The sequence below is a fragment of the Polypterus senegalus genome, chromosome 9 (assembly GCF_016835505.1).
Source record: "Polypterus senegalus isolate Bchr_013 chromosome 9, ASM1683550v1, whole genome shotgun sequence".
NCBI lineage: Eukaryota > Metazoa > Chordata > Cladistia > Polypteriformes > Polypteridae > Polypterus > Polypterus senegalus.
Genome location: NC_053162.1, coordinates 139,232,188 through 139,351,958, shown reverse-complemented (window position 1 = coordinate 139,351,958; position 119,771 = coordinate 139,232,188). Strand labels below are relative to the sequence as shown.

The window sequence follows — 119,771 nt, the reverse complement described above, 5'->3', positions numbered from 1 at the left end:
ATTTCAACCTGGCTGAAAAATGTTAAAATTGGTTGTGCAGTTGTATAAAGATTGAAGTCCAAAACAGAATTGACTGGGTGAAGTTAAGATGGTGGTTTTAAAGTAAGGCAGAGGAAGTGAGGTAATCGTGACCGGGACCGGATGTAGCGCCTTCGGGACTGGAATTTACATCATCGGGGTAATGATTGGAAGTGGCATCTTCGAGACCATAAGTGATGTCATCGGGATCATGGCCGGAAAGTGGTGTCGTTGGGAATAGAAGCGACAGCATCAGGATCATGACCGGAAGTCCTGAAGAAATCATTGAAGTCGGGCAGAATTTCTTGTAATTGGTCTTCAGTGGAAAGAAAGAAAGGATTAGTGTGCCTCGCCACCCCCTGGTTTGGCGTGGAATTACCCTCATTCGAGCCCTTTAGCTGCAACCCATGCGCAAGTGTGTGACAATGGATAAATTTAAATTAAGAAAACAATAGTAAAAACACACACTGCAGTCTAAAATGGCTGAAGCTGACAGCCACTGTAAAAGTGTTTTTTTTTTTTTTTTTAATTTCAGGTGTTAAAAATGTGTTAGCATTTCCATCCATCCATCGTCCACTACTTATCCGAGGTCGGGTTGCGGGGGCAGCAGCCTAAGCAGGGAAGCCCAGACCTCCCTCTCCCTGGCCACCTCCTCCAGCTCCTATGGGGGGACCCCCGAGGTATTCCCAGGCCAGCCGGGAGATATAATCCCTCTAGCGTGTCCTGGGTCTGCCCCATGGCCTTCTCCCAGTGGGACATGCCCAGAACACCTCCCCAGGGAGGCATCCTGACCAGATGCCCAAACCACCTCAAATGAGTCCTCTCAATGCGGAGGAGCAGCGACTCTACTCTGAGTCTCTCCCAGATAACTGAACTCCTCACCCTATCCCTAAGGGAAAGTCCAGCCACCCTGCGGAGAAAACTCATTTCGGCTGCTTGTAGCCGTAATCATGCTCTTTCGGTCACTACCCAAAGTTCATGGCCATAGGTGAGGGTAGGAACATAGATCGACTGGTGAATCGACAGCCTCGCCTTTTGGCTCAGCTCTCTTTTCACCAGGACGGACCATTGCAGACCCTGCATTACTGCAGATGCCGCACCTTATCCATCTTTTTAACCTCCCGTTCCATTCTTCCCTCACTCGTGAAAAAGACCCTGGGATACTTGAACTCCTCCACTTGAGGCAGTAATATGTTCCCAAACTGGAGACAGCATTCCACCCTTTTCCGGCAGAGAACCATGGCCTCGAATTTAGAGGTGCTGACTCTCATCTTCCCCGTTTCACACTCGGTTGCAAACCGCACCTGTGAGAGCTGGTGGTCACTGTCTGACGAAGCCAACAGAACCACGTCATCCACAAACAGCAGAGATGAGATTCTGAGGTCACCGAACCAGAGCCCCTCCGCTCCTTGGCTGCACCTAGAAATTCTGTCCATAAAACTTATGAACAGAATCAGTGACAAAGGGCAGCCCCGGCAGAGTCCAACCTCAACAGGAAATGAGTTTGACTTATACTGGCAATGCGGACAAAACTCCTGCTCCTCCTGTACAGGGACTGGATGGCACGTAACAAAGAGACTTGTTCCCCGTACTCTATGAGCACACCCCACAAGAAGTTTCGAGGAACACGGTCAAATGCCTTCTCCAAATCCACAAAACACATATGTACTGGTTGGGCAAACTCCCATGCCCCCTCCAGGATCCTGGCCAGGGTGTAGAGCTGGTCCAGTGTTCCACGGCCAGGACAGAATCTGCATTGTTCCTCTTGAATTTGAGATTCGACCATAAACCGAACTCTCTTCTCCAGCACCCCTGAATAGACCTTACCAGGGAGGCTGAGGAGTGTGATCCCCATATAGTTGGAGCACATCCTCCAGTCAGCCTTCTTAAAAAGGGGGACCACCACCCCGGTTTGCCAATTCAGAGGCACTGTCCCCGATTTCCATGCAATGTTGCAGAGATGTGTCAACAAGGACAGCCCCATAATATCCAAAGCCTTGAGGAACCCAGGGTGGACCTTGTCCACCCCAGGGGCCCCGCCACCTCTGAGCTTTTTAACTACCTCGGTGACCTCGGCCCCTGATATGGACAGGCCCCCCCCAGAGTCCTCTAGTTCTGCTTCCTCTAAGGAAGACATGCTGTGTTGGCATTTCCTCCTTTTGAAAACAGTAAGAATGCTCTAATAGTGATAGTTCTACCTGGAAGTAGTTGAAAATATTCAGAAGCATTGAAACAAGTGAGAGATGAAAAAAAAAAAAAGCAGTAGCCACTAAAACAAAATGTCTACGCGGATCTTGAGATTCATCTCCTTCTCCATATGAATCCTTATGTGTGCACAAAAAGATTAGCCCAAATAATGTCCTTATCTCTCTTCCCAACAGTGTGTACATGTATGTGTATGCTGCCTTCTCTTCCTGACCCCTGTAGAAACCTTGCCACAGGAGCCTTTTAGTCTTTACAGTCTTTGTACACAGGAACATCTGCTGAGTTATCTACCCTTGCCCATTTCCCATCAGGTCACAGTTTATAATCTCTCATTCCCTTTTGCCCTCATGTAGTCTTTCTATGGTCCTGGGTGCAATTTAGAGGACGATGCTGTTTTTGCAAGTTGTACATGTCCTGGAGGAATAGGAAGCAAGAAAAAAAGTTACCAAAATATGGAAAATACAATGGAAGGTAGGCAAAAACTATAGTCTTTGAACAGACAGAGGTCAGAATACAAAGGAAAACAAAATAAATTGGTTGCTAAAGTCAAAATATGAAAACTAAAGTCAGAAAACACATAACCAAAAAATAAACATATATAAATAAATAAATACCCTCACTCTAATTTAAATAGCCATTTTAAACAGATGAGACATAATGACATAGTGTGTTATATGACTTCTTTCCACTGAAATACTAACCATCTTAGCAAGAAGCAAAATGACGGCAATCACACCAAAAACAAAAGAAAACAATAAAATGCCAGAATAATAATTATAAACAACCAGAAGAACAGATCTAATAAGTTACATGACTTGAACTTGTTATAAGGACATCAAAACACTGATTCAGTACAGGTTTCACCTATCTCATTCTTATGGCCTTTCTGGGACCTGCCCTTATTTTCTGCCAACCTTTCCTGCCTGCACACAACTTATCCAGAGGACCACCCAACATCCCCTTTTCATTTTTAATACCTTCATATTTACATTTGGTCTTCTGAACTACCAGCACAATGCCATATATCATGTACTTTGTATCCATTACAGAAATCAGAGTGTGTTCTGTTAGACAGGACTGACCCACTACATTTGCAATTGCATTTGTTGCCATCAGCTCATAGGTTTACGGTTCCAAGCATAAAAAGCAACTGGTTCAAATATTGTTTCATTTCAACTTCTGTTAAGCTTTTAAATCAGATCAATTTTAATAAACATCCACAGGCTTAAATCATAGGAAGAAAAATGCAATTTCCTCAGTGGGCTGGTGCCCTGCCCAGGGTTTGTTTCCTGCCTTGCACCCTGTGTTGACTAGAATTGGCTCCAGCAGACCCCCCCGTGATCCTGTAGTTAGGATATAACTGGTTGGATAATGGATGGATGGATGGAAAAGTATCATTTGCATCATCCATTAGTTAAGTCTAAATGTTGGTTTAATTTTCCTATCATGTTCACTGCTGTATTATATTTATTTGCACTGTGTTTGTGTGTGATGGATGTATTATTTTGGATGTCATTTAAATGTTAAATCGTCTCTCTATAAAACTTGCTGACATACCAAGTTTCCTTCTTGGGAAATTATAACTTAATTACGTTTAAATGATTTAACTCAGCATATAACAGTTGGAGCAACACTATGAAAGAGAATACAAGTTAATCAAAAACAGTAAATAGTATCACACTACTTAATTCCTTATCAACCATGTAGATATTAAGTAAATACAGTATCTGCTGCTTATGTTTGATGTAATCAATACACATATAATATTTCGTTTCTGTATCATATGTATAAAGGAAGTGGACACCAGACCATACCCCTTTTAAGTCCTGGTTTCTAGTGATAATGAAAAAGTGGAATTATCTTATACGTTCACTGGGTCAGTATTGTCACATGTACAGAGTACAGTGAAATTCTTACTTGACTGTAATTACCACTAATAAATGGATTTATTGGAAAAAAATTGCAATAATCTAACCCTCTCTATATGTGTGAAAGAACTGTGCCACTGAGCAAGTTACTTATCCTGTCTGCGCCTCTAAATAAATTAATTAAAAATACACGTAATGAATACTTTAGTTCCCGTAAATCACTGTTGTACGTTGTAAACTTCAGTGTTTGTCTGAAACATAAAAAACAGCAACGATAAAATGCTTTCCCTTTATTATAAGAAAAAAAGGATGTTTTTTTTCTTCATAAAATCTTTAATCTATTACACCGAAATCCGTTCTGATTTTAATTTAAGCACAACTTTATTATATTTGACTCGATTCCCTCTTTTTTTCCCAAAGAAAAGTCTTTTTTTATAAATGTCTCTTTTTTTGTAATATGTTGGATATGTCCGTAGTAAACTCGTTAGGTAAAAAATCTAAACTTAAAATGTTGATTTACTTAATTGATAATTCAAATAGTCACATGAAAGTTATCGAACTCATTTGCTTAGTTCTATTGTGTTTATCGTTATCTTCTTCGCGCTGTTGCCAACGGGTGTCGTACAAAATAAGATGAAATAGTAAGAATACTTATTTAATCTCATAAACAATTAACTCAGGTGTTCTGACGCACAAAACTTTTTGGTAACGGTGAAATTCTACGTGCGGTATCATTCTAGCGGCGGCGCTGCTGGAGATGGCTTGCCCACGCTATGCATTATGGGACAAAAATAAAGTGCAAAAAATATCCGCAGAGGGAACAAAGAGAGAAAGAAGGAGGGAACATAAAGGGCTAACTGTAAACTTTGAAACAATTTATACGACTGACGGAAAAAATACACCGTGAACAAACACATTTGGAAATAAACAAAGAGATAACAGATAGGCAAGTGGCAAAGTAGGATAATGCGTTGCATAAACATTTCGATTTAGAAATGGATGTTTAATCAAAGGAGGGAAGCAGCCCGTGTCCGCGCAGAACCCGACTCCTGGTGTGTTTATCTCGGCCACGTACCTTGCTGCTATCCCCAGGCTTCCCGGAGAACACTAGGCCGGACCCCCTCCCCTTCCTTCTCTGCGGCGTGGAAAGGTAAGCAACTTGGCGAGCCAATTTGTATGAGTGAGTAAAGCAGAGTTTATTTGCATTTTTTCATATGATTGCCGTCATCTGCTTGTCCTTAACCTTCCGTGCAAGTAACTAGAATGCGATCTACTTGAGGGGATATGTGATTAGTGATGCGAAACTAATAAAAATTCGCGTTTTCAAGTTGTTTGATTTTCAAGCAAGGTGTATTATATGCTTATTTTTCAGAAAAAAATACGTAGACTTCAGCACGGAATAGAAAAAAAATAGGCGACTTGCTTTACTAGTACCGTACATGGAAATCTGACAGCGTGTGGCAGTGCTACGATGTAACTGAAGTGAACCATGCTGCTAGTCAGAGCACATTGTTCTTCGCGGACGACTTTTCTATTTAAAACAAGCTTATTTTATTTATCACTAATGACGCAGCTCGTGAACGGTAATGCTGCTTCAAGTTGGCTCCGATTTACAGGCGCCAACACTGGGAGTTTAAAAGGTAAACTGCAATGTAAGCGTGATGAAAAGCTACTGCTAGATTAGGTTTTCATATCCCCGCCCCTTTCAAATCAAATATGAAAGTAAACAAACGCGATCGGAGAGAATTGGCCACACAGTTGATGGCCCGTTCTGATCTTTTGAAATCGGTGTGCTAACTGTTTAGGGCTTTTTTTTGTTTACTTTTTTCACCATTCCTATCATCCAGATGTATTTTTCGGTTAATATGAAAGCTCTTTGGAGTTATTAGTGAAGAAATCTGCAGGACCACGGAACATGTGGTTTGAGAGATTCCACGATACTGATGAAGCACGCAAAAAAGTGCAACAAAAATGACAACACCTGTACTGCGTAATAATTGCAATAATTTAGCAAATTTTAGTTATGGAAAAAAGTAGTATCTTTGTAAACACTCGTTAATTGATGCGTTTCAGACCGATCAGTGCCCAAAAGCTAACAACTTGTTGGGAAGTAAAGAATATTTGCAGACATGTGGAATTAGATAATAAAGCAAGTCTGCATGGAAGATAAATAATAGTTATGATTACAACATAATTAACTAAGTGTATTTGGAGAGTGTTGGATTTTATTTTTAATCTTTTTGTTTGCATTGGAGCTCTCATATAATATTTGTAGTATTCAAGATGAGTTGTTACTAGTAGTCTGGAAATTGTTGCATTATTATGATGTGGCAGCCCTGATTTTTCCTATTACTACTATGGTAATATTATAACTTTAATTAAATGAAAATTCATACTTTTATTTTTCAGTAAACAGATGAAAGTTGTTGCTTATGTTCTTATTTTAGTCATGGAGTGGAAGATAGAAATTGTTTTATTGTAAAATGTATAGAAATTTAGCCAGTAACACTGGCTAGTATAAAATGTGTACCTACCAGTTTTACTTAGTTCATCTTAACCCTTTCACTTTCAAGATACAGCACTGTGTAATGTTAATTTCATTGAAACCTGGATGCATTTAATCAGACCTTTTCGCACATGCATGCCATCTAAGTATTTAGTGCCAATCTGCCACGTTGTACAGTTGTGCTTGAAAGTTTGTGAACCCTTTAGAATTTTCTATTTTTCTAAAATATGATTTAAAACATCATCAGATTTTTCACTCAAGTCCTAAAAGTAGATAAAGAGAAACCAGTTAAACAAATGAGAAAATAAATATTATACTTGGTAATTTATTTATTGAGGAAAATGATCGAATATTACATATTTGTAAGTGGCAAAAGCATGTGAACCTCTAGGATTAGCAGTTAGTTTGAAGGTGAAATTAGAATCAGGTGTTTTCAATCAATGGGATGACAATCAGGTGTGAGTGGGCACCCTGTGTTATTTAAAGAACAGGCATCTATCAAAGTCTGCTCTTCACAACACATGTTTGTGGAAGTGTATCATGGCACAAACAAAGGAGATTTCTGAGGACCTCAGAAAAAGAGTTGTTGATGCTCATGAGCCTGGAAAATGTTACAAAGCCATCTCTAAAGAGTTTGGACTCCACCAATCCACAGTCAGACAGATTGTATACAAATGGAGGAAATTCAAGACCATTGTTACCCTCCCCAGGAGTGGTCGAACAACAAAGATCACTCCAAGAGCAAGGCGTCTAATAGTCGGCGAGGTCATAAAGGACTCCAGGGTAACTTTTAAGCAACTGAAGGCCTTTCTCACATTGGCTAATGTTCATGTTCATGAGTCCACCATCAGGAGAAGACTGAACAACAATGGTGTGCATGGCAGGGTTGCAAGGAGAAAGCCACTGCTCTCCAAAAACATTGCTGCTCATCTGCAGTTTGCTAAAGATCACGTGGACAAACCAGAAGGCTATTGGAAGAATGTTTTGTGGACGGATGAGACCAAAATAGAACTTTTTGGTTTAAATGAAAAGCGTTATGTTTGGAGAAAGGAAAACACTGCATTCCAGCATAAGAACCTTATCCCATCTGTGAAACATGGTGGTGGTGGTGGTGGTAGTATAATGGTTTGGGCCTGTTTTGCTGCATCTGGGCCAGGACGGCTTGCCTTCATTGATGGAACAATGAATTCTGAATTATAGAATTCTAAAGGAAAATGTCAGGACATCTGTCCATGAACTGAATCCCAACAGAAGGTGGGTCATGCAGCAAGACAACGACCCTAAGCACACAAGTCGTTCTACCAAAGAACGGTTAAGGAATAATAAAGGTAATGTTTTGGAATGACCAAGTCAAAGTCCTGACCTTAATCCAATCGAAATGTTGTGGAAGGACCTGAAGCGAGCAGTTAATGTGAGGAAACCCACCAACATCCCAGAGTTGAAGCTGTTCTGTATGGAGGAATGGGCTAAAATTCCTCCAAGCCAGTGTGCAGGAATGATCAAAAGTTACCGGAAATGTTTAGTTGCAGTTATTGCTGCAAAAGGGGGGGTCACACCAGATACTGAAAGCAAAGGTTCAGATACTTTTTTCACTCACAAATATGTAATATTCAATCATTTTTCTTAATAAATAAATGATCAAGTATAATATTTTTGTCTCATTTGTTTAACTGGTTTCTCTTTATCTACTTTTAGGACTTAAGTGAAAATGTTTTAGATCATGTTTATGCAGAAACATGGAAAATTCTAAAGAGTTCACAAACTTTCAAGCACCACTGTAAGTGTCAATGAATACATCCAGAATAAGGTATCTTGGGAAACTCACAGTGACAGTTTTTCTGTTTTACACAATTTCCAGGTAATTTATCAGTTCTAGTTATGAGTGAACAAACCTCACTGGTCTAAATGTGCAAGATATCATGAAGGACATGTTAGATGCTTTGATATTTTTCCAAATGTAGCAATCTGTAGAGACTGTTTTTGAGACTGTTTATGCAGTTAGGTCTGTAAGTCGTTTGATCATTTCTGTCTCAAAGTTAGCTACTAGTAAAATATCTGGAAATTAGAATGATTCTGAGATAATGGAGTTGCTTTTTAAGTTCAGTTACCACTGGGCATGTCCATGTGCCATGTGCTTAATTGCCAAAATTACCTACATTACAAATGAGTTGTGACCACAGTTGGGACTGAAATAGATGTGTCTTTAGATCCTTGTGGCATTATATTGGCTTCTGCTGGTTTTTGTCTGAGGTATCTTTTAATGTGTTTTTATGTTTTTTGTGCCAATCTAGAAATTAGTACAATCACAGGATACAAGTATCAGGATTTTTTTCTTTGAGAAAAAACTAATCTCATAATAATGATCATGAATTGTATCACATTTTTCCAGATTTTGTCCCGTTTTAAATCATACTGTTATGCATGAAGGCATTTCACTAGCAGAATTATTGTGTTATCTTGAAACATGTGAACAGGCACATCCAAGTCAGCTTTTTGGATGGTTGACACTAAGGTCTCCAGACTATGGGGTTTATATAGGCAATGTCAAAAGTTTACAGCAGAATTACTTGGTACGCATGCCTGTGTGTCTGTCACATGATGTTCTTATGTTAGTTTGTTGATAAGTGTAGCAGTGGTCTTCATTTATCTGTTTTTAATATCCCCATATGTAACATGGAATCCTCCTTTGTTTGTAATATGTTGGGTCGAAAAGAGGATATGTGCCTAGTAGGGATGTAAAGGTATTGTATATACCGTCATACCGCAATAGCAAATTTTTTCAATACTATCGTGGTCGCATGACTCAATAAAACGATAGGTCTTCTGAGAAAAGTTTGCTCAGGCGAATGGAGCGAACGGGAGGTAGCGGGAACTACAATTCCTATCAGCCCAGGCATGGCCATCATCCTTTGCGGTCTGTTGTCGCTACAGATCCAGTAATGCGGAAATGGCGGGTGCTGCTAGTAGCGGCGAAGGAAAAGAGATGGAAATGGTCGAACCTAAAGCGGGTTTTAAATCGGATGTGTGGAAGCATTTCGGTTTCTCTCTGAAAAGAAACAAGAAAGGAGAAAAGGTGAAAGATAAAGAAAATACGGTATGCAGGCACTGCCAGACTGTGGTAAAATACAAGTCGGGGAATACGACTAACATGAGGAGCCATTTGTTAAATCATCACCCCGAAAAGTTACGTGAAGATACGAGGAGCAAAATCCAGTCGGGCCAAAAGACTATAAAAAAAGCGTTTACAGCCTCACTCCCCCACAACAGTGCAAGAGCACAAGAAATCACAAGAGGCATTGGTGAATATATAGCCAAAGGCCTACGGCCCTTTTCGGTGGTGGATAATGAAGGTTTTAAGAGGTTAGTAAACATGCTGGAGCCAAAGTATAAAATCCCGTCGCGGGATAGTTAAACTATTTTACCAGCTCTTTACAAAGAGACAAGGGCGAAAGTTGCACAGAGTGCAAGCAAGCAGAGTGCATCTCAATCACCACAGATGGGTGGACTTCACGAGCTACTCAGAGCTATGTTACCATCACAGCACGTGCTATGACAAGTGAATGGGAGATAAAAACTTTTGTCCTACAGACACGGGTACTCTTTGAGTCACACACTGGACACAACATAGGCGAGGTGTTAAAATCTGCTGTTTCAGAGTGGGAGCTTGACATGATTTACAACAACAATCACCAGGGCATCGCTGTGGTTACTGACAACGCAAGAAACATGGGTGTAGCGGTGAATGAGGCTGGTCTGTCCCCACATGTAAAGTGTTTTGCTCACACCTTAAATCTTGCGTCCCAGGCAGGTTTGAAGGTAAACCGTGTCAGTCGTCTACTTGGCAGAGTGAGGCGTGTAGCAGCGTTTTTTCACCGCAGTTCAACTGCAACAGCTGTGCTGACCTCCAAGCAGCAAATGTTTAACCTGCCAGTACATAAACTGATAATGGATGTAGTAACTAGGTGGAACAGCTCACTTGACATGATTGAGTGCTACCTGGAGCAACAACAGGCAATTGCTGCAGCCCTACTGAGTTCTGAAGTCAGGCGCAATGCACCTGAAATAGACACTCTAGACGCAGCTGACATCGCAGATGCTGAGGAGATCGTTAAACTTCTCACACCCTTGAAATACACACCCTTCATTAGTTTTGTTTTTCCTGTAAATGATTCAATAAATACCGTACCGTGCCATTCATACCGAGGTATTACCGTACCGTGAAGTTTTGATACCGTTACATCCTTAGTGCCTAGATATGTGACATTATATATATATTACTTTGGATTAGTAGCATGCAAATCTAAAGTTCTATGGCAACCTCAGGTTAAATTATCAATTATTTTACCAAAGAGAATGGAAAGGCAGAATCGTTAAAAATGGTTCTCTCTCCATAGTGTGTACTGTCATAGTAAAGTTGCAGTGTACAAGTGTCAGTATATATCCTCATTTGTGCTAAAGAACCAACCAAAAGACTAACAAGTAACAGTGAAATTTAAGTTCAATGAGCAATATTTTTCAGAGAAATTGATGTACAATTGTGTCTTTAGACTTGGACTTCTTAAACCGTAATGTAGTGTTGTAGTGTAGTCCATTAAGTGAAAGTCACACTCCATATTAAGGACAAAATATATCAATCTCAATTCCTTTTTAAAGATGACTTTTTGATTTATAGGTATGTAAACATGCTTTTATTAAATTTCCCTCTTATAGTAAGTCTAGGAATATATGTCTAATGTGATTTAAAGCATGATTGTATGTATATTTATGTTTATATAATTAAACACTTGCATAATATTGAAAATTGTATAAGGAATACCAGAGCACAGTATTCATAAGTCAGTTTGGCTTTCCAGTTTGGTTATAGTGTTTTTCTTTATTTGACTTTAGCAAAGCTTGAGTTTGAGCCATATAGTCCATTGGAATGTAGAACCATTGCATATTTTTTTTTCCTGTTCACTCCAGCTAATCAAGATGTACAGCATCAGTGATTACAAACAGGTATTACTTTGAAGATTTAAGGTAGTGTGAAGACATTTTGTTTGTTTCCCTTCAGTGTCATACATTCATTTTCACTTATGCAACCAGTGATTCTTCTCTCTGAAGCAACAGAGAGAATGAAAATGCTTGATAACAGCTGGGTTTGACACAATTTAGTAACAAGTTTGAGTTTGCTCACTTTTTAAAATGATTTCTAGTAGCTCCCAGACTATTTTGTTCATTTCCTTGAATTTTGCCATTGGGAAAATGATGTTTGTTCTTTTAGATTTATTAATAGTGCTTCATTTAACAGGACAGGTTTCCAGGGCAAATCAATTTATGCCACAATTGTGAAAAATAAAGCTTGACTTTAAAAATACTGAACCTACTCCTTTTAATGCTATTTAGTGTCACAGTGAACAGAGCTTATCCTGGGAACATTTAGTGTAAGACGGAAACCTTCCCTGGATGTGGCCCAGAAAATCACATAGCACACACTCGTACTGAATGAAGCCCTGCCAGTACAATTTTAACAGTTAACCTAATGTGCACATCTTTGGAATATATACTATTAACAATGTAACATTATTTGACTAAAGAATGCAGTGTTCCTTCCATTTCATGTCCACAACTTACATATGTTATTTCTCATTTATAGATAACTTATCAGTGTTTGTTTTGCAAATTTTCATATAGCCATCAAGTTAATTCTTGCAAGATTAAAACTGATCTGGTAGTATTATCTCAGTAACCTATTCATCAAGGTGCATCCTTTGTTTTAACCAGAGCCATAAAGTTGGAGCTTGTTAAATTCCAAGAACTCTTAGTGTGAATAAAACTTTAAATGTAATGTCAGTGTGGTAACTTTGTGTTTAAAAAAAAAAAAAACTTGCTTTAAGTATACAGTATATAGTTCTATGACTAAGGAATGCACAGAAGTATTTTTGATATTTAAGCTTACTAAAGAAACACAAGTTATAATATTGCAGTTTATTTAGTAGTAGTTTACAATAATTTTTTGCTCCATATGTTTACATACTGTCATGGAAAAATTAAATGGATTTCAACGATGTAGAACAGAAATTATATACTGTTTCTTTTAAAGATTTACATTATGCAAATTATGAAAATGTGACATTCAGTGTTTTTCATCAGCTTTGTCCATTTGATTTAAGTTTGCATTATAGACAGTTGTGGCAGAAGTAACACCTTTCACTTCTCATTTCAGTAGTTCCAGAGTGCCTTATTTTATATATTGTATTTCAAGAGGCAGCCAGAAGGAAGCCAGTTAGATTTCTGTTTACACATCAAATTAAAACATTCAAGAAAAATATAGTTTTACAAATATGATGGACACTTCCAGCATTGATATACTGTATTTTTTATAGGAAAAACTCACACATTCAAGTTATAAGTCATGATAATGTTTATATTAACACAATGAAAAATTCTTTGGGTCCTCTGTAGAACAATGTAATAACAAAAATAAGATAGGAAATACAATACATTCAGTAATTCAACAAAAAAGAAGAAAAATGGTCACTTAGACTATATGTATGGAATCTGATATAGTGTTGTATTGTAGTTTTTATTTCCTTGGACTGCTGTTTACCATTAACATAAAACTGTTAAAACCTACTTTGAAACCTGCAGCCAGGGAAGTTCCCTGGTTAACCAGTCAAGAAATCTACAGGGATTCACTCACAGCAGCAATTTGAAAAGCCAAAAAGAAAAATAGTAAAGGTTGTTCCCTCACTAAAAATACAAGGTTGGAGACCCATTGTTTTAACGAAGGCTACATAACCATAACATTATATCTTTAGCTGATATATTTTTATTTAGTGTACATGTTCTTACCTTTTGCAGATACGCATTTGATGCAGCAGTGCTTGAGCACTTGAGAGCTGAATTTGTGTTGTTTGCTTATGTCACATCTTATAGTTTTACAGTATTTGCTTCACAAAGAAGCACTCCAGACATAAACTAAACTGAAAGGCTGCAAGTGATAAACAAAAATGATGTGAAGACATGTGTTACTTCATTTTTAGTGTTCCTTAAAGTTGTAATAAATAGTTTCTTGAAGATGTGCACTGAGCACCACATGCTTTACTTCACCAGCAAATAATTCTTCTACAAATATCATCTTTGAAACTGATAGTAAGATGGCTTAACAATTTTCACCTTGGCTATAAAGAGAACAACTCCCAAATTTTAAAATTGGTTTTGTTTTAGATATTTTTCAAACTAGTACTAACTGAATTAAACAATTTAACAAAGTTGTGTGTAAATAATTGCATAAGACTTTCATTCATCATCTCCCAAGTGTCATGTTTTACTTGCATGAACACGTAGCATATTGTAAAGTAGTGCACTGTTATGTTTTGCATGCTTTACCAAGCTACTTTCTGGAAGTTCTTGAAAATTAATCTAGGTCTTAACCTGGGAAAAACTGCCAGGTTGGCATTCTTGACCATGCTTGTTCATACTTGCATGGAGAATTTACTGGTAAATTCCTAGCATAGCCTGCATGGGTGGGTGGGGTCAAAGCTACAAATGATCTTTTAGATAACTTTCTGTTTTCCTACATTGCAGGTTCTGGTACTTGACAATCTGGGAAAATTGAAATTAGCGTGTAGATGATAAACAGGATCATTAGTGATCTGATCAAAATTTTTAGGACAAGGTCGGGATATACTGTAGATGCTCCTTGGAAATGTCATCAACCCATTGAGCTCTGTTTAGTACGTTCATCATAAACATGTTTCCAAATCCACAGTTCAAACCAAAAGGCATAGTAGATCTGTTGCACATTTGTAAACGTAGAGTTGTATTTTACATGAAGGCAATTTCTAGAGGTAGAAGTAGTATGGTCGACAGCTTGGTTTCTTCATGGCTTTTCTCCAATTGACCAAAATAACCTCGCTAGCAGGGCAGGGTGATATCTATTATAAGTTATGCGGGACTTTTGAGGCATATAATTATTATGGACTACACACTCAAGGTAATAAGTTGTATGTATAATCTTGTTGAGACCAGCTGGACCTGGCTTAACTTTGTTTGCTGTTAGAGAATCACATTTTTCCAATCGTTGTATGGAGTCTAGGTCATAATAAATTATACAAGTTCCATTCCTAGTCAGAGCTTGAAATTCAGTACAGAATTGCATGTATGCCACACAAAGTTAGTAATTTCAGCAAGTTTTTAATGTGCAAATTTCCCACACATTTATATGATAAACACTCTTATTTGTTGCCAAAACATTCAACATCTTTTTTTAAAATCACTGTTTTATAACTATGCCAAATTTGTTACTTTGGCATTGACTTTGATCAATGAAAAGTTGCATACACTTGACTTTGTTGAGAAAGTTTTTAAAGCTACACAATTATCGGTTCTTTAAAATGTTTATAATGAGCTGACTGTCTATAAACCTGAATCCGAAAAGTAAAAATCAGTGATACATTATTATATAGCTGATTTAAATGTGCCACACAATATTGTTAGTTTTTCCTCTTTTTTTCTCCTTTTCTTTACACTGCACCTCCTCCTGTTAGTCTCCCCTTACTGCACCCTTTACCTCCTGACTTTTACAAGAAAAGGTAAATAATCATCAATAGTATTAGAAAATTGCAATAAAAGACCATACATGGACATTCAGTAAATTTGTTTCTTCCCCTTTTAACACAGAGATAACTCTAATCTGTAATTTTCAACATTAATACAACCAAAACAATTATTCTATCCCTTTGTAAGTTGTTCTGTGAACCTTGATCTAACATTGGCCACACCGGAGCCTGTTGCACTCTGTCTCTCTTTGTACTTGAAGAAGCTAGGACAGGTGTAGCAGAAGAAATAGCAGTTGACTGTAAGGGATGGGTTGGCACATATGAATCCTCTGGTTGTGTGGGTGAAGGTGGATTGAAATGGGCTGACATAGCTAGGGCAAGGTGAACTGCATTACAAATCTTGTCATCTGACAAAAGATATGTTTTTGAGCGATTACCTGAAAAGGCTGACTGAACTTAGAATGATGCTTTTGAACTATGCCTGGCTTTCTAATGCATACAAAACTCCCACATATGAATGAAGGTAATCTTGCACTGTGATGCATATCTGTTATTTTTTATTTTTTTCTTCTTTCTGGTGTACATGCTAGTATGCTGCTTTAAAGGCACAGTTGGTAGCACGTCTCTAACATTTAATTTAGTAATCATTGAGCGACCATGTAAGACTTCAGCAGGTGACTTTTGTGTTATTGCATGTGCAGTAGCATGATATGTCTGCAAAAAAATCTGTCACAAATGACTTCCAAAGCTTTCCTTCAGTATTTGCAATTTGCAAAATCTTTTATCTCACCATTTGCTTGTGGATAGTCAACCGAACTGTGAAAGTGTTTGATGTCCCTGTCACTAAGAAACGCTTCGAATTCAGATGAAATAACCTGAGATCCATTGTCACTAACAATTTCCAGTGGATTCCCCTCCCTACTGAAAACTGTGTGCAGAATTTATAATGGTTGCTGAAGTAACAGGAGATTTGACTACTGAAGTAGTCAATAAGTGTAATTGCATAACAGTAGTAATATGGTGCAGTTTGGAATAGCCCCACAATGTCAGTGGTAAATTTGTCCCAAGCTGTATTTAGGATAGTCAGTGGTTGTAACAGAGCCATATTTGTGTTAGCAGTTTTATCATGCTTTATGCAAGTTGTACATGATTTGATGACATCTTCCACCTAGGAATCCATGCCAGGCCAACAATAAACCTCTGTGTCTCTGTTGTTTTTGTTTGTACAATCCCTTGATGTATAAAATGTGGCAGATGAATCATATTTGACTGTAACTCTGATGGAACAATGACCCGATGAGTGCCATGAATAATCAGGGGTGTGGAAATCAAATTTTTTTCTACTTGTCCACGGACAAATAAACTTAGAAAATCTACTTGTCTGCCAGTTAAATTCACTTGCCCATAAACAAATAACAAAAGTGAAAAATAGTTTATTTTTTCTGATCTCTTTTATTGATACCAAAACTGCCTTCCATTTTAAAACTGAAAGAAGTTCTTTCAGGGAGTAGTATTTTGCCACCTTGCTCTAGAACATTATATAAAAGATTCCCTTATCATTTTAAGTCACTAATAAAGAATGCCTTCATTATAGCTACACTAGTTCTGTTTCACATATTACAGTTACATAACAGAACACTGTCCTTGAGACATCATTCAACAAAACAGACAATATTAACTTCACAAACTCAACACAGGCGTCCCTGCCTCGATGGTCACTCCCCAAATTTACACCATTCTTTTCCTTCACAGAACACAGAAATTGAAAGTCAGTAAATGGCCTGTTGTGCTTAGCAACAGCGTAAGCAGTATTGAACAGCCTAGCATAACGCTCAACCTCCGAGCGTTCAACTTTAGAAAACACATTTTCTATTGAACCAACTTTTTTTTTTTTTTAATTTAGACTCATGCTTTGACATACAGGCAATGTGTTTCACAGACAGCTGATGCGATAGTAGTGTGTCTTTTCTGTCAACTTTCTTGCCAGTAAATAATGTGGATGTTTTGTCGGCAATAAGTGGATACTGATGGCAAATATGGCAGAAAACGGAGTCAGTGTCGTCTGCATTTACCCACGGAAACTCTTTGAGCCATTGCGATTTAAAAGACCGTTTTCGGTTTTTATCATACTCGCAGTCCCTTTCAGCTTTTGTTTTTCTTTTCTTGCTCTCATTGTCAGGTTTTTCAGGGCCTGTTGTGCCCGTTTTAATCAAGAAATTATCCATTTCTTATCCGCGATGCTACTTGCTTCAGTTTAAGCAACACACATATAGCGAGAAAACTTGCTTACCGCAGTGCATTATGGGTTATGCAGGGAATTCCTAATGACGTATTCGAAATTCCGCATTATGGTACATTTCCAAAGAAGTAAATATTACCAATGATGTCGGGGGAAAAAATAACCGTGTCCAAGTGAAGATTTTTATAGATCTGTACTAATAAAAGGCAAAGCCCTCACTCACTGACTCACTCATCACTAATTCTCCAACTTACCGTGTAGGTAGAAGGCTGAAATTTGGCAGGCTTATTCCTTACAGCTTAGTTACAAAAGTTAAGCAGGTTTCATTTCGAAATTCTACGCGTAACAGTCATAACGGTCGACAACGTCCGCCATGTTGAACTTTCTTATTTATGGCCCCATCTTCACGAAATTTGGTAGGCGGCTTCCCTGCGCTAATCAAAACCAATGTACGTACATATTTCGGTGGTATGATGCCACTGTCGGCCGCCATATTGAACTTTTCAACGGTGTTTGTTACTTATGGGCCCATCTTCAAGAAATTTGGTACGCAGGTTCCCGACGCTAACTGAATCCTACTTACGTACATATATACGTCCATAGCCCACGTTGTTGGCTGCCTGCCTATATAAGGCTGTCCGTCGCTCCAGTCTCTACATTCCCTTCCTTGCTTCTCCACGGGATTCACGTCTCCGTGCTGATAACTGCAGCCTTTTTATTTAATCCACGGCTTCTCCGCTGTTTTATTGTTCATTTATTATGATTACAGTTATTGTGTAGGTATTTTAGACTTACTTTACATTGTTCAGGTACCCATTTCCTTTATCATTCCAACCGTACCCCCATTAACATGTCTATCGAGGTGATCACCATCGATCAAAGAACTGTCACTTACCGAGTGGTTTCCATGCCCGGAGATGGCACCTACCTTTTCCATTCTCTTAGTTACATATTGCACGGCCATATCAGGCTCACTCTTGATATCCAGAGGAACATTGTGTCTTATGTATTGAATGACTGGGACAGGTTCAAGGTGTGGACTGATGACGGTAAAGGTGATAATTATACTACACAGGAGCACTATCAGAGTGAAATGCTTAAGCCCTTCACCTATGCATCTGCATGTGAGTTGATGGCTGCCGCTGAATTGTTCGGTTGTCGCTTTCAAGTGTACCGAAATGGCCAAGTATTTTACACCTTTCAACAACTGCCAATGCCTCTTAAACATCTTAGATTCACAGGTGACTATTTCAGTAGTGGACACTTTGATGTTTATGAATGTTTAAACTCTCAAAAGCTGGATATGAAGTTATCGATGAAACCGGATGTATACTTACAACGCTTGACAGATGCCGAATGTCTCTTCAACACAAGTCCTACAAATACTGTCATAATTGAAACAAACCATGAAACTCAAACCGATTATGACAGCAGCATACTTATGACAGCAGACTTTTGCCACTGTCCTGCTCCACTGACAGACTGAGGAGATCGTTCCTCCACCCCACTATGCGACTCTTCAATTCCACCCGGGGGAGTAAATGCTAACATTACTCAGTTATTGTCTGCTTTTTTATTTTTAATTTTTTTTTCATTTTTATTACTATTTAATTTAATATTGTTTCTTTGTATCAGTATACTGCTGCTGGATTATGTGAATTTCCCCTTGGGATTCATAAAGTATCTATCCATCCATCCATCCAAACGGTGAGATTTGAATCAAGATTACTGTTCACATGGCCAACTGTACGTTGCATGCTCAAGAGTAAACTCAGCGCACAGCTTGGTCATATTACAACCGGAGGGCCGAACTCACAATGTGGTATACAAAGAGATTCTTAACAAATAATTATTGGTATATTTTCCCTCAGTTTAAAAAGATTTAATTTTCTTCTTAATAAAAATTTTAAGGCAGTACTTCACCGCTGCGAAGCGCGGGTATTTTGCTATATTTTATAACATTTGGAAACCGTTACAATGTTTTCTAATTTATTTTTAATAAACTGACATTGCAAAACCAATTTGTTTTATATGAAAAATTCTCTAATCAAAAATGATCTATAGACTGCTCATCAAAATTGATGTTGTCACGCAATAAATTTCTTAACTCACTATATCTCAACCTACGAGAAATCGCAAATTTCAGGAAAGATTAACTGCCTAACCAGCTTTATGTGGTGAAAACATTTGCATAGTAAGTAAAATGACCGCATTTTTATGTAGAAACAATGAATTTCATTATCGTTATTAAAGATATCGATTATAATGAAAAATCATCAGATTATATTGCATTGTCGGCATGAAAAAAAATGACTGCATCTCCAAGCATGTAAGTAGTAGGGTAAAATACTTATGTAAGACCGTAAGAGTGCTTCCCCTTTGAAAAATCAGCCAACATTTTGTAAACAATATTGAAGACCAATTTGAAACATGAAGAACATGCCTAAGTAGACTGTTTCCGCACAAAGTACGTACCCAAATGTTTAAAATTTGAAAGTACTGGTAAAAATGTGCCCTGTACAGCACATATAATTTTTTTTTCTCCAGAAAATTGCACTTGTCCGCGGACAACTGAAACCGGAAAAACATGCTTGTCCGACGGTCAAGTTACCCGTGTCGGACGAGTCTTGGCGTTGGATTTCCGCACCCCTGAATAAGTCCATATTGTACAACCAACTCTGCCTGAATTCTAAAATATGGAATAACAGCAGGTTCAAGTCTTTTTGAAGTATAAGGCTATTCTTTGGTAATATAAGTCTTGACCTTTTGTAAAATAGGGCATGCAGCACAAGCACTTTGAAACTGATCTGCAGCAAAGTCAGCAGATACTAGCGTAGCAAATTTCTTGTCAGGGTTTTGTTCTAATACTGTCTCAGACAGTGGCAAGCACGATAAGTAGTCAGCAGTGATATTTTCATGCCAAGGATTATACTGAATACTGCAGTTTAATGACATAAGTCACGCTGACCACCTTGCGATTCTGAGGCCCGCTGGCCCTTGCTAGTGAGTGTTGTTGTTACTTGACAGTGATCAGTGCGTAAGGTAAAATGACATCCCCACAAGTAGGTACGTCATTTTTTTGTGGCCCACATGCAAAAATGAGCATCTTTTTCAAATGGGAAGTACTGTCTTTCACAGTCTGACAATTTATGGAATGCAAAGGTAACAATGTTCTGAACTCCATCATGATCTTGCATAAGAACAGCACCAATACCGTAATCCGAGGCATCTGTAGTTTTAGCTGTAGGCAATGAAGGCTCAATAATTGCAAGCACTGAGCTGGTAGCAATATGATTCTTAACATGATTATACCAATCTTGTGCAGCATTTGTCCAAGAAAATTCTTCAGAATTCCTAAAAAATACACAAAGAGGTTCTGCCATAGTGGCATAATTTGGAATAAATTGCATAAAGAGTGTACGTCATGAGGTGGTGGAGCTTCAGTTACTGCATTTATGTATTCTACATTGGGCTGAAGGCCAGCAGAAGAATTTATATGGCCTAAAAATGTTAGTTAAATTTTTCTGAATTGACATTTATCCATATTAAACTGTAGCCCACTGTGGAGAAGAAAAAGGAGTACTGCTTTTAACTTGCATTCATGAACAGATGGTGATTCCCCATAGACGATGCTAGTATTGGGGACATCATTTGCTGAAATTAACCCTGGAGCCCTGGATGCCAGTCTATAGTGTACTCATTTAAAATGAAAAATTCCATCATGTGTTATACATACCATAATATCTCTCCTGTCCTCATGCAAAGGTATTTGATGGTAAGCATTTTGAAAGTTAAGGGTAGAGACATTTTAGCTCTTCGAAGCTGTGTAAATACTTCTTCAACGTGTGGTAAAGGATGGCTGTCTGTTACCACAGCTTTGTTTGGCTCATGTAGGGTCTACCTATAATCATATTTCACGTGACTTTTTCTGGATTACTACTAATGGTGACACACAAGGTGAAGAATCATTTTTTTCTATAATGTCTTCATGGTCAAGCCTCTTTAAATCTTTAGAGACAGCCACATGGACAGAAAGTGGCAGACAAAGTTTCTGCAGAACAGGTGCTACCACATGTCATAGTTTAACCTTATATATGAATCTATTAGTGGCAGATAGTATAGGAGCATTCTTAACCTTCATTACTGTCATCTTGTATAAAGCATCATTTGGCATTTTCTTGGCTGCAATTGTCCATGTCCATAGAAAGGCCCAAGCCAAACTGAGCTGCTCCCAAGGGCACAATGTAAAATGTAGTTTCTGTGTGATTTGTATCCCTTATAAAAAAGTAATACATCCCAGTATGGGAATCAGTTACTGGTTGTAAGTCATTAGTTGCACATTTGAATAGGCAAGTGGTACCGGTACATTACTAAAATGCCAAGGAAGAATTCTTGTGGCAGAATGGAAACTGATGAGCCAGTATCCACAAGTTAATCTTCTTGAACTGGTTGGCTGCCGGCAGCTTACAAGGACACTGATGCACCTGAGACCTTTTCACCATTGTGCAGCTGTAGTGTCATCAATACCACAACAGTAAAGTCAGACACAGTAACTTATTGTATAGCACAAATGGATGTGGCACCATGACATACTTGAGCAAAATGTCCAAATTTACTACACTGTCATAGCAAGGTACATTTGAGATCCACAGTGATAACATGTTTTTTGTTGCACCTCAGTTAAAGGCTGGTCTGTTGTTGTTTGTTTTGCAGGTGCCCATACATTAAATGCAGGGTCCAGCATTTTTATGTATAGTATTAACAGACAATTCCGTATTTGCAGCCATGGCTTTAGCTCTAGCCACAGCACATTCAATTTGCCCAGTGAGAGCAATCGCTTTTTGTCTCTAGTAGTAACTGCTGTTAAATGTAAGACATATTTGTTTTCTCTATGATTTAGTCTCTGAGCCTGTTATCTGTTAATGTGTCAAAACCACAATTAACAATGAGCTTGCGCAATGTGGCAACATATTGCAAAATGGATTCACCAGGCTTCTGTGTTCTTTCATGAAATTTACTTCTTTCAGCCACAGCATTCACTTTTGGAATAAAAGTCTTTTAGTGCAGCAAGACCCACAGCGAATGCAGCATCAGTAACAGCAAGAGTGTAGAAAATACAGTCCCTAGGTCCTGAATTAACAGGGTGCGTTTACGTTTAGGACATAGTTCTCAAACATCATAATTCAAGAGTTAAAGTGTTATTGCAGGCTCACCTAGAGCTTCGAAAAATGTGTGAGCTGGTAAGAGTCCAAAAGTCGCCATCCTCATTGCCAATATGTTGCATAGCTGAATTAAATGTACTATGTAATATTATTAGTTTTTCCTACTTTTTTCTCCTTTTCTTTACCCTCCACTTCCTCCTCTTCACCTTTCCTCACACCACCCTCTACCTTCTGACAAATTACATCAGTGTCTCACATACACACAGATGACAAATAAACAATGTAAAAATTAACTGTAGAAGGCTGCAACATCTCAAACTATAAAAATTATGGTTTTCCTACAATTCACTTTTACATATTCTTATGGTCCTTTGACAATGTATATTTAGAAAAGTAAATATGTTCATTGGCATAATAATTGTCAATTGTCAGTGGAGATACTCCATTGTAATATACAGTACATTCACAGACTGAATTGGGACCCCTACCCAGCCCTCCAAAGTAGTTTACATTTACATGAAGGTAGTACTAGGGTGTTGTACTGTGTTAGCTATAATGAATGTAGTGAGAAGTCAAGCTAAATGACACCTTTTATTGACTAACTAAAAAGATTACAATATGCAAGTTTTCAAGGCGATTACATCTTGCCTGAAGGAGGGGCCTGATTTACCTCAGAACTTGCATATTGTAATCTTTTTAATTAACCAATAAAAGGTGTTATTTTGTTTGACTTTTCACGGTTTACATGAAGAGAAATAACTGAACACTAAATAAAAGATACTACTTTTGTGAATAAAATTTAATGCATTTTCATTTGTTTAATACCATCATATGTATTTTTACAGCACAGCTATATCCATTAGAAAATTATTTCTAAACCACCTCATCTTGTAGCCAGTTGGTCGCTGATTGCTTTCATAGGGTGTGCCAGTTCCCCAAGTGGTACTCTGATATTCACCTTCATTTCACACCAGGGCATCCCCTCCCCCTGCTATTACATTTGCTGACCATTTCATCATAGGGGACAACACACACCCCCACTCTTACTTTTGTGCTCATCTTAGCAAGGGAGAGCCATACGCTTTTGGATCATGAGTAAACTTTAAAAGGATAAACTGAGTCGCAAGACCTGCCGTAAAACACAGCCATAAAACACTGGTGTCAAACTTAGATCCTGTATATCCACAGTGGCAGCAGATTTTCATTACAGGTACTTCCTTAATTAGTAACCATTTATTGTTGCTAATGGAACTTTTTGAGACTTGCTTTTTAATATCCAGAAACCTCCCTTGTTGCCAACAGCCAAACAATAATGAGATACAAAGCAAACATGATCCAGTGTGTACAATATATGTTTCAATAAAATATTTTAAATAGAAAAATTTGAAGGCCTGAAAAATATATATAATGAGAAAATCAACAGTTTTGAAAATGTCTGGTGAGGGAAATTGAGAGCACTAGCAAGCTACTATTTTCAGTAACATCTCACTAACACCGTAAGTTAATTGGGTATCTGTTGGTTAAGGAAAAATTACTTTGTATTGTAATTTGTTTTCTGTTATTTGTAAAGCACTTGAACCTTCACATCTGTATAAAATTTTACCATGTAAATAAGTTGTTTTTGTTACAGCCCAAAGTGTTACATAGTAAAACTGTATTTATTCACATGAAAAATTTTTGTTATACTTTCAGTTTTATAATTTATGACTTGCAACCCGGTTTTATTCTTTCATGTTACATTGTTCTACAAATTAGAACCTTTTTAATGCCAGGATATTTTTATATATGGAACAGAATCCTATATGGGAATTGTTCAGAAAACACTCCTAGAATTTTGCCACTGATGTACATTTTCTGCTGAGAGATTTAAATTACACTAAACACCCTTCATTTTCATTTCATTTCACTATTAAAGAGACATTTTTGAAGTTAATTGATAAGAAATCTCCATCCTTTCATTTCCTGAGCCCACTTATTCCAATACCATTTAGGGGCAGGAGCATATTTTCGCTTTACTGGGCACAAGGCAGGAATAAATCCTTCAGTATATTTTAATGTGGTTAACTAAAATCGAATAATAGTGAATTTAAGGTGCTGTATGTATTATATGTTTGTGTGTGTGGTGAATGATCTTTCAGTTATTTTAATTTATGTGAAGGCCTAATCAAATCCCATATACATATAAAAAGCTGAAATATAAATTTGCTAAGCTAACTGCCTTTGAAGTGTTGATTTATCGTACGTTTATTTAATAATAGTATCTTCTTGCATCAATAGCTATATGCCAGTATATGAATTGCTTGTGGTGAATTTAAATATAACTTGGCAATATTTAAAAATATCAATGACTAAATCTAATTTTGTCATAAATTGGGTAGTTTACAGTATGAATTTTTAATCCAATTATTATTTCTTTGTGTCTTCACAGGTTTTTAATTTTATTGACTCTGCAGTAATTTAGTAGATTCAAGAAATGAATTATGTACAGACTTTGTTTGCTATACTGTGTACATAATGTACATTTGAAAGAAAATTTTACATTTTATTGAAAATTTCTTCAGTCTTCACAGGAAGGTGAGATTCAGATTAAGACCATTACGGTATGGTTGATCAAATTTGCAAAAGTGTGTTATTTTGTATATTTAAATTGATTTTCAGTGGTATTTATACAGTACATTCAATATTAAATACTGTATATTTTAGTTATCTTAACATTGAAACTGTGCCAGTAGGTTTTAATGTATGTAAGAGTACAGAGGTTACAGTTTAATTTTAAACATATATCCTGATAAATCAAAAATCTGAATATATTCAGTACTTCACATTTTACCATATTAATTTCATCTCACTGAGTTTCACTTTAAAATTATTGCAACTGCTGGTTATATGTGTGATTATCACATTTTATTTCAAATAGAAGGTTAAGTTACTTGCATGTTACCTTGTTGAATCTGCTATCATTGTCAATAGCAACTAATAATAGATGACATTTAGGCTTTTAGGGTCTTATATATGTACATTTCAGTTTGAGTTAAGTTTAGTTATTGTTAAGCAATTCAGATTTACAAGGTAAGTGTCAACAATGTAAAGTTTAAGGCATTTGTGTGTGTGTGTGTGTGTGTGTGTGTGTGTGTGTGTGTGTGTGTGTGTGTGTATGTATAGTGAGTTCGTGGTTTCAGCATCCTGAATTCAAATGCTGCACTTGGACATCGTCCTTGTGGCATTTGCAAATTCTGACTGTGTCTACTTGGGTTTTCCTCAGGGTACTGCAGTTTTCCTTTAACATTCACAAAGATGTATGAGTTAGGAATATTGGTTAATTCCAAAGTAGCCTATGCATTGGTGCGAGTATGCAATTGGCCTTGCGATGGACTAGCACCCTGTCCAGAGCCACTTTATGCATTACATCCATTCCTGTTGGAATTGACACTAGGCAATTGCAATCCTGAATTGGATTAAGCACATTTAAGAATTATATGTTAACTATATATTCACATGCACAAAGTTTCATTTGGATATGTGCAATGTTTTTTTTTCATTATTACTAAGTATGTAACAAAGAAAAAAATGTATGACTGTAATGTTTCACTGTAATATGTTTTAATAAAAAAGTACCTGTCAACATGCTTGACTACTTGATGTACTATACTTTTGGATAACACAATATTGGTGTTCATGAGACATGAGAATAGTACAATGGTTTACATACTTCTTAAAATTACAAGAGTAAAAGTATATTTTAATATATAATTTATAGGCTATATGCCTACAGTTTTTGGAATGCTTCCTCTAATTATGTTAGAAGATGAGGGAGTGAAGTGATTAAGATATGTTACAGATTGGCTGCTGTACCATTTGACTTGTCAGGTTTTTGTTAGGTAATTAGTTTGATATGGTAATTTGTGAGCCAAATTTATAACTAGTTATATATTTGGTTTTGAAAACGTAATTGTTCATTTGATTATCAAGATATTAAAAAATGTTTTGCTTCTAATGAGACCAATTTGATGGAGCTGATTCATTTGAATTTGGCACAGTGGGTACTAGGATTGACACAATCCCAGAATTTTTTCACAACACTTCATACTTATTTGATACCATAGCAAAGACAAATCTCATTCATTTTATTAAACGTACCTCAATTATTCAAGTGAACAATATAGTTCCTTTTTCTATAATAGATTATCATATATGTAAATAATAATAGTAGCCACTTTAAAAGATTGTTATATTCATCAAGCAGTTATAGACATATCATTTTAGTAAATTAGTATTGGTATTCATAAATATTAAAATACAATACAGGGCTTTAATTTAATTTGTGTCAGATATGGAGAACCACCAGTGTAATAACCGGGGTAAGTTAGAAACTTTGTGGGATTTTCAGTATAGGATTTATAAAGAATTATATAATCATTTATTACCTGATTTGTCTTAAGATTTGCATGTAAATTTATTCTCTGATGTTTTCTGTCCAGTATCTAAAAAATATTGCTTAACCTCCTTAGCGTTAAGGCCCAAGCATTACTCAGGCTGCGAAAACCATGCTAAAAGCATTAGTCTACAGATGCATCTTACGTAAACATTAGAACTGAGAATCACTCGGGCTGTGAAATTGCTTTCAGTGCTGCCATTTTTGGTGAAATTATATCTTGAGTGTAGGCTTTCACTAATTATGAAATGTCTGCACTTTACAAAAATGAAGACTTTGATGAGAACACCCATCCAGCACCCAAAACAAAGAAAATTTGAGAGATATATCAAGCGATTGTAGTAAAATTTCAGAGCGTTTACATTCCAGACAGTGATGTCGGTATCAATGAAAGTCTTATGGCTTATATGGGCAGACTGTCATGGATACAGTACATCATGTCAAAAAGAGCAAGATTTGGCATACAGTTTTACAAGCCTTATGAACCTAAAGCTGGATATATTTGGAATTCATTTCTGTACATAGGGAAAAGGACAATGTTTGATTCGAAATACAATCAGTATGGCATTGCTGCATCATCGGTGCCAGCTTTGATAGATGCTCTGCTGGATCAATCTTACTTTGTAAATGGACAATTTTTTTTTTTTTTTTGCCATAGCTATTTGCAATCTTACTGCAAAGAAAGACTGACACATATGGAACAGTGCATCCTAACCATTGTGGCATGCCTGAAGACTTTGGCAGAGCTAAATTACAGCGAGGTGTGTTAGTAGCTTGGCAAAAGTGTAAAGTACTTGTTCTGAAATGGAAAGACAAGAAAGATGTTTGCCGCTTTAGCACAGTACATAATGCAGCAATAGTCACTGTACAGGAAAAAGGCAACAAGCAGATTATGAAGCCTTCTGCTGTGGTCGACTACAGTAGCATGATTGGCGGCGTAAATTGTGTAGATCAAGAATTGACTTTCTATTCCATTATGCGTAAGCAACAAAAGAAATGCTGCAAAAAGATATTTCGTCATCTGGTGGAACAGTGCATTTGGAATGCATTTGTGTTATACAAACTAAAAACTGTCAAAACTGTATCTCATGCAATCTTTACATGCCAACTTGTAGAACAAATCATTGCTGCACATTCATTGTCCACACTACTACTAAAGAGAAGTACAGTACACCCCCAAGATTTGTGGGGGTTACGTTCCTAGAGCACCCATGAATTGTGAAAAACCGCAAATTTTGGATGTGGTTAAAAAAATGGCTATTTTCATAGTTTAAACCCTAAATATGCCCCCAAAACACTTTAATATAATTTCAAACTCAGCTTAATACATTACCTTAAAATAAAGAATGTAAAGGTAAACCTGTATACTGTACTGTCTCCCGCAGTGCTAGAATGTAAAATACAGATGTTACCGCTATATGTACTGTAATTCATGCAAGCGCGTTTTCATTGCCAGAAGCCTTAGACGGTGCAGCTCGTTTCGGCGGCATCTTGGGGCTTTAACCCTTAAACTGCCATATACTTGGGGGTTGATGCATCCCTGGATGCCAAGTACTGTTTTTGCTGCACTTTAAGTAAACATCACAATTAACAAAGAAAAAGTGAAATTTTAATAGAACACCTTTTTTCATGCAAAGAGCATCACAATTACTGCAACACTGATCATTTTTCACACTGCTAATGAACTGTAAAAACTATTTAAAAAAGCTACTGGAACAATATGCAACTGATGCCATGGATGTAAATCACTGAGCCAACTGCGCTTGAACTGGCTACATGCAAGCACACAGAGGTAAGCACTAACGCTGGTATGCTAGTCTTAGTGCGGCTGCAGTACTGCAGGGTATCACACTTGGGTCACAAAAACACAGGAGATTGTAGAGACAGGAACTTTATTTAAACACTTCAAACAAACATGTCTCTTTCAGAAGTTAAACGAGCTCAGTGTGCAATTAGTTATCGATTAAACAATAGACAAACATCATATGGGAGCACAACCCCCAATAGGAGCAGAGAATGTCTGGGGGAGGAGAGAGAAACAAAGCAATCAGTCAAAAAGGACAGGTGCTGTTCTGGATTTCAATTAAACGGAAAACACAAGAACACTCTGCTGGAGATGTATCACAGTCAATCGGCCGCAAGGAGAAATGAATAACACTGTAGTGGTCCGGTGCCGCTAAGATTCACACTGTCGAGAAGATGGTGAATTATTTATTTTTATGGTGGAGATTCCAGGGACGCACCCAGCCTTGCAAACCAACCAAGCAAACCGGTAACCAAACAGCAAATAAAGAATGCAATGAAAACAAATGAAATAAGAAAATAACCATACCACCCCTGTTCCCCTTACGGTGATTACACATTAAATACAACAAAGCGCACACAGTAAGTAAATCATGAAAAAGTTAATGAAAAACGGCAACGGATGAAATGTAATGATGAAAATGGATAGTCCAGAGATCCGCACGTTGAATAGGAATGTAAAGATAGTTCCTGAAATGGTGAAGATGGGTGGACAGGTTCAGGAGTGCCCCTTTCTTTGCAGGATGGCCATGAATCCACTTATAGTCCTCATGTACACAGTCAGACGGCAGACAATACAGACACACGAAATGATCCAGGACAAAATTAATAAGTACAGGTAACCCAACAGAAGGCAGACAGACAGGAACTTGAAACACAAATTACAAAAACTTTTTTTTTTGCTTTTGGTCACTGGCCTCCTTTTTAAAAGCTGCACTGACACCCTTTGACCTCAAAAGCCCCAGTACCCTCAGCAGAAGACCAATCAGATCCACTGTAGGGACTGCTGGGAGTTGCAGTTTCAAATTCTATTGGCTACTTTCAACATCCCAAGCTGCGGTTCTCTCTAGAGTACAGTATTGCCACGAAAAAAGCCATAAAAATTGCGGAGGATATTTGCTGTTTCCGCTAACAATTATTAGTTAGGTTCTAAGGAAAAATCCACGAATGACAGAGGCTGTGAACTTTGAACCGTGACTTTGCGGGGGTCTACTGTAGTCAACCCAGCACATTGTGGATCAATCCAGAGCATCTTATTTCTATCTAACTCACACCTGTGCAGTGTGCTGTTCAAAAATCTGGAAAGAAAATCAGAAAAGAAACAAGCTATTATTGTTCCGACTGGGATTCTGTATTGTGTCTTTCACTGTGCTTTACGGTTTATCACACATTATATGCCGTTTTGGCATCACTAGGAGTATTATTATTACTGTTATTATTGTTTATTTCATTTTTTTCCATCATTACTGTTATTTGTATTAATATTATACTTGTATCTATACTAATAAAAGGCAAAGCCCTCACTCACTCACTCACTCACTGACTGACTGACTCACTCACTCACTCACTGACTCATCACTAATTCTCCAACTTCCCGTGTGGGTGGAAGGCTGAAATTTGGCAGGTTCATTCCTTACAGCTTCCTTACAAAAGTTGGGCAGGTTTTATATCGAAATTCTACGCGTAATGGTCATAACTGGAAGCAGTTTTCTCCATTTACTGTAATGGAGATGAGCTTCAACGCCGTGGGGGCGGAGTTTCGTGTGACATCATCACGCCTCCCACGTAATTACGCAGTACATAGAAAACCAGGAAGACCTCAAAAAAGCGCTCAAGAAAACATGCATTATATAATTGAGAAGGCAGCGAAACAATAAGAAGCGAGCGAGTGACATATACAACCATATTCATGAGTTCTGCTACTTCGGAAACAAAGCACGATGTAAACCTACACTTTAAATTAAGTTCATAGACAGGCTGCCGCTGGCGTTTGTAATTTAGTGCCTGCCCATATAAGACCGTCCGTCAGCGGCAATCCAATAGCAAACTGCTACGGGTAAATATTCACGGGTGAAGGACTGTGCTTATGGAGAGGAAGATGAGATGGTCAGGGTGGTGTTTGACACAAACTCAGCGAAACTGCGAGAGAAAGTTTTAAGTGCCAGGACTAAGGTAACATTAAATACAGCCATGGACATAGCAGGAGATGGCACCAGCACAGCTGGGAACCTTCGATGCATGTACACCGAGTGGCTCACGTGAACTGACGCAGTGCACAGATAAAAGGCAACAGTTCCAAAGAGCGCTGAACAAAAACCGAATTACACAATTGAAAAGGCAGCAAAAAATATGAAGCGTCTGATACATACAAGCATATTCATAAATCCAACTACTGCGGAAACAAAGCACATGTTGGAAAAAGTCAATGTCCCGCTAAAGGAAGACTGTAAAAAAAACCCGTGCATGCAGTGTGTCAGGTCTCAGATAAAGAAGAAGACGAGCTGTTTATTGATGCAGTAAGAAACGAATCGATGAATGAAACCTGTCATCTTTACAACGATTGACAAACACGGAATGTAACTTGAACACAACACATCCTACAAATACTGAACCTGATTGAAAGAAATAATGATAATCAAATCCTTGATGACCGTAACACTCACAAAACAAATACTGTATATTGACAGTCATGTTACGTTATTTTTAAAATGTTCCCTTTTCTTTTTCTAGCTTTTTTAACACACTACTTCTCCGCTGCGATACGAGGGTATGTATGTATGTATGTATGTATGTATGTATGTATGTATGTATGTATGTATGTATGTATGTATGTATGTATATGTATGTGTGTATATATATATTATATATATATGTATATATATATGTGTGTATATATATATATATGTGTATATATATGTGTATATATATATATATGTATATATATATATATATGTGTATATATATATATATATATATATATATATATATATATATATATATATATATATATATATATATATATATATATATATATATATATATATATATATATATATATATATATATATATATATATATATATATATATATATATATATATATATATATGTGTATATATATATATATATATGTGTATATATATATATATATATATATATATATATATATATATATATATATATATATATATATATATATATATATATATATATATATATATATATATATATATATATATACGATCTACATACTCGAATAGTGGATACTTTATTAAGCCATCAATGATTGTTTTGGTAAAGCCATACTCAGTGTATTCATTAGATGAACGGTAAAAAAGTAAGGGCGAGGGGAGGATGACTAATTGAGGCATGCAGGCTGTAGTGCTTGGCGTCAACTCTATCTGAATTGATCTGCGATCACATTTGAAAAAATATATCTTTTCAAGTTCTATTTAGTCCATATGTGTCAAACTCAAGGGCAGGGCCACATCCGCCCAGCGTGTAATTATGTCCGGCCAGCGAGATCATTTTATATACTGTATTATTGTTATTAAAGCCCGGGTATATGAAGTGCTGGTAACACAATAAACTACAGATCCCATAATGCAGCGCTTCAGCTGCCTTGCCAAACACTTGCCGCGTTAATCAAGTCTACCTTATGATGCTGCAAGTTATTGCGAAGCTAGCTCACACGATGCTGAAGAGAAAAGTTGATTCTGAAAATCGAGCCTTTAAAAACCGATGGGAGGCTGAGTATATGTTTACTGAACCTGTGTGTCTCATTTGTGGAGCTAATGTGGCTGTAATTACAGAATTTAATCTAAGACGGCACTATAAAACAAAACATCAGGGTAACCTGAAAGACCTGAATGTAATGCAGAAGATACAGAAAGCAGAAGAATTAAATAAGAATCTGACACTTCAGCGGACGTTTTTACCCGTGCACAATCACAAAGTGACTTCAATTGAGGCTGCTTTTATGGGAGACACAACCACTTGCCCCACTTTCCCTGTTACCAAGTAATGTTAAACCAAGTCGTCACTACGGTGTTCCCAAGTACGCACTTTGCTGATAAACTGAGCGCACTGAGTTTGCACGGCGCTTTGGTGACTTTGAAGAACAAAAAAAGTCCGTCTACATGCGGCTCGAACCTTGTGCATGTTTGGTAGCACATATCTGTGTGAGAAGCTCTTCTCAGTGATAAAGACTAACTAAACAGCACACAGGAGTCGCCTCACTGATGAGCACCTGCAATCCATCCTGAGAATCTCCACAACACAGAACCTCACACCAAACAGAAACGAACCTGTTGCCAAAAAAAGATGCCAGGCGTCAAGCTCTATAATGACATATGAGCAAAGACAACTGAATGATTTGATTTGTTATTGCTGAAAGGAACACATTTTATTTATATTTCCAGGTTTTGTTATGCAGCATGTTCATATTTGAATGTGTATAATTTTGACAGGATATATTTTTATGGAGAGCAAAATCTTTTGGGATATTTAAAATCTAAATTTATTTTTTATAAAATATAAAATTACATAAGAGTAAAGAAATTTGAATGTTTGTTCTTTTAATGTTTACTTTATTTTTAACTTGTATAATTTAGACAGGATATATTTTTATGGAGAGCAAAATATAAGTTGTTTAAGGTTTGAGTTGATTTATTCAGGAATAATATTCCTGTCTGTTTTTACCATTCCTACCAAAGATATTTCTGTCAACTAAAGAAAAATTCCTTCTATTTAAAATTTAAATAGAACTTGAACAAATACGATAGTTCATAATATCCACGCAGACTTGCACGTAAGAGCGGGAGTCATCCGTTTTAACAAACAGCGTATTGCACTGATACGAAATAGCTGTGTGTGTATATATGTAGATATGTATGTATATGTATATATATGTTTATATATGTGTGTGTGTGTGTGTGTATGTATGTATGTGTGTATGTATATGTATGTATGTGTGTGTATATATATATATATATATATATATATATATATATATGTATGTATGTATGTATGTGTATATATATATATGTATATATATATATATATGTATGTATATATATATATATGTGTATATGTATAGATATGTATATAATATATAATGTTTGTGTGTGTGTGTAAATATATAATATATATGACAGCAACACTCATCACTCACAACAGTGACAAAACAATTACATTGACAATCATGTTACGTTATTTTCAAAATGTTTCCTTTTCTTTTTCATTGCTTCTTTAACACACTTCTTCTCCGCTGCGAAGCGCGGGTATTTTGCTAGTTAATAATATACAGTGGAACCTCGGTTAGCGAGCATAATTCGTTCCGGAAATGTGCTCGCAGTCCAAAATACATCAAAGTGAATTTCCCCATAAGAAATAATGGAAACTCAGATGATTCGTTCCACAACCCAAAACTATTCATATAAAAATGATTAATCTATACTAATAAAAGGCAAAGCCCTCACTGACTGACTGACTCAACTTCCCGTGTAGGTAGAAGGCTGAAATTTGGCAGGCTCATTCCTTACAGCTTCCTTACAAAAGTTGGGCAAGTTTCATTTCGTAATTCTACACATAATGGTCATAAGTAGAAGCTATTTTTCCCCATTTACTGTAATGGAGTTGAGCTCGAAAGCCGTGGGGGGCGGAGTTTCGTGTGACATCATCACGCCTCTCACGTAATCGCGCATTACGTAGAAAACCAGGAAGAGCTACAAAAAGCGATGAAGAAAACATGCATTATATAATTAAGAAGGCAGCGAAACAATTAGAAGCGAGCGAGTGACATATAAAACCATATTCAGCGGCTCACGTGAACTGGACGGCGCGCAGACAAAACCAACAGTTCCAAAGAGTGCTGAACAAAACCGAATTACACTGCTACGCTCAAATAGACAAACCACACGCCGTGGCGCAATAGTAGAGCCTTAGCCTCTAGCGCCAACGTCCGAGGTTCGATTCCCGAGAAGGGATGCACTAAGTATGTATGCACGCTTCTCGATTCATTTTACTTTCGCATTCCCTTGGTTTGAGACGTATGAAAAAATATGCGGTTAACACAGAAAGACAGATCTCCAATTGAAGCTTCATGAATAATGGATACTTTATTCGCGATCAATGATTGTTTTGGTAAAGCCATACTCAGTGTATTCATTAGATAAACAGTAAAAAAGTAAGAGTGAGGGGAGGGTAACTTACTGAGGCACACAGGCAAAACCACAATAGCACGCGGGCTCGTCATATATATATATATGACAGCAACACTCACTCACTCACTCACTCATCACTAATTCTCCAAATTCCCATGTAGGTAGAAGGCTGAAATTTGGCAGGCTCATTCCTTACAGGTTACTTACAAAAGTTAAGCAGGTTTCATTTCGAAATTCTACGCATAATGGTCAACAACGTCCGCCATGTTGAACTTTCTTATTTATGGCCCCATCTTCTCGAAATTTGGTAGGCGGCTTCCCTGCACTGACCGAAACCAATGTACATACTTATTTTGGTGGTATGATGCCACTGTCAGCCGCCATATTGAACTTTTCAACAGTCTTTGTTACTGATGGGCCCATCTTCAAGAAATTTCGTACACAGGTTCCCAACGCTAACTGAATCCTACTTACGTACATATATACGTCCATAGTCTGCACCTCGGTCACCGTGTTAGGTGGCGTTGGGTCCCTCATCCCAACGCCTCCCACGTTGTTGGCTGCCTGCCTATATAAGACCGTCCGTCGCTATGGTCTCTACATTCCCTTCCCTACTTTGCCACGGGATTCACGTCTCCCTACTGATAACTACAGCCTTTTTGTTTAATCCATGGCTTCTACGCTGTTTTATTGTTCATTTATTACAATTATAGTTATTGTATAGGTATTTTAGACTTACTTTACATTGCTCAGGTACCCATTTCCTTTATCGTTCCAATCATACCCCCATTAACATGTCTATTGAGGTGATCACCATTGATCAAAGAACTGTCACTTACCAAGTGGTTTCCATGTCCGGAGATGGCACCTGCCTTTTCCATTCTCTTTGTTATATATTGCACGGCCATATCAGGCTCACTCTTGATATCTGGAGGAACATTGTGTCTTATGTATTGAATGACTGGGACAGGTTCAAGGTGTGGACTGATGACGGTACAGGAGATAATTATACTACACAGGAGCACTGCAAGAGTGAAATGCTTAAGCCCTTCGCCTATGGTTCTGCATGTGAGTTGGTGGCTGCTGCTGAATTGTTCGGTTGTCGTTTTCAAGTGTACCGAAATGGCCAAATATTTTACACCTTTCGACAACTACCAATGCCTCTTAAACATCTAAGATTCACAGGCGACGATTTCAGTAGTGGACACTTTGATGTTTATGAATGTTTAAACTCTCAAAAGCTGGATGTGAAGTTATCGATGAAACTGGTTGTATGCTTACAACGCTTGACAGATGCTGAATGTCACTTCAACACAAGTCCTACAAATACTGTCGTAATTGAAACAAACCATGAAACTCAAACCGATTATTACATCAGCAATCCAAGTTGTGAGATTTGAGACAAGATTACTTTTCACATGGCCAACTGTACGTTGCATGCTCAAAAGTAAGCTCAGCGCTCAGCTTGGTCTTATTACAACCGGAGGGCCGAACTGACAATGTGGTATACAAAGAGATCCTTAACAAATAATTATTGGTATATTTTCCCTCAGTTTAAAAAGGTTTAAATTTCTTCTTAATAAAAATGTTAAGGCAGTACTTCGCCGCTGCGAACGGGTATTTTGCTAGTACAAAATATAAAGTAAAAAACATAAAACAAATTAACTTTCACTTTACCTTTAAAAAGAATCATGGCTGGTGTGAGTGAGTTTCTAAACTCTTATAGGATTCCACCCAATGGGACGACACGCGGAAGAGTGTCCCAAAGCAATCGCAGTCTCCCAGCGCTGTAGCAGTTCACCCTATAAGCGTATCCAAAAAGATCGCGGACATGCTATAAGCGCCTGCCGTCGCTGGGTGATACAATGAATATTATAAAGATCCCGCTACAATAAATAACTGCGCTGTTGCTGTTTCAGGCTGAATAAAGCTGGTGTTGTTAAAGTACTGAGACTCAGCTTCATGTTTTGGGGTGCAAGACGGGGACTCGCACTTCACAGCACACACAGACACACACACACAGTCACAATGCTGTAGTAAACAGTATACGCTCGTACGGATGTTGACTATATGAGTGAGGCACGCAGACTCAGACGGAGAGAGAGAAGAACCATCAGCTCAGATCACATGACGCTCAGCAGACAAAGTGTATCCATACTACTCGTATTGCAAGACATCGCTCGTTTGTCAAGTCAAAATTTATTAAAAAAATTTAGCTTGTCTTGCAAAACACTCGTAAACCAAGTTACTCACAAACCAAGGTTCCACTGTATAATGTTTCATGCCAAAAAAGCAACTCTATTTACATGTTTTTTTAGAATAAAATGCAGCACTAAGGAGGTTAAAATTAATACTACTTAATCTATACTGTTAATGAATTCTTCAATAATTTAGGATATTTTGTTTTAAACCAATTCTTTAAAGCCCCTTCAGTAACAACATGCATTTAAAATCTGGTTTGTCAGCCAATCACTTTGTCTTTAACATATCCTGTTGTAATATTTATATTTGGATCACTAGTTGGTTAAAAACTTAATAATCAGACTGTAAGCAGTTCGGTCAAATTGATTCAAATTTCAAATGTCCCAAACTCCTGGAGCTTTACTTGTCCAAATATGTCCCTTGTGTGTTATATTTATCCCAGCTTCCTGTGTGAAATCAAACCTGTCAGTTTTACATTAATGTATTTCAGAATTCCCCTAAAGAGACTTTGTTGTGCTTTTTTAAAATGTCTTTTAAGAGTGATTAGACTTTGGTATTGCTTATGACAGAATCAGACAATTAAGTTGGCTAACCTAGCCTGTAGTCAATTAGTTGTAGCTACCGTATTAATAAAAAAGATTGCTTTGTGCTTTATGGCTTTCAAAACAGTAAATACATTTTATTTTGGCATTAATAGAGCAGCTCATTTCATCACTGGCATAAACAAGCCAAGCAGCCACTTTCTTTGCTACAACTGTCACTATACTCTTAACTGTAATGCATTTTTGGTTCTTCTACAAAGTTGAATTATTTACACCAGTTACAAAATGGATGGATGCTTGCAGTATAAACATCAGTTGAAATAATCAATATAATCAGAGAATTAATATGAAACCTCCATTCACTTATTGTCTGTGTAGGACACTGTACTGAAAAGTAGTTAGTCTCTACATTTCATCTCTACTTAGAAATTTGTAAACACTGCAAGTCAGCTCACACCTAATCAGTCAATCATTGTACTCTCGGAGGACGCATAGATCATTTTGTGAGCTGACTTAATAATGAAATAAAATGAAAGCCAATATGTGAATGTGGGTGTGTGTTTTTTTAATAATAAGCATAATTGCTGCAATCAGGCACTGAAATTCTCATGCCTTGAACACATAGCCCTTTCAGACATGACTTCAACTGTTTTTTCTTTTTGACATCTCTTAATGTGATTTGCTATATCACCACTGTTAATTACCAACTTTCAATTCGTCCTACCAATGCTGTAAAAAAACCTAGTACTGTTGCAGTTTCGGAATCTGGGTATCAACTAGGTACATAAGTGTTCTTGTGACATCTATAATGGATACAGGCCTGTTGGAAAGTGAGCAAGGGCAGTCAAACTTGTACACTTTTTTATCTTTTGATTGCTCATATTTGCTTCTGTTACTCACCAATGTGATATTAGTAGGTAACATTTAATTAGTGCAAATAGAAAAATCTGTTATTACTAATTGTTACTACCCAGTTATTTATTGCTTATTTAATACTTTTTAGGCTGTGTTATATTTAATGCAGGCTGACGTGTATTTTTTTGCATCCTTTTAACAGGTGATACAATATTCTAAGTACCTGGTGACAGTTGGAACAATGGGAGTTAAAACATTTACTCACAGTTCTCCTACTCACAGTCAGGAGATGTTAAGCAAGTTAAATATGTTGCGGAATGAGGGACATTTTTGTGATGTCACAATTCGCGTCCAAGACAAATTGTTTATGGCACACAAAGTCGTTCTGGCATCTTGCAGTGAATTTTTTAGAACAAAGCTTGTTGGAAAGCCAGAAGAAGAAGATAAGTGTGTCTTGGACTTGCACCATGTAACAGTAAGTGGCTTCACACCACTGTTAGAATATGCATATACATCAACTCTTTCAATTAATACAGAAAATATTATAGATGTTTTGGCAGCTGCTAGTTATATGCAGATGTTCACTGTTGCTAGCACCTGCTCAGAATTTATGAAATCAAGCATCTTATGGAACAATGCCAACAATGTACAGCAAGATAAACCTCAGGAGCCTACAGTTGAGAACTCTAATAACTTGAATTTGATTCCCCAAGATGGCAGCGTTTCTCCAGTCTCTTCTGAGTGCAGTGTAATGGAGAGAACAATACCAGTTTGTAGAGAGTCACGTCGAAAACGGAAGAGTTATATTATGATGTCACCCGAGAGCCCTGTTAAAAGCAGCACACAGACAACTCCTCCTCAAATCCCCAACCCTTCTACTTCTTTTTCAGAAGCACAGTCTCAGCCTGTGGACTCTTCATTATCTTTTCCTTGGACATTTCCATTTGGGATAGACAGACGTTATCAATCGGAAAAACCTAAGCAGGCGGATAGCCCAAGGAACTTAGAGCAACCGGGTCCATCAGATGTAACTCGAAGACTGACTGATTATCTAAGTTGTGACAGTGCAAAGACTGCATCTCCTCTGGCAACTGAGGAGGATGTTCGCGTCAAAGTAGAGCGATTGAGTGATGAAGAAGTTCATGAAGAAGTGTCTCAGCCGGTCAGTGCTTCTCAGAGTTCTTTGAGTGATCAACAGACTGTACCAGGAAGTGAACAAGTTCAAGAAGACCTTTTAATTAGCCCACAGTCTTCCTCAATAGGTAAGCATTTTTTCTTGTTAATTAGTGTTATTTTTTTGTTTTGACTTAAATTAAAAACAATATATTAAAAGGTGTCCAATTAAAGTTATAACCTGACCTAGTATTTTTTTATGATGATGCAGAAATATCAAACACAGCACCTTTTGCACCCCAAACTTTCATTTTATGACCTTCATAATTCAAGTTAAGGTTCTAAGTGGTTAGAACTTGTAATACCATTAGTAGGCAAAAAGCTGAGACCAACGGCGCACTAGTGCCTGATAGGGTATAGTTGTGTACACACACATTGGGCTGATTTAGAGTTGTCGATTGGTGTAACACACAGTACATACTGTGGAGCAAGCAAGTTTCACTTTTTGTAGTAGGAAGAAGCTTTCATAACAAAAAACGTTTAGCAAGAAGAGCAAGGACGTTTGTACTGTGTTAGCCATTATGACTATAGCGAGAAGTCAAGGTAAGACCTGAAGAAGGGGCCTGAGTTGCCTCAAAAGCTTGCATATTGTAATCTTTTTGTTAGCCAATAAAAGGTGTTATTTTGCGTGACGTCTCATTACAAAAAAAGCAAGATATTAATAATAATAAAGTGCTAACCAATGTAATAGTATTAACTATTCTTATAAGTATATTATTTATTGAATATTAAAATTAAACATTGTTTTGTATATCCAACCATAACTCTTTATAAAAATCTTCGCACATTACAGATCAGATATTTGTTTCTTATCCAGTTGATAAAAGTCTGTAGCAAACTAATACAAAGACATCAACTTAATCCTTAAATAGTCACTGTTATTTAGTGTGTAAAAGAGAGGTTTAAAAGTGCTGCTACTGAGCTGAATGCAGCAATCTCTTAACTTGATGCGGACTCCAGAATACTTAACACTAACATATATTATATAAGTCATTTTCTGCAATGTTGTAAAAAGTGACTGGGCCCCATTAGAGCCCTGTCTACTGAAATTGTGAGGCAGAAGACCTAAACAATGCACTATCTTGCTGTTCATTATATGCAAAGTAATGGCTAGAATTTCTGCTAAACGTAAATCATTAAGTTATAATAAAACACAAATACAAAGAAAATAATGCTCACACTTTAAAGTAACTAATGTTATTCATATATGGAGTAATGTTCAAGAGTGTGTATAATTTACTAAGTTATGTGAATAATTGCTAATAGATTCGCACATAACTGTGGACAGGTTGGGTGCATTTTTTTCCTTATTCAAATTTTGTAGTAAAAGCATGTTCATTATCCTCACTGTATTCCAGATTAAAGTGAAAGTCCACAGAGAAAATGCTATAGACCAGCAGACGTGTGCCCAGTATAACACATAGTATTGTAATGGTTTATGCGGTTAAGATTTTAATCCTTGAACTGATAGCATTCGAGGGAATGACGACCTTAGTGGTAAATAATGTGTGAGTCCATTGTCTTCTTATTGATTAGAAAAAAACGAAAACCATCTCAACAGCTGGACCGCACATTCTTTTTTGTATTTTATTGATATGATCGTTCATTTAAAAAAAAATGCTACATTGGGTTGCCTGAAATTTACAGAAAACACTCTGAAATGCATCTCTCTCTATTTCTCTCTCTATCACTTTCAGTTTCATGATAGGTTAACTTAATACTAATGTACATACCCACTTATTAGTTTAATAGGTGTTTATATTAGAGGAAAGAGGGGAATTACATTGTTTTTTGTACAAATCTCAACCTAAGTGAAGCATACTATATCTATAATCTACTGTATATATGTCCATGTTAGTGTCAAATTAGTACCCAATATCATACTTTAATGAACATCAGGACAATCTATTGATTGAAAGAAAGCTATGTATTTAAATACAATTTTCTTATCTTGAAACTGGAAGGTGGTGACATTTTGCATGTTGACACAAAATGACATACAAAGAACTCCAGTGTACTCTGTACACTATTACTGCTTGGGAGTGTGTCGCTTGCAGGCATAAATTGGAACAGCTGCTATATCACATAATCCTTTAAATAGCTCCCTCATAGGTGACTCTTAAATGTAACAATTGCTTCAAACTGGACACACTCGATAAGTCTTAAGGTTTTGATTCACCTTTGTTCTGGTGCCCCATTGGCCATAATTTGAAAGACAGTGAGAGACGCATCTTTTAACTCTTAAATATGGCTTCACTTAACAATATACATTTCTGGGCCAAATAATTGTGTGTTCTGGAAACTTATCCTATTCTTGCCTTCTTATATGCAGTGATCAGTCACAATCATGGAAATATGTGGCATGAGATTTTTACATTAAAATAATAATTTACATTATTAGAGTTGTAGTTTTATTAATTATTCCAAAAAGTTGTATGTTTTTTGATTTTTGGCATTACTATGCTTTATTTAGCTTCTCCATAGAAGTTTAAAGTTTTTGACCCTTCTGACATCCTCTGTTTTTATATTTTCATAACACTGTGCTGGTACCCTGGGAGACTAACTAAGCCCCACACAACTGCACGACCAGAGCACCGCTATCATGATAGCAGTAATACTTAAAATACTTAACAAAAATGTTTTGGGGTTCCGTGACCAACACTTGTCCTGTTTAACCCACTCACCACATGTCTCATATCAGCACTCAATGAAAAGCTGTACAGAAATGAAAAAGTATATTTATAGACAAGACAACAAACATTTTGACATAACCGCCCAAATAACAAATACATCATATTACATAAAGTCAAAAATTAGCAAATTAGAGTGAGAGATGCATCCTCTATAAGTGACCCGTTTCACAAAAATGCAACAGAGTGGAATGTACTGTAAGTCTAGATGTAAGAAGACATTGACATGCCAGAAGCAAAATGGAATATATGGTCAGCTGATGCCAACAAAAAAATAGCAAAAGGTTTAAACCCCCGTTATTGGGCAAACCCACAGCAACCCAGTATACGTTAAGGAGTGGGAAATTAACAAAAAGCCAATAGTACATGTGGCACCCGCTGTCTATTCCCCACCTGCAGGCCAAGTTAAGGGCCAAAGTAGGGCTTCATGTTGGTCACATGCGCTGTATCCACTTTTACCCCTGAGTTTCGGAGTTAGCTTTGCAGCAAATTTAGTTGATGCCTTAGAGCAGCATTTCTCAACCTTTAAGTGTTTGTAGCTCAAGTTTTCCTAGCAGTTTTAATCGCACCCCCCTAATGTTTTTTTGAAAGGAGCCCACTAATACCAATTTGCTCTTTTTTAATTAATGATATATCATAGATGCAAATTTTATTATACCTACTTTTATTGACATTCTATCTCTATATTTATTTTTCTAGTATCGAAATGTAGTTTAAGTTAATTTGTTTTGGTTTCAATTTTTCATATTTTCAATTCTTGTTTTCTTTTTTCACATCTTTGCGCCCCCCTTTTTGTTACTTCAGTGCCCCTAGGGGCCCTGCCCCACAGATTGAGAACCATTGCCTTAGAGAAAGGGGTAAGCCCACAACCAAACTCGGTCCCCAACTGCATAAAAAACTACTCTTCTATGTGTATTATAGTACCTAGTTTGTTTGGCATGGGACATCCCCATTCCAATTTTTTTTTTTTTTTTTTAAAGTTCTAAAGTCTTAATTGGTCATATAGTGTGGTATCATAACATGTAGCAGTGATAGGTTGTTCTAATGGCCCCAGAATTTGTCCTCCAAGAGGTCACTGCTCAGGAGTGTCATTGGTACCCTCATGCAAGGCTGAGTTAAGGGACAAGCATAGCTCTGGAAGATTTGATCCCAGTCTTGATGGCGGTTCCTAAAATAGGAAGCAAGCATAGTTTTCAGGGTGCAGTTCACTTATTCTGAGAGGTTATCCTGTGGACGATATGCTGTGGTTTTCTTGTGTTGAACACTCCAAGCAGCCATAAAGCTATCCATCTCCAAGCTTGTGAACTGGGGTCTTCTATTGATGATAATAAATCTGGGAACCGTCCCAAAACGAGTAAAAATTTAATTTCTGAGGACAGAACAAATGTGAGATGTTTTGGAGCCAGTCAAAGCAAACAGGTTTACCCATTTTGTTAAATTGTCCACTGCCACCATTAAATAGGTTTTCCTTGTTTTACTGACAGGAAGAGGTCCTATTAGATTGACCCCCTTCAAGTCTGTCCAGGTTCCTTAACTGTAGTGTGCTGAAGTGGTCCTGCTGGAAAACCAGGCAGATTCTTGTACTTTTGACAGATAGTCAACAACTTCACTTGTTGAGTATTTCCATGTCAAATTGTCAAACATATAATACTCATCATCATAGATTTTGATGAAACTTGGCATGCTGATTTGGTCATACGAGTAACCTATGGAACTGAAATTGCACATGTCTTGGATCAATGTTACGGGAAGTTTAAGCTAAAAGAAGGCTGTTTTTAATAAATTGGTTGGGTTGTTCTCTGTGTGTGTGTGTGTGTGTGTGTGTGTGTGTGTGTGTGTGTGTGTGTGTGTGTGTGCCGTCCTGGAATCTGGAGTGACCGACACATGATGCTAGGTTGGAGCGACTCACCGAAGAGAGGCTGTGGGGGCAGGAGAAGCTCGGTGAGGTGCCATGGACTACAGGGACAAGAGCCTGGTAGCAGTAGTTGGAGGCTTGGTGTGGTGCCCTGCTGAGAGCCAGAGAGGGCTACATGGGCCCAAGCCTAGAAGCAGTGTGGAAGGTTGGTTGGCAGAGATAGGTACCACCTTGGCTGCAAGGACCTTAGGGAGTTAAGCCAAGCAGACGTCGGCTTTTAAAGGAGTCCACCCGGACTCATGTTTTTAAGGACAGTTTCCTGCCATGTTTTAACCATGTTTTAATTGATTTTTTGACTGATTTTAACCTCCACATGAACACACTTCTTCTTATGGATAATTTTTTTATTGAACTTATTCTACTGCGCTCTCAAACACTGAGTTGTTTTTAATAAAAGAACTTTTGTACTTTATGCATCTTCCCTTTGCTTCGTATTGTGGCCTCATCAGTCTCCTCATCCAGTTATGTTATCGAGAGGCTCAAAAAATAGAAGTAGGAGCATAGACCCGACCCACATATGACTTTGACTGGTTATATCTCCCTAAATATAAATTGCACAGAAATTCTGCTCATATCATTTTAAAGCTTTTCTCCAGCCCTGTATTTTGTAAAAATACTATACTATCCCTTTAGTCTTTAATGATTATAATTAAAAAAATTTGGACATGAGCACCATTTGGCTTTGTGCCCTAGGAACTAAGTTGCCTGAACCATTCTATAACATTTCAGTAATTATTTACCTCTCTGATGCTGGTCTTTCTTTCTTTATTTTTACATCCAGCCGTTTTAGCTCTAGATCATCCTCAAGAAACTGTGACACACAGACAGACATACACCCATCATTGAGATATTGAGGCTTTCAGTATAAGACCACCCTATAATGTCGAGATCTTTTGAAAGCTGGCGTTAGAAATTTTTGACATATCTAAAGCTTTGTGCCAGTTTTGGATGAGGGAGCAAAGCAAATATTGACTACCAAAAAAACAATATTTTAAAATTGGTCAATTCTTTTTTGACTAAAGTTAGCTGATAATGTCATGAATTTGTCCACAAAATGATTTTTGAGTTGTTGCTGATCTGTCATTAGTTAAAGGTGGCATCACTTGGTTTCATATCATTAATTGGCCTTTTTCATAGCCGCCATATTGACATGAAGCAGTATTGCAAGCACAGGTGTATGTAATGACATTAAAGTTCCAGTTATTCTACACTGAAATTGAACAGAAGCTTCATTAATGACATCAGTGCTTGCCATACTATGTCATATTAAAATGTCTGCTGTAAAAAGGGCTCCTTCTAATGTGTCTAGTAAATGCCAGTGCTCTGCCCTGCATTAATCCGAGGGGAGTGAGGTGTACAAATCAGTCAGGTGTAATCAATCAATAGCAGATGCTGTCAGTTACAAGGTGGAGATAAAAGCATTATCATTTCTTCAGTAGCATACATTTTCACAGTGTCTTTGGCAGAGAATTTGTTTAGACTCAATCGGAAATCTTGTTGTGACCCTTTCAAATGTCATCTCAAGAAGATAACCCATGCTTTAAGAGATGTGCCTGAGCTAGCAATACAGGATCACCCAAGTCTCAATTTAAGGTCAGGTCTGTGCATCTGCAGAAGTGGCTGTGTGAGACTATCCAAACACCCAAGAACAAACAGATCTTTCAGCCAGTCTCTTCCAGTAGTGACTTAGCACACCTCCTGATCCTGAACCTATGACTGGTCCCTCAACATGTGGAGATGAAGGTACATTTGCAAATGTTGAATTAGCACTTCTAAACCAGTCTTTATCATTGATTGGTGAACCTCTAGTAAAAAAGAGTGGGGCAGAGCTCATATGTAGAACTCAAAGCACAGAGGATTGACAGTAGCATGAGGAAGAAGTTAGAAGTTACCACTAGACAACCACTGAGTTCATATAAACGTGATGGAAAGGAAATGATAGACAAAGCTAAAAGGGTCTGATGGAATATACATTAAGAGTGTAGCATTGTTTATGTTCTTACATTCCCACCTTACCATTCAAATATTACAGTTTGTACATAACTTATTCATGATTCCACCAGAGTTGCATTTCTTTCCTCACTCTAGTGGTCTAAAAGCCCATCTAGTTTCAGTTTAGTTTTTATGTTAATTTTTCAGGTTTATGAAGAAAGGCTTGATCTATATTTTCTGAAAACATACAATAAAAAAGTGCATAATCTCAAGTGTGATTTACTTAATTCAGGCCCCTTTTTAGTAGGCCAGTGTCTCTCAAGACGTCAAAAGTGTGAACTGAAGAGAAAATCTAAAACTATTCTGATTTTAATTCTGTTTTTACTGTCTGTCCTGGCTTTAGACTTGGTTTTCATGAACCCTAATAACACAGTACCATTCACTGATCACTAACTGCTATTCAACAGCATTGTAAGAGATTGTGGTTTTGATGGATACTTCAGGTAATGATCTGTCAGCAATGACTCAAAAGCCAATGATCAAATTTTGTGGATATGTTCATGACATTATAGGCTAGCTTTAGTAAAAAAAAAAAAAAATGACCAAATTTAAATATAGAATTCTTCACTATTCAGTTTTTAATATTATAATCATTCATAGCATGGTAGTTTTTCATTTTGGGGATAGCATGGTATTTGCACAAAATATAGAGCTGGAAAAGAGTATTAAAATGATATGAGAATCATTTCTTTGCAACTACAGTTGTGCTTGAAAGTTTGTAAACCCTTTAGAATTTTCTGTATTTCTGCCTAAATATCAAGTTAAATGGAGGGGGCGGCACGGTGGCGCAGTGGTAACGGTGCTGCCTCGCAGTTAGGAGACCCGGGTTCGCGTCCCGGGTCCTCCCTGCGTGGAGTTTGCATGTTGTCCCCGTGTCGGCGTGGATTTCCTAGTGTGTGCTTGGTGTGTGGGTGTGTTTGTGTGTGTCCTGCTGTGGGTTGGCACCCTCCCCAGGATTGGTTCCTGCCTTGTGCCCTGTGTTGGCTGGGATTGGCTCCAGCAGACCCTCGTGACCCTGTGTTCAGATTCAGCGGGTTAGAAAATGGATGGATGGATGGATGAAATGGAGGTCTACAGATAATTCCTTTGACTTCATGCTTGGTTTGTGATCTAACATGAACTGTCAACGGTGGGACCTTATATAGACAGGTGTGTGCCTTTCCAAATCATGTCCAATCAACTGAATTTACCATAGGTGGACTCCAATTAAGCTGCAGAAACATCTCAAGGATGATCAGGGGAAACAGGATGCACCTGAGCTCAATTCTGAGCTTCATGGCAAAGGCTGTGAATACTTATGTACATGTGATTTCTCAGTTTTTTTTTTCTTTTTCTTTTTAATAAATTTGCAAAAACCTCAAGTAAACCTTTTTCACGTTGTCATTATGGGGTGTTGTGTGTAGCATTCTGAGGAAAAAAAATGAATTTAATCCATTTTGTAATAAGGCTGTAACATAACATAATGTGGAAAAAGTGATGTGGTGTGAATACTTTCCGGATGCACTGTATAAAAGAAATCCTGAATAAACAGTACATAATTTTATGAATGATTTATTGAAAGAAGTAAGTTCACCAATTTCTGTATAATCTGTGTTGACAAAGTAATTACCATCTTAAACACTCAATCAACCAATGGACCAAATTTAAATGATAATGGATTAAATTAAACTAGACACACCCAAGTCTGATTGGTTTTGACCATATTGAATTTAAACATTACTTAACTAGAACCTTTCCAGCAATGTGAAGTTGGCTAAAATGTCTCAATAACCAGCACACCCCGCCTTGATCAAATGAAATTCCAGAAGACCCGAGAAAGAAAGTTAATGAAATATTTTATATAAGTTGGCAAAGGGTTACAATTCAATCTCTAAAGCTTTTTAGTTCCAGTGAACCACCTTGAGAGCCATCCTCTCCAAATCACAAAAAAATAGTGGTAACTCTACCCAGGAGTGGCTGATCTGCAAAATTACTTAAAAAGCGCTCAGAATAACCCAGATGATCGTCCTAGGAACTGTAGGCCTCTCTCAGCTCAGCTAATGTCAGTGTTCATGATTCCACAATTAGACACTGTGAAAACCACTGCTGAACAAGAGGGGTATAAAGGCTCATATAACATTTGACCAAAAAATGCTTTGATTATCTCCAGAACTACTGGAGTGATGTATTGTGAATTAATGAGTTCAAAAAAATGGAACTTTTTGAAAGACATTGGTCCCATTACATCTGGCATACCATTACATTTGGCATAAAGGTAGCATGTCTTTCTGCAATAAGAGCATAATGCCAGCAGTCAAACACTGATGTTGTGGGGATGATTTGCATGGCCTGGGTGACATGTATAACTGAAGGAAGCATCAAGTCAGCTGTCTAACCAGAAGTGCTCAAGGAGAGTGTCCAGTCGTCGGTTCCTGATCTGAAGCCCTAACACAGTTGGGTTATGTAGCAGGACAACAATCTAAAGCACAAGAGCAAGTTCACCTCTGAATAGCCGGAAAAACTAGATTTGTGGAGTAGCCTAGTCAAAGTTCTGCCTAGAAACCTATTTAGAAGTTGTGGTTGGACTTTAAATGGGCAGTTCATGGTAGAAAACTGCCCAGTGTAGCTGAATTAAAATGATTCTGTAAAAAGTCCTCCAATGTGATACCAAAGACTGAACACCTGTTACCAGAAGTGTATGATTGCAGCTGTTGCAGGTAAGAGTGGCACCTGGTTTAGAAGGGAGCAGTTACTTTGTCACATGAGTGATTATAGGTGTTAGTAAACATTTTTCTTTTAATAAATCAAGTAATCATTTAAAAACTATTGTGTTTACTCAAGTTGGCTTTTGTATTGTACTAAATGCGTCTAGATATCAAAGACAATTGTTAGGAATAAACAATAAAGTGACAAAGTCAGGAAAGGGGATAAATATTTTCCACAGCACTGGACTGTGTATGATTATAAATGGTGAAACTACTTAAAAAGTATAACAAAAATGTGTAGTTCTGAGGAGCAGTCAAAAGTAAATGGTTCCCTGATAAAATTAGTGCAGATTATAATTTAAGTATAATCATTTTTACATTCATAATATGTACAGGTGAAAATAATTGTTATAAATGTAATAATCTTGTATATAATTTAGGAAGTTCTACCAAATTAAAATATACAACCTTTTATGGCTGTTTCTCAAGTCATTGCTTATGTTGTGTTACTTAATATTATTAGCTTTTTAAAGAATCCTTTGGCAAAATATCTTACATATCTGAAGTCGCCTATTTCTGTGTGCAGCCTTTCTGTACCCAGGCCTCACATTGCTATATGTATGGCTTCTGCAGTTATCTGGCAGACACACAATGCCATTGTGCTTGTTTGCTAATGTTTTTATACAGGGTACTGACTTTCACTTTTCTCCTCATCATTGACTTTATCATATCCTTATTTCCTGTGATTTATATTTTCTCTGTATTAATATTTTTCATATTATTAGAATATTGCAAATCTAATCCTGTATATAAACGTCTACGCATGGAAATGTGTGTGCCTTTCTGTCTAGCCCAGAAGTGCGAGGCTACAGCATGACGCTCAAAGAAAGTGACTCTGTCGCCAAAGTGAAACTCGCTTAGCCGCTAATACATAAGCAAGGCAAGCACATTGGCAAAACAAAATCGCTGAGGAAAGAGAACATTGCATAGCCACTAATGCACAACCGATGCACTTGATTGATTGAAGTGCCAGAATCCATGTTTTTTAGGAGCCCGGGCTTTTTACAGCACAGGCTTACACAGCTAGTTATATGTAATCCCTTCAACCCTGAAGTGGGATTGAAAGTGTAATGCAATCAGGTCTTCAAATAAAACTCAAATGTGAGTCTGAGTAAATAAAAGCACACAGTTTAAATAAGTATCAATAAAAAATGTGTACAGTACCAAGTCTCCATGTGTAAATGTAATTGTCCCATTTTGACCTAACAACTGGTTATACCTCCTTTGGGAAAAATTATTTGCCTAACACAGTGCTGGTAAAAGAATTTGCTGCTGAAGTCCTGCTACTATATCTCAATGGAATTAATGTCTGGAGTTTACCTAAACTATTACAGAATTCAAAAATATAATTTTTATGTAAGTTATTTTGATGTTGTTGTGCTTGTTCATTTTGCATCTTGCTACATAATTATGTTACAATTGAAGATTGCATGTTTCACTACTTTGTATACCTCAGAAAAAAAAAACACCAAACTGTAGTGTACCTTTTTATTTTATACACTTCTACAATCCATTGAAACAACTAGTTAAATTCATATTTAAAAACAAGCAACGAAGCATATTAACAGACAGATGTAGCTTTGGGTGACTTGATGCTGAAGTTGTCGGTGCTATTACCTGATATCTCAAGAGTTCAAAGGTTGAACCCTGTCACATGAACAATCTTTGTTCAGGTTTCAGGTTACATTTCTGTGGTATTTTCTTTGCATATTCTGGTTTCCTCCCACATACCAAAGATGCTCATATTGGTATACTTGGCAAGTCTTAAATAGACCTTTATGAATACATGTGAGTGCCCCAGACACTGTTGCTCTTGGTTGGTGTTTGGATTGTGTGTAATGCTCCCAGGATACACTGTAGCTGCTATGAGCTCAACTGTACCTTTTAGTGACTTTTTGGTTATAGCATGGATTCCACAAGGCATTAAAAGTATCCCTTAGGGGTTTTTGTCCTTGCTGACCTGATAGCATTATTCAAGTTCAGTTCCTCATCCCTCTGGTGCTTTTCTTGATTGAGATCTAAAAATTATGCAGGTGACTGAAGACAGCTGATGCCACCACCTTGAGATAATGCATTCTCTGTAATATGGTACATTATCCTTCTAGAAGTATCAATTTAAAAAAGAGTAGAATTTGGCCATAAACAGGTGCACATAGTTAGCAACAATGGTTAGGTACACAGTGGTATTGAAATAATGCAATGTTCGTATTAAGAGGGCTAAATCTACTGGTTGTACTACTACTAATACTACTAAAGTGAATCAAAAACATTACCCACACAGCATTAGACCAGATTAGATCAGGGATTCCCATTTCCAGTCCTATTAGGACCCCAGTGGCTGCAGGTTTTCATTCTAACCCTTTTCTTAATTAGTGACATGTTTTGCTCCCAATTAACTTCTTTTAAATTAATTTTATTTGACTTACTCATGAAGACTCAGATCTCTTAATTGATTCTTTTTCCTTAATTAGCAGCCAAGAAATAATGAGATACAAAATGTACCAAAACATCAGCACACCATGTCGATCATACAATATCTGAAAATAACGAAGGGTAAAGTTCTTAGGAATGCTGATCTGCTCAGGTCCCCAAAATATTTTAACACTGCTCTTAGAAAAGAGAAAACAATTTTGGAAATTATGCTATCGCACAATTGGAGCAGCAACAAGCCATGGAATTAAAGAACGGGTTTAATTAACAACTGTTTGGAGTAAAATTAGTTGATGTTTCAGGACCTGAGTTAGTTGATCTTCACTTCACATTTCATTTCTGTTTGGGTGACATTTTAAGGAAGGAAATGAAGCAATTCAGAGGAATGATGAAGAAATTCAGGGGATAAAATCTTAAAACTCAAGTCAATTAAAATTACTTCAGAATAAGTTAATTAGCAGCAAAAACAGTTCACTAATTAAGAAAAGGGTTAGAATGAAAGCCTGCAGCCAATGGGGCCCTCAAGGACCGGAGTTGGAGACCCTTGGATTAGATTATACTATGAAATTAAAATTAGATCGAACAAACTTTACTTTTCCCCAGAGGGAAACTTGCCTTTTTACAGAAGCATATACACTGGCCTCCATAGTGTTTGGGACAAAGAAACATTTTTCTTTGATTTATACCTCTGCTCCATAGTTGAAAATTACAGATCAAATAGTTAAGATGTGAATATAGTGTACATTGCAGACTTTAATGTAAGGGTATTCCCATACATTTCTGTCACACCATTTCAGAACACCATAGTGTTTGGTACATAGCAATATTAGGTATATTAAAGCAGTCATATGTAGTACGTTTTTGCATATCCCTTGCAGGCAGTGGCTGCTTGAAGTCTGTGATTCATAGACATAAACAGGTGCTACATTTTTCTCTGGTGATGCTCTACCAAGCATCTAATGCAGTCATCTTTAGCTCTTGCTTGTTTTAGGGGCTTGCCTCTTTTAAGTTTTTTCTTCTGCATATGAAAGGCATGCTCAATTTGAACTAGATCGGGTGATTGGCTTGGCCATTCAAAAATTTTCCCTTTAGCTTTGAAAACCTCATGTGTTACCTTAGCAATATGCTTGTGATCATTATCTTGTTATAGAATATGAAGCCCCATTCAATGAGCCTGGATGCTTTTACTGCAGCTTGAGCAGGTACTATGTTTCTGTGTAACCCACAATCCATTGTGCAAGGTATATGAAACAAAGTACTGAACACAACTACTTTAGTATATGTACTACTACTATTGCTGTTTGAGTATATGTTGCCTTTCTGCTAACTTGAATGAACTTGGTCTTTTTCCTGTGGCCCTTTCATTAGCAAAGTGTTTTCATCTGGAAAACTGCTGGTTACTGGATATAGTGTAGTATGTGAAAATCTCAGAAGGACAGCTGTTTTTGAGATGTTGGAACCACTACATCATATATCATTTAGATCGTAGATCTTTTCCAGTGTAATGTTTGTCTAAAACTAAATCTTTTGACCATGTCTGCAAGCTAAATATAGTATATAATCAGTTGTAAACACATTGTTGGCTGTTTGGAGGAATATACTGTCTGTGCTAACGAGCAGGTGTACCAAATAAAGTTCGGTACTAAGTGTCTGTTTCTTTTTTAGCTTTAGTTTTTTTGTGTTTTTCTTAGTAATCGAGAATCTTAAGTCAAGTGCCATATAGAACCAAAACAAATTTAATTTGACTTGCTTTTTTGTCTTAAGTGAAAAGAGCAGTCTCCCCATTCAAGATACTAGAGTGGATATCTTGAAGCAGGCACTGTTACTATGTAAAAGGAACCTTGTTATATATACTGTACATGTGGAAATATATTGGCAAGAATGCTGGTATGATGATTAATATTTTTTAATGCACAGTTTAAGTCCTTATTGTTTTATGTACTTTAGAAGTGTGTTTCAGGTTAAGACACAAGCTATTTTGTATAGTGCTCTGTTTTGAATTCCTCTTGAACCAATTAAAAATAAAAGTTGTGGATGATTTGGATACAGATCAGCTTGTGTATTTAGATATCTGAAAATAATTAGATAGTTATTGATCACCTATTTGGTTAATTGAATTTTTCAAAAATTGGTTCAAATAATGATAAAATGAAAAGGTTTTGATAGAATACATTAACATATTCCATCCATCCATTACCCAACCCGCTATATCCGAACTACAGGGTCACGGGGGTCTGCTGGAACCAATCCCAGCCAACACAGGGCGCAAGGCAGGAAAGAAACCCCGGGCAGGGCGCTAGCCCACCACAGACGTTAACATATTCTTAAATGTAAAGACGCAATAGAAAAATTCGGACGCGAGCATCAGTAGGCTATATGCCCTAGGAACCAAGTTACCCAAACTATTCTATAACATTTGAGTAATTATTTACTGCTCTGATTCTGATCTTTCTCATAATAAAATAGGTCATTACGATAGCGATTGATGAGAAAAAAATCATAATTAATTGCAGAATTACAGTATTTGAAGGTTACTCTAGAGCAGGGGTGCCCAACTCCAATCCTGGAGGGCCGCAGTGGCTGCAGGTTTTCATTCTAACCCTTTTCTTAATTAGTGTCCTGTTTTTTCTGCTAATTAACTTCTTTTGAATTCATTTTATTTGACTTGCTCTTGAAGACTGAGACCCTTCAATTGTTTCTTTTTCCCTAATTAGCAGCCAAGCAATAATGAGATATAAAATGAACCAAAACAACTGGTGTCCAAAGTACAATATATGAAAATAAAGAATTGTGAAGGGCTCAGGAATGCTAATCTGCTCTTAGAAAAGAGAAGATCCACAATTTCGGAAATGTATGCTATTGCACAATGAGAACAGCAACAAGCCATGGAATTAAAGAACGGGTTTAATTAACAAGACTCAGTGCCTCATTAAACAACCGGTTGGAGTGAAATTGGTTGGAGTTTGAGGCACTGACTTAGTTGGTCTTTTGTTGGCTCCCTCACTTCACATTTCATTTCTGTTTGGATACCATTTAAGGAAAGAAATGAAGCAATTCAGAGGAACGATGAAGAAATTCAGGGAAACATTTCTTAAAAACCAAGTCAATTAAAATTAATTCAAAATAAGTTAATTAGCAGAAATAACAGATCACTAAATTAAGAAAAGGGTTAGAATGAAAACCTGTAGCCACTACGGCCCTCCAGGACTGGAGTTGGGCACCCCTGCTCTAGAGTATCTCTTTCTCTTGCACGATTTGGCTCAAAAACGAATTAATACATCGTAATCTCATAACAAGCTTAAGTTTTGAGATTGGTATTTTTCTGTCCTCAAGAACCTGTGACATACAGACATACATCCATCATCGATGATATCAATGTTTTGGTATCGGGGAACTCTAAAATTTCGACATCTGTCGAAAACCAAAGATCGAAATTTTTGACTAGTTTAAAGCTTTCGCTGCTCCCCATAGTCGATAGGTTATGGTGAGGGAGGGTACAAAACAAAAAAAGGGAACAGAAATTAGGTAGTTTTGAATGAAGTTGCCTGAGCTGGGCAATATGTACACTTTTTCCTTTAGTTAGTTTACTACTTAAATTTCTGAACTTTTGATTGTTTTTTCTTAATCAGTTACCTCTAATTTACAGGGTATCTAACAGTGGAATACTTGCTGAGCATTTTATAGAATTTTTTATTTTTTCCAAACATAAAATACTTATATCTAACAACTTCTCATTAGGCAAAATGAGAACAGGAACAAGTCACATAATTAAAATATTCTGTAGATAGCAAATTTTTTTTTTTTTGTTTCAGAAAACACTATGCTTATGGTATACTTTTCTATGAAGACTGGATAGGCATGCTTGCTGAGATTTACAAAGACTAAACAGTAAAAGTAAACAGTAAAACATTTTAATATGTATAATTTCCATCAAATAATTTTCAAAAATTTCCTGCATGCAATGTTGCTGCTATAAGTAGCTGAATTTAACACCACTGGCCTAATTACTTTAACTAGGAAATTTTAATAATTCACAATGATCTTTATAATGTTAAATCTGTTTTAGTTAACCACTAGTGCAGTTTTGTAGCCGTATAATATGTAATCTACTCTTTACAATCGAAGAAAATAAAAACTAGTTACACCATTTTTGTACTGTGTTAATACCATGTTAACAACCATTTTACTGAATACCAGAATTCCAATACTCAAGACAAAAACAAGTGCCATAATTTTTCCTGGGACTTTCTTCCATGTTAAAATCATACAATTGTTTAGGACCAAAATGCCAATAAAAATAGATATGCGTCAACATTAGGTGAGCTGTCCTCTGTAGCGTTCTGTATCCATATAACATGTTTTTTTTTTCCAAGAAAAGTGGTAATTGTCACTGACAGGGATATTTCATTATAATGCACTGCTAACTCACAGGTGTAGCTTTGAAGCTGAAATGAAAAGTTTCCTATTTCCAAAGTAGTTTAATCCCTTTGTTCTGCACAAATTTCTCCATTTATAATATCCTGTAATGTCTTTTCTAAGCCTACGCTGATAAAACATGGTATTCCAGTGTTCAATCTGAGAAGTTAGTGCTAGCTTTTTGATGTATTTCCCACATTTATTTCTTTTTTCATAAATTGCATATTTTGTTTGCTTGAATCTTAAAAGACATTACTGTTTTAAGTAAAATGATCGATTAAACAAATACCTATTTTTCATTTAAAGGTTCAGGGAAGAATATCACTTCATAGTATTATTTGTAACAGCTTTTCAGTAATCTTTATTTCAAAAAGATAGTTTTATACATTATGTAAACATCTATCTGTCTATTTTTTGACTGTTTAGTCCAGTTTAGGATAATGGGCTGCACTGAAAATATAGACATATAATCAATCTTAGACAAGATTCCAGACTAATTCTGGCCACATTCATGCACTCGCCTCCACTCAGTTGCACCATGCTAAGCATCAATACCAGTTAACTTAACTAAGGTGATGTGTTTGGCATGTGAGTGAAAGACCAAATACCAAGACAGACATGAGGAGAACATACAAACTCAATGTTGACAATGACTTTTACAGTTATTTATGACTTTGTCACATCTGTCTGTTTATGATTACCAAAACATGTCAAGTTTCTATTGTTAGTCTTATCTGTCTTTAAGATAGTCTTAAAACTACAAACTGAATCAGGAATCTGCACGCTTGCGGTTCTTATAATTTAACCAAGAGTTGAAAATAATAATACTATGGATCCAATTATTACTTTTAACACAGTTAACATTTTTAGTTGCTTCTGTCCCACATGAGAACTGGGATTGCAGGGAAAAGTTAGAAGAAATGTATTTAGCAGAAATGGCATTTTACCTATAAGCTATGTGATACGTTTGACAAAATAATATAGTTGTTAAATATGGAATGTTTTTTCATAAAATCAATTTAATACTAGATTATATTATGACAAATTTATAAAATATTTCTGATAAATCTTTATTTGGCTAGAAAATTTAGCTTTTCCATTTCATTTCTAACCTTGAATTATATCAGTGTTAACTGGTAATGTTGTTTATTTTGGTGGTATTTCTGTTGTAGTACACTCTGTTAATTATAACACTTTTCAATAATTTTTGTTCCACTAACTGCTTGTACTCACATATCCTATTCTAATAATGGCAGAAAATCAAGCAAGGTTTGTACTGCACAAGTGTTGAGCATAGTCCAATAAACTTTCTTTTTCCCAAAATGTCGTCCTTTTATTAAACTTTATTAGAAATCCATTTCTGAAAACTAAAATAAATCAGTTTAGGTTAAATACACAACAGAAGCAAAGTCAAATTACATAATCTCCATGATTTTATTGTAGGGCTAGACTCAAAAATGTATAAACTGTTGACGTTTGTTATTAAAAGAAAAAACTGCACTGCACACACAAGCTGCAATACAACCAAAAATTTTGCAATCAAGAATTTGAAACTGTTTCTTATGCAATGAGCAGTCCCAAGTCTATAAGTTGTTTACTTGTAATGGAAGTTTTATGTAATTTAATCAAGTCACTGCTGAGTAAGACCAATAGAGAGTTATTAAATTACTGTTTGTAAGATAGAAATATGTTGTATTTTACAGTTAGCAATCTTTTCAAGTTAAGGTCATCCTTGACATTATTGAGTACTGGTGGTTGATGATCAAGTCCAACCAAAGCAGTGATGGAAAAACTTGAAACGCAGAGGGGGTTAAAAATAATGAAGCAGGCAGCAACATGTGACACACTTGTACAGTGCATGAGTTTTTAAGCATGCTTTACTCATTTGATTTTTAAGCCAATTACTGCATTAAAATTTACGATTTATGTACAGTTGATAAAATTCATGCAGTTTTACTGATTATTTCATATATATATATGTACTGTATGTGTATATATATATATATATATATATATATATATATATATGTATATATATGTATATATATGTATATATATAATGACACAGATTGTTTTTTATTTTTTAATAAAGAATTTTTCCCCTCCCTAAAACAATTTGTTAGTATACTAGTGTTTCCTTAGAAAAAACTAAAGTAATAAAATATCTGGAAAGATACTGTAATGTTTACCACTGCAAATGTAAACCTTTTTGTTCCAAATTTGTTCACATTCAGTCAAGGAAAAGAAAAACTGAAGTATTTATGCAGGTTTAACCATTTCTAACCTGAGCTTGTTTCTCATACTAAGTACTGTGTTTGTTACAGATCATACTGTATAGGGACACAATTTTCATGAAAAACTAGAGAATCCTCTTATTCTAACAATATGGCACATCAGTCTATGTGCTGTGTCACTGGAGAAATCTATGTTACAAATTGTACACCTATCCCCCTGGCAATAGATTTTTTTGAAACTTTGATACAGTATTGGTACTTATTTTCTGTAGGAACATTTCTGTTCATATCATGTGCACTTTCCTGCTTGCTTGATTTTTTGACATCAAGTTTGGTCAAATAGACTGCTGGACACAATCATATAAAACACTCTATTAAATGGCAAAGTATCACTACTGTCAAAAATACCTAGGTAACCCAGGAAGATTTTGGGGTGCACTCTACTTCATAAAGAGACAATTGGAGTGCACCTTGAAACTCTGTTTCACAATATATTCACAATCCTTATAGGATTATTCACTTCACTATTTTCCAACTTTGGAATTCAGCATATGAATCTTTTATTTGAATATGTTTAATTTTTGAAGCACAGAAATTCTTTGATAACCCTACTTCAGTTTTATAATCCATTTATCCTTGGAAAATGTTTGCCAGCCACCTAACCTTCATTTCACTACAGTTTTGCAAAACAGTAAACATTGAATTAGTAAAGTACATTTGATTTATTGTTATTCCAAACATTAATAGTAAAGGCATCTTAGAATTTACTGATTTTCCAGAGTTCATAAAAGATTTTCCAGTGAATATGGTTTAGCAAAAGCATTTGTACAGTACCAGTAATTTTGTTTATTAGCATAGTCACCACTGAAATCTTTAATATAGTAGTGTAGACAATATCTTGCCCTTTTTCTTTGTATAATACCTTTAAAGTTTAATTTCCATACATTATCTAACCTGCTAATTTTTTAAGCTTGTCAATCCTAGGTTGCTATTAATACTTAGTTTACTAATTTTTTCTATGAGTATTGCGCAAAAATCAAATAGATGTGTTAAGCTGTTTTAAAGGGTTATTATTTACTTGAAAACATACAGTTATGTCCATAAATATTTGGACAGAGACAACTTTTTTCTAATTTTAGTTCTGTACATTACCACAATGAATTTTAAATGAAACAACTCAGATGCAGATGAAGTGCAGACTTTCAGCTTTAATTCAGTGGGGTGAACAAAATGATTGCATACAAATTTGAGGCAACTAAAGTATTTTTTAACACAATCCCTTCATTTCAGTGGCTCAAAAGTAATTGGACAAATTTAACTGGAAATAAAATGTTCATTTTTATTACTTGGTTGAAAACCCTTTGCTTGCAATGACAGCCTGAAGTCTTGAACTCATGGACATCACCAGATGCTGGGTTTCCTGCTTTTTAATGCTCTGCCAGGCCTTTACTGCAGCGGCTTTCAGTTGCTGTTTGTTTGTGGGCCTTTCTGTCCGAGGTTTAGTCTTCAACAAGTGCAATGCGTGCTCAGTTGGGTTAAGATCAGGTGACTGACTCGGCCATTCAAGAATTTTCCACGTGTTTGCTTTAATAAACTCCTGGGTTGCATGTTTTGAATCATTGTCCATCTGTATCATGAAACGCCGTCCAATCAATTTGACTGCATTTAGCTGGATTTGAGCATACAGTATGTGTCTGAACACCTCAGAATTCATTTGGCTGCTTCTGTCCTGTGTCACATCATCAATAAACACTAATGTCCCAGTGCCACTGGCAGCCATGCATGCCCAAGCCATCACACTGCCCCCACTGTGTTTTACAGATGATGTGGTATGCTTTGGATAATGAGCTGTTCCACGACTTCTGCATACTTTTTTCATGACATCATTCTGGTAGTGGTTGATCTTGGTTTCATCTGTCCAAGAAATGTTTTTCCAGAACTGTGCTGGCTTTTTTAGATGTTCTTTAGCAAAGTCCAATCTAGCCTTTCTATTCTTGAGGCTTATGAGTGGCTTGCACCTTGCAGTGCACCCTGTGTATTTACTTTCATGCAGTCTTCTCTTTATGGTAGACTTGGATATCGATATGCCTACCCCCTGGAGAGTGTTGTTCACTTGGTTGGCTGTTCTGAAGGGGTTTCTCTTCACCATGGAAGTGATTCTGCAGTCATCCACCACTCTTGTCTTCTGTGGACTTCCAGGTCTTTTTGCGTTGCTGAGTTCACCAGTGCTTGCTTTCTTTCTCAGGTTGTACCAAACTGTAGATTTTGCCACTCATAATATTGTAGCAATTTCTTGGATGGGTTTTTTTTTTGTTTTCGCAGCTTAAGGATGGCTTCTTTCACCTGCATGGAGAGCTCCTTTGACCGCATGTTGTCTGTTCACAGCAAAATCTTCCACATGCAAGCACCACACCTCAAATCAACAACGGACTTGCCCACACCTGCCCATGAAATAGCCTTTGAGTCAATTGTCCAATTACTTTTGAGCCCCTGAAATGAAGGGATTGTGTTAAAAAAATGCTTTAGTTGCCTCACATTTTTATGCAATCTTTTTGTTCAACCCACTGAATTAAAGCTGAAAGTCTGCACTTCAACTTCATCTGAGTTGTTTCATTTAAAATTCATTGTGGTAATGTACAGAACCAAAATTAGAAAAAAGTTGTCCCTGTCCAAATATTTATGGACCTAACTGTAAGTCTCATTTTTGTTTATTAGGTAGATTCTGTCATTTTAAAGCATTACTAAAGCTTATCTTTAAGATTTGAAAATTACATTACATTTAGTAATGCACTGTTTCTTCTCTTTGACTCAGGTTCAATAGACGAGGGGGTTGCAGATGGGTTGCCATCACTTCAGGGTACTTCCAGTTCTGGTGGCCATGCAGATGATGATGAAAGGTATAATTAAGAAAATCTACATTGAAAAAACAGATTACAGCTACATTGTTTTTATTTACATACTTGTGAGTGATTTTTTTTTTTTTGGTGAAAAATGTCATTTATTATTCTTAAGAAAATAAATTTTGGTTATTCCTGATAATAAAGGTACATTAAGTTTTAAGTGATGTTTACTTTTTTATCTTTCAAGTTATAATCATTGGAGTCGTTTGCTGTGTGTGCAATTCTGTTAAAATATCAGAACCAAAATATCTAAAGAATCTTGCTAGAAGAAAATATTCATAAGCACTTTTTTCAATATTTGTGGGATATTTAATTCTAAACGCTAATTTCATGTGATATTTTTATTTTTTTTTAAGATCTGTGCTTTTTTTTATCATCCAGCTGCTTTGGTGTAAAGGATGCAATGCCCTCTCCAGGTGGGGAATGAGGTGCTGCCTCAATCAAAATAGTTTAATTATCTCAAAGTGTTGTTCACAAGTGAGGGAACCCGCGTTCACAGTCATTCAGATGTTGTACTGGGCAATCGTGGTGAAATGAGAGCTCGGTTTAAACAGAATACTTTTGATTTATTTGTCAGTCTACGCTCCCACCCTAGCCTATGGTTCCAAGCTTTGGGTAGTGAAAGAAAGAACTAGATTGTGGATATAAGGAGGAAAAATAAGCTTCCTTCGTGGAGTGTTTGGGTTTGTGCCTTAGAGAAAGGGTGAGCGCAGTGTCACAGATGTCCGGGGACACTACCCAGCCAGGACGCCTGGATAGTCTCCGACTTGGACATTATTACTCCTCGGCCACAAGAGGGCAGCCACCCAGGGCTATTGGGGCCACAGGGACGGAGCTGGCACGCTCTTTATGAGAGGACGTGGCCACCGCCAGGGGTCGCCCGGACAGTCAGAGAAGCCTGGATGGCAGCACTTCCGCCACACCAGGAAGTGCTGCCGGAAGTAATTCCGAGGACACCCGGAGGGCTTCCAGGTGCTTTCCTGACACTTCCGCCACACCAGGAAGTGACGCCAAGGGGAGCACCTGGGGCTCATCTGGGTCATAATAAAAGGGGCCACCTCCTTCCAGGGGATGAGCCAGAGTTGGGAGGAAGGAGACAAAGCTTGTGAGGAGGAGGAAGGAGGTCAAAGAGAGAGAGAAAGAAAAAGAGGAAGAAAGGAAGAGAGTTGGTGAGAGAAGGCATTGTGGTGCTCAAAATAAAAATAAAGGAGTGTGTTTTAGACATCCTGGTGTTGGTCTGTCTGTGTTTGGGGGTACGTTTACTACAGCAGATAATTTGGGTGGAGCTCAAAAGTAGGAAGTTGTGGCTGTTCAGGCATCTGAATAGAATGCCTGCTGGATAGCTCCCTAGGAAGGTGTTTTGGATACGCTGGAGAGATTATATCCCCGTTGAGGATAAGGAGGAGATGGTGGGGGAATAGTAACTTCTAGGCATCTTTCTGCTCCTCAACCTGGATCCAGAAAAGTGGTAGAAAATTGATGGATGGACACGTTTTTAATTTTGAAAAAATGTTTGTAAAATAGAATTTATATTAAGGCTGTGCCAAACTGAAACTGTTAAAGGTGGTACTAGAAAACAAAAATTAATTCAGTGCTAAAAAATAAAATGAACATTACACACATCATCTTGACTATACAGCAGATTTCAACTGTGGTAAAGCCCTATGTAGAAATTTTTATTTACTTGCTTGACTGATGCCTTTATCCAAGGCAATATACAGCATTTTGTTTAATTACATTTCTTTTTTCTTTTTCCAATTGGGGCACAGGAAAGTGAATTGACTTCCCCATGGTTATACAGTGTCAGTAGAAGGATTTCGTTCTGCTTCTGAAGGCTTATTAGTAGGCTTGTGTATCAGCTGGGTTAACGATGCTGCTGTCGATGCTGTCAGTTATCAGAAGATTAGTTCACTGTAATTGAATTTGACAGGTGTCATAGATTATGTTATACACATTAAGCTCAAGATAAGAACATGGTAGCATTAATGCACAACTGTGATGAGATAAATGTTAAAAGCTACTAAATGAAAAGAGCTTGTGTAAAATCAGCTTTCAGGACTGAAAACAGAATTAATAGGTACAAATAAAAAATGCACCTCATATGAATGGCTCCTCATGGATGAATTTAAACTGTAATGACCATTAACATTGAGCATAGAAAGGTTTCTAATATTAAAGCCATTAAAAATGCTCTTCCATTTATTTCTTTCTTATAAACTATTGGACACGTCCAATGTGTTCTTCTCTGGATATAATTTAAATGGTCAAAGAGAAAAAAAACTTCTTTGATAGAGACACTTACCTTTATTTAGACTTTATTTCATATATAAACACTGCATAAAATTTACTGTAGATGATAGCTACATCAGAATTCAGTTCTCCTTTTCAGTCTCACCCTGCAGTTCAGCATCCTATATACCTGGCAAATGATGCAAGAGCAATAACAGATTTTTACATGTAAGACCTTTTCACATTTCCAAACACATTGAAAAGAAATTCATGATCTGTTGAGTTTATTCTGCTTGTTTTATCTTTTCTATGATCTCTATTTATCCCTTCAAAAATAGAATTTTTTTGTATATTCTCTTACTCTGTTCTATATGCATGGTTGAATACAGTCTCGATTACATATAATATCCTAGTTTGGACAGTGTAACTTGAGGGTCACAGTTTGTGACTAAGTTGGTTGATGTGGATTAGAGGTAGATGGGGGGTCACTGCTATGGAGCAATACATTTCTACAATAGCAAAATGAAAATTAATGACATAAAGGAAAAATGGTACCGAAGAAGGGTAGTATAAGTGGAATGTGGTTAATAATGCAGGGTCTATCTTTCCTTCAAATTATATGTGGTACTCGTCAGATAATTAACAGTAGAGAAGTCTCCTTTTAAAATTGCCATCTTAGTGTAATTATGCTTAAAACTGGTTGATACTGTTTTTTACAGAGAGCAATTCTCCCATATAATGTGAGTTATTGGTGTGTTTGCATTTTTTACTGTTCAACATTAAACAGTAGGTTTCATTAATCTGAAACAACATATACTGACTTTCCTAAAATGTGTTTATTAGTCTAGGTATAAGGATCACAGCGCATTACTAACAAAACACCTGTGTATTTTATTTGCATGGTATTGATTTTGGTTGGAGTGGTAAAATGATGTCACTGAGTAACACTTGTATTTAAATGTGCCACTTTTTTAATGTTAAAGCAGTTTGTAATGAGGAGAATTTGTTGATTGTGTCTGTTGCCTCAGTAGGAAGAAGCAATTAATACTCAACAGAGTTGATCTTAAATAACGAGTCTAAATGTAAAGTTCTTGTTATGTTAAAAAAAAGAATGAAAACAAACATTGCAATGAAGATATACATTTGTATATGCTATGCCCAGAGTCAGGTCAAGTTGGGGAGTACGCACTGGTACAGTATGTTGCCACACCTACTACATGACAAAACAACTCGGGATCACAGTTTGCAACCCCCAGGCAGACACGTCATCTAGTTCCCCCCTCTGGAAATGATCCTCAATCTGCCACAGCCAGGTGTTACGTGGGTGACCCCTTGGCCTGGTCCAGCCACTCGGATCCCCAACAATGAGGATCTTACGAGCATGATCACCCACGGGGAAACGTGCCACATAGCTGCAGTGCTGTAACTGATGCTCCCTCACAGTGCAGGTAATGTGCCTCATTCGGGACTCCATGAGCAACCCCTCATTCGACACAAAATCAAACCAATGGTACCCAAGGATTCTCCAAAGAGACACAGTTCCAAAGGAGTCCAGTCTTCATCTTAGGTAACTGGGTAGCATCCATGTCTTGCAACCATATAGCAAGACAGGAAGTACCAGGACTCTAAAGACATGGACCTTCGTCCTTTTGCATAGGTATCGGGAGCGCAACACACCCCTTTCCAGCGACCTCATGACACCCTATGCTGTCCCAATCCGTCTACTGACCTCATAGGAAGAGACACCAGAGACATGAATGTCACTGCCAAGGTAAGTAAACCTTTCAACAAGGTCAACACTCTCTCTGCAAACAGACACACTGCTGATGGCTGTGCCCAAGAGGTCATTAAAGGCCTGGATCTTGTTTTTTATCCAGGACACTCGCAAGCCCAGACCCTCAGACTCCTCACTGAATCTCTTGAGTGCCCTGATCAGAGCCTCAATTGACTCTGCAAAGATCACAGCATCATCAGCAAAGTCAAGTTCCGTGAATCTTTCTTCACCAACAGATGCCCCACAGCCGCTGGATCCTACGACCTTGCCCAACACCCATTCCATACAAGCATTGAACAGAGTAGGAGCAAGAACACACCCCTGACAAACCCCAGAATCAATTGGGAAAAACACAGAGGTCCTGCCTTCACTCTGCACAGCACTCTCAGTACCAGTGTACAGGCCGGCCATGATACCTAGTAACCTCGAGGGGATCCCGCGAACCCTCAGGATGTCCCTCAGAGCAGCTCGATCAACTGAGTTAAACGCTTTGCGAAAATCGACAAAGGCCACAAAGAAACTCTGCCGATATACGCATTTGCGCTCCATGAGAACTCTTAGTGCTAGGATGTGATCGATGGTAGACTTCTTAGGCGTAAAACTAGACTGTTCCGGTCGCTGGTAGTTGAGCAAGTGATCACGGATCCTATTGAGGACGACCCTAGCAAGGACCTTACCTGGCCCCGAGAGCAGTATTATATTGTAGTTGCTGCAATCCAGGCGATCACCCTTCCTTTTCCAGATAGGAACGACAAGTCCCATTTTCCAGTCAGTTGGATGATGCTAGTCTCAAATGGAAGCAAAGATTGCTTGCAATGCCAGGAGGACAACCTTATCACCAGCCTGGAGAAGTTCACCCCGGATACCGCAGATCCCTGCAGCCTTTTCTCTGCTCAGCTGGTTCACAACCTGTGCAATCTCAGTGAGATTGGGTGGTTCACAGCTAATTGGAGGATCAGCCTCAAGGACCGTGGACCCAGAGATATCCAACATCCTCAGCTCTGAACAACTGCTCCAAGTAGCCAGCCCAGCGTGTCACAACTGCAGTGTCATCCATAAGGACCATTCCATCAGTCGCCCCGACTGCGACTTTCTGAGGAACAGATTCAGATGTGCGTAATGCTTCGATTCTTCTGTAAGCAGGACATGGGTCGCTAGACCACACATGGTGTGTCACTTGCTCACAGATTCCTCTAACAAATGCCTCCTTATCTGCCCTCGGAGCCCTTGCAGCTGTCCTTCTCAGTTCCCAGTACAGACCAGAGTTGCCATTGAGCCGTGCACTGCGACTCCTCTCGATGATATTCAGGGTGCCCTGCAAGATGAAACACCTCCTTCTGGGAACACCGGCAACACCAACACAACCCTCAGCAACCTTCAGAGTCTTGTCATGGAAGGTCTCCCACATCAGATTAGGATTGGCAGTTGTACCCAAATCTGCAAGTTCCTCACACAAACTGTAAACTCATTAGTAACAGCCCCATTTTGGAGTACTGCCCATAGTGCAACATTAAACTGTTTAGGACATTTCCATGCAGCACTGAACAATTAATATTGGTGGAACAATTAGCATCAAACATTTTTTAAGAAATAATGATTTTTCTTATTAGCTAAAGGTTGGGTTTGAAAAGATGAGAACAATCTAGAAAAGAACCGTCCGTTCAGCCCAACAAAGCTCGCCAGTCCTATCACATAATTCTTATAAAAAAACATCAAGTCTAGTTTTTGAAAGTCCCTGAAGTCTTACTGTTTACCACACTACTTGGTAGCTTATTTCAAGTCTGTGGTTGTCTGTGTAAAGAAAGACTTCCTAATGTTTGTGTGAAATTTACCCTTACCAAGTTTCTAACTGTGTCCCCACGTTCTTGATGTATTCATTTTAAAATAAATATTCCCACTGCGTATTCAAATGTAACATTTTTACTTCCTATGTATAATACTTTACATTTACTGACATTAAATTTCATTACCCACAAATCTGCCCAAGCCTGTATGCTGTCCAAGTCCTTCTGTAATGATGTAACGAATTCCAAATTATCTGCCAATCCACCTACTGTATCTTGGTATCATCTACAAACTTAACCAGACTGTTACTTATATTTCTATCTAAATCATTTATATATATTAAAAATAGCATCAGCCCTAGTACTGACCCCTGGGGAACACCACGCTTAACATCAGCTAATTCTGATAAGGTACCTTGTACCATCATCATCTGCTTCTGGTGCCTGAGCCAATTCTACACTTATCAAAAAACATCACCCTGAACTCCAACTTCTTTGTATTTGATGCCCAACCTCTCATGTGACACCTTATTAAATGTTTTCTGAAAGTCAAGATTAATGATATCGTATGCCCCACTTTGATCATATTCTTTTGTTGCTCCCTCATAAAATTCCACCATGTTAGAAAAACTCCTGTACTTGCCATGTGCTGCTCAATTTTATCCTTAATAATTCCTTCCATTAATTTTCCTATTAAGCGTATTGGCCTATAGTTGCTTAGAAGTGCCAGGTTAATAAAAAAATAAAAAAAAAAGAAGTGCCAGGTCACCCTTTTTATATTCTGGGATAATATTTGCCATTTTCTAGTCCTTCGGAATTTCAGCAGTGCACAATGACTACCTAAAAATATGTGTCAAGGGTTTATATATGTACTTGCTAGCCTCCTTAAGAACTCAAGAGTAAATATTATCTAGTTCTGGTGATTTGTTTGATTTCAGCCCATTTAATCTGAGCAGTACTTTTCCCTATACAATTTCCAAATCGTTAAGTACCTTCTTTAGCCTCCCTAATATCCTTCTTAGTGGTTGCCTTTATGTTATCATACACCCTTCACTTTGGAGTTATTAGTCTTATATGCCTTATACAGCTGTTTTTTCTTTTGCAGTTTCTTTTTTAACTTTATTAACCCACTGCAGTTTTTTTTTCTATTCCAAATTTAGATATGTACCTGTACTGCATCACATGTAAAACATTTTTAAACCTGTTCCATTGATCCTTGACTATCTCCACACTTAAAAGCATATCCCAGTCTATCCTCCTTAGACTATCTACATATCTGCTCAAAATTTACCTTACCAAAGTTAAAGTTGCCAGTTTTAGTCTTTGCATCCGCACTCTTACAAAACACTGAGAATTTTATTACATTATGAACACTTGACCTTAGTAGTTCAGTCACCTTTACACCTTCAATTCTAGCTTGATTTTTACAAAATACTAAATCCAGACAAGCTTCATCCTGCTTTGGTGCTTTAACATACTGCACTGTATTAAAAAATGGTAACTGATTACTTATTAAAAACTCCACTTGTTCTCCACCATTTCCAAACTCCAAATTAAAGTCCCCCATGACTATAATATGCCCCTGTAAATTTACCTTTTTAAAAGAATTTTCAACACATCTTTCTAATAATGTCTGCATTGGGTGGTCTGTAGCACACTCCTAAAATAAAGGCCTTTTTCCCCCTAATGCTTTCCAGGCAAAGCTAGATGTCCTCACTAAGATGGGGTTCATTGTCCAACTGAAGAGGACTTGCATTTAAACTGTTTGACATAAACTGCAACCCCACCCCCTTTTCTGTCCTGTCTATCCTTCTTAATAAATGTGTATCCCTCTATGTTATACTTATCCCCATCTTTGTTATTTATCCAGGTTTCCATTATTGATATAACATCATAATTATTCTCTGCTACATACAGCTCCAACTCAGCTGGCTTATTTTTGATACTTCTAGCATTAAGGCAACCCATTTTTAATGTGTTGCACTTTCTACATTTAAATGTTGGATTAAAATTTTACTTTACAACACATTTTTATTTCTATACTGCTGTTTGTTATTCCATGTATAGTTCTAAACCTGGCCTGTCCTAAACTCCCTGCACCACCCCCATTCCCTAGTTTAAATATTCCTCGACTAGCTTACTCATATGACTCCACAATGCATTGAGCCTTTCCAGTTCAGATGACCTGTCACGGCAGAACAAGCCCCCTCTGTTTTAAAAGGAGTCCCAATGCCCCATAAACCTGTGCCTTTCTACCCTGCACCAAGATTTGAGTCACACATTAAGCCTTCTAATCTCCTCAGTTTTACCTGGACAGGTGAGTGGCACATGCAGAACTTCAGAGAAGACTACCTTGTTAGTTCTGCTCCTCAGCCTGGCATCTACCTCTTTGAATTTGGATCTCAGAACTGACAGACTACCCTTATGTATGTTATTTGTTCCAACATGGACAATGACAACTGGATCCACCCCTGCTCTGGCCAAGAGCATATCCACCCTTCCAGGGAGATGAGCAAACATGGCTTCAATCCCCTAATGATTGAGTCCCCAACTATCACTACCTCTCCCTTTCTAGGAACTGATTTTGAGGTGCCTGTTGGAGCTGCTCATCTCTGCTTACCACCGCAGAATCATCTGAGACACCGTCCAGCCTCACAAGGGCATGAAAACGGTTTGACACTTCTAAATCTGGTGTTGATGCCCCCAGACAGTGTGCACACTTTACCTTACACCTTGTGAGCATGAACCACCTGTCTCTATCTGTCTGGTCTGGAATCTTCTCCCGTGCCACCTTAGGGGTGCACTTTATCTCTCTTAACACTAGAATTACCAGAGCCTATGAAAAAACTTGTAGATCCGTCCCACCTTAAATCGCTTCTCATCTCTCTCTGTCAGTGTTTTTTGTCCTGTAAATGTGTTGATAAGCAGCAAGTAGCCAGCAGCCTGCTATCACATCCCCCCCTCCCCACACAGTTTTCTCAGCTCAAGTCAGTTTACCTGCATATCAGTTGCTTATAGAGTTGTATAGAGTGAGAATTCAAGCAAAATGACACCTTTAATAAACAATATATCGTTATTTGGAACACTTGCATTTCATGTGTGTTCCGTGTCTACAACAATCTATGTAAACACATTGGAAAAAATGTTTTCGTAGTAATTGACAAAATGTAGACATGAAGTGTATAATGTGTGAAGCCTGAAGTCCAAATATCAAAGAAACGCTTTCACAAAGATACAAATATCACAGAACAAGTGCACTTTTATTCAAAAATATAACTGCAGAAAAAGAACCCGCGTTAGGGTGCGACATTGACACGCATTTGCTGCGATCGCTTCGGTTGTGCAGTGGTATTAACTGTTGACTGGTAATCAAAACTTTATGGGTTTGACCCGGATGAGTCCGTTTTGAGAAGTGAGCTGCACGTATTCATACTATTTTAGATTAAAAACATACATTTGATTCCAGTGTGTAACAGCCGGTGTAATTTATGATATTTGTAAAGGTTAGCTTTGGTTTTTTTTTTTTTTTGGTTTTTTTTTCTTTCAGTTTTATTCTCTCAGCCACGTTCACGATCCTAACTCTCCCCCACCCCACCGAAACCCCCACCCACCCCATTTGACACTGCTGTTTTCATATAGATGCGCTATAATAGAGGTCAACTCAGATCATGACAACGGTTCTATATCAGAGCAAGAAAGCACTTTTGCCATTGCTGCACTTTACCTATTTACCTTTATTTATTTACTTTCTTCCCACAGCGTAAAGTCACAAGTAGAGTGCAGAGCTTCTCACGTACATATACAAAGTACAGTGATGGCAAAAGTGCATTCTTATTTCGATGCAGAACCATCGTCATGATCTGAGTTGACCTCTGTGATAGCGTGTCTATGTGAAAACAGCAGTGTCAAATGTGGGAGGAGATGTTGGGATTGTGAACGTGGCTGAGAGGATAAAACTGAATAAAAAAACAAAGCAAACCTTTACAAGTATAAATTACACCGGCTGTAACAGACTGGAATTGTTCTGTTATATCTGTACCTTTTGTGAAAGTGTTTCTTTGATATTTGGAATTCTGGCTTCACACATTATATACTTCATGTCTACATTTTGTCAATTATTACTAAAACATGAAAAACGTTTGTTTTAACGATGTGTTTACATAGATCGTTGTAGACACGGAACACACATGAAATGCAAGTGTTCCAAATAATGATATAGTATTTATAAAAGGTGTAATTTTGCTTTACTTCTCACTCTATACAACTCTAAGCAACTGATACACAAGGTAAACAGACTTGAGCTGAGAAAACTTTATGGGGTTATGGGTGTGATAGCAGGCTACTTGCTGTGCTGTTTATCCACACATTTACAGGACAAAAGACGCTGACGGAGAGGTGAGAGGCGATTTAGGATGGGACGATCTACGAGTTTTTTCGTAGGCTCTGGTAATTCTAGTGTTAAGCTCCTGTAATATTCTTCCTCTCAACTGCCAACTGTTTGCCCTTCTGCGAGGATAACTTTACTTTTCTGTTTGTTTTTCCTCTCATTCCTTACTTCAAAGCTCTTCACTCACACTGTTTGTATCCCCCCAATATTAATGAACTCTTATGCTGTCGCCTACTTAACTGTTCTACTTCTAGGCCACTAAGAAGTGTTCAATCTAAAATAAATAAATAAATAAAACATGCTTATTGAATATCTGCTGCTAAATAACCATTGATGTACTATATACATGCCTTACGTGAATGTTTTTTTTTTTAATTTTGCAGGTTAGAAAATGTTCAGTATCCTTATCATCTGTATATAAGCCCATCAACAAGACCCAGCACAAATGGACCTGACAGACCATTTCAGTGTCCTACTTGTGGAGTCAGGTTTACTCGTATTCAGAACTTGAAACAACATATGCTAATACACTCAGGTATGTGTATTCAAATTTTAAAGATATTCATGTGGTGCAAAATAATTTTGGTTAACTGTTCAAAAAAAGTGTTTTTTTTTTATTTAACAAATGGATTTCGTAGATTTTTTATTTTGACATCTTGGCGTGTATATGTCTGTTTTATAGTTTTTCTCAGGTTTAGTAAGTGTTTATTTAAAGTTAACTCCTGTTAAATACTCCAGATGTACGCAGGAGGACTCCATTATGTTTTTAAAAAGCATTGGTGACAGCAGGACATTTTTATGTGTGCCATAACAAAAGGATGAATGTTTGTGGTGTGGGTTATTTGAGGTTTTGTGTTTATAGTTAAGTTAGAATGATATGAGGAGTCTAGGCTTATCCCAAAGAATTGCATGTAAAGCAATAACCAATCCTGGATACAGTACTAGTCCACTGTAGGTCACTCTCATATTTTCACCCTTTTCACTTAAACCAAAGCAATTTAAGATTACTACATATGCTAACAAGCATATTTTTACAGCATGGGAGAAAGCCAGAGTATCTGATATAACCTCACTTCACATAAACTTAATGAAAACATAGCAAAATGGAGCCCAGCTTCTAGGAGCTGAGAGAAGTCCTTGAGATATTTACTCATTATTGTGTAGGGCATTATTTTAAATAAGAACTTTCCCAAACAATTTTTTCATAAAGTATTCCTGTTTGCAAATTAGGTTTCAAGCTCATTATCCAAGTAATTTACTTTTCAATTCTCCACCCATCTATCTTCCAAACTGCTGCATAATAACAATGTGATGAAGTTATAAAACTCTCCAACATTTACCTTAAAGTTACTTGAACATAAACCTTTGTTTAGTTACAAATGATGCACTTCTTGTACAAACAACAAAGTTAGTATTAGTTCTATTTATCGTTACCAATGTCATTTCATTTGTACTTTTATACCTACAATAATACTTTATAATAAAGCATACAGCATTTTAATAATACATTTATTTAAGGATATTGAGGGAGAGAAAGGCAATATGTACTTGAACCATTGCAAAATTTTCATTAATTTCTGTAATGAATATTTTAAGGGCCCTATTAGTAGTAAATCTGTCCTTTCTTTTTCTGTTAAGCAGCTGAGTTCAGTGGTGATCAGCAGTATTTCCTGTGTCTCAAATTGAACATAAGTGATGAATTGGTTGTTAAAACATTAGTCAACTGAGATTCACTATGTAGGCATTTTTAAAATGTCATCTTTGAAGAGAGCATAATTCAGTTCCTTAAAATTAGAAATGGTATACATCATAAATTGTTATGCTATGTTAAAAACATGCCAATGATCAATCTGAAGTTTATCTATTTAGAACAAGTGGACTTGTTCTGAACTTCTTAGTTAATAAACCAGCTTAACTGATAACAACTTTTGCAGTGAGATAAATGAAACACTTTTTGTACTGTTGTTTAGCATATACATTATTTTAGGAAAGTTGAGAAACTGAGCCAGATACTGAGCCAGTATCCATAATCTTACAACCCACATTTGGCTTGTGATATTTTTGGATAGTTCATTTTTTAAACTTTACATTTGTTGCCATTTACATGTTTGTTATAAAATTATGAGCAAACTATACATGTGTAAATTGAGAGCTTTTTTTTTCCCAAATCCTATCTCACCTCCATTCATCATGCCAGTTTACATTTGATTTTTTTTCCCACAGTTTAACTGGCATGTTAAATAGGAATTGTAAGTACTTCAGTTTCCAGGGGTTCTTTCTTTTTCATTATTTTATTTTGTTCAAGGAGATTAAGTTAACTGTGAACTCCTAATTCCGCAAGATTCATGGAACATCTTGATTGAGCTCAGATGTCATGAAATTATTCTCAGGACACTGAGTAAGGCCCGGATGTCCCCCACAACCCTGTACAGATTCTACAGGTGTACTGTGGAGTCCATCTTGACAGGATGCATCACATCCTGGTACAGCAACTGCTCAGTTCAGGACTGCAGAGCACTGCAGCGTGTGGTGAACACAGCACAACAGATCACGGGCACACAGTTCCCTGTGATCCATGACAACCACACTACACACTGTCTCAGCAAAGTGAACCGTATCAGGTGGGACCCCAGCCACCCTGCACTGTCACTTTTCACCCTCCTCCCATCTGGGAAGCGATTCAAGTCCATTCAGACACGCCCAACTCCAATAAGACTCATGAACAATCAGTAACCTTGTGTCACCTCCACTGCTACCAGCACATATACTTCTGCCACGGTCTCTATTTATTCCTAGGATTCTGGTTTTATTTACTTATTTATATCCATTTATTTATTGTGTGTGGATTTTTTTTTGGTCTATGTTCACTGCCTGAAGAGAAACATGCAAGCAAACATTTCATTGTACATGGTACTTGTACACATGACAATAAAGAATTGAAATTGAAATAATGTTAGTGAGCAATGGTCATTCAAACCAAAAATTATTAGGACAACCTATAGCTATATAATATGAATTTCCCCTTGGGATTAATAAAGTATCTATCTATCTATCTACAGTATCTATCTATCTATCAGTATCTATCTATCTATCTACAGTATCTATCTATCTACAGTATCTATCTGTCTATCTGTCTATCTATCTAGCTGTCTTTCTTTCTTGTAGGAAGTATGCTTGCATGTTATAAAATCTTTAATTTTTGTTAATCTAATGTGTAAATTCCCAGGGTATTCACTAAAGCAAACAAAATATGTATTAACCACAGCATGACTTCTCTCTTTATTTATGAATTTTTAAGACTGTGATAAAATGGGTTATAAGTCTGCAGGTTTTGACTTGTTAATAGCAAAAACCTTATATTCTAAATCACCCTGGCTACTTTGATTAGTGCTAGACAAAGTTAAATTATTCTGTGACCCTCTATTTTACTAAAAAAAACTTGAATAAAGAATAGTTGTATTCTGAATTTAAAACTCTCCTTTAATTTTTCCAACCTATAACTAAAACAATAACCGCTTTTTCTCTGGAGGTGTATTTTTTAACACCATTTAATGCATTCATGTTGATATTTTGGGTTAAATTCATTGGCCTTTTAGAAAATAGCAGCTATGAGTGGAGATGTAATTCAAAGGTCTTGTATCTTATGAGGGATACATTAAAAAAATCTCATTGATGTAGAATGTGATTTTTTTACTTGGTGATCTCATTTCTCCAAGACCACCTATATTTCTGGCTCCTTATTTTTTTTACTTAATTTGACACAAAAAAATAAAATTAAAGTTACAAGGGGGAGTGACTGAGGGAGAGAATGCATGAGACACCATTTGACGCAGAGAGATGGAGATGGATGTTTCTTTCTATATATATATATATATATATATATATATATATATATATATTCACTAAGGGCACGCAAGACAGAGCCCCGCCCGCCAACTCTAACCCTCCTACCATGTCATGGGATACGTATGACAGAGCAACGCACACCAACTGTAACCGTCCTCCCGAGTTACTCACCAAACACAGCCTCAGTCGCATTTGTCTGTGCAAAAGTCCACATGCACCTCTGAGCCACATTGACTTTTCATGGCACGCAAGACAGAGAGCCATGATCGCCAACTCACAGAGCCCCACCCGCCAAAGCCCACCTGCCAACTCTAAGGGCAAGCAAGACACAGAGCCCCGCCCACCAGCTCACAGAGCCCCGCCCACCAGCTCTAAGACCATGGGATACGCACACATTTAGTGTATAAATGGATATAAATAATTGCATGTAAGCGATTCACCAAAATCTGTTGTATGTAAATGATACTGTTTAAAAGCGTTATTGTTTTTTCATCAGAAAACCCGGTTTCCACGTCTACCTGTATTAGTTTAAATGGCACTTTTACCACTCTCAATAGGGCGGACGCACTGACTTATCGTGTCAACTGGGCAACGCAGTGAATGTGGCGTCTATCTATATGTCTATGTTTTCCGTAGCCTGTTACAGGAAGGTACTCTCTCGACAATTGGCATTGGTTTCGCTCCTTGCTATTTTCGTTATACTGCAACAGTGGTTTACTAAGCCTTTGTTATACTGAATTCCTTCCTCACCGTTTTCCGTTCCTATTCTTACACCGCCATATGCTACAGTGGGCTTCGGCTAGTCCATATACATATATATATATATATATATATATATATATACAGTCAACCCTCGTTTATCGTGGTTAATCCGTCCTAGACTCTGCCGCGATAAATGAATTTCCGCGAAGTAGAAACCATATGTTTGTACGGTTATTTTTATATATTTTAAGCCCTTATAAACTGAAATATGAAATAACACCCTTTAGTCAAACGTTTAAACTGTGCTTCATTACAAGACAGAGATGGCAGTTCTTTCGCACAATTAAAAGAATGCAAACATATCTTATCTTCAAAGGAGCACCGTGAAGAGCAGATAATGTCAGAGAGAGCCCTCGCTAAGAAAAGCAAACAATCAAAAAATCAATACGTACTTTTAAGTATACAGAAGCACGGCATTTTGTAGAGGAGCGTCCTATCTTCTAGGCAAACAGCCGCTGTGTAAACAGCCCCCTCTGCTCACACCCCCTCCGTCAGGCAGAGAGAGACAGAGAGAAGCAAACAAAACAAGCGCCAGGCGGGAAGCATATCTTTTAGCATTGAGGAGTTTTAGTTAATATGTAATACATGCTCTGATTGGGTAGCTTCTAAGCCATCCGCCAATAGCGTCCCTTATATGAAATCAACTGGGTAATCAAACTGAGGAAGCATGTAACCTAAATTAAAGACCCATTGTCCCAGAAATCGTGAACCAGCGAAAAATCCGTGATATATATTTAGATGTGCTTACATTTAAAATCCGCGATAGAGTGAAGTCGCGAAAGTCGAAGCGCGATATAGCGAGGGATTACTGTATATATATATATATATATATATATATATATATATATATATATAATTCACTAAAGCAAGACAACCATGGAAAGTACGCTGGAAGGTGCGTGGATTCACTGAGCTGCCGACAAGTAAGACACCTATGGTGCACGCAGGAAGGAGCCACGCCCACCAACTCCTGGCACCTCCGAGCCACGTTGACTGTTCATAGGGGCATGTTTCTCGCGGAGTTGAATCGCCATATGCAGCGTGTAAAACGGTTTGCGAGGGGTATCCCATGGGATCCTTAAAACAATCCTTTACAACTGAGGTTAAAACACAATGAAGTAAGCAGTCTTTAAAAACTGAGTTTTCGGTTACGACGCACGACCGTGTGCACCATAGCAAACTGTTTTACACGCTACATACAGCAATTCGCATCCGCGACAAACATGCGTTTTCTTAGATGCTCCTGCAGGGACACAGAAAGTCTACGTGAGGCACAGGTGCATCTGGACTGTGCACAGATGACAACGACTTAAGTGACGAGTTGGAGGTGGGCACGTGAGCGATGGCAGTCCGCCAGTTTTCAGTCACGGACGATTGTGTGTTGGTTCGTTCCGTGCATTGTTATAATGTTGCTTTTCTTGCTGATTTATTACATTACCGATTTTTTCAAATGTTAATTTTCTATCTGTGCTTAAAAATCATTAAAAAACCGGCCTGATTATGCGGCGTATGGTACGCTGCGGGTTGGCTAGTATTATATATTTCCCTGAAATATCCAATGTGCAAATCCACCAGTTCTGTGAGTACAGTTGCTGAACACTCTACCTATTAACTACATGATCAACAATCGTCAAACCAACAAATATCTGAACAGGCTTTACCCAGTACAGTGTCATGAGTAACAGAGGTTTTACTGGCACCTTTGACTGCCAGCCATACTTTAACTCTAAAAGTTAGTCCAGATTAACAAACACAGATTTGAAACCACCAGTTTAATTTTAAAAGTTTTCTATCCACCGTGCCATTTTCAGATCGATTTCCAAAAGTATGTCATCCACACTGAAATGCCAAAAACACATAAATCTTGCCTACTATGCAAGATTAAGCTGGGTTTATTAGTCAACTGCAGTTTTTGTTTGCAGAGCAAAACTGAAGTAAATCAAAATTCCTTATTTTATGGACAAAGAAATACAACTGCCTTTTAAGGTTGACAATGAGAATAAGGTTGCTAGATCTTTGCAAAATCCAGACTGGAAGACCTACCAAATAAATATGGAAGATTAGTGTAGTGTTTCAAGGTATTAAACCCCTCAGCTAATGCAAAGAAGTTGTGAAATGACTATCCCCACAGTAAAAACAAGATTGGAAAGGGAATTATCAGAGCAAACTCAAGTTGGTGCCTCATCATGTGACAATTATACTTAAGCATTTTCTAAATGTTACATTTTCCCCATCCACACTGCTATGCCAACCTGGCATTTTCAAATGTATACTCTTTGGAGAGCAATTGTGGATGGAAGGCCAAAAACAAATGTTTCATTTTAAAATTTATGCATGTTGTTATGGACTAAGTATAAATAGGACACACCTTTATAACAAGAAACACTCATGACATTCACATACTGTATACTTACAACTTAGAGTCTTCATTTAATCTAACATACATGTTTTAGAGATATGGCAGAAACTTAGAAGAACCGTAAACTCTGCAGCTTGTCACTGCCTTCTTCAGATTCACTCACAGTATTGAAACAAGTTAAAACTAGGTAAAAATTTTACACCAGTATAAAATTTGGTTAATAACAAGTTTTCTAAAAATTCAATTTTGAAAAGTTGCATAAAGTTTACTGATGCATGATTCTTAGTTATATTTAACCTGTAGTTTATTGTTTATTAAAAAAAAAGAAGTAATTAGTAGTAGCAATATTTGTATTAATAGTGTCACATGCATTTATAACTTCATTCATTTATTATTTACAGATAATCCCACAAACACAACTGACAAGAGAATGGAAAAAATAACCAGTTCTTAACTTGTAGTGAAGCAGATTATTAACTAGAAAGTGTCATGATTTTGTTTTTCCAACACATTTAATTGCTTCAAGCATATTAGCTGAAGTTACATTTCTAATGCTACCTGAAGGCTAAGATGTTTTGTTGTTTATATTCAGAAACAAAAGTAAAGTTTAAAATGAAATCCTGTCGTTAATATTTGTATTTAATAAACTGTTTTTGCATTTAATAATGTATTTAATCCATGTGGCTAGACTTAGTCATGAGTTTATGTATTTCAGCTGTTTGTAGTTCTGTAGTAAATCTTTTTTTTTTCTGTGCCATAGTTAGTAAATTTTCCTTCCTTTTCGTTCTATAGGCATTAAACCCTTCCAGTGTGATCGCTGTGGGAAAAAGTTCACTCGGGCGTATTCCTTAAAGATGCATCGTCTGAAGCACGAAGGTAAACGCTGTTTCCGGTGCCAGATATGTAGCGCCACTTTCACTTCCTTCGGTGAATATAAGCACCACATGCGAGTGTCCAGGCACATTATCCGCAAGCCGCGGATTTATGAGTGCAAAACATGTGGCGCCATGTTCACCAACTCTGGAAATTTAATCGTACATCTGAGGAGTCTGAACCATGAAGCGTCAGAGCTAGCAAACTACTTCCAGAGCAGGTGAGGCGTACAGCAAAATCCCCCACAGCAATCAACCCCATATTGCACTTGTTTGTAAGGGGAGCATCCCCATCTGTAAGAAGTTTTTTTTTTTTTCATTATGCAGCATGTCACTTGAAAAATTAGGCTGATTTTTTAAAATATTATTAAGTTCCTTTATTACCATGTTCTAAAGCCAAGTTTGATTTTACTTTTTGTTATTCATTTACTTAGTTCCTGACAGAATGAACAAATTGAAGTATAATGCTACTTTCATAAATATTTGTTTGACTAGCTCGTGCACGTGTTTGAGTCAGATTTTAACAAAAAAATTCTGTTTACTATCAAGTTATTTCTGACTTGGATTTAAGAGGTAAACTTGATGATAATTACCTGGTTCCTTTTACATGGTTATCAAACAGATCCTAGTTAGCAAAGGGCAATCTTTTTGACTTCTAAATATTTTAATAACCCTGAAAATATAAAGTTTCATGTTAGTATATAAAGCAAACACAATTGTTAATGCGTTGTCATAATATAACCTCGGAACAATTCAATGGCAGGTCACAAAAATAAAAATATGAGAGTGTTTCCTTTTTGGAGATTTAAGCATCAAGTTGTTTGTTCATTGATTTATTCATTCATTTTTATAGAATTTTTATTTTTTTACTTGGATGATATTATTGTCAGTTGCAGAACTTCATCATAACTGTATATTAATCTACTGTATACATGTAGTCCCATGCATATGTTTGCACTGGATTTGGTAGACAGAATCATTTACACTGACAGAAACAAATGACTATCTTTGAGACATTATTAACGATTCCTTACTTATCACCTTGTTAAACTTGAAAATGCTAAAATATTTTGAGTAGTTTCAGGATAATTAAACTGAAATGCCCAATTGTAGTTGCCAAACTATAGAGTCCTTTACCATTATACTCTGATCCTTCTTTTATAAGAAGGATATTATTTTGTAAAGCGAAATATTTGCTTTCAGTTAGAATAACTTTGTACTAGGCCATTAGTCTTTACAATTATTTTGCAGGTTACATTACAAATATCTGGATTAAATTATAGCTTCAAATTCTGAATTTTGGTAACTTTGCAAGGCAGTAAACAAAAAATATTTTCTGAAAGTAACAATAAAGCAGGGACCTTAAAATAGAAAAGCTGTCAAAGTTTCTATACTAAATTATTTTTTATGTCCATTAAAATAAGTCAACAACACACGGTAGCTATTAAAATAACATATCATTGATTATGAAATAATATGACACGTTTTTTGATTAGGGGTTTGCATAAGTTGAAAACAAAAATTTGCTAGAGATTTCCACACAAGGAGGACTGTATAAAGTCTAGGTGCCATTTTGCTAGAAATATACATTTATTTTATCTCATTCAATTTAAAATTTAAGCCTCGAAAAATGTTTTACTCACAAAAACTACCAATTCAATAAAATACTTAATTAAATATTATGTTGATTGTATCACAAAAAATGTGCTGCCATTCATGCAAACTTTTTTGTATTTCTTGTCCATTTTGCTATTTTGCTAATAAGGATTTTTTTTAATACCATAACACTACTAGAAAACTTGAATGTTTTTTAGCCATCAGTGGCCTAACTTCATTTAAAATTGTATTATGACAGGTTAGAACATTTTACATCCTGGAATCACCAAGTTTCCAAATTAAATCATATATCAGTGCTAGCAAACTATCTGGAAGAGTTATTAAAATCAATCCTTTACTGATAACAAGAAACATAAAGTAGATTTACATTTTTCATACCATTGGGTTGTGCAGCAGGTATTTTTGTCAGATTAAGTCTTCAGCTGCTCACATCCTCAGTGATACATTTCATATCAGAAGCAAGAAAAAAAAAACTCCCCAAGAAGGTTTACACCAAAAGACTGAAGTACAGTGATCCCTCGCTGTATTGTGCTTCAACTTTCGCGGCTTCACTCATTCGCGGATTTTAAATGTAAGCATATCTAAATATATATCACAGATTTTTCGCTGGTTTGCGGATTTCTGCGGACAATGAGCCTTTTAATTTATGGTACATGCTTCCTCAGTTTGTTTGCCCAGTTGATTTCATACAAGGGACGCTATTGGCGGATGGCTGAGAAGCTACCCAATCAGAGCATGTATTACGTATTAAATAAAACTCCTCAATGATATTCTATATGCTTCCAGTGCGGTGCTTCACACACTTAAAAGCTCTAGCAGCACGTATTGTTTTTTGGTTGTTTGCTTTTCTCTATCTCTCTCACTCTCTCTGACATTCTCTGCTCCTGACGGAGGGGGTGTGAGCAGAGGGGCTGTTTGCACAGAGGCTGTTTGCCTAGAGGATACAGACGCTCCTTTCAAAAATGCTGAAAGACTACCTTCACATTGCTTCCTTTTTCTTGCAGCTGCTTTATCGCAGTGCTTCGCATACTTAAAAGCCCAACAGCTCGTATTAATTTTTGATTGTTTGCTTTTCTCTCTCTGTCTTTCTCTGACATTTTCTGCTCCTGATGCGCACTCCTTTGAAGAGGAAGATATGTTTGCATTCTTTTAATTGTGAGTAAGAACTGTCATCTCTGTCTGGTCATGGAGCACAGTTTAAATGTTTGACTAAAGGGTGTTCTTTCATGTCTAGAGGGCTCTAATAATGTTCAAAAACGTATTTAGAAGGTAAACAGGTTTTCTATGCCCTAACTGCGAAAATATTAGATTTATAAATAAAGAATCCTACTTTGTGGAAATTCATTTATCGTGGTAGAGTCTGGAACGGATTAACGGCGATAAGCGAGGGTTTACTGTATAACTGTGCGGAGAATATTTATAAAAAGTGTGGGAGAGTTTATAAGGGCTTAAAATATATAAAAATAACCATACAAACATATGGTTTCTACTTCACGGATTTTCACCTATCGCGGGGGGGTTTTGGAACGCAACCCCCACGATCAAGGAGGGATTACTGTATAGCAGTGAATTATTAAAAAAATAATGTATTATAACAAGTTCAAATTGAATCTCATTATGAAGAGTTTTTGGAATTGACTCTTACTGGCTGAGGAACAAACACGATTGTTGCCTTGAGTGGCTGCACCAGATTAAACTGTAGTGCCCACATTCTTAACACAATTCTGTCAAGTGTCTTTATGCCAGCATTGATTGGGAACAGACCCGATGTTGCACAGCTTCTGGATAATGTAAAAAATAGATAGGCAGGTGTTTTAAACATACTGGACAACAAGGCAAGCTTATGAGTTCACACAAACACTCTGTGTAGACAAGGTGGAGCTCTGATTTTTCATATATTGGATTCAGTGTTGCAGCAATTTGACGATTTTCTTCATCAAAAAAAAAAGATTCTCAAAACTGCGGTTTCTTTTCTGAAACCATTCAAAGATGTGATGATTTAGAACCAGATATTACAACGTTTGAAAGAACGTGTTGACAGACTATTAGCACTACAGTAATCCCTCCTCAATCGCGGGGGTTGTGCTCCAGATCCCCAACCCCCGCAATGATAGGTGAAAATCCACGAAGTAGAAACCATTTGTTTGTATGGTTATATTTAGATATTTTAAGCCCTTATAAACTCTCTCACACTGTTTATAAATATTCCTCGCACAGTTATACAGCATAAATCCTTTGTATTCTCTTAGATATTAGGTAAGATTCATTGAAATTATGTATGTAAACACACTGTTTATATGCAGTAAAACCTAAATATTATTTTAAGGATATCGAGTGTCTCCGATATCACATTTTTTACAGCCATTACGATAGACAGGCCACCAGCAATAAATACATACAATGCACGAAAAATTGTATAGAGTAAATGTGTGTACAGCAACACTGAACGTATGTACATGTACTAAGTACTGTAAGTACAAAATTAATTATGGTTACTCACCAACAATGATATGATGACTTGTCCGATAACGATGAGTTTAGTTTTACTGCACAACAAAGGAGAGCGTTACAGCTCTTCTAAAGGAGCCTCTTCAGGCGACTGTGTAGTCTTCAATCCAAATCCTTAAAGCAGATTCCATCCAGACTACTGCCTTATTACATCCACTTACAACTCATTTTGCACCCTGGTTAAAAGGACACTGCAGCCGTAGATCTTATATTCCTTTCCTACTTTTTAAATAAAAAAAAAATTGTAGCCTCATTGATGCCGTAATGGCGTCCTACAGAGGTGTAGCTTTTCCCTTCCTTCAACATATCCAAAACTTTTACCTTTTCGGCAATCGTTAACATCTTCCGTTGGCGATTGGTCATGGCCCCTGAAGCAGTAGCAGGAGCAGATCGTTTTGGAGCCATAATGAAGGGCTTGACTATGCACAAAGATAAACACAAAAGAGCACAAAAGTTAACTCTTTACACAGCGAAACACGTTGATGCTGAATGAGTGAGATGAGACTTCCTGGTTAATGCCGCGGAATCGAATTCGGAGCTCCGTCACTGAGCCATTCAGCACACAGGAACTTAACTGCGTGCTCTGATTGGTTATAGTGTCCCTTGTATGAAATCAACTGGGCAAACCAACTGAGGAAGCATGTACCGGAAGTAAAAAGACCCATAGTCCGCAGAGCCCGCAAAGCAGCGAAAAATCTACGTTATATATATTTAGATATGCTTACATATAAAATCTGCAATAGAGTGAAGCCGCAAAAGTTGAAGCGTGATATAGCGAGGGATTACTGTAATTCCTATCTACATGCTGTACAAAACAGCAACATTTCTCACCTGAAAGCTTCTATTTCTATATTGTTTATTTAAGAGGATTACAAAGGTGCTGGAGCAATAATTTGTAATAATTGTGTTTTAATGCAATTGCACTAAATCAAAGAGTGCAGTGAAGTTCACTTAATAGCTGTTAGTAACACTTTTGTTCCCCACAGAGCTAGCAAGCAGAGATGTCGCTGCCAGTACGTTCACAGTGCTTTGCTTAGTTACAGTATGCTTGTATCGATAAAAAATTCTTATAAATCTCCCAATACTTTTTGAAAGTGGGAAGTGTTTGTCAACAGTATATGCTGGCTAAAAAAGCATTTGTTTTAAGTAAAGCTTATATGTGCAACTTGTACGTAGACAGCACCTATAACTTCCATGTCTGTTAGACATTTTTGTGGAATGAATAATAATTATAAACATAGATCATACATTATTTCAATATAGAATAGTAAGAGTAAGACTTGTTGCTTACACTACTCTTTTTTGTTTCTTTCTATAAAAAGACATGCAGACTTGTACTCAGAAGTTATTATTCCCATTGGAAGATCTGTATTAAATACTGATGAAGCAGAATCATTGCAAAAAGAGTGAAAAGGACAACTGGGCTCCTTGTACATGATCATGTTAAAAAGGCTTATCAATCATATGTGACTTTTTCCTTAATGGAAGCAGGGTGTTTCTGCGGGCAGGAGCGGGACAAATGAGGCTAAGTGTATGCGGGGTGTGGGATGGAGTAAAGTGAAAGCAGGCGCACATGGGTTTAAAAACATCAGTCCTATACAGACCTCTAATGTAAGACACAATCACTAGTTTTCAAAATTAAACTAATAAAATAGTTTTAATTGTGAAGTTATTTTTATTTGCATTCATGAACACAGTAAAAATATAATTAGAATGTTTCCATCCTGTTTAAGTTCAAAACTGAAAAGAAATTTGATTAAAACTTTACAAATTAATTTATCACAAATGTAGTCTATCTAATGTTTTTAACATGTATGTTAAAAACAACAATACATATTCATTGACTTGCATATAACTTAACTAGGTTTTGTGACGTATTGCTTCTTTTTTTTTTTTTTTTATCCAAAACTTTGTTTGGTGGCCTGTTGTTTGTACACATTTTCTAGTATGCCCCTATGAATCATTCAATAGTAGTTTGCCATCATGCTGACTTCTCAGTGTCGCTGTTATCTTTTTTCTGTGTCCTTGTCTTCCTGATGGACTCTCACCCAGTTCTTCACTCAGCACTCCAAGATTTTTATGGAAAAATTATTAGTTGTGTTACTAAGTTACTATAGTGCCTTTTCAGTAAGTTGCCAGCTGGTGTATAACAAAATGCACATGCACACTGTGGCTGTTTCATAACAGCTAGTGAAAAAGAAGTTAAGTTCTTATGTAGTGTGCAATCAAGTAAAAGAATTAAATTAAATTCATGGGTATACATTTAATCCTGCATGTTCAGAGGGGTAAATTTAATCTGCTTTGTTTAGGATCACAGGGAGACAGTGATTATCACAGCAGCACTGAATGATATAAAGCAAAAAGCAAACAATGTATGCCGGTTCATTGCAGGACACAATCGCACACTGAAGCAGAAATCATTGTCCTGTGTGTAATCCACTGGTGCCGAGGATACACTGCACAATTTTAAGCCTGATTTACAGTCACTTACTGATTTTCTGAGTGTGCTTGAATTTTGGCTTCATTGGCCATTGTTTCACGTGCAGCATGAGTGGAGTTACAGTGCCAGATTGCATCTTACAATTGTTCTTTTACATGAGCCGAACAATTTCTGTTGGCTATCTTGTAGTGTTCGCAGTCTCATAACCCGATTTTCTGATGTTGCTGTAATCAATCGCAATATTGTTTTTTTTATTGCCATTGTCACAATCATTTTCACATTTTTGATTTCAAAAATCTAAATATCATATAGTAACACACAAACAATTAAATGGCCAATGACAAAAGCATCTTACAAAAGCTTTATTAGGAGAACCCGAAACAAAACACACACATTAGTAAATTACATAGACTTCATACCTCTAATTCTGTTGTAAAATAGATAGACGTTACACCTCAGCCATCTGCATCCACGTGTTCAATTGTGTCTTTTTCTTTTTTTGTACTTTTACAACATAATACAGCAAGAGTCAAGAATGCAGCTTTTTATTTGCTGACATTTTGAGAAGCCTGTGGCCGGCCATCATGTTTCATTTAATGGGTAAAACTGTCAGTTGGGGCCATATACACATATACAGTAGTCTGAGCACCCACATTGTGACATATCAGTTGCACCGAATGTGTTCATACAGGTTGAGCACTTATACTACTGGCAACTCTGTCTCACAGTGTGAGTAGTAGAATTCACACAGTGTATGCCATGCATAACAGAAACCTAAAAATACTATATCAGGTCTAGTTTTAATCCAGCTATTTTAAAACAGTGTGATCTGGTGCCACAGCATCTAGTGTTCATATTGCAAATCTTTGGGCACTCCTGGTTGAGAATATAAGAGGATGAATATTATTTATTTCAGCACATATAAGTTTCTAAAAAAAAATAAGGACCACCAGCAGGGGCAATGGCAGAGCATGAACAACTGGCATAAATAAATGAGCAAAGGGAGGAGGCCAAAGAAAAGGCTGAAAATGGTGTCATGAGAATGTGAATGGGAACAGAGGTACAATTTCACTTTTAGCTGCATCTTTTATGTGAAAATGTGCTATATAAATAAATGTTATTAAATTAATAATTCATACAAAAATTATATTTTTGTAATACGTTACCACATGTACTTGGAAGTGATGGCTGAGAAAAATTTTTAATCTCATGTTTTAATGCAGCGCGAGAGAATACAGTTGCAATGTGCTGTCAGTTTGGGATGATCTTGCTCTGATTTGTTGTTGGCACTTATTTACAATAATAACACATTTGTGGATTTATCGCTGCTACATTGTGCCCTAATGCTGCAGACTTTTCTGCTACAAAGCAAGCACAGTTGCAATGTGTTTCTTAGACTCAGAGAAGGGGACAAATGTAAACCAGCTGGTGTGCAGGTGTAACAGACAGAGTTACCAAATGTACTCCGCCTGCATCAGACACACTGCTACAGACATGAAAAAGCACTAATGTACCTTTAAAAAAAATATGGAAACCATATTTTGTTTTTATATTTGGGCTGAAGTATAATGTGATACTAAATCAAATATATTTACCTCAATTAAATTAGGAAAACATGGTTCAACATACATTAGCAGTTATTCTTGAGCTGTGCCTGAAGTGGAAACTGATACGTTTTGTCGGCCTATTGGTCCCCCTCCTAATGCATTGCAATTTTTAGCGCTTAGGTCCCCCTCGGAATTTTAATCATTGTGATATACATACATAGACTGGACAGCTTGGGGGTATCCTTAAAGTTCAGAGTAGGAGATGCCGCTATACAAATGGAAAAATGGAACAAGGCTGATAAGCTGTACAGGTGAGTAATAGCCCACTTCAAGTCCTGCTCCTCAATCAATCAATCAACATTTATTTATATAGCACATTTTCATACAAAAAAATGTAGCTCAAAGTGCTTATTCCTCAGTAATAAGACTTGGAGTCAATGTTGGTAATTAAGAAATCACTCAACCATATTTTTTGGAAAGTTGCTGTCAACATTTTCCATGGTATTTGTGAGTATTATGGAATTTATCTTTTCGGGGTTCCCCCAGCCCTGCATTCTTTTACAATATGTATTATATAGAGCTTGTCCTCTACTGTGAGGACTGTGCTGAAATCAGATATTTTTTTTTTAATGCTTTTGAGCCTCTGGTAAGGTATAGTATGTGCTTTGCTGAGTGGTGGATTCATTGGTTATAGGAAAAACTTTGTGCATAGTAAATGACAACTCGTCTATTATCTACATAATTGGGAAATAAGTTACAGTGAGAAATATGCTTTAGATATGATTACATGACATGTACAGTACCTCTCAGCATTAATTTCTGCTCAAAATACTATAAATAGCATTAAAAAAAACTATTTTTCAGCTCTGGCATGTGCATAAAATGAACACAATGTTTGGGGTCTATTTTGATTCCAAAAATTCTCTTCTTATCCGCATATATGTACAGTATTTTGGATCTTTATCGTTATCTAAAAGCTTAGAAATTATTGAAACCCTATCCTCTCATTCCAGGTCATTCATTACATCATTAAACTCTGCATCAAAACTAATTTTTCTAATACAAGGTCTGACAAAAATTTCTTCTTTCAATTTAGGCTCAGACATATCCAGAAACTTTTGGCACAAAAACATCTTTTGATATAGCTTTGATAAACTTTTTTATTAAACCAAACTTAATATGAAGAGGTGGTAGCAGCACTTTATCTAGATCCATCTTGGCGGGTCAGATGATGTTTTTGGCACCAAGCTGTGGCTTTTTTTTATAGCTAGCCATTCCCTCTTCACCTAATGTAAGTTGTTGTCTCTGCAGTACCACATAGTAATTTTGTATGCCTTGGCTGCTGACCATGTAAGATAGACAGAACTTTCAGGTCCCTACATTTGAACAACAGTTCTCATTGTACTTCAGTTTTGCTTTAAACATTTATTTTAATATTAGGAAATATTAAATTAAGACAAATTATAATTAAAATATTGACATTTACTTAATGATAGTGCAAAAACAATAAAACTAATTGACAAGATGTTATGTTTGGTTTTCATTTTTGAAGTCGCTACCCAAAAATATATAAAAATGACATGAAGTGATCAAAACAATCTTTTGGTGTAAACCTGTGGTATTTATTTTTCTTTTTTTATATTTTAGTTTATATATTTAATTTTATATTTTAGTTTATTTAATTTTCCAAACATTAGACTGTGGATCTAATAGCCTGCTATTTCTGCAACAGCACTGCATGTGAAAATGACTCCCAGCTATCCATTTTTTGAGCCTTTCTTTGCTCAATGTCTGTTTTAAGACAGGAAGTAAGTTCATCTCAATAACTAACTGGTTTTCAATGTTTTTTTTTCCTGCATACCATTGAGGAGGTTACCAATTTCTACATTAATTATCAAAATAAAAAAACTTTTGGAGTGACAATTAATATGAAAAGCACTATATTAAAATGTTTGTAGGTCCTAAATAAGTTTGCAGCATGTTTTTTGGATAAAGATGTCAGTTTAGACATTTAATATATAAGTGCATATTTCCAAGTATATATTTATTATAAAAAGTGGTCATCAGCATGCAAAATTTAAAAGGAAAAAAAGTCACATTAATGAACAGTGCCTAATGTTTCTAACATGTCCTCTTTTGGTGAACTGAGGGTAGAATTAGTGGGTCCTGAAATGAAGTGATCTCAAAATCTTGCACTGGAGGAGATATTTTAGGATGAAAGTGGGTATATCAATGAAGCAGGACTGCATGAGGCAAAACATTTTTAGGGTGCATAATGAATAGAACTATATGGATGGCTTGGGGGCCTGGACCACTGTAATGGATGTAAAATGTTACTAGAAGTCTGAACAACATCTCAAGTAAATCTCAACGAATATGATAAATCAATCCTGGTCTAAGCAACTCTCTTTCACCCATCCTGCCATATTACTTTAATTACTGAATAGTATACTATCTCAAATTAAGCTTGAGAGAGGTTATTTCATGTTGTATAGTATATTTTGTATACAGCGTTTTTCTCTTTTAACTGCTTGAGCTCCACTGTTATCAGCAGACAGCTCCTCAGTAGTCACTACAAACAGTGTGGTGATCTGAGCAAATCTCAATCATGTTACATGCACCCACAACAAAATATTTAGTAAATAAAAGTGTCTCTTTGATGGAATAAATAAAAAAACTAAAAAGCTCCAACTTTCAAAACAGTTATCACAGTTCCTGAACAAACCTTTATGTTATGCTTGCAATACATTTTTTAATTTGTTTAACCTCGGTAGCGTTACATTTTTTTCTCGATAAAACATGTAAAAAGCGTTGCATTTTTTGGCTTGAAAAATTATGTATTCAAACTGTTTCTACTGTAAAACATGCAAAACACTTAAAGTACAAAGTCAGAAGTGTAGAAAGTATAATGATACAAATAATAATAATAAAAATAATGCTAATACTGTATATACTGTTGAAATCTGTTAGTTGTGTGGTATATCTTGAAACCTGGTGAAATATACAATCCAGCGTCACAGTCGGGACAATAGTAACATGATTCCTTGCAAATTTTCTTTCCAGACTGATCACCTTGTGAACAGTACACTGCACATGTGTGATTGACATGAGCGTCACTTTTGGATTCATCAGCATCACTTTCGATTTCACTGTCCGTTTCAGTTTTACTGCCTGAAGACAGGCTCACTTCATCATTACTGTCAAGAGCATACAACACCTGGGCTGCTGCAAAACATTTCTTACGAGAAGCTGTTATGAGACTAGGAGAAGATGTGTCTGCACCGTTGCCTGGGTAGCACTTGGACCTGTCGCTTAAGACATAAGACATGCCCATATCGTTCCCCAAGTTACACTTGGTGTTACTGCTGTTGGCACTTTTACAGACCAAGTAATCCTTGGGTGTAAAGCGTACACGAGAGGCATCTGAACAGTTGCCTGGGTAACACTCGGGATTAACACTTTTAGCACTATTTTTACAACCCGAGTGAAGCTTGGGTCTAAGGCTAAGGAGGTTAAAAAAAAATAACAATGTGGTTATTTTGCTGAAAATGCAATAAATAGACAAGTAAAAAAAATACTTTATATTACATTTAATGTATGATATTCAACTTGGGATTTGATGTAAATATGTAGCAGTAGGAATTTGACCCTGCAGCCCCCTTTTTTTTTTTCTTCTGCTACGTACCCCATGCATAAATGTCAAACTCTGCTGTTTACCACCTTGAAATAATGCTCTATTAATTTGACCTGGAGAAGTTATCAAAAAAGAGAGTTCAACTGCAGACATTTACAGGATACATCTTCTATTTACAATAATATCCATGGGGTTCTGTATAAGAACACACTATCTGACATTTTTTAAAAGGATAGCTTAATTAACCTAATATTTTGTCCTAATATTTATTATGTAGAGCTAAAACAGGCAGAGGAATAACTCATTTTTGTAAGTAAGTTGTTGTAAACATATTGTACATTGGAATTGATCACTTCAAAATAAGTGAGAGATCAGTACTTTAGGGTAGATAAAATCCATTGCACTCCGAATTCTAAACATTAAACAGAAATAAGCAAAATAAATGGAATTCAGTACAAGTCAGTCAAACCCAAACAGGCAGGTTCACTATGAAAATCCTCTAGATAAATTCATGCCATCTAATTTTTTTTCACCATTGTTCTTATAAAAACCGGCCACATGTATAACACTGGGTCCAGATTCTCAGGATTGTAAAGCTTATAGAAACATTGAAGGTTACAAATTGTTTATTGTATTTAGCTCATTTTTCTGGAAGAAACATCTCATGGTTCAATAAATATAATACCTTCATTTAAAATTTCTTGAATTTAAGAAGAGAGGCTAAGTAAGTTTTCTGGAGTCATTTTAAAAAGGTTAATTACATGTATAACAGTAGTGTAATGTAGACACGTGCATTGTTACTGTTAACCAAAACATTTTACATATTATTTCTGCTGCAAGCCGTTATTCAAAGTGGCACTCACAATTCCAAATATGTCTAACTTTCTTCTAAGAGTCAAATTATTTAGTAAAAACGGCAAAACTTAATACATTTTTATAACTGTCATGTTTACCATCTTTATGGACTGATTTCCGTTGGACTGGACATAGGAATGTACAGTTAAAGAGACCTTTTCTTAACCTTTCATCAAAGAAGATTTATAAATGCAACTTTTTTTCCCCTGAGCCCTCCAAAAAAATTATGTATGAGCTTCAATATATATGTAAAGAAATGTACACTATACAAGCTTTTTATTTATTTATATATATATATATATATATATATATATATATATATATATATATATAGTGAATAGCAATATTTTGTAATTGTTATGTTTTTGTGTTTTAGTGATTTCCTAGTTCCTGACTATCTGAACCAAGTTCAAGAGGAGGCACTGGGGCAGTATGAATTAGGTGACCACAGTTTTGAAGGCGGCTCCTCTGTCCAAATGCCAGTAATATCCCAAGTTTCATCCACTCAGAACTGTGAAAGCACTTTTCCCCTGGCAGCTCTGGGTGGACTGGCAGATAAAGAGGAGGAGGTCCCTGAGGAGCCAAAGACGAACTCTAGCAGCTCACCCGATGAAACAGAGGAGGATGCCCAAAAAAAAGAACTGACTTCTATAACAATTGAATAGTTCCTTCCCTTCAATTGGAAAGTGCCTGAATTTATTCACTGACTTTGATCATAGTGGCATAATGCTGAAAGCTACAAGAGTGAACATAAGTTGTTTGCATTTTTAGGGGGAAAAACACTTGAGCCTTTATCAATATTGCAAGCAGAACTATTAAATCACTTTTTTCGTTTTAAAAGGGTTTCTAGTTTCTGTGTAATATTTCATGTGCTGTTTGGTATACAAGACATTTTAGATGTTGCTTTCTTTTACTACCCTTACTTTGATTAGTGAGAATAGACATTTCCATGTGTATGTTTGAGAGAAAGCAGGGTTCTTTTAATCTAATGAACCACAAATTTTTATTAATATTGTGTTGCAGTTTTTTTTCCTTTTCAGAGTCATTTTAACATTTCAAATATCTGTAGCAAATAGAACAAAAATGAGTGTGATATTGAGACAACAATGTAATGTTATTGTGCCAGAGGATGGGTGTTTTTGTAGCAGACATTCTTTACATGCAGAGGCTCTGATTTTTGGATTTGCTTCTGAAATTAATTCCCTTAAATCCATAATTTAATTTATATAATCCAACATACAAAGTTAGAATGTCATCAGCAAAAAATATGCACTTTATCATGTAACCCAAGTAATTAATTCAGAAAGAAGAAAAAACTTTGTTTGTACAAGAAGGGCAAAGTTAGAGAACATTGCCAAGTCCAGTGATTCATTCACCATTTTATAGACCTAAATTTTTTATTAATTGGTTGAAAGAGCCAGGGTGTGTCCCAACCACAATCAGTCCAGCACTGGAATGCAGCCATTTGTGAAGAATTTAACGGTTACTTATTACTGTACAATAATATATTAGAAGGTAAGAGAAAACGCGTGTTTACAGAAAAATCCATCCATTCACACTGAAGTATTCATTATGTCCACACAGATAGTGGCTGCAGCATTCCTAATCACTTCACCATCTTACTGCTATGAATGAGAGCAATGCATTTATGTAATTTTTTACTTCATGGTAGTAGTTAAAATATTACAACACTTCTCATTACGGTGCAGTTTTTCATAAAGAAGAAAGTTATAAACAAACTGAATTTTAAAAAGATATAATTTATAGTACACAGTTGCTTAATATAAATATATATATATATATACAGTATATATACTAAATAGAAAAATAAATTATTTGTCATGTAGTTTAGAATGTACTTATCAAGGCTCTTTTCAAAATTATACAAAAAAGGACTTAATTTAAAAATCAGAACCTTTGAATGTTTTGTATATTTGTTGATACCCATGTACAGTTTACAAAATATAATAGTCCACTACATAATCTGCATTGTAGTTCTCATTTTAGAAATATACTACTTAGTCTGGAAGTGAATTTATAAGTTATATCATAATTGTTTATGATGCATTGACAGAAAAGATAAAGCACTTTTTATACCTCCATAATTTATATTAAAAAACTAATAATTGACTGAAACAAGTACGTTGTTGTCAAAGTACAGCATGCATTGCAGATTGCAGTTTGTGTGACTTGAGTAATTAGTATGTTATGTAGTACCAGTCTACATTGCAAAACAAGAAATACTGAAATTATACAGTTAAGTAATGTAAAAAAAAAAAGTTAAAACTCAAAAGAGAAACGATCTAATTTCAAAATTGAATAATACATATTTTAATTAGTGATTTTTTCTAGGGTAGCACAAAGATTGCAATTGCATAAGGTTACCACATTATTTAAAATATTTACATACCATTTTGTGAGTAAATCTAAAACAAATGGCTGTTTTTTTAGTCAGTTTCAAAAAAAGACAAAACTGATAATCCTTAATGGCTATTTCATGGATTTTGCAATGGCCAGTTAATGCCTTTATTAAGAGGATGTTGACATCACATTTTGTGTGTGTGTGTGTGTGTTCATTCAGAATCGGTAGAGTTTCTGCTGTTTTTGCTGCAGATGTGTATAATGTAGTTTCTGTGTTCTGTAACCCCTTAAGGACCAATGGTATATTTGTGTTATTTATAAAATGTGCTGCAGTGTGTAAAAGCACTTAGTGCTAAAATATAGAAAAGAAAAACTTTTAATGGAAAAATTAAATCGACAGTCGTTTCAGCCTGTAACTGCAGGAATTTCTGCAACTGTAAGAGTCTTGGCTGAAGACATTTTTTTGCATGAATTTGAATAAACCTGTATTCTACTTAAAGGGTAGATGTAAATATGCAGCATTTTCATAGCAAAAATGATGAATACTTGGAAACATCTTAAATATTCTTATACAATAATGATACCAGTTTTATGCTGTCATTATTAAAAATAACTATTATTATGTAATTGTTTTTAATTCTTTCTTAGTAAAGTTTAAATTGTTGTAGCATTGATTATCTAAATAAGTGGCCACAACACTGATCCTGCACAATACTTTCTTGGAAAAGAATTGATCCTTAAGAGGTTAAAGCAAATAATATTTTTTTAAGTGTACCATATTGGGCTGCTAATATGAACTGGTGTTACTCTAGGCATCCTACAGTGTTTTTAAATTGGTATTTTTTTATTATATTAATTTTTTTACTCTAAATATGTTTCTGAAACTAGATGTTTACAAAGCTTACTGTGGTGAACTTTGTGTACTCCTCTTTTGGGGGCTTTGATAAAAAAGGTTCAAGGCTGTATTGAAAAAAATTAAAAAGAAAATTAAAAGTTTAAATTTTAATTAATATAGCATAAATATCGATTTAATTTTTTTGCTGTTCTTTTACCATCTGTGTCCCTACTGACATATTTTAACTCAGACATTCTCTGATGCAAAAGTAAAAGAAAATTGAAATGACATGAAGTAACTTTTTTTTTTTTGTTTGCTTCTTGTTTTCACTTGTTAAGAACCTCTCATCATTTACATTTTCTGGTTATCTTGTGTTTCATAATAGGCAACAACACATGGCATCCTTGAGACTCCACTCCTCAAAATATGCCTTCAGGCTTTATATTTATAGCCTTACCCGCTCAATATTTAGTGCATCCTGTGTTTGTACACATTTTATAATCTTCTGCTTGTTTTACCATGTTTACTCTAACCTCTGGCATGGAGATGAAGGATTCCTGGCAAACAAGTTGCTTTGAGTTTTGTTCTTTTTGCAACCTACTTATAAAAGGACATCCACACAGACAAAAAAGTTCTGCCTTACCAAGCTGAATTCTACTGGAAGTTAGAGCATATATCGTATCTTGCTTACCGGTATCCTGAAAACAAGTTATTGATTTCTCTCTTTTGCTAGCATAGTGTCAGAAAATTCAAATGATGTAAGGTTCTTCAATAAGCATTTAAAGAAACATAACAGGTAACTTATTACATCTGTTATGGTAATGGGCGAGAGTAAACAATTTTACTCATATGTAATACATTTGTTAAAGTTATCTGTATGGTTTGCACAATATTAGTGTATACTTTTTTTTTTTTTCTGTTTATTGAAAATTTGGTGCAGTAATAATCAAGAGCTTATATGTTTTGCTAAAGTGTGGTGAACGTAAAATTTCTGACTAGTATTTTCTAACATGCACTCAACAAATGTTACAGTATTGTTTTGTTAATTTCCATCACCTTGTTTGTAACTTTGAGATATTGCTGGTACTTGGGAAATAATGAAAGTCATTGGGATGAACATGAAATAAACTCTGAATGTTGCTTCTTCAGAATGTGTACCCAAAGGAGGCAAAAATATATATCTTGCTCTCTAACTCCATTTGTAGATTTTTGTTCTTTTAATCTGACAGCATGTGCCTGCTTCTCCTAGCAACAAAACTACCTAGGGTTAAGCGGAAAACCTGTCAAAACAAGGCCGCGTAATTGACCCAAACTGCTTTGTTCGCTGGATTCTGATACCATTTGGCATGATAATTTTTCATTTATCTGTATGTTTTACAGAATTTAGCTTCTAATACATCTTTGTGCAATGTAAAAACTAAAATGCTTTTTATATTTTACTTTCTGATTCATAATATTTATCAGAAAGCTTTAGCTCTTTGTCACTTATATATTTTTGTGATCTTTTGTATTTTAATTGCTGTTCAATGAATATGTCATTTAAAATTCTGATAATCAATGTGAATACCAGAAAACGGTCAAACAATTCTGAGCCTTATAGCGTTCACTTTGTGACTATGTCTGTAATGTACATATCCTGTATAGTTTCATTAAGGCTAAAACCAGAAAAAAATGATTTGAGACATTGTATTGTGTGACTTTTGATATTTAATCTATAGTTTTATTTAAACAATTTTACACACCTGGTGATATTTTCTGTACACTTTTTAAGTATATCAGAAGGAATCTTTGGTGGGTGTAGGTTTGTTGACTGACCCCAAATTCTCCATATAAGTAATACTAGATTTTTGTTTTTTTAATGCATTTTCAAAATTGACAGATTTAGAAATTTCTAAATATATATTTTGTTTTGCTTCACTAAAATTAACTTGGGGGGAGGGGATTTATTAATTCAGCCAAGTGTGTTTTGAATTTGTGAGTCTATCATTGGGAAAGTTTTGTACAAACAAATGGGTACAATTGTAAATAAAAAAGTATATAGAAAAGCAAGTGATTTTTATCATTTCATGCAGCAGTACTCCCTCAATATTCATTAAATGTAAGATTAAGCTTGATGTGTGGATGCCGTTATATTTTTCAGTCAATTTTGGTTAATGCTTAAATTGTCAGTTGTGGATAGTAATTGCAATAATTTTAAAGATTTTGGCCTCACTATCCACTGGAAGCATCACTCATAATTCCATTAAATTTTATTGGGGAAGGGCAGAATAGTTGATGTTTTTTCACACACCTCTAAGGGCTCAGGTTTGATTCCCAAAGCAGTGTTTGCGTGGCAGTATTACGGTTCCCCTTGTTTGTGTGGGTTTTCTTCCACATCCCAAAAGCATGCACTTTAATTGGCTTCTGTAAGCTTCCAGTATGGATGAGTGAGTGTACTTTGCAAATGACCAAAGTCCAGTTTAGGCTGTTGTTCTGCCTTGCTCCTGATCTGGGAGCTCCACTCTTATATAGTGCCTTGCTCCTGATGTGGGAAGTCCACTCTACACAAAGATACTTAGGGGAAAACATTTTCAGAAAAGGGAATGATTCACAAGGTGCACAATTTCAAAATAGTAGTCCACATAAATCTATAGATGTGCCTTATAATGACATATGTCATTTAAGATAATCTGCAAATATCAGAAACCTACCACTTTTATACATTAAAATAACATTTTCTAAAGTATATACTGTACATAATGTATGTTGTTTATCTGATGTTTATTTTAAATCCCCTTAGCACTAAATACACAAGCTTCTGTTAAGATATCTAACTAAATGTTTTTCATATGCTTAAAGTCCTTCATGTGTCACGTCAAGTAGCATATTCAAATGTGCCACATAATATCTCACAGTGTTACAATGGAAATTTTGCAATCAGTAGTGTGGTAATACTGCTCATTTGATGTAATAAAGTGTAGTCAACATGGACTGTTATGTTGTAATTGTCCACTAAGGGATAAAGGCCCCAAAAATATGTGTTGGAGCGATGTGAGTGATTTTTGTGGACGGTGTTAAACCTATAGGAATTACACATTAAGTGCAGATGATGAATGTGTATCTCACAATATTACACAGTAGAAGTTATCTTTATAGTTTGGATCATTAAAGGCAGCTTGAAAAGGAAGAATAATCATGAGAGGAAACGGGTTATTACTTTCATAAAAAACGTGTTACATTTTTTTTTACTGCATTAGATAAAGTGAGGGGTTACCTTGGTGTACCTAGTTGTCTTGTTTTCAGTATGGACCGTGGTGATCATGTAATTGACCCAACATATTGACGTAGTGGTTCCCATTTTTAATATGTTTTACTATAGTGCAGTACTAAACCCTCAGATAAGCCGTTATGTTTATCAGCTCAAATGAAATGGAAGGTACACTCAAATCAAAGTGAGGTTCATGTACAGAACTAATGGAGTCTATATTAACAATTAGGGTGAAGTGTTCAGCAGTACAGAAGAACATTTTATTTATTTCACATTATTCAAATGTCCCAATTGTCTTTTTCATGCTAAGATAGTTGCTGTTAATACTGGTACTTTTAAATCAATCAAAATGAGCCAATGTAAATGTATTTCTTTTATCTTTACAATATATTTATTTATCATGTTTGTTGTTGTATGCTGTAATTCCTTCTTTAGAATAAAAGTAATGTTCGTTTCTCAAATCATAGAGCTCTGGAGTGCCTTTAAATAATTGTCATCTTCCCCTTGCTTCAAAGTAAAGGAGTATCAGCTGCAATTGGATGTTTCTCTTCATGTTTCATCCATGCTGATCCAAAATAGTTTCTATGTCCATGCGTTCTCAGCCCTGTATTTACCTTTCTTGTCACCTGACATGGAAATAATTATAATTTATATACACATACACACGCTTTCATAATGTTAATGCCGAACACTATTATTAGTGTCTATGAATTGCAAAATTCTGGAGAATGTGAATGTGTATGTGATTTCCTGTTATAGACCTGTGTACTTTTTACTGTTAATCTCTATTTTGTATCAGATGCTATTGGTATAGGCTACTAGATCTCCTAGTTCTTACACTGTAATTAGACGCTGAAAGTGGGTGAATTGATTTTTAAAAATTCATCTGCGTGAGTAACCCATACATCTAATGTTAATAAGGAACAAAATGACACCTGACTACTACAATACTAGTATTACTATTTTTATTTTTACTATAATGCATTGACTAGACCCAAAACAGATTGCAAGATTATTATATCTGATTAATCAAAGTAAGAATATTTTCCAGTCTTCCATATAAATATACAGTGGTTTTTAATCAGTCAAAGTTAGAACAAACATATTATTATACTTACTTTGATGCAACAGTATAAATTGAGTCATGATTTTCAAATACAAATGTAAAGAATCTAAGTGTTCATATGACATTAGGTCTTTACATTATAAAACTGAATTCAAAAACAGTTTTCATTTCTGTGTATTCACACAGTTTTAACAGTGTAAGCTTAAGTATATGTGTATTATTTCATGTGAATACTAAGGGTGTGAATAGAATTATCAACAATGACAACAGCTTATTTTTTGTACAGCCCAAAATCACACAGGGAGTGCCAGAATGGGCTTTAATAGGCCCTGGTTTTTGACAGTCCTCCATCATTGATTCCTAAGTAGACGAGAAAAAACACTTGACAGTGCGAGCCGGCCCCTCGCTACTGGTTGCTTCCCAGGAGCATCTTGAACCTGCTACCACCAATAATGTACCTGAGAGATGAGCCAGTGCATGAGAACACTCGCACAAAGCAAAGGATAGTAGTATTAAAGTGCAAAAGTGCTGTTATTAAAGCAATTCAAAACAAATAAAAAGTTTTGTTAAAAAAAAAAAAAAAAAGTTCTGTAATAATTAATCCATAAAAAGTTAAGGCGGAGGTTTAAATAATCCAATAAAGGCAAGGTTATAAACATAGGCAGGTATCTGTCCTTTAAAAATACATTCCCCGGTGCATCACTCTACGTGAGGTCTTGCAGCTGAAGAGACGCCAATTTTCCGCATCCTTGTTCCTAGGTTTGCGCCCCTGTAGCCATCTCTGACTACCAGCAAGGCAATTATCCCTGCAGCTTCCACTGCCTTTTTCCTGGCCTTACATGGAGTTGCTTTAAGCAAGCAGTGCATAAGTCACTCCAGCTTCCAGGTTGCTAAGCTGGAATGGCCATCAGCCCCTAAGGCATTGGCCACACACTTCCTTGAGGGACTTCTTCCCGGCTGCATGTCTGTCTCGTACTCTCTCTCCCATCCACTCACTCACAAGCACCAGTTCCTTTTGCCTCCTGTCGTCTTTTTCTGTCCCATCTTTTAACCTTCATTTCTTTCTTGGTGTCAATACACAGAACAGAACACAAGTAATCCTCTTCGAAGACCTAGCTGGCCAATCTATCATTGCCACCTCAGGAATACAATACAAGAGAATGGCAGTAATAGTACAAGTACAGAGCAAAATGCTGAAGTAGATTGTATCACATAAGAGCTTTCAGATTTGTTCGGAGTCCTGGAGACCTCAGCCAACAAGCCGCCTCACCCCTACTAGTAATTCCACTGCTGAGTCAGTGCTGGGCTGGCCAATCTGATGAAAGAGTCCTTCTGTCTGATGATTCCAAGATCCTTTATCAGAGATGACTTTTCCATAGGCAGGCAAACAACATGGCAGTAGGGCAGTATCTCCAAGTGCCACATGTGAGTACCAAGAAGAGAAACAGAATAGTTGGCCATATTATAACTTGAAGTTAGCTGATCTAAATAGTTTTCCATGATTTCATTTGATGTTAACTAATCTAAATTGTTTTTCATGAATAAACTTGACATACTTAAAATATCTATACATTTTTAAGCGAAATTACAGTTTAAATATCTTTTTGTGTATCTGTGAGTGTATTGGTAATGACAGAATCAAATTAAACATAGTGATCAGAAATAGGTTAATTTAATGGAGTAATATTTAAAGATTTAATTTCAACTCTGTGAGTTATAATTAAATGTAATGTGTGGTTATGATTATAAGTTGGGCCTTTGACAGTCTGAAACAATCCTGCTGAATTTAACCAGTAAGGAAAATATTTGCTAAAAGTGTCGGTTTCTACATCAATGCGTCCATTAAAATTCCCTATCAACACTACATGATCATAATTTATAGCCAAATCAGATAAATGTTTGCCAAATTCAGTCATGAACAATGAATCATTACCTTTTGGTCTGTAGACTAGCACTACAATTGTGCTGGAATGTTTTAATATTTAAAATGAGTGCCTCAAAGGATGTGAAGTCGCCTAAATTTATAGAAGCAATTTGCCTTTTGTCACAATGAATTATTGCAAGGCCTGCTCCTCAACCAGTATCTCTAGCTTCATGAAGGAATGTGTATCTGTCTGGTGATGCCACAGCTAGGGCAACAGTGTCATATTTAGTAGGCCAACTATCAGTGAGAAGACACAGATGAGATTTTGTACTTAATATAATATCATTTACCAAAGCAGCTTTACTTCCAAGAGAGCAAATGTTTAATAAGCAGCATTTAAAACTGTATAGTTCATTCTGAACTGGTGATATTTTTTGTTTTAAATTGAACTATGTTTCTATTTCAGGTGCCCTTGGTGATTGGTCTGGTTTTAATTGTACACCTTATTAAAGTTTGCATCATGACTAAATTTATAGGATACCCCAAAACAGGGACTATGGTTAACAGCTACAGGATAGTAACAGGTGGAATAAACAACAGCCTGTGACTTAAGATCACACGACTGCGGCCTGGATGGTGCTCCAATCAGTCAGCCAGGCAGTTTTGCTGCCATATTTTGTGATAATGCAAAAGATCCCTCCAGTTAGGAGGAAGACCATCTCTCCTGAAAAATCCAGGCTTTTCTCAAAAATCATCCCAATTGTTCAGAAATACTATGCTTTTATTTGCACACTAGGTTTCCAGCCAGTAGTGAAGGGAATGCAATCTGCTATAAGTGACATCCTTTCTATATAATATTGGTAAGAGGCCGGATACAATTCAATTCTGACATTTTCTTTTAGCTTTGGTGCATAGAGAGATGAAGTTCTCCTTTAATACCTCAGATTGCGTTAAATAAACATCATTAGTGCCGACATGCTGCAATAAGGTGGATACTTAATTGTCAATGACACAATCCAGTTGATTCTCTATGACAGATATCTTCTTCCCTGGGAGGCACTATGAGCACTTTGTTGTTTTCAGGATCCACAGGCACGCTGCAGAGTGCTGAGAATCTGTTTTTGGTCCATATAAGTGAACTGGGTGTTGAGGGACTACATTTTGGCCTCTTAGACCCCTGTCTCACTATCAGAGTTAACTACTGATTTTCCTCTTCATTATCTGCCAGCAAGCAACTCTTAATTATGTTAAGACCAGAAATTTTCCACCTGCCATGTTCATAGAATGAGACAAAATATCATCCCTTCTATCCTCTTAAGTTACTTGATTCAATTTCAAGGTTTTAGACAGCAGCTTTGGACACAAAGTAGTGCCAACCATGTAGTGTCTTCCAGCCTTTCACAGAGCACACTAATTCATATCATATCAAACAGTCACCAATTAAATCTGTCCTGCACGATTTTGGGAAATGTGATTAAAGTCAGTCAGTCAGTCACCAACCCTAATACAGGGTCATGGGGGTCTGCTTGAGCCAGTTCCAGCCAGCACAGGGCGCAAAGCAGGAACAAATCCTGGGCAGGGTGCCAGCCCACCGCAGGGCACACACACACACACCAAGCACACACTAGGTGCATTTTAGGATTGGCAATGCGCCTAACCTGCATGTCTTAGGACTATGGGAGGAAACTGGAGCACCCGGAGGAAACCACGCAGATACAGAGAGAACATGCAAACTCCATGTAGGGAGGACCTGGGAAGCAAACTCAGGTCTCCTTACTGCAAGGTAGCAGCGCTACCACTGTGCCAACCTGTTATGAAAGTGTAGTTAGAAAAGGAAGAATGTTCCTGATCCAGTCAAGTCTTGTGGCAGAAGGGTCATTTATTTGAGATCCCCAATGTATAAAAAGGTTTAAAAGCAATATAGTTAGACCACAGTCTGACTAAAGTCAAGATGACATCTTCATTTTCAAACAGCAGAAATACAGTGGGATGCAAAAGTTTGGGCAACCTTGTTAATAGTCATTATTTTCCTGTATAAATCGTTGGTTGCTACGATAAAAAATGTCAGTTAAATATATCATATAGGAGACACACACAGTGATATTTGAGAAGTGAAATGAAGTTTATTGGATTTACAGAAAGTGTGCAATAATTGTTCAAACAAAATCAGGCAGGTGCATAAATCTGGGCACCGTTGTCATTTTATTGATTCCAAAACTTTTAGAACTAATTATTGGAACTCAAATTGGCTTGGTAAGCTCAGTGACCCCTGACCTACATACACAGGTGAATCCTATAATGAGAAAGAGTATTTAAGGGGTCAATTGTAAGTTTCCCTCCTCCTTTAATTTTCTCTGAAGAGTAGCAACATGGGGGTCACAAAACAACTCTCAAATGACCTGAAGACAAAGATTGTTCACCATCATGGTTTAGGGGAAGGATACAGAAAGCTGTCCCAGAGATTTAAGCTGCCTGTTTCCACAGTTAGGAACATATTGAGGAAATGGAAGACCACAGGCTCAGTTCAAGTTAAGGCTCGAAGTGGCACACCAAGAAAGATTTCGGATAGACAGAAGCGACGAATGGTGAGAACAGTCAGATTTAACCCACAGACCAGCACCAAAGACTTACAACATCATCTTGCAGCAGATGGAGTCACTGTGCATCGTTCAACCATTCGGCACACTTTACACAAGGAGATGCTGTATGCGAGAGTGATGCAGAGGAAGCCTTTTCTCCGCTCTCAGCACAAACAGAGCCGCTTGAGGTATGCTCAAGCACATTTGGACAAGCCAGCTTCATTTTGGAATAAGGTGCTGTGGACTGATGAAACTAAAATTGAGTTATTTGGGCATAACAATGGGCGTTCTGCATGGAGGAAAAAGAACACAGTATTCCAAGAAAAACACCTGCTACCTACAGTAAAATATGGTGATGGTTCCATCATGCTGTGGGGCTGTGTGGCCAGTGCAGGGACTGGGAATCTTGTCAAAGTTGAGGGACGCATGGATTCCACTCAGTATCAGGAATCACTGACAAAGCTGAGGCTGCGCCGGGCCTGGATGTTTCAACAAGACAACAACCCGAAACACTGCTCAAAATCCACTAAGGCATTCATGCAGAGGAACAAGTACAACGTTCTGGAATGGCCATCTCAGTCCCCAGACCTGAATATAATTGAAAATCTGTGGTGTGAGTTAAAGAGAGCTGTCCATGCTCGGAAGCCATCAAACCTGAATGAACTAGAGATGTTTTGTAAAGAAGAATGGTCCAAAATACCTTCAGCCACAATCCAGACTCTCATTGGAACCTACAGGAAGCGTTTAGAGGCTGTAATTTCTGCAAAAGGCGGATCTACTAAATATTGATTTCATTTCTTTTTTGTGGTGCCCAAATTTATGCACCTGCCTGATTTTGTTTGAACATTTATTGCACACTTTCTGTAAATCCAATAAACTTCATTTCATTTCTCAAATATCGCTGTGTGTGTCTCCTATATGATATATTTAACTGACATTTTTTATCGTAACAACCAACGATTTATACAGGAAAATAATGACTATTAACAAGGTTGCCCAAACATTTGCATCCCACTGTAAGTCCCCAAGCTCTCCAGTCCTTGACTGCACCATGACTTCAGGAGAAGAGTTAAAATATACCATTGAGCATTCAAACACCCATGCTGAATGAACTCAAATTAATGTAAGGTATGCAAACATACTTCTTAACTCCACAAATACAGGGACCAGATGGCAAAAAGCAGTCCCGTTCATTTGAAGTACCTTCCACAAAATTCCCTGTGCTACTCCAAATTCATAAAGCTCATTTAGAAAGAACTGTCAAAGTCTCATGTCTTCTAAAATATTTAGAATTGATCCATTGCTCCAAAAGCCAAGATGAAATCTGATTTGTTCCTCTTAAATGTAGGCCCATCTGTCAAACAGTGCCTGCATTTCAGTACCTAGAATAGTTTTCCCAGAGAGGCTTAAGTGCCTGATTCATAAGTAATTGAAACCCACCCACTTGTACTCTCTTTCTTTATTTCCAGTCTGTAAGTCCCATTGCACTGTCCTCTCTTTCCATACATCCTGAAAGAGGCATGTTAGCCAAAACATTGGCATAGTAGCCAGCGCTTTGGTTTGGTCTTGCCCATACCTGAAGTTTTGCCATATTGGAACTTGTTACTGATTGTTGTGACACTTGCCACAAGAGATGTAAACAATCTCAGCCAATGCTTCTGTCACTGCCTGCTTTATTTAAGTTGTATTCACTGGGTTTAGCAGTTTCTCGAAGTGCTCATCATACTTACTGACAACATCCCCAGTTAACATTAACCATCCTTGCTGCATAGTGACATCATTGAATAGTCCCTTCAATGCCATCTAAGAGTCATTTTCCATGGCCTAACTCCACAATACATACACATGTGGGCTTTTGTTACAGCCATTGCTGGCCTGCTGCCTTTTTGGCCTACCGGTACCTCTTAGTGAAACCTGGAGACACTCCTGGTATCATTGCATGAAGTGCTGCTTTCTCCCCCAAACCTTGTTTTCCCTAATGTGTCCTAAGATTGTGGCTGAGACGAAAACCAGCAGTCTTTCTCCGCTGAAATTCTAAATGCAGTACATTCAGACTGTTTTCCTGATGTCTACCGAGGTGCAAGAGAAGGTCTTTTGGAGGTGAGATATGAACTCATTCAGGACATCTGGCAGTCCTTCCCAGCAAATCCTTATTACTTTTCAGAGTGTTGAGAGCTCAGCACCTTCTTTGCCATAGTTTCCAGAGCATACAGTCTTAGATCAGATAACAACTGTGATTTTGTGAATTGTGATGTGGACCAAGGTACTCTGGTATTAGGTATACTTAACAGCATGCTTTTGTTTGAACATGGAATTTGTTATGAGGAGTCCATGACTAGCACAAAAAATAAATAGTCATACTCTCCTATGGTTCAGATCAGGCAGGCTGTGCCTCTAAATCACACCCCTTCAGGCATTTCTGTTATTCCCCAAATGTGTGTTGAAGTTTCCCTGTAAGATGAAAGAGTCAGTCAATGGTACCCTTTTGAGCACTGTCTCTAAACAAGCCATATATACTCTGAGTAGTAGTTTAGTAATTACAAGGAAACAAAAGGCAAAACTGTCCCCTCTGCAACACAAAATCACATCGAGGTGATCCTTTTATTTACTCAAAAAACAAACTTCCATTGTACTTTATCCAGCCATTGGCTTGTGAATTTCCTGACACTTGTCTGGGGTCTCCCTCATGATGCAACTCCAGAGTAGTGGGGAGAGAGAGTGAGAGTTAGAGAGAACACTCTTAATCAAGAGGTCTAGATCCAAAGCCAATTCTGTACATGCATTTACACCTAGTCTGTATTTTCCAGCCTCCTAGTTGACCTACAATTCCATCTCCTCCAGAGAAATTATGTTCTGTTTGCCAAGAGCCACTTTCCTTAATCAAGATCCAGTATGCCTAAGTCCGTTCAATCTTTAACTGTTGGCTCATTAAAATTTCATCCAACCCTTATCCTTTACCTTGTGGGCACTAAGCCTATATAGTAGTTACTGTGTCTTGTTTAATATTGAACATTACTGGAATACATATACTGTTTCAGTGTAGAACCAGATGCTCATCACTGAACAACAAACCCTGGAATGGCTATGTAGTCCATGTTGGCAGAAGTAGATCACTGTTCAGGAATCTTCAGGTACAGATGCTGTGAAATCTGCAGAACTCTTTATAGCTAGTCAAACATTAAGCATGAGGATTCTAGTGTAATATACTGCAGAGTTGTCAGCTAATTCCAAAGAATTAATGACGGCAGGGGTGCGTGGGCCCATCATAATAGTGGTGTTATTTTGGAGAAACTATTACTTAGTCCAGGATTTGCCATTGTGGTATGATGACCACTGATTACTGACTAACTTTTGTGAGCTGTGCTCATTGCTTGAAGTAACAGTTCTTAATGCAAATTAATTTTTCAATGCTGACATCCACTTCAAAGAAATCATGTATGTAATACATGACACATACAGAACTCATTCTACATGAATGCATACGCATGATGATGCAAGAAGCAAAGCAAATAATTCTCCCAAAGAGTAATACGCTACCACATTTGAGTTTAGTTCAGTAGACGTATTTAATATCTAATTAATACTTACCCACCAGTAAAACTGTTGCAATAAAGAAAGAGATTTTTGTTCATCATTAATAGTATTATTAAACATATTGTCAGCTTGGCCAAATTGTCTTGCTCCAGCCTCTAAACACTGACTAATTTTTTCAATGCAATCATAGAACTTAGTCAATTTTATGTACATTTTCCCTTCTATTTAATTAAAAATTTTATGAAGATCATTAATTGATTGTTCTTTGTCTGGCACATCCCGCTACACAATTTGTCACACGTAACTACTATCAGTGACACATATTTGCCGAAAGCACAGTTGCAAGCCTCCACACTACACCAATCTCACAATTCTAAATGATGAATGTTCAGTTGGAGGATTGTACTGTATGGGTTGCTGTATCGGAATTTGTCTCACATAAAAACATAAATGAAGATGGCTACCAAATTAGAAATGTGTAACAGTTTGTAAAAATAAAGTGCATTTAAAGAGAGACTAAAAATGAACTAAAAAGCACTAATTTAGACTATTTCATTAATTGGTAAGGAAATGCATTGCTATCGTGTTTACCTCAAACAGTCCAGTAAAATATAATAGTAATAAAAAATTTTTGAGTGATACTAATTATGGATCTTAAACTCAAAAAAATCTGAGTTAAAATATAAATGACTAAATTCTTCAGACATGTTTAGATGACTTTGTATTGAATGTAAATCTTTTTTTCCATTCTCTATAATGAATTGATAAATCTGTAAAGATAATTACATAATGGCCTGGTAGTAATTGTTTAAAATTATAATGTGAGTCCTACATGTTGCATAAATGTGCCTTTTTTTTTAAATTTGTTTATTTTTTGAAATTTGTTAACTGTTATATGTTTCCCTATTTGGAAAATAACCTGTGATTATATCTACAGTTTGTCATAATGACTTTCACATTTTCACAGCAAGATATTGTATTGCCTACATAAGTGAATCAACAGCATTTTCCCTAATCAGATTGCAAATTATTCATCAGCATAGGTATAGTAGGAATTGGCTAAGAAAGCGTAACGGTTTTCTGTGAACCAACAAAAATAAGACAGGAGCATCTGCTGCTCATTTAGTGAGCTTTAATAGCAGTAAGGACTTCTTTGTTCAGCATGATCATATCTGCTTTCATCAGTCAATTGGCAAAATCCTTAATATCCATCTGGTTTGTGTGGCGGGAGTTCAGTTTTTATCAAAATGGATTAAGTTATCAAAATGATTGCACCAGGCAGAGTTAAAGGTACTACAAATATTTAGCTGGAATGAAAAAGTTATGGCATTGCAGACAAAGCCAAGATGCAATAATTTACTGGCGCTTAAGTAATCTGACATGTTCAAAACATATTAAAGTATGCATCAACTTAGAATAATAAATAAACTGATAAAATCTTTTTTTATTTCATATTCACTATATGTCTGAAGTATCATTCTTGTTTTTTTCCAAATAAAGAAAGACGGATGACAACTTGCGCAGATAATACATAATTAAAAATATCTAATTGTAATTGTAGGTGAATTGGATCATTATAAATCTTCTTATAGTTCCAAGCATATGAAAAACCTATATGAGTTCTCAAAACTACTTGATCCACCAGGATTGCAAAGTACTGGAGCCTGTCCCTGACTTGAGCGCTTGAGCACAAGGTAAGATACAATCCGGGGCAGTTTACCAATCCATCACAGGGCACACATACATACACACCCACACCCAAGTCAAATTAGAGTCACAAATCAACCTAACCTGCATGTTTGGGGAATGTAGGAGAAAAAAAAAAAAAACTTCTGCAGACATGAGAAAATCTACAAACCCCTCACATCCAAAAATCAGGTGCTGGATTCAAATCCTGGATACTGGATCTAGAAGGCAACAGCTCTAATCACTGTGCCACCATAAGAAGAACATTCTAAAAACTATGATGCACGAAATTGACATACAGTTTAAACTGTCATTCTTAATAAATCTTAGCATTTGGAAAACTTTAAAACAATCTTACATATGATTTTTTTTCACATTTCAGTAAAGAGAGGTACTATATAAAATAAAAATATTGTTTAGTATCAATATCTTATTAGTTATAGATATGATGGAACAAAGAAACTTTAGTTGAAACAAAGAACAACTGATTCTGCGGCATCTGCAAAACACTTTAGAATTTGCTGTTTGTCATTGATAATATTTTTTGTTTTGTTAAAAAATTTGTGTGTTTGGCCAAAAATTCTTTTTCTAACCATAAATTGTTGTCTCATTTTCCAGTGTGATCAGAGAACGCTTTGGAAATACGCCCATGTTCTTATTTAATTTAGTACAAATCCATTTGCACGTTGTTGGCTTGTGTATCGACTATATCCAGAAAAACAATAAAAATCGTCTACTCTTCCTTGGCCCAAAACACTCTGCTGTACTGTGCATGATGTTAAACCAGTGATTACAGGGTTTGTCTTAAACAAAATTTGAAGATACACATGATAAATATTAATATGGGATTAATAAAAGAATAAAGAGTTAATATTTAAGGTCAGTTAATTTCATTTTGAAAAATGATTACTTAGTTATTATTGATTATCAATCCATCTACAAAAATAATAAAGTAGTCATTTAGTACAAAATGAAAACTGCTCTAAACTTTTAAATAGTAAGTTTCAAATTGCTTAGACCTTTCTTCTCACAATGGATTACATGAAATTAACTGCTGTCTCAAGGGATCGTTTCAGGACCTTCCTATACTTGTGGCATGGAGTATTATCCTGCCCACAAAGCTTATTTGTTGATGTCTGTCTGTATTTCTTTTTAATTCTAGTGGCGGTTCTAGAATGTCTACTGACTCCACTTGGCAATTAATTAAAATGCTTTGATTTAGGTCAGAATTTCTCTTACTGAAGTATTAATTTATTGTGGAAACAAGTTTGAGGGGTACATCAGGTAAGTTGATTTGTTTTTTTCTACTAAATAAAATGAACCTATGTATTTTAATAAATTCTTGTTTATCAGAGAGTGACGATGTGTTGCATGTTGATTGAACATGCAAGTTAAGATTTTTGCCCTGCTCTGTACACATGACATTACTACAGCTGGTATGACCAGTGTTACTAGTACAAAATTAAGCAAATAAGGTTATTGGCACCCTTGATGGCACCTCTACAGTATTATATTGATATGCATAGAGGCACCTATTCAATTATTCAGACAATTAATCCTCATTTTAAACAGCAATATTGATTCACTGAACTAAACAAACAAATACTCATAGTATAATGAAGTTGTAATGTAGATAAAAAATATGCTTTTACATGCTTAAAATATGCTTTTATTTTAAATATAACTCGTAATATTTATGTGTTTTAATTTCCAGGTTATTTAGATTTTGCTTTAAAGTGAATAAACTGTGTTCCCAGATTTCATAAAGAAAAGCTGACATTGAATTTTTGGGGTATGTAAATGTACAGTAAAGAAAAATGCAAGAAAAGATGGTATTTATTAGGATGTATGTACCTGTGTTCACGGTCAAATAAACTAACCAATGTGTACAGTAATACCTCCTCGATCTGGGGTTTGTTCCAGAACCCCGCGAGACAAAATCCGAAGTAGAAACCATACGTTTGTGTAGTTATTTTTATATATTTTAAGCCCTTATAAACTCTCCCACACTGTTAACATTATTAGAGCCCTCTAGACATGAAATAACACCCTTTAGTCAAAAGTTTAAACTGTCCTCCATGACAAGACAGAGATGACAGTTCTTTCTCACAATTAAAAGAATGCAAATAGATCTTCTTCTCTTCAGGAGCAGAGAATTTCAGAGGGAGAGAGAGAGCGGCTCGCAAAGAAAAGCAAACAATCAAAAAATCAATGCTTGTGCTTTTAAGTTTGCCGCGGCATTTTTTAGAGGAGCGTCAGTATCTTCTAAGCAAACAGCCTCTGTGCAAACTGCCCCTCTGCTCACATCTCCTCCGTCAGGTGCAGAGAACGTCAGAGAGAGAGAGCGAGATTAAAGCAACAATCAAAAAATCAATACGTGTGCTTTTGTGCTTTTAAATATGCCGAGCACCGCAATAAAGCGGCATTTTTTAGAGGAGCGTCAGTATCTTTTAAGCAAACAGACTCTGTGCAAACAGCCCCTCCGTCAGGCGCAGAAAATGTCAGAGAGGGTGAGAGAGAGGCAGAGACAAGCAAACAATCAAGCTGCGCGCGGGATGCATATCTTATAGCATTGAGGAGTTTTAGTTAATATGTAATACATGCTCTGATTGGGTAGCTTCTAAGCCATCCGCCAATAGCGTCCCTTGTATGAAATCAACAGGGCAAACAAACTGAGAAAGCGTGTAGCATACATTAAAAGACCCACTGTCTGCAGAAATCCGCGAACCAGCGAAAAATCTGTGATATATATTTAGATGTGCTTACATTTAAAATCCGATAGAGTGAAACGCGAAAGTCGAAGCGCGATATAGCGAGGGATTACTGTATATGCTTGTAAGAAGTTTAAAAGTAACATCACTAAAAAGCAACCAGACCATGGAAACTTATCAGGTGTCCAGTTTCAGCTGATGTAAGATCTTACATAAAATAGCCATCAAAGGCATTTTACAAAGGACAGGATTTTTAAAAGCATTTGTTGAGCGACATCATAACTGTCAGAGAGAGAAGACAACAAAGTCAGGTTTGGCCATCTACAACCAATTCCTCAGCTCCCAAGCATCACAGCTGGCTTAAGAAGACAAAGACTGCTACAACTTAAGCTAAAACCACCACCCTATACAAAGTTTGCTGTCTGACCCTTAATTTTAAAGTTTTATGTTTTTCCATATCAAATACTGTATTTATGCATGATTTTTCTATGATGGGCATGCAGAAAGTCCTGAGCCATTAGACTTCCTCAAGCTTCCTTGGTGTTCATGTCATTTTTCCTGGAGAGCACCATTATTTCAGAGTTTTTTAAAAACATTCATCCCTTCAGAAAGTCATGGAGCCAAATTTTTCCAAGCTGTCTGTCTGCCTGGTGGGCAGAACTGAAACAGTGTCAACTCAGCTTCTGTCAAGTCTTTCTTGCAAACGCTCTGGAAGGTCAGTCCCCAAAATTATATAATTTTTTATGACGAGATGAAGCCTGGTTTCACTTTTTAGAGCCTGATGCCAAAAAAAGTCAAAAGTTGAAGAAGTGAATAGGGAGTGAGATAGATTTACTGAAGAGGATTTGTGTCATGCTCTGACCAATCGGTTAATCATCTGAAAAAATGCATCAGTCTTGATGGTGACTATGCTGAGAAGTCATAAATAAATTAGCTTTCTGGTGGTTGGAAAAATTCTGTAATTATTTTTTCCTTGAAAGGCTCAGGACTTTCTGAATACCTCTTGTACCAAAAAAAAAGGTAACGATTGAAATTAAATTTGAGTATTTCTTTGCTCAAGTTGTCTTGTTTTTACTGACATTTAGCAATGGCTGGTGAGTGTTAATATTACAAGCTGTATTCATTCAGATTAAGTTCTTTCAAGGATAGTGCAGACTGCCATATTCGTGACTTGGCAGGGGAGGGCTTTCAAGCAAACCCTTGGCTTCTGTTAGATTAGTGCAGCCCTTTCAAAGGTTGTTATCTGAGTATGGAACACCACATCCTGAGTCCTGGCAGGAGCACAACCCTTGAGGCAGGTTCTGTCCTTTGTTGACGTATTCTGAAATGTAGCCCCTTCAGGTGAAGCAATCCAAAGACAAATCGACACATCTGTGCATCCCAGCAGGAGTGTGCCTTATGAGCAAAGTAGCTTCTGGCCCCTGGTAAGGTATTGAATCAGAGGCAGCCAGACTCAGCCACTGTTAAGGTGTTCTTGCTTTGTGTTTGAGGTTTAAATATTGCAGAATATACATGGGAATCAAGGCTATTAATTTAGGCATTTCCTGTATTAATGAGTCCACCAATATAAAAAGAACCTTGGAGGTTAACATGCCTTTTGTAAACACTTTTTCACAATAAAATGATTGTGGATTTAGAATGTAATTGTGTTTGTTAGAGTCACAGTTACAGCTGTTACTGGTGTGGACAATAGCTTTGGATTCTAAAGGAAGTTGCAGACGATGTGTTTATAAATGTTAGGTTTTAATTTAGGAATATGGGTGACAATGGAAAAAAGACTTCTAGAGTACTATGTGTCATGATCTGGTTTATAAGTTTAATTTGTTCCTACAGTTCATTCACCTCTAAAACTGATTGGTGTATGATTTTTTATGGATCCTGAAGCCAAGGAATCTAGTGGTTATAGTCACCTTTTGCTTACTTGTGTTTTTAACATTTTTAAAAATGATTCACTTCTTGGAAGCCGTTTCCAGAGATCATACAGTATGTTATGGCATCACTAGCGTAATGTTTTAAAATGCCTGCACCATGTGTACCTAATCATCCAAGATTTGGATTTGTGAAAGGAAATCCTGTTGCATTATTTTGTATTGCTAATTTTTAAATGAACTGGTTTTGACATTTTTTTTCTGCCCCAATGATGATTTATATTGTGCAATTCTTGGCTCTGGTTCTGACTATAGCTTTGGCTGAATTCCATTGTTTATTATTGTCTAGGTTACGGCCTACATGAATTCTGACTTCTCTGTGCCATCTCCTACTTCCGTTTTCTCTCATAGCTGCTGTTGAATTGCACAAGTGGTACGCTATCCATGTGGAATTTGCTCATTGTCCAATGTCTGCAATATTTTTTTTTCTGGGTACTGTAGTTTTCCACCCATTTCCCAAAAGACATGTAGATTAGGCGAAATGGTAATTCTGTACATGTGAGTGTGAATGTGAGCTTGTGCATCAGTAATCACCAAGATGGACTTTTTTCAGGGTAGCATCCTGTCTGGGCCTCAACACCACCAGGATTGAGTTAAGTGGGTTTGCTTATGCTAATGACCTGATAAACAGAAACATTATAAGTAGGCAAGGAAATTAACGATGAAATTGGATTTAATTCCCTAATTCTTTTTCTGGGTCTTCTGAGAACTCAGTCTACAACATGAGGTAGCTATTCTCTGATGTTTAAAAAACAAATTCAATCTTTACAGCGTCATTGTAAAAGTCAGTGCCTTCACTACCAGAGTGGAATATGCAGCACACCTTTTCTTCTCCTCACCTCTTAAAAATGTTAATACAGTGGTGCCTTGGTTTGCAAGCATAATTAGTTCGGGAAACATGCTTGTAATCCAAAGCATTCATATATCAAAGAGAAATTCCCCCTAAGAAATAATGGAAACTCAGATGATCCATTCCACAACCCAAAAATATTCATATAAAAAGGATTAATACAAAATATAAAGTAAATATACATAAAACAAATTAACAGGCTCTTTACATTAGAAAGGAATTGTTTCTGGTGTGAGGGAGAGGAGAGAGAGAAGAGGAGGAGGAGGAGGGTTATTGTGTAGGATGACTTTCACTATAACTAACGGAATCACTGCTGTCTGTTGGGTAACTGGAATCTTTTTCTTTTTTGGCGACTTTTAACAAGGAACCCATCCAATGACAGTTGCTTTTGCCTCCTTTTGAGGATTTCACAGAAATGTGACATTGCATTGTTGTTAAACAGATTCATCGCTCACACACTAAATAAAAAAAATGCTTTACACACACACACGTGGTCAAAATGCTATAGTAAACAGTATTCGCTCGTACGGATGTTGACTATATGAGTAAGGCATGCTGACTGAGACCGAGCATGGGAGACAATTACCCACAATTACGTGGAAAGAGAAGTATCATCGGCTCAGCTGTGATCACGTGATGCGCGGCAGGCAAAGCATATACATACTACTCGTATTACAAGACATCGCTCATTTATCAAGTTAAAATTTATTAAAAATTTTTGCTCGTCTTGAAAAATATTTGCAGACCAAGTTACTCTCAATCCAAGGTTTTACTGTAGTTGCTTTGAAATGTACGTTTTACTTTTCACAACAAAGGCAAAAAAATTCAATTTTTGCAATCAGATATTTAAAAGGCTAAATTAAGAAATGATATGTTAAAGGTCATCTGTTGGCATCATATAAAGGTCAAATAATAGATTTTAAATCAGGAGATTATCTGTTGGATTTATCTAAAGGTCATTAAACTAGAGTATCATTGATGATTCCTCTTGCCTGAAACCACCCACGCTATTCCAAAATTCATTACAGAAAAGAAGACAGTGGGTCATAAGTCAATGTTCTCTTAATACATACCAGATGAGTTAGTCCGGCCAAATTAAAGGAATTTAAGGCTTAGATTTTGCAATTAATTAAACCTGTCAGACAATGGTCTTTCCTAGAAGACTGAGTAAACCAGCAAATATAGTTTGCTGAAAAAGCTTAAAAGTTCACTAAAAGTAACAGTACACAAGAACAAAGACACCCAGCTCAAAATAAAGTCATTATGTACAATTTCTTTACTTTCATCTTTGGCTACCTTGTTCCCTTTGTGCATACCTGAACAATTGCTATTGTTACTTCTTTTACTGGAGAAACTTACCAAAGATCTGCCATGTTGATTTATGATAAAGTTCAGATTATTACATTGAGACACAAGTGCTCATCTTTGCAGTTGTTCTCAGCTGTCTTTCCTTTTTATTCAAAAGATGTACACCTGAAATGTGCTTTTTTGCCATTAGAAAGAAAATTCTGTTTTTTGGGGGCGATTGATTGGTCCCTTGGAAATCTCCTCCACCCAAGTCAGAAGATAGCTTACGGCCTCCACTTTGGAATGCCACAATATAGTCAGTGTGGACTTTTTCAGAGAAACTGAGCATTGAGGAGGATTAGAAGGAACAAAGACAGACTCCTTGAAATTGAGACAAGGGACATGGAGAAAGGCAGCAGTTTTGTGTACGCAAGTCATTCTGGGTAATCTCCATGCCTAACATGCCAGTCATGCTTACCTAGGTTATGGCACATCAGGAGCAAGAAAGAGAAAGGAAGGTAAGCTGGATGGGAAAATCTCAGAGCTCTCGTATGGTACTCCACAGAGCAGCACAGTATTTGCAACAATATGGCCATTCTTCACTGAATCTAACACCCAGCTGTTGAACATGTGGAGTTTCCATGTTCTCTCTTCTAACCATTTGGGTTTTCCTCCCAGTTCACCAAAGCTGTGAATGTTAAGTTGATTGGTGATACTAAATTGGCCCAGTGTGAGACTCATTGTGGGCACGTGCATAAGTGAGCCCTGTGATGAACTGTTTCCCTGACCAGAGCTGTGCCCTGCCTTGTGCTCAATCCTGCTGGAATAGTCTCTGGCCCCCATTGAACCTGAAATGTTTAAGTGGTGTTTGAGTACTTTATTTACAGCGGCGTTGGCCCATGAACAACCCTTCTTGATCCACAGCCATTTAGAGGCTGTCTGAACAACCTTTGTGATGGTCCTGGTGGCTTTCATTTTGGAAGCCCTAGCAGGGTGTAGACACTGTAGAGTGAGTTAGCTCCTGGTATTAGGTCTGCTTCTGCTTATTTGCTTCTTCCATGCGATCCTCTCAGGGAACTGTCAGGTTGTTGAGGATGACCTGTTTCAAGGACATTTAAGGATGACATCTGGCCTCAGTGTAGCTATAGCTATAGAACCATGAACCCTCAGCTGCTTTCCCAGGTCAACTTGAACCAGACAGACAACAATTTGAGTATCTAAAAGTTAAGAAACTCAATTAGGGCCACAAAGTGAATCACTGGAGGAGAGTAAACTTGTGTTGATTTGGCTTAGTTCAGTGTTTTAGCCATTAAGCCACAATTCCCATGTAGTTCTTGAAAGGCCATAACAGTCACATTTTGGTTGAAAAAAAACGACTATGACTGCAATGTGTCAAGAGAAAACTTCCAAGACTTGATCAATCCTGTTTTGAGTGTTAACATAAACCAGAATGCAAAACTATTTATAAAATTGTGGAATACTATTTCTCACCCAAACTTGCTCAGTTAATGGCCTTCTGTGAAATGTTCTGGAATTCTTTCCTCCAACGTCATTTCTCATTCTATTGTTTCTGGTTTGACACTTTGACACACACGCATGGAGTGAAAAAAAAAAACTTACAAGTTCACCTTTACATCATTCAAGAATTTAAATACCTCTGTAAACCCACAGATTTTTATTATCTCCAGACTTTGACAAACTTGTCCTTCACCAGCATTTATTTTATAACATACTGACACATAACCAGAAAGACGTCTAAATAACATGAGTAATGTCAGCTTTCTTTCAAGCAATGTTATCTCATGATTAGGGAATCCCTGCCTTTACTAACTTGTTTGGGGTCCAGATGTCAAATATATCACTCTATATCTCTGTATTTGTTGTTCGCTATGTAGAAGTGCAATGTAAGTAAAGGTGTTTCTGTATTGGTATCACTGCATAGTAAGGGAAATGACTCAAACATTTTATAGTTAAAAATCCCTTACTTTACCTGAAATAAAAATAAAACCTTACAGTTTATTAAGCTCTACTTATTCTTCCTCCATCCTCTTCTCCTGGAGAGAATCATGTTGGCACCTTGCTATGTTGGACAGACTAGGCAATCGCTACCAACAGTACCCAGTACTGCATAACTTGGAAATTTCCAGCTTCTCTAATTTTACTTTCAGGTCATCCTATATTGTTTACTCTCTCACCTTTTCAGCAGGGGTCTTGTAGAAACACAGACAGTGGGAAATAGAAAGTAATAATCTATACTAATAAAAAGCAAAGCCCTCACTGACTCACTCATCACTAATTCTCCAACTTCCTGTGTAGGTAGAAGGCTGAAATTTGGCAGGCGCATTCCTTACAGCTTACTTACAAAAGTTGGGCAGGTTTCATTTCGAAATTCTACGTGTAATGGTCATAACTGGAACCTATTTTTCTCCATATACTGAAATGGACATTAGCTCGATGGACGTTGGAGCTGTGTGTGACATCATCACGCCTCCCACGTAATCACGTGAACTGACTGTGACCGCAGTACGTGGAAAAGAAGGAAGAGCTCCCAAAGCGCTGAAGAAAAACGGCGAATACTTTATTCACCAGATACAAGTTTAATGAGAAGACACGAGGTATAAATGAGACTTTGGATCACTTTGTAACGGAATTAAAATTGCTGTAGCGAGAAACTTTTAAGTGCCGGGTCTTAGCTAACATTAAATAAAGCCGTGGACATCGCAAGATCACACAAGAGAGCGGCTCACGTGAAATGACTGTGAACGCAGTACAAGGAAGAGAACAAGGAAGAGCTCCAAAGAGCGCTGAACAAAAAACGCATTACACAATTGAGAAGGCAGCAAAAGAATATGAAGCAAGTGACGCATACAAGCATATTCATAAGTGCAGCTACTGCGGAAACAAAGCACGGTGTAAACCGTAGGTTTAAATTAAGTTTATAGACACGCTGCCGCTGGCGTTTTTAAAATTGCTGGTGAAGGACTGTGCTTAGGCAAACGCAAATGAGATGGTCAGGGACAGAATAGTGTTTGGCACAAACTCAGCAAAAGTACGACAGAAACTTTTAAGTGCCGGGTCTGAGCTAATATTAAATAATTGCTGGTGAAGGACTGTGCTTATGCAAACGAATAGAAAGCAAATGTTACGTTATTTTTAAAATGTTTCCTTTTCTTTTTCATAACTTCTTTAACACACTTCTTCTTCACTGCGAAGCGCGGGTATTTTGCTAGTAAACAATAAAAAGTTTAAAAATAATAACATACAAAAAAGGTAATGACAAAACATCTTAAGAAACACAATTTTCAAAATAATATGCAAAGAATAATGTAATAAATAACTAAAAAGAAAAAAAAAACACTTCTGCCAGGGATGAAAACCTTGGCAATAGCATAAGATGTGCGACATGAGACAATTATCCTTAAAACAAAGCATGTGGATGAAGTTTGCACATAACTGGAGACATAGGCTATAAAACAGCTCCTACTACAACATCATACTTATCTACACATATTTAAGAAAAGAAAATGACGAAGTTGCTTAAAAAGGTTGAACTGAATTGCTTCTGAAATGCAAGCTGTACTTATAATAGGTGCCAACTGAAACAGCTTTTATTGTTACTTTAGGTCATTATGAAAACCTCTTGTGAGATTTTGTCATTTAATTGAATTCACATTAAATTGGTAATTTTCCAGTTTATCCAGTGGTTTTTATGTAACGGTAACCAATTTAGCAAAGTTGTTTGATAATTTGTATCTGAATCTTTGTAAACAACATAATCAATATGAGCAACGATCAAAAACAAACAGAAACACATCTGTTGATTCATAGTCAAGAGCACACCATGCAGGTCTCTACAGACAGCCTGAAAAGTATGTAAACTAGGACAAACCAAAAAAGATGCAAATATGTTTATAAAATGATCAGCTCTCTTAAACTGTCTTTGTTTCAAATTGCAATATTTTTGGGGTGGTTATTCACTTAAAAACGACACATGTAATAATGATTATTCATAGTTTAATGTAATAGCATATAAAGTTCCTATAAACTATATTTTATAGGCATTAAAACCTTCATGGCTCTGTTGAGAGTGTTGACTGAACTGTAACTAAAGAATAACCAGCAGAATTTAGTCAATTTGAAAAAGACATTATAATTGGTGATGCAGCCTTTTTGGTTC

The 119,771-nt window shown here is 36.7% G+C and overlaps 1 protein-coding gene across 4 annotated transcripts; it reads left to right on the top strand.

Moving 5' to 3' along the window:
* Positions 1-4,723: 4,723 nt before the first annotated feature.
* zbtb44 (zinc finger and BTB domain containing 44) lies at positions 4,724-96,956 on the top strand. Of its 4 annotated transcripts, none has more exons than XM_039763988.1 (7): positions 5,161-5,241; positions 24,970-25,115; positions 38,741-39,800; positions 60,945-61,029; positions 71,590-71,741; positions 78,966-79,266; positions 92,023-96,956. In XM_039763988.1, the coding sequence occupies exons 3-7, from the start codon at positions 38,780-38,782 to the stop codon at positions 92,309-92,311; spliced, it is 1,848 nt and encodes a 615-aa protein (XP_039619922.1). In that variant the 5' UTR covers positions 5,161-5,241; positions 24,970-25,115; positions 38,741-38,779; the 3' UTR covers positions 92,312-96,956. The 4 variants fall into 4 exon arrangements, with proteins under 4 accessions (XP_039619926.1, XP_039619923.1, XP_039619922.1 ...); XM_039763990.1 differs by having other exon boundaries at positions 78,966-79,049; positions 92,023-92,115; XM_039763989.1 differs by lacking the exon at positions 24,970-25,115 and having other exon boundaries at positions 5,159-5,241.
* The last annotated feature ends 22,815 nt before the right edge of the window (positions 96,957-119,771 follow it).

What these genes read in the sequence shown, in the direction of transcription:
- zbtb44 (XM_039763989.1), top strand. Translation starts at nt 38,780, where the DNA reads ATGGGAGTTAAAACATTTACTCACAGTTCTCCTACTCACAGTCAGGAG. An exon ending in ACATATGCTAATACACTCAG is followed by an intron (nt 71,742 to 78,965) that starts GTATGTGTATTC and finishes TTCGTTCTATAG; the next exon opens with GCATTAAACCCTTCCAGTGT. An exon ending in GCAAACTACTTCCAGAGCAG is followed by an intron (nt 79,267 to 92,022) that starts GTGAGGCGTACA and finishes TTTGTGTTTTAG; the next exon opens with TGATTTCCTAGTTCCTGACT.